Raw genomic sequence first — 144,179 nt, 5'->3', positions numbered from 1 at the left:
TTTAAGTTTACCAATATCTTTACACATTATGTCCAATCAAGAAATTCACCTTAGGTGTATGACCAACAAGTACTTTAGCACTATCCACACAAAACACAAACATAGTTTGAAGCAATGCAAGCATGTATGTGAAATTTGACTCCATACTAAATCCAGTTTCATGCTTAACTATATTAAAAAAAGAATTGTCAAACTGCTGATGCATTTTTACAATAGTTCTTACTTTGATTAAGACTAAGAGCTTTAACTGTGAAAATGTTAATTAAGCAAGTGTTTCCAATTCTTTATCAGTTTTTAAAGTATATTTTATTTAAACTTTTTCCATATCTTTCTCCCCGGCTTAATGATTCCTTACTTCATTGTTTCATAAATAACCTTTTCAAATCTGGAATTTGAACTAACTTTTAGATAACTTTTGAATTAGACAAAATTATTATTATTTTTTCTACTAATAACATCACCCTTTCTGGCACATTTTGTATACAGAATTATGTGTTAACTAGAATTTTATCCTTACTAACTTAAAACTTTAGTGAGACCCTAAAAAGCAAGAAATCCTGAACTATTAGATATGGGTATTTATAGATAAGAACAATTCCACAATTTTAGAAATATTTCCCCTGTCACAAACCTTTCTTAATTGGAAATAACTCAGATATTAAACAAATATTAAAAATAACTAAGATTTTAATTTACAAGAAAGTTTACTTAAAACATTTATCCTATTCACTGTACTTACTTCTTTTACTTTTAGCAAGGGAGACATGAGACATCAATCAACATATGCAAAACAAAAATTGGTTTGGCCTAGAAAGGTTGGAAAACTTGAGGTGAGGAGGTGGTTTGGATGCTCTCAGATTATAGGTGGGAGACAAACAGTTGCATTTCTTTGAATTTCTGAAGGGCCTTTCTTCAAAGGAAGCAATCAGATATGCATTTATCTCAGTGAGATTTTTAAATAGCACAGGAGGCAAGCTCACCCCAAGCAGTACCCAGCTTGGATTAACACTGACATTTTATAATATCTAGCAAAGTCAAACATAAAATTCAGACAAAATGTATGCTGACAATTCTGAAGACCTTTCTATTTTTCTTCCACCAATAATTTTAAAGCTAGCCTTGTTTAGTAAAGTTATACTTAGGCCACGTGACCTTGAAAATTGCTTAGATTTATTTACATAATTTATGAGTACTCTTTTACTTACAAGCCAATTTGGTAGACAAAACATATAACATTAAATGTATATACAAATAAACACATTTAGACATTTATACACATCCATAAATGAAGATCCAATAGTTTGAAACCTTAGCCATGAGACAGCAATATAAGCTTGCTAGTTTTACTTTACCCCAATACATAATCCAAGGAAGGCTGTAAACCAAAATTTCAGCTAGAGCAGTCTCCATGGAAGTTTAGTTAAAAGCTAAACCTCCCCAGATTCCTAGGAGCACTGGGTCCAAACAGTACCAAAGGAGGGCATCACACATTAACCAGGCCCCAGGCTTACAACAGCAGCACAAAAGCCTGGATGCATGCAACGCCATTCCACTATCCCATTAGATAGTAAACTTCAGAATATAAACAATTTAGGGGTCAAGCAGCATTGCTACTGTGAGAGAAAAATTCTAAGGAGAGCTTAATAGTAGACCTCAGAACCTCTGCCAAGGATGTCCCCTTTGGTCAGGTTGAGGTCTGTAGGACCCACAGAGCATCCTCCCATTGGGGTCCAGTCTTAGAGCTCCAGATGTCTCTGGCTTTACTTAGGTAGGCACTGGTGCCACTTTGCATGCACTTCCTCCAGAGCCTGCTGTGAACTTTCCTTCAGTACCTAGGTGTAGTCCTCAACTTTTAGCATCCTCATAATATAATAAGGCCATGGTTTCCCATGCTCCCTGATTCATGAATTTTAATGACAGGAACCGGAGGTTAGGTGGGCTTCCTTTGCCATTAGCCAGTTGAAAAGGGGAAGCAAAGAATTTAGCATAAGAAAAGAAGGTTTATGTCATCTGAAACGTGCAGATTTGCTTCAGCTGCATCACATGCAGAAAAGATTTAAAAAGAAAAAAAGGCCTTCCCATTTCGGGGCAGGGCAATTATTCCCATTCATTTCTAGGACTTCAGGTAGAAGTGGGAAGTGGCCCCAGTCAATTGTGCTCAATTTTCAAAGAGCTACTAGGAAACAGCTGCTGAAAGACTGAAAAAGAAAGAAAAAAATGAAAAAGATCTGGGTTCCTTAAGTGAACAGGGTGGTAGTGGTCAGGCTTCTCCACATGGGAACCCCTGAGTTTCACTGGCTATGGCCAAAACCTGCAGTTGCTTCCATGTTTAGGCACTGCTCACCGAGAGTTTATTAGAGGCAAATCTTTGTTGCTACAAAGGAAATATCAATTGAATGTAAAATTTCTCAGCAAGGGAATTTTTACTTCTATGGAAGGGTGCATCTCACGGATGGAGCAAAGGCAAGAACACATCTGAATAGGGGAATCCCTGATGCAGTTAGCCACAATCTAAGCTAATTCTGATAGGCTAAAGAGAGCAGGGGTATGAGCCAGAGTGGCAGGGTGAGCTTCTTTGGTGGGAAAGACAGTTACAGAGCAGGTGACTAAAGGTGAATCAAGATGGAGCAGGTAACCAGAGGTACAAATATGAACTACTAATTAGAGCTGGTGGGAAAGTTGTTTACTGAAACTAGAGGCAAGGAGAGGAAGATAATGAGGAAGTTATCTTTAAAATGGCAAAGAAAGAACACAGAAACTGAACATATTGGCATACTGATTCTTTGAAGAGAAATTTGGAACTCACTGTATTCAACAGGTCCCAGGTTGGCAAGGGAAAGAGATTCCTTGTATGGAGAAGAATTTAAAAAAGAGATAGAAGAATAAATATCAAACTTTGGGTTTACCTCTTCCTCCTGGCTGGCTTGCCAAAATATGCTAACTGTAGAAGGGTGGCCAGTTCCTTGAAGAAAGAATTGGACAAAACAGATAAAGCAAGGAAGGAATAAAGGGATTTACTGAAAACAAAAGTGCCCTCCACGGTGTGAGGGTGGGCCTGAGCATAGAGGCTCAAAGCCTTTGTTCCAAAATTCTGGGGAGCTGAAATACTCTATAGAGGATTCCATTGGTTACCTGGGGTAGGCTTTATGTAAAAGGAGAGGATGAAGTAAAGTCACAAAGTCATTTATTTGGCCTACGCCCTGTGGAGAGGATATTTCCTATTATAGCTGAAGTGTGAATCGGCCTTATGTTCCCTGCCTCCAGATCCTATTTTCCTGCCTCATTGGGAAATCATATCTTAAAAAACAACTCAATTTGGTGGGGGAAAAAAATGTGTTTATAATTCAGTTAAATTATGGTGCCATCTATTTGGGACTAGAGCCCAATTAGAGCTTGATAAGAAATTAGAGGGTTTTGGTATTACCAATTATTCTATGTGATGACAATGTTTGAAAATTTTTCAATGTGATTTCATAGCCATCTAGAGAATATCTGCCATGAGTTGATCTTCTTTTTAATAAAATACTTACAATTCCTGGATTCTTTATTAGGCTTCCCAAATCATTTGCTTTTTGCTTCTTATTTTAGCTATGGAACTCATTATTAAGAGATCTAAAGCCTCCTTGTGCTTTGGACTATTTGTGTTCAAACTGTACAGATTCTTATGCCTTAAATAAGTCTGTGTTCCCTTATTTTTCAGTCGGAATAGATACTGCATATAAAGAAATAAAAACATGTCAGCATCTTTATGCCTTTTTGATGCCTAATTAAATCTAAGCAATGTTAACTTCAATTAAAAAAATCAAGTTGCCACACTTTCAATCTGTACTTTAATACTGGGAAAGAAATTCCAATTCTGCCCTTACTTTTGAATCAAATAAAGGGCCCTTGTGCTTAGACTCCACATAAACATGTTTTTGACACCTTTCATTGCACTGTGATTGTCTATAATTTATTATTCAGGCCAGTTATTTTGCTATCATTACCATGGGTTTCAATTAAGCCAGGTGTTTGAGAACATACAAATTTAATGTGTTATTTCAGTGAATGCAACACTAGACTGTAAAGATGACAAAGAACTCCTGAGCCCAAATTACCCAAGCTTTAGGTAATGTGTTATGTATTAATAGAGCAGCTCTTGCAGTAATAATTTATTCTGAATAGTGTAATAAAAGGTAGCTGGCATCATCAACTAGCAAGTTATTGTGAATTTGAAAACAGTTTTGGAACCTCAAGCTAGAGAGCAACCGCAATTTCATTAAAATAAGGCATTGAATCAAAGATGTTCCCATCACAAGTACATTGATATAACAGAATGAAACACTGTGCTATTTCTTCCTATTAGTTCCATGATGAATGGCAAAACTGATATATTTCTAGAAACTAGAAACATGTACATCACATATGATTCAACCAAATAGACAATGTATATGGTTAAAAAGTTTTGTTTCAACTTTGAAACAAAATAATTTAGACCACAAACATACTGTATATACAGTATGCAGTGTGACATATTTGTATTCATAAATAATGATCTGTATTAGGGCTATTACTCAAAAAATATCTATGTCCTAGCACATATTGGTTGGCTGAATAATTATGAGTTTTGTAAGATAATTCAGAGCTTATGTTTTAAAATATCACACCAAACACATGAATCCCTCTTCACTTCCTAAAACCCAATGGAAACTATACTAATTGGATACAAATAAAAAAGTAGAAATCCTCAATGACTAGAAAATGAGAAAGAGATGGCAACAACATTTGAAAGCTGGAAGAAAGATGGGTAAATGTTGTCTGAAATAGTAAATCTGAGAGACATGAAGGTTAAGGCACTGAAGACTAAAAATTTGATCTTGAGATCAAATCCTTGAAGGGTTTAGGAGTTGGTAACCATGGGAAATTTTAATGTGGAGGGGGAGGGTACTGAAAGTAGGAATATTCAGATTTCTCTTCTCAGTCATTTCAGGCAGAGGAATACTTGTCTTCTCCTGAAACAAGAGTGAAAGTTCATTCTGGAGAAAGTTAATCAGAGTGACTGACAGTGCTGCAGGGACCTCTGAAGATTTTGGAGTTGTGCTACAAAGTGTATCTCCCTTGCACACTTTCTTGGGAGGCTACTGGAGGTTGTCTTTTGCCAACACAAAATAAACCAAGTAAGGTTTATGTCTCACATGAGACGTAAGTAACATAAAATTCACCATAGAAGACAGAAAAAGGACATTCCAGGTTGACATGAAAATGAAATGTTGGAATAGCATTTGTTCATTAACTCAGGAGGGAAGCCATTCTCTACTGAAGCATAAAGAGAGGGACTCTAGGAGAGAGCCCCCCAAGTTTAGAGGTTTGAATACCTTGAGAGAACGATTACGGGCCTAGCAGAGAATTGTGTGATAATTAATCATAGGCACATGGATAACTAAACACTACAGAAAAGGACATTAATCATTCATTTCAAGGAAAAAAATGTTGCACAAGAAAATGTAAATTTATAATGCAAAGTTTAGCTGCAACTTATATTTTTAGCCATTATAGTGTAAAGAATTATATTAATACTAGCTTTCTATTGCCATAAAACAAATTATCACAAAACTTAGCATCTTAAAAACATACACATGTATGACTTACATTATTGTTGTCAGGATTCAGTTCTTTGTGTTTGTATGACTAAGAGCCCTGGCTTCTTACTGTGTGTTGTCATCTTCTAGAAGCCACCTGCAGTTCCCTGTCATGTGGTCCTCTCCACTTCCTGTAAAACATTCCTGAGTTCCAGGAAGAAGCACACTCAACTAAAAACATTGCTTGTTTTCTTCTTCCAGGACAGAGGGAGTGTTTCTCTCTCCAGTCTGCTAATAAAGTCTGATATGAGGTAATCAAATCAAGGGGCTGACAGCCAATCACCTTTCTAAACATTGCTTTGGCTAGAAGTAAGTTACAGGTTCTACTTACATACAAAGGGAGTTGATTTTGCATGATGTAGCACCAGGGGGTCAAACATCTTGGGGACCAACTTAAAATTTTGTTTAACACAATATTAAATAGAAATTTTAAAAATAGCTCAAAATGGTAATATTGGAAAATTAGAGGAAAATATTGAAATAATGAAATCCCTTTAAAATCTGCCCATTATGACAGGATAGGAGGATGAGAGCAGAGGAAGGGAAGAGAAAAAAAGAAATACAGAAATTGAGCTAGAAAGAATATTCATTCCATCCACTAGTGTAGTGAGATTCAAAATTCTAAAAATAACCCATCAGAAATTATAAAATCCTGCACTGATGTCATCAAAAATCACAAGAGATAAGACAATGGAGCTGAAAATACTGGTCTAAACAAAACAAACGAACACTGATACAATAAAAGAAAATAAAATTCATTTGGCTTTTCAGAAAAACAAAACAAAACAGCGACAATAACAATGGCAGTGTGGTCCAGTAAGTATGTGCCCAAGGCATGAAAGAGGAGGAGCACAATTTCCTTGACAGAGCAGAGACTGTATTCTGCTTACTTCTGTGGGAATCGGGGGGTAGATGTGCTACTGTTAAATGATACGTGATATTTACTCTAATAAAATAAAATGTTATGGATTAAGACTACATTTCATATCAGCACTATATATAGACATCATGTAATGGTGAAATGAAATGAACCTAAGCAAGCAATGTATCTGCTCTTGTTTTGCTATATTTTAATAATAGAAAAATTTGTTAAACTGTATTATGATTTATAATTATATGACTTGAAAGTAGATATTTTTATTTCATGTTTTACACCTAACTTCCCTTTGTGTCTTTTTGGACAATCATGTTTCTTCTTAACTTGAATGAATTCTAGTTTTTAAGCTTAATATAGTCTAAATTGTGACTATTCAAAATAGAATTAAGTTCTGTTAATAAATAATACTAAATATGAAAGTAAAATTTGGTTATACACAGGAAAATATTACTGACCAATTCCAAGAGTGTTTTAATATAAAATAGAACAATCTTAGCTAGTCTGAATAGATTCAGATGATCATAAGCTATGACACTCTGAGTAGCATGCTTTCCTACACCACTACCGATCTATGAACAAACTAAAATAGAATTATCCAAATTTCAATATATCCCAGAACTTAAAGTATAGTTTTAAAAAAAATGCACAAATCATCTGAAGAATCCTTTCTTTGAAGATAAACAAGTGGCAAAGAAAAAAAAAAAGAAAAAGAAAAAGAATATTTAAAGTAACTGAAAAGTTAGCAGACTCTGGTAATTTTGCAATTGATTTTATTCAAATAGTTTATAAGAAATAGCATAAGAGTCCCATTATTTTCTGAGTTTAAAGACTAAAAGCAGAAGTGTAACAAAGAAAAGAGCTGAGGATGTTGGAGTTAAAATGGAACTCAGAAGTGGTTCCTCGAGAAAATAATGGAGTTAAAGAATTCGGCCAATTGTGACCCCTCAGCACAGAAGGCCAAAGCTGCCTGAAGTTAATTCTGTATTCTGAAGCACATCAATGTGAAGATGAGGACATGCTGCTCCCAAATGACTTAGGATCAGCAAGTACTTGTTTACTATCTTGTTTAATAAATGTTCAAGTTTTACTGCAGAACAGGCTTGAACATCATCATGATATCATGAACATAATCCATTAATATTAATATCAATTACTTATGCTATGAACAGGTTTGAAAGATGTGCATTCGTTATTTTCTGAGATGCTGGTCAGTTTCTAATAGTATGGATGTACCACATAGGTTACTACTTTGAATAAAAATGTGATATTTATAAAACAGTGAGAAGACATCTTTAGTATTAAGACAGAAGAAAGTTTTCAGAGTTTTTCATAAATTTTCATTGCAACCCAGTTAAACCCAATAAAATAGTTATAATAATCTCTGCAGCATGAAAGTATATCAAAGTTGGCATATTCGCAATATTTTCATTTAAATTTAAAGAATATATTTTTTCTTTGTTGTTATAAACTAAGTGAAAATAAACTGTCTAAATGCCTAATGTTCATATACCAATACATTCATCTTAAGTAAAACAAAGTGAGTGAAAGAACATTCATAATTAATAAAAATAACTAACTATCCAATTTTAGAGCAATTTAAAAATCCAATTCAAATATGGAGTGCCAATTCTTTATCAGTAACATAGTAAACACATGAAATGTAAACAAGTGAAATTAACTTCATGAGTATTTTCAAAAATTAAGAAAACTATGACATAAAAATAGATGTCTTTATTGCTTCTCATTCCTGAGATGCATCAGCTATTGATCATCATGAATATGCAATTAGAATCTTATTTGATTCCATGGAACTTAAAATGAGCATTATTTTACTAAAATTGAAAGCATCTTAGGAGCTTGCAGCATGTTTGTTACTTTAACTTGATTACAAAATTTTTCAGGTGAACACAAATATTTTTAAACCACAATGACAATAAAAAAACTAGAATTAAAATGTGTGTAAATTATATTAATCTAGCCTCTAAAATAAAAGATAATGAATTTTTATTTTGAAAAATTGGATTTTATATTCTCATGAAATTTAACACTGTGGTAAAAATAACTGTATATAATTTCTGATCATGAATTTATCCACTTTTACTATACTTATTCTTTTATAATTCACAATGAATGTCAGTCAGTACATAAAATTTTTCATAAAAATAACTTCATATGAAATGATTACTAGTAGTTAAATCAAGGAAGCACAAGTTGTCGTTTCAACTAACAAAGTATAATTTAAAAACTCATGTAAAATAAAAAGACTACTCATTTAAATCTTTGGAAAATGTATTTGGAATTAGCAAAATAGCTTTACAAGCTTTAGGTGAACATACCATTCCCTGAGTTGTATCCTGTACTGTGCTACACTAGCTAACCGATCAATTTAAATTGACATTTTGCTAGAACAGGAGTATTTGGGGAATAAAAGATGAACACCCTTTCATTCTTACTCATAAATCAGTTCTGTTCTGTGCACAACATGTAGAAAATCTGTTAGCTCAAGTTATTAAAATACAATCCCAGTAAAATAGCTGCATTTTTACTTGCCCAATGTAAAGTAGTCATAAAAAAGTGAGCATAAAGTATAAACCAAGAATGTTATTGTAATCACAATTGCTATAAAATACCAGTTTATTACAAAAACCCCATAATTTTAATGTATGTCCTTTATGTTATAAACAGAATAGGAGATTGACTAGTAGGAAATTTACAATGAAAGCACATATAATTTTACATGGCACTTATTTTAATCTTTAAGGAATCTAACCAGTCCTTGTGAAAACAATCCAGGAAATATATTATATGGAGTGAAAGTGATAGGATTTCCCTTATCTTGATAATGATTGTGTCTGCTAAGCAGAAGGGTAATGCATGCTAAATCTTGACAAGCTATTTGTGTTTGGCCTTAAGTTTTGACCCATTTTCAGTAATTCATTCTGAGTACATCATTCCTTACTGAAAGACATTCTTGACCTTAAATAGCTTTAGCTGTGTCTGTAGATGACCTTTCATTTGGACTTTGTAGTAGGATGATGTGGTGGTTTTAAAAGATGTTCACAGCCGGACACTGGGACTCATGCCTGCAATCTCAGCACTTTGGGAGGCCAAGGTGGGCAGATCACAAGGTCAGGAGTTCAAGACCAGCCATGACCAATATGGTGAAACCCCGTCTCCTCCAAAAGTACAAAGTTAGCCGGGCGTGGTGGTGGGCATCTGTAGTCCCAGCTACTCAGGAGTCTGAGGCAGAATTGCTTGAACGCGGGAGGCTGAGGTTGCAGTGAGCCGAGATGGCACCGTTGCACTCTAATCTGGGCAACAGAGCGAGACTCTATCTCAAAAAAAAAAATAAAATAAAATAAAAATGCCACATAGGCTTTGCGTGGTGGCTTACGCCTGTAATCCCAGCACTTTGGGAAGCAGAAGTGGGCGGGCATTCGAGACCAGCCTGGATAACGTGGTGAAACCCTGTCTCTACAAAAAATACAAAAAAATTAGCTAGGCGTGGTGCTGTGCGCCTGGGGTCCCAGCTACTTAGAAGGCTGAGGCAGGAGAATCACTTCAACCTGGGAGGCGGAGGTTGAAGTGAGCCAAGATCGCGCCACTGCACTCCAGCCTGGGAGACAGAGCGAGACTCCGTCTCAGAAAAAAATAATAAAAATGAAAAGATGTCCACATTTTATATAGTAGCCTTCCCCATCAAAAGGTGGAACCCAATTCCTCTTCCTATGATACTATGTGATTCGCTTCTAACCAATACAATGCAGTACAATATAGTAGAAATCACTATATGGTGTCTGAGATTCAAAAATAAAAGACATTCTTACTTCTCCCTTACGCTTTCTATTGGATTTTTTGTTGTTGTTGTTCCAAGTAAGTATCTTCAGTGTACTGAGGATATCTAAGCAGTCCTATGGTCAGTTCTGCAGCCTGCAGCCACAGTCATATGAATGAGCCATCTTGGAAACTGAAAACTCCAGCCCCAGTTACACTTCCAGAGGTGCAGCCCAGCCATTCTCAAGAAAGACCCAAATTCAGAACCACCCAGATGACCTCTTGGATCTGAACTCTCATGTGAAATAGATATTTGTTGACTTAAGTTTAGGGATCATTTGTTACACCCCAAATCACTTATTACAGCTATGCAACCCACAGGACATTTCAGTCAAGACTGGCCACATATATGACAGCATTCCCATAATAATATGATACTGTATTTTCACGGTACATTTCTATGTTTAGATACACAAATACTTACCATTGTGTTACAACTGTAGACAGCAGTCAGTACAGTAACATACACCATGCAGCCTCAGTGTGTAGTGGGTGACAGTATCCAGATCTGTGGAAGTACATGCTATGATGTTGGCAGAATGACAAAATTGCCTAACCACACATTTCCCAGAACATAGCTTCATCATTACACAATGAATGACTGCATTTTATTCAATCAACACTTGGAGATGAAAAAAATGAATTTTTCTTATCACAGTCGAATTGAAATAAGAATTATTAGATCTTCTCAGATAATAAAAAGACCATACATCATTTTAACTGGTTACTACCTTCTTGAATTGCTTGCTATTTTTGCTGTGTATTTTGGTTCTATATATTTCTAAGTCTCACTAGATATTATTATTGTCTTTGTTGCTATTGTTGGGTTGTTGATATATACAATCAATATTTGTAAAGTCTCTCTCTTTCTTCCCTTGAAAATGCTTTCACTTCATCTTTATTCTTGCATGATACTTATATCAGGTATAAAATTAATGGTTGCCAATTGCTTGTGTTTAGTACCAGAACACCATTCCATTGTCATTTGTCTTCCTATTTTTTTCTTCAGTCTATTATCATTCTAATTTTAGTTCCATTGCAAATAATAACCTCATTTCTTAGCTGTCCTAAATTGTTCCTCTGTGTTTGGATTCCATGTAGTTTTACTATGATATGTCTAAGAAGAGTTTATTGCATTCATCCTACTTTGGTTTCTTATGCTTTTTGAATTTCAGCCATTTTCTCTTCAAACATTACATCTGCTTAATCACATTATTTTCCTCTCCCCATACTTAACTCAGGTATTTTATTTAACTTGTCTTCCAGATTATTCATTGTCTCTACGCCTGTCTTATCTACTATGAAATTTATCCATTGGATTTTTAACTTCAATTATGTTTTTTCCCCAAGGTCAAAAGTTATCATTTTACTTAGGGTGTCTTGAATTATTTTATGTTTAAGCAAACTCATCAAGTTTTATAGTCCGAAGTGTTTCTATGGTGTTAAAAAAAAAACACACTAACATAAAGACATTTATCAATATTATTTGAGATTTTGTGTGAATATTTAATTTCCTAATCTGTGTGGAATGTGTTTAATACATGAGGTGAAGTAGGGGATTGATTTCATTTTATATGAATAATTATATTTTATTCCATAAACCTTTCTTGTGGTCAGTGATATGGCTTGCCAGTTATATTATGTATCAGTATTTTGTCCATGCAGATATCCATTTCTGGACTCATTCTACTTCATTGATAATTTAGTACACCATGTTTCAGAGAAACCCATTAAGAATTATGTCCCCGATACCGGATAGCTAACATTTCCAGCCCTTATTGTTCTTCAGAAGGCTTTTTCTTATTCTTAGCTTTTTGGACATTCATATGCACTTATAATTGCTTTACAATTATAGATCAATTTGGAGAGAATTTCAGCATGTACAATATTTTTCTTTTCCATAAACATGGCTGGCATATGTCTCCACTTACTTATTTAGGTTTTACACAGTTCCTTTGAAATTATTTTTTTATTTACTCTCTTTGTAAAATAAATGTAAAAATTAAAAAAAAAATTGTAAAATAGCAGATGTACACAGATTTTTTCATTGCATTACACTTATGCATACATTTTTAACATTTAAAACATATTTTTAGGGATATTCTGCTAAAAATTTAGGACTAAATACAGTTTAGCAAAATATAGTTTCTGTCATAAATATGTTGTACTCTAGTAAGGGAAGTCCTGCATGGAAATATATAATTGCAATTAACATTTACAGTTGCTTTATTTCTGCAAGGTAGTTTTTAAAAATTATCAACTTTTTCTATATTGAGATCTTTAAACTTTTTTTTGGTTATTTGAAGAAATTATTTCATATTTAATGAATAATAAGTTGGTAGATTGTGTATTTACTGACAATATGTCTTTAATGTCTTTATAAGTTACAAACAACTTCACTGGAAGTCACACTTTGGAAATTATCTTTTCAATATACGCAGTTTAGATTTCATATGATTTTTATCCTGTTGCATGCCTTTTCTCCTTGCTTCATCCCTTTTCAAAATATTTCACACCATAATCTTTACATTAATTTGTTTGACTATTCAATTCATTCTCTAACTCTAGATTTGCTTTTGTATGCTTTTTTGTTTGTTTGTTTTATATTTGTTCAATGGCTGATGGATGCTTTCCTTGTGTCTAAAATGCTTTTCTTTTAGTTTCCTTTTTAAACTCATGGCCTTATGCTTATTATCTCTTTTCTTTATGGGGATACTAATTATTCAACCAGTATTGGTTGACTCCAGGGTACTCCATTCTATCTGTAACTATTTTCGATTTTTAAAAGATTGATTAACTTCCTGTGCATTCTAGAAGCTTTTCTTAGTTTTTAAATTATTGTTTTATTCATTAGTAATTCAATCACCTTCCCTATTTTATGCTCACAATGAAGATTTTACACCCACAACCATTTTGGTTTTGGTGCTTTGCCTGCGTATCTCCACCTTTGCCTTCTCGTGGTAGCCTTATGTTTGATAAAGACAGCTGCCTCCTTGAAGATTTTCTAAAAATAAATACACCACTTTCTAAAAACGGTCTTTGTCAGGCAGCATTCCTAATACACCTTAATTGTCACTCAGTTTTGTTTCTGTAGTAGTAGCATTTAATTTTACCCATTTGGTATGGACCAAAGAGTCTGACCTAAATTTAATGCTATATATGTGTTTCAGGTAATAAAATACCCTGGCTTCTTTCTGATAATGTTCTTCCATGGAATCCTTTTAAAAAAATGACTAGAACTTGTTTTGCTGTTGTCATTTAATCAGGAGATTGATATTGAAAATAATCTATTTGAGCCCAACCTACATTTTTGGAAAGTTTCTATTAGATCCAATTCTTATAGTATTTTCTTTCCACTATTCAAATTTGAAAATTCTCACATTTTTTACTGTACCTTCGTTAATATTGTTTCTTTTTAAGGTCTACTAAAATTAGTAGGTTTTAAATAAGAAATATTCTTGCTCTGAGGACCAATTTTTTTACCTCTTTTTTTTTTTTTTTTTTTTTTGGTAATACTTTTTATCAGCTTATGCCTCTTTTTTAACTTCCTTAATGCTTTATGTCTTAATAAGACCTAAATCATCTTGGCTGCTACCATACCTTTGCAAATTAGTCAAAGAATTATGAGAACATACAGTATTAAATACTAAAAAACACTATGTAAGAGGATGAATGTCTTACCTCTATAAAATGCTAGGCTATGATAGCCTATGCTGAGCTTCTATGGCTTGAAATAATATAAAATGCATTTATGCAAATTACATACATATTTAAAAAAAATTCATAGAAAACATATAATTTCCACTTAAAAGCCAAAATACAAAATTTTATAAATCCTTGTCATAAAATGTTGGTTAGTTATAAATATAACTGTATAATAATTCCCTACTCTAAAATATAAGCATCAGTGGACTGCCCAGCTCTATCTTACGTGTGCATTTTTTCAACTTAATTGGACATGACAAATTTTAACTCTAGTAAACCATGAAAACACAAATTATTTCATGCATTGTCAGTTAGAAAATTATAAAATTAAGGCAGTTGTTTTATCTTTTTCTCCCCTCAAGTTTCAAAGTTACTTCTGGCATACCAACAAGAAGGCTTTCTTTTAAACATCTAAAATAATAAACATAGGGATTACTACTAATTATAACACCTTTAGAGTCCCTTCATCTGTTATATTCGCTATCATAAACTAAATATAATCTTGCTCACTTTTGTTTCTTTGGAAACCTTGTCATCTAAAGCAGATATTAAACTGTAAATATTACTTTATTTCCTGGAAAATTGTACAGTCAATTTTACTACTTTGACCTTTTTAATATTTTCCATTTTTACTGGTTGTCTGTTCCAATCACACTTCCTAGGATAGTAAACAGGGAAAGGTGGGTATGGCAGGCAAATCAAATTACAGAATACTGAAAAGGTCATGGTGAGATGGTTTAACTTCACTTAAGAGGGAAAGAGGAAAAATATTTATAATGTTTGAAAAATGAGTAAATATGATTTTGTGCATGTGTTAACAAGTAACTAGTAAAAGCCAAAGATAAGCTTCTGCTTCTTTATCCCAAAGTAAATTATTTTGGGGCTTTATCTGAAAAGTCGCAAGGCATATTCTCACAATGAGTTTAATATAATTCATTCTAATTCCCTTATGTTTAACTACATATCAAATCACCTCAAACAGGAAATCTTCAGTTTATTAGTACAGATAGCATTTAACAAAATAACAACTGTATGATAGTGTAAATTTCCATCTTCCCTTTCCATCCAGAAAATGGTTTAAAATATTGATAAGTAGACACAGATGGAAGATGAACTTTATTTGGTTTATTTAGCCTTCCTTAAATTTCCCACAGCTCCATTTATTTTCCCCTTGCTACATGAAACTCAGAAGACAAATCTTTTCAATGTGCTGTTACTTTCATAGATGGATAGCTTCTCAAGTGTTAAATACACTTAAACAAAAATCAGATATACACATTAATCAAAGGTGAAGAGTTTTTCAAAACACAAATAGAGGCATGGGCTGAATGTTGGCAGTGAAATGATTGTAAAGCATACAGATATAAACTGATACGTACATCCTTGCTGCGAGTAGTCACCTTAAGATGAAAACTCTGCTTGTCTTATCAAACTATGGAGAAATATGATAGAATTTAGTGACTTACTGGTCATTAAAAACACTCCCTAAAGTTTCACTATTAAATGAAAGATTCAGTTATCTAATACTGAAGTTAGCTGTCAGCTCAGCCCATCATCTTCCCTTAAGGACACCAAGCACTGTTGGTGTCCATGGCAAAGTTGGGGGAGAAGAAGCATGGTCAAGGAAGGCCAAGAAGCATGTCAGGTTTACTCACAATTCTTTAGCCAGAACTCGCTGATATATCCACCTGTATTATAGACCCGAGGACATGAAATCTCACCATGTTGATAGAGGCAAGAAGTAGCAAATATTTCTTAGCTGTGTTAATAACTAGGTCAAAGGGTAATAAGTACTTGGGAAAATGCATTACATACTTAAATATAGGTCCACATTTTCATCCCAAATATTAAAGATACACTTGTTATGAAATTTTCTTTTCTTTTCTTTTGGATTTTAGCAATAACTGAAGGACTTGTAGTCACCTCCCCAAGTGTGGCCTTTGTGACTCATAAATAGATGAACACACCTGAAGTGGGTATGTCTGACTAGGGTACTGATTGTCCCAGAGAGGTAACTTGAATAAATGTTCAGACCTAATATCCCATCATTTATAGAAACTGTCTGAAGTGTGTAACAAATATAACACTAGTTATTAGCACATGTGACCTACATTATTTAAGAATTAATTCATTGCAAGTTACAGAAACAGAACTCAAGATGTTTTTCAGCAAAAAATAAATTAAATTGTTAAGATGATATTAGTGTGGTTTGTAGAAAACAAGGATGATAATGAGTCTGGAGCTTAGAAAAGAACTGTAGCTAAGAAAGAAAATGTCATCAGAGTTCGTTTTTTGTGTGGTTCTTCCGTAGGCGTGCTTTTCCCCTGCTCCTCTCTTCTTTCTTCCTTCTTCTCTTGCTCTTCCTTCTCCTTATTCTTCTTTCTCTAATTGCACACAGACTTCTTTTTCTTAACTGATCAACATGATTGGATAATTTTAAAAAGAAAGTTTAATTTTTTTTTTTAACATCCTACATATGAGGAAGTAATTTCAAATTCAGTTTTGGGGGGCAATGTTCTAAATTAGATCTTCTCCAGAAGACCATGCTGTCTCAAAAGAGAACAAGTTGGTGGACATATTCAGGTTGAATATTTGCCCAGGATTCCACTCATGATGGCCATGTGCAAAAGGGTCATAAAGTGATATGTATACACCCCCTGCAGTGAGTTCACCAAAGAAGGTTTAGGTCATAGACTGTGTAGTACCCACTCTATTACTCTATTGTGCACATTTTCTACTCCCCTGCTACACTACATGTGTTACGTTATTTATCCTTACATTTTCAATATCTATAAGTGCCCAACACATATTAAGTATAAAAATATATTTATTGAATAAGTAATAAAAACAAATACATCTGAGAACATATAAGTTTTGTAAATGTCAGAAAGTTATTAAATTTGTTTGTTTCCAACTGACCATTTTTTGGTATTTGCTTTAATGTGAAGAAATAAAATCCCTTCTGTAGTAGATATAATTGGTTGCTTACCTAATACTAGTTACTTCTTATCCCATTTTGTTCATCTGACACCTTGTGTCCTACAGAGACTTTGTAAATCACAGGAAGCTAACTTTATCCTCCTGTCCAGAAGTGGGTCCTGACCAATCTAAATAATCATGCTTGTCTGTCATTGATACAGAAACAGGCTAAGTTGAATCAGGACATAAAAGAGAATATTCTCAAGATAAATGTCAGTAGTTAAAGGTAGGCACAAGCCTTATACTGATCCATATAGAGACATAACTTCAGTCTCGGCTATAAGAGAGAAGTTTCTCTTTTTTCCACAGCAGATATGCAAAAAGGCCAATTGTCCTAGGTTCTGCTAATAACCATCTTGCAAACATGAAAACAATAAGACCGAAGGAAGATTGGCATGACAAATAAGGTGAAAATCTGAGAAACAGAGCTAGGACTCAGATTCGCCATATCTGGTACTGGCCCTTCCTTTGACTATCCTGCTATATGAGATAATGTTGCCATTTTTCTCCTAGCCAATTTGAAAAAGGCTATCTGTTACTCATAGCTGAAGTCAAGCAAATGAATACATTATCCCGAAACGTATCTTTGCCTTTAACTGTGAGCTATTTTAAAAATAAGATGGTCCCTTAACACCTGTCTTAAAATATATATTAGACTCCAAATGTAAATTTATTCTACTTAGCTTTATTCACAGCTTTCAGAGTGGTTGTTCACTAGTAGTATAACAAAAAAAAAGGAAGAAAGAAAAGGGGAAAAAATGCATATTTACCTACGATTTGCCACCAAAAATGTTGGACTAGCCCAATCGTAAATGATCCTTGTCTCTTAATGTAATGAATGTGTATTCATTTAATTAGTCTTTTACTCAGATTACTATATGTATTTCAAAGTAATTGAATGGGGTTTTACAAGCCTTATAATTCAGACTTTTATTGTGTCAGGAATCTGTTCTCTCTAATTATTTTATCTCAATTGTTTTTAAATAGTCCACTCTTCTCTAGAAAACTATGCATCTTTTAGGCATTTTTACTATTTCAGGATGACCATCAAAAGTGCACTTTATGACTTCTGTTTCTAAAAATATCTACAGTGAAATTGACTATGTAGAAAAATTTCATTTGGTAAGGTATAAAATAGGTAAAAATACAAGAGGAAAAGTACAGATATACTGTCATCTGAACAGCCTATAGAATTGTCATTAAAATGGGCTTTGGTGGCATGCACTCTTCCATTAATTGGCAGGCTAGAAGTGTGAAGCAAAACATTGTTTAGTACAGTAAATATCCCGAATCACTGTGAAGTATACGGCATTGAAAATCTTCATTTTAAAACATGTGGTTGAACCCTAAAATTGGAAGGAAACATTTACTGGTAGATACTTAAATGTTGCAATGCAGAAACATTACAGAGCAATTCTAAATGCTGTACAAGATGGCAGGGCAGAAAGGGCAACTTTAAAAAAAAACATGAATGGAAATGGCAGAAAGAACTAAGGCAGACAGAAAGCACTTGTCCAGAGTGGAGGGCAGCCAAGATCCTGAGGTTATGGCCCATGTGGCAGACCTTGGATGTCTCAGGTGATTTGGGTAACGCTTTACTTCCCTTAAGATAGATAACTTCCGTAATGAAAAGGGACTAATAAATTGTGTTCTAAAATACTGACTTAATTCAGGTATAAAGTGAAGAATGACTGTAACATTTCTTCAGGAGTAACCACTTGCCTGAACCTCATAAACAACCAGATAATCATTTGAAAAAGTGTTTAAACAGTATTTGTAAGTATGAGAAACATTAGTTAAATTTAGACCTTTGAAAAAAACAGCTAGATATATGAAATAATCTAATATGAATCTTTACTTTTTATGTTTTAAAATACTAAAATAAAGCCACATATTTATGTTTAAAGTTTTAGACAAACACTTTATTACCATCTTAGTTACTTAAAATATGACCTTGATGCTTAAATTGCATGCTTTAATAAAATGTTTTTTAAAAATATTATTTAATGAATTATTATTTTGTAAGATCTTGTACTAAGGGGGATTTTCTAGACAAAATATTTATATTTTCATAATAAAGATGACTCATCATTGTGTATTTATTGTGCAATGCATTCTTCATATTTGGCCAGGCAGAAGAAAAATACAATGAGGACTAATAGCTGGAATAATCTTGCCTTTTGTACAAAGAACTTTTAATCTCACCACTTACATATAAGTTGGCCACAAGTTTTATCAGACAAGAACGTTTCTCCCAAATTCTTTTGTCTTTTACTCAAATACTCATCAAAATCCTATTGTATTATGTTGACTATTATGCATTTCTTCTTTAGAGCAAGCAAGTGTTCAAAAGAAAAAACAATATAATGGAGTGTGCATATGCTTACCAAATATGGACAAGTAATAATGTATAATGTAAAATTTGCTACATGGTCAGTTTAATCATATTAGGAACACTTCTAATAGCCTCATATTACTTATTGTTTTTAATGTTGAGCTTTTATTTTATCTCTGTATATTTAACAACCTGGTTCTATTGTCAAGGGAAAAATCATATTTATGAAAAAATAATTAGCTTAGGATAAGCATAATTAATTTTATTCTACGAAGTCAACACATATTTTGATTCTGATTCAGACATAGCCACCTGTTAAACTTCTTATTTCTTGAAACTGTTTGATACTCAAAATCAAGAATGTTGAGTTTCCCTTTCTGACAAGAATCTCTGACCTTCTCATTCTCTACTGACTTATTCTATTGTATTTTCTCTTCATCATTAATTGAATATCTTTGATTTTCTCCTATCTCCTCCTTTAAACTTTTAAAGATTGTCAATTTCTTTCATTTATATTCTTTCTAGTGCTACAATCTTCTATTTGTAATATATTCTGCACTCTACTGTTAGATTAAACTTTCTAGTGAAAAACCTATGATTATTTTGCTTTCTGTGAAAAAACTATCACTGTCTCCCCATTTCCAATGGAATAAGTTTAGTTTCTTTAAAGTAATATTTATGGTACTCTATCATCAAGTTCCTTCCCTCAATTCAACTTTGTTTTGGACAAATCTAAACTCCAGACAATGAATAATTTACATTTCCTCACACTTGTGTTACAGCCTTGCCAATCTTACCCTACATTGATCTCTTCATTTACACTTTGTTATGAGTATCAAAATTATTCTTACCTATGACAGAAAACACAAAGGCTACCTTTGAGAAAAATATTTCCTAATTTTACATCAAAGGGTGATTTTGCTCTTCTCTATACTATCTATGATTTACCTGTACTTTCCTTCTAATACTTGGCATAGCCTTATTTGTATTACAAATCTATGCAATATTATTCCATTATTCATATTAAAATATTACTTTCTTTAGGAAATGAATTAGACCTGGTTTTCTCATCATGGGAAATTCTATAATACTAACATAACATACATATTATATGATTAATGTTAATATTTTAATATACCCTGAGAGTTACTAAAATTATTTTATATTAAAAAAAGTTTGCTTAATGAAAAATGTGATTTCCAAAATGATTCAAGAGATTCATTTTACTTAAGATATTTACTGCCAGGCATGGTGGCTCACACCTGTAATCCCAGAACTTTGGGAGGCCAAGGCGAGTGGATCACGAGGTCAGGAGATTGAGACCATCTTGGCTAATATAGTGAAACACTGTCTCTACTAAAAATACAAAAATTAGCTGGGCATGTAGGTGGGCACTTGTAGTCCTAGCTACACTGGAGGCTGAGGCAGAAGAATCCCTTGAGCCTGGGAGGCAGAGGTTGCAGTGAGCCAAGATTGCACCACTGGACTCCAGCCTGAGCAACAAATTGAGACTCTGTCTCCAAAAAAAAAGAAAAGAAAAACCAAAAAACTTCACTAGTACTATTTAGGATATATAATCTATTAGTCAATGTATTTCTCATAGACCTAAAAGTAAATAAATGCTATTGTGTTTATATTATGATGTCCTTTCTGAATATTTTATTACATATTCTTATTCTGGTCTACTCTTAATTAGTCTAAAATGCTAGTTTTGTTTTCTTTTAATTGTCTGAAGTTCTTAGAATGTGGAATGCACATAACTAGAGTTACTGCTTATCAATTTAATGACACTTGCCAGGAGAAAGACTTCCAAACAGATCCGTGTGCTTTTTGCTGATGCTTTCTGAATAGTTAGCATAGTCCTTGGCACATAATAAACATTTGACAAATATTCACTGATTAAATGGGGGAATGAATGAATGGCTAAATGAATGAAACGTATAAACACATAATGGTCTAGATGTTTCTAAGAGTGCTTTAGTGATTTCACTGGCTATAATTTCATCTAGCACTGCAGAGTTTGAACATTTTATGTAGCATTATAGTTGCTACTCTGAATAAAGGTCACATTGAACTTACTTCAATGACATTTTACTTCACAAAGAAGAAGAAAAAGGATTTCATTATTAATATAATCTCCACAGTTTAAAATTCATTTTCTGAATCTTAGAATTATGTCACAATGACATTTAGCATATGGATACAGTTGGAATTATAAAGGGATTTATTTTCTAAATTTAAAAATGCTTTTTATAGCTATGCCCTGTGTCCTAATATCTGAATTTCTTCTCTAGAATATATTTCCAAAGCATTGCATGTATCACTGGATTAATACTCAGGCAAGCTGGCTTTCCATTTAAATCACCTTTTTTTTTTATTTTTTATTTTAAGGATGTATGCCATGCCCAAAGCCTACTCTGAGATACCCTTGATGACCAGATGATCATGTCTGTTGCTATCTGAAATTTCTCTGCTGGACATAGATTACTAAATGAGGATAGCTGTATAACTAAAAAGTAATATATAGACTGACTATCAACCCATAAGTTGATACAATAGCTCCATCCAAGATGAATTTCTTAGGCTAATGCTAGGCAACAAATCTTATAACTTATTTTTCTGTTGTTGTTTTTGGAGATGGAGTCTAGCTTGTTGCCCAGTCTGGAGTGCAGTGGTATGATCTTGTCTCACTGCAACCTCCGCCTCCCCGGCTTAAGCAATTTTCCTGCCTCAGCCTCCGGAGTAGCTGGGATTACAGGTGCAAGGCACCACACCCAGCTAATTTTTTTGTTTTCTTTTATATTTTTGGTAGAGATGGGGGTTTCACCATGTTGGCCAGGCTAGTCTCAAACTCCTGACCTCGTGATCCACCCACCTTGGCCTCCCAAAGTGCTGAGGTTACAGGTGTGAGCCACCATGCCTGGCCATCTTATAATTTCTTTATCAGAATGTACTATATTATTCTATGATAGAAAAATCACCCTAAAATCTCAGTGGTGTAAAATAAAAATCAGAAGTGTCTTATTCATGGTGCATATCCATTGTGGTTGACTGTAGATTTGTTCCAAGTGTTTTCAGTTCAGGAGACAGATTGATAGAGAAGCCTCTATTTGAACATTGTCAATCTCTTGGTTGAAGGGAAACAGACATAGTAAACAACATTCTGACTTATTGCAGCACCTACTTGGGTGTGACACATACCACTTCTACTCACATTACATTGGCCAAGCAAGTGGCATGACATAGGTGTGGTCAAGAGAGCAGGTATGTGCTGTTTTTCCTTGGAGAGGGCCACAGAAGAGACATGGCAGGTCGTGACAGTGAATATTTAGAGCAATAATACAATCAACCGCCTTATTCCTTTAGAGTTTGAACTAGAGCAAGTCAGCATCACAAACGTAAAGCTTCAGAAGCATAAGGAGGAGACAGCTGAGCCACAAAAGTAGCAGAGCAGGAAAGGAAGAAGCAAAGCATGCCTGGGGCCATGAGGTGGCTCACCTCTGCAGCCAGAGAAGGCCTAGATTGTTCTCTCTTACATAGGGAAAGCTGACTCTGTTTTCACTGAAGATGTGCTCTTCAAACTATGTCCTAGATTTTGTAATGCCTTCAATCATAAAAATAAACTTCCCTTGCTTAATGTTCATTCAGTGGCCATTTCTTCAAACATAAAAGAGTCTATCATCTAACAAAAAAAAAGTAGTGAAGTTTTGTGGTTTTCTTTCCCTTCCTTTAAAGAAAATAACTCTCAAATTAATTCGATAGTTTATATGAGTATATACTTTTTAATTTTTAGGATGTATGCATAGTTTATTTAAATAAACTAAAAAAATTAAACTAAGTTAAACAGTTTGATGGCAGAAAACATAGAAAAGGCATAACTGTTGAAGGGTTCAATTTAACTCAGTCTTGACTTTAGAATGTGAAATCAGTTTATCCACCAGTTTCCTAATGGGCGTGTTATAGGCATCAGGTTAATATAAATCCACAAGACGTGTATGTGTGTGTATACCTGTAGGGGAGTGTGAGGGGGAATTGGCTTGTTTTTTATTTTTTGTTCTTTTCCACAGATGGTGACGTAAGAATTGGCTTGTTTAACGGACAGGTAGGACCATCTTATATAGCTTTATGTATATTACAAATTGTAATCACCAAAACAAACTTATAGAACAAAAATATTTTGCATTTTTATTTTATTGCTGCTTTCCTCTTCACAGCACATTGTCTTAAGAACCAAATTTCAACTTACAATTTTACTTTTTACTTTTTCTGCCATTTTCAGCTTTTCAATATTTGCAACATATTATAATCTTCTTATATTGGTGAATTTTTACTAATCACTGCTTTATAAAAGTATGCATAGAAAACATAGCCATGATAAATAATGGCTAGGAGCTTATCTGAATTAAATATTGACATGAATGTTTACATTTAGTTAAAAACATTCGTAAATATTTCATATGATACTTTATATATCTAGATACATAGGATTATATAATTATCTGAAATAAAGTCATGCCATGTGATTCAATGGAATTTTAGTGAAATAAGCTCACTTTATCCTAAGGCAGAGTAGACTGTCTCCCAAAAAGACTGGTGTTAATGACAAAATGGCAAGCATTTGTTAGTCTATAGCTTTATACTTGGTCATTTATGAGAAAAACTTCAGATTTGATTTTGTTGTTTTTATCCACTCATGCATTGCACACTCAACAAATATTTCCATGGGCTTGACACTGTAAGGCACCTTGAGCATGAAAGTGAATGAGAGCTTGTCTCTGCATTACATGAACTTAGTTTACTGGAGAAATGTTCCCAACACCAGGACCAGTCACAGAAAGTTATACTGAATACTATGGTACATATTGTTTTACCCCTGCCACTTGTATTCATGTGTCTATGGCCTGGCTCATTTAATAAAAAGAAGAGCACATTGAAAGTAGAACTCAAAAGACAATGAAAATAAATTGTTGTTATAGCACTTTTATTTTTTTTGAGAAGGAATCTTGCTCTGTTGCCGGGCTATAGTCCGGTGGCACAATCTGGGCTCACTGCAACCTCCGCCTCCCAGGTTCAAGTGATTCTCCTGCCTCAGCCTCCCAAGTAGCTGAGACTACAGGAATGTGTCACCATGCCCGGCTAATTTTTGTATTCTTAGTAGAGACAGGGTTTCACTATGTTGGCCAGGCTGGTATCGAACTCCTGACTTTGTGATCTGCCTACCTTGGCCTCCCAAAGTGCTGGGATTCAGGCTTGAGCCACTGCACCTGGCCTCCTCCTTACTTCTTAAGTCCCCAGAAAGCTGTTTTCTGTTCCTATCCCTCCGAAGGAACTATTTATTCTAAGGACAGGAAAGAAATCCAAATGTCTAATTTGTTAGATATTATCCTTGCTAATATGAATAAACTCTGATATTTACTATCTCTTTATTCTTAACAGAATTTATTCCATTGCTTTGACAGTATTGTCATCTATCTTTAGGTCAGTTATGTAGTTACTAAGCAAAGTTAAAGAAATTAATTCTGAAATATTGATAGAAAGCAAAACACTTTGAATGTCAGGAGTAAAGAAGAAATAGTAGAGATAGGAAGAGGCTGTTGTGATAGAAATGGAAAGAGGTCTAATTGCAGCTCAGTATATTCTATTTCCTCCAAATACCCAATGAAAGTTGATATCACACCACACACGATATATAGAGCTCATAATGCACTGCTATTCAATGCCAGATCTACTAGTAATAAGAACCATATATTTCTATTTCCATACTATTGTTTCTGGAACAATTTCCAAAATAAGATACTTGTACTTAATCTTCATATCACAGTTAGTTTCTAAGGGAACCTAAACTAAACTTTATATAAGTTAGGAAAATAAAGATTGGCTATTTCCCAATCTTTGGTATGTGGTTTTATTTCTTTGAAAATATTTGTATTTATTTTGAATTTTAATTTATTTGATTTTGATGTCTAATTTACTAGTGGTTATAGTGGCATAAATTAATCAATACATGCAAATTATATAATGCACTTAAAAATAACATAATTATCAAAAAGATCACTATCATAAGTTGTATTCAAAGGAGTCACAGATTCAATGATAATGGATTCATTAAGACCATTGCTGATGACTTCTTATGACAAATAACACAAGTGGTCTTTGTCTTCTATGTTCCTTTTTCTTCTATGAGGAAACGTTTAAATATAATTTTATTTCTACACTAAAAAGCAGCATAAAGCTTTAACACATTTGAAAAACATGAACTACATGGTACAGGACCTTGAATCCCTCAGTTGGGAAATACAATCCTTAAAGGATGAGTCTACAAGTGAGGAATAGGAATATATTTGAGGCAAAACACGTTCCATTAGGTATTAGCTCTGTGACTTGGCCAATTCTAACTTGAGCTTCTCAACTGCAAAACAGTCACAATAATAGTGTGCATTTTGAAGGGTTACTAGGAGATATAAATGAGATAATACATAAAGTACTCAATAAATACTTGCTTCAGTGAACTCTCAATAAATCTTAGCTATAGCTATTGCTGCTATCATTCTACTAATTATTACTTGTAATATCATTATTAATAAAGTATAGGTTAGAAATAAGGAAAAGAAACTTAACCATTCTCACGATTGTGGAATATGAAAAAGTAGACGCTAAAGTGTTGTCTTTGGTCCTTAAACCAATGCTAACTTGAGAATTACAATTTAGATCTGGACAACTTTGTCTTAGTCAGCTGCGGCTACTATAACAACCTACCATAGACTCGGTGGTTCATACACAACACGTCCATTTCCCACAGTTTTGGAGGCTGAAAGTTCCAGATCACGGTACCAGCACTGTAGGGTTCTGGTGAGAGTCCAGTTCCATGTGCAGACAAATAATTTCTTATTGCGTGGCCACATGGTGAAGGGCAGCAAAGGAGGCTTTCTTTTGAGCTTTTATAAGAAGAACACTCATAATCCCAATCATGAGAGCTCCACCCTCATGACCTCACCTAATCCTAATTATCTTCCAGAAGCCATACGCATAAATACCGCCACATTATGGAGAAAGCTTTTAACATATGAATTAGGGGGCAAATTTTCAGTCTCTTGCACTATACAAAGCACTGGAGGGTCACAGATAAATTCAGGATATTTCCCAAAGCAAAGTAACTGACATCATCTTACAAGTAGGTCCTAGTAAATATACATTGCAATTTTATGTGTCACAAGCTATTGAAAAATATAAATATATTTTGGCACATGTGTATCCATAAATACAGAGAGTTTGTCTTAAATTTTCTTGTGCATTTTAATATGCAGTATCTTATTGACATAAACATGTCTCCTATTGTTTAAAATTGTTCAAAGGTCATTAAATATAGTCACATAAGAACTGCTACTATATACCAGAATCACTGATATGTATAATAGATATAAGATATTTACATCTACTATGTATATATTAGACATATAGCTCATATAAATCTTAATACATATGATATTTATATAATATATTTTTACTTATTATTTTGTATACGTGAAATAAATAACTTCTTATATTTGGACAAGAGACCTAGCAGGGTGCCACCATAATGCTCTTCAGCTAAGATACTAGTGCACTGTCAGTGGCTTCCAAGAATCTTTATTTATTTATTTATTTTTGAGACAGAGTTTTGCTTTTGTTGCCCAGGCTGGAGTGCAATGGAGCAAACTGGGCTCACTGCAACCTCCGCTTCCCGGGTTTAAGTGACTTTCTTGCCTTGGCCTCCCGAGTAGCTGCGATTACAGGTGCGAGCCATCACGCCCGGCTCATTTTTTTTTTTTTTCCTATATTTTTAGTAGAGACGGGGTATCACCATGTTGGCGAGGCATATTTTGAACTCCTGACCTCAGGTGATCGACCCTCCTCGGCCTCCCAAAGTGCTGGTGAACCGCCATGCCTGGCCCCAAGAATCCTTAATAGTGACCCTGAATTATTTGTAAAATCTGAATATCATTCTTCCTTAAGATCAGAAAGGACTTTCCAAATAATGTCCTGCTTTTAAAACAGTGCTTTGTACTTCGACAACCTAGGTTCAAATTTTTGTTTATTTATTAGTTCAATACAACTGTTTTCTTGACCATGGTAAGCTTATTTCACTCTGTTGAGCTTTGTTTTTCCTTCTATAAAATGGAAATGACAATATTATTTACTCTTAAAGACCGTTACGCTAATTTTACATATATATATATGTATATATGTGTGTCGATAGATATACATATATACATTGAAACTGGAAAGCTTCCCTTGTCCCCTTTGCAGGGCGTGCCATGGGCTTGTGCTCTTCATCTGTGCTCCCCCTGACATCCTCTAAATGTCCAGCCACTTGTCGTCTTCCACCGATGTGTTCATCTCGGCGTCCAGCAGCTTTTGTCTCTGCCTTGCTAGGGTCTCTGGCTTTTATAGGCCCAGGATGGAGGTGTGGCGGGCCAGGGTGGTCTTGGAAAATGCAACCTTTGGTATGGAAAGTGGGAATACCAGTCCTTACGTAGGTCCATGGGGGTGGAGCCCTAGGCAGGGATCACACCCTCCTCTACCCAGCACTTCCCTTCCCGGCTTCCCTATCATTTAAAGGGACCCTGCTCTTCCCTTCCCAGCACTCCAGTATCAATACGTAAAAAGAGAGATCTACATAGATAGATACGTAGGTGTATAGACAGAAAGACAGAGAGAGGTGGAAGGGACATCGACTCAGTAAGCATAGTTTTATTTGATGTTTCATTTGATATATCATTCAGTTTATAAATATAGTTAATGTGTATATTTCAATCAGTCTCTACTCTAGAGATTATGAGAAACTTTTTTTTCTTTTTGTTAGTGCTTAGCTATGAAACCCAGGCAGAAACTCTAGAGCCCAGGAAAAACCACATTATTAAAAATAAAATAATAGGGGAAGATTTTCTATCCTTTTTAAAAAATATTAATTAAGAAGATATTGAATGCATCTATAATCAAAAGTCAGTGATTTACTGTGTGTGGAAGTATCTATTATATTTTGTGCTCTAGTATATCAAACTCGGAATAAGCCTCTTCATATGGGGTTTGGACATTGGCTTCAAAAATCAAAAATCCATTACCCTGCATGTGGATGTAATTTATCAGAGTTTGGAAACTTGAATTTATTTAGTGATTTTTAAATTTTAAATTCTCTTTTATTTTATTTTATTTTATTTTTTAATACAGAGCTCTGTCACACAGGCTGGAGTGCAATGGCATGATCTTAGCTCACTGAAACCTCAGCCTCCTGGATTCAAGCTAGTTTCGTGCCTCAGCCTCCTGAGTAGCTGGGATTACAAGCCTGTGCCACCATGTCAAGCCAATTTTTGTATTTTTAGTAGACATGGGGTTTCACCATGTTGGCCAGACTGGTCTCAAACTCCTGGCCTCAAGTAATCCACCTGCCTCAGCCTCCCAAAGTGCCGGGATTACAGGCATGAGCCACTGCACCTGGCCAGAATTTATTTTTTAGAAGTTAGGGGCTCTCTTGTTGAAAAGAGTGCTTAATTTTATTACTCAACTTCCAAAAAGAGTGAAAATATTTTCATTGAATTCTATTGGAGTACGAAATCCTCATCTCAATGCCTCATTGTGGAAACCATTCTAATGTTTATTTGTATCCATATTCCACTACACCGCATGCCAAGCACTCTTCCTGTTGCCCCTCAAATAGTTCTCCAGTTGTCTTGATAAAGCAAATTCCAGAAGTCATGAGACAATGTCTAGAAATGTTTTACAATGAGTGATTACCAATTTCACACAATGAATTTTGTGGGGTTAGCAAAAATATGTTCAGCAAAACATGTCATTAGGACATTTTTTAATAATAAGCTCAATCTGGGTCTCTTTACTCCAAGTTATGTCAACCAACACATACATGTGTTTATGTGCTTTCCCTGGTAAAGATTGCCTGTGCTGACAAAAATTTGGATGCCCAAACCAACAATTACAATCAATGGCTCTATATTATGACTCCAAATGTCTTCTATTCCATTGACATTGCTACCTAAACCTTGGTCAATTAAAACTTTTTATTTATTTTAATAAATTTTAATTTATTTAGACTAGTGCTAAGAATAGAAACAACTGGATCATTTCTGTGACAGAACAGACCTTGACAGGTAAGAGATCAGATCTCCTTCCTCAGCTCAAAAACAGAATACATAAAAGCAGAAGGGCAGAGATCATGTGACGAGCAGAATGTCTATAAAAATGGAAATGGTGCAATTAAACCAGATCCCTCAGGTTTCTGGTCATTTTTATAAAATGTCCTTTGGGTCTCTGACATTAGTCATCTTACTGGACATTTTAAGTCACCAATAACTTTTATGCCAATTGGAAATGTAGTTTCTACCAAAATATACCATCCCCTGAGTATAATATGATGCTTTACTTCAACACAACAATATAAATACAACTTCAAAGGACAATAACTAAAGCTGACAAATATTGGCTACATTGTCACATACAATCACCTAGTTCCTCAAACTGATTTTTATTTTCCTGAGGACTGTGCCAACAGATGTTAATGTGATATAAATGAACATGTCAATTTTCTCATAACTATGTTGACAAGTGTTAAAGAATTCAGCTTAAGAGGGACATGCTTTCTGACTATTACCTGTCTTCCTCTTTAATATCAAGTTATTGTGTTGCCTGTCCTGGGTTTGATGTCTTATCACAGGGTAGCATACGGCACATGAAAAAGCCAGAAATATTATTTTATCCACACTAACTCTGAAGCATTGAGCCTTGCTCGCTTTTTGGATGAAGATTAGCAGACCAATGAACACCTCTGCCTAAGGACCTAAGGGAAGGAGGCAGGAAGCATTTGTTCCAGGGGCCTGGTTGTTGTGTATTTTGATTTAGCAGAAGAAATTCTTTCTTTACTGCTTTTGTATTTTGTTATTACCTTGAAGGAAGCTTTTCAGAAATAAGGCATAATGAAAGCCTTTAAAATATAACCCTTGCAGGCCAGGCGCAGTGGCTCATGCGTGTAATCTCAGCACTTTGAGAGGCTGAGGTGTGTGGATTGTTTGAGCCCAAGAGTTCAAGAGCAGCCTGGGCAACATGGTGAAACCCTGTCTATACCAAAAACACAAAAATTAGCTAGGCTGTTGTCCAAGCTACTTGCGAAGGAGGATTGTTTGATCTCAGGAGACAGAGGTTAGTTGCAGTGTTTAAGATCCTGTCATGGCACTTCAGCCTGAGGAGCAGAGTATGACTGTTTCCAAACAAAGAAACATACAACAGCAACAACAAATACACACACACATCACATCTTAATTCACAGCATGCATTTAAGTTGATTTTAGTAAGTTACATATGCTGTATACCTAAGTGACCCTCACCGAACAGCGTCACAAGGTGACCATTCCATCAGGTTGTTTTCTGAGGTAACTGGCACAGAAGCTGAACTACATTTTTGGGATTAATATTAAGAAAAGAAAATTATTAGTATTTAAATTCCAGTATCATCATACTACTATTATTCCTATGCAGTAATTCAACACACTTTGAAAACCACCTGACCTTGAGATTACATAGGTAATTTATCAGGTTGGTATAATTCACTATATAATTGATTTTTTTCCTTGTGGACTTTAGTATTTATAGGATATCATTGTTTATCATGGGACGTATAAATGTTTCTGTAGTGTTTTGATCTTAGAATATAATACACAATAATATTTTTGGATCTTTGAATACATTTTATTTTTAATAAAATCCCTCTGAGTTATTCCTGATACGTGCAGTTAAATTCACGTGAAAAAAGTGTGAGATGTTTTGTTACATAATACTCAGTTGCTCTCCAGAAACAGAAAACCAAATTTGAGTGTCACTGGTAAAACTTGCCAACCTTGGTTTTTATCACTTTTATTTGTTTTGGCTACTTTAATGAAATCTGAAATTGTGCTAGAGAGTTCTTTTAATTTCATTTCTATAAATGTTACTAACTCTATGCATTTATCTAATTTTAAATCTATAATTTTCAATATAATATCTAGCTATTTGCTCCTCTTTCTCACCATAAAATATTTGCACAAAATTATATATTTGCCTAACCCCTTATCTTTTAGAATATAGAATTTAACCAGATTGTACTAGTCTTTGGACACAAATAGGAGCATATTAACTCAGTTAATAACACACATTTTACTGTTTTGTTGCATCTAAATGAATAACAAAGGAAGTTACTGTCACTTTGTCCCCTATAAATTTCTTTCTCAGAGAAATATGGCTGATAGTCACCAAAGGTGTCTTACCAATGCTTTCTAAGGTGCATTGCAGTTGCATGGGGACCTTGGTCTCCAATGCTCCCATATCACTGATCACTGGGTGCACAGTACCAGGTGTGTAATGGACCCTGGCAAAGTAGAACTTTAGCAGAGGTAATTTTACGTTTTAACTTCAGTTGAATTTATACTCATTATGCTACATATGAGACTAAGGTAAGGTTTCAAAGGAATCTGAATGACATGCAGTCCCTTCCATTAAAAACATATTATTACTGAATTAGAGACACCATGCTGCCCTCTGAAGAATGAAATGTACTAAGACGTTCCTCAGGCTACATGTAAATAGTTATTTAGTGGGTAGTACAGAGAGTCCTTCTGATTAGCTTGAAAGTCATATCCAAATATATGTAATGCTTATTTGAATGGAAAACTGCTACGAAGAATATCATATACAGGTTAGAACTTTGTCAAACATACTACTTGGTTTTGTAGCTTTTTAATCTATATATTTAATGTATATTGGATATACAAACTTTATTTGTGTATATTTGCATATATTTGGTGTTCCTAATGATCAAACCCACCACTTTTTCTATTTCTCTTTCTATGCCAGGATAACTGTTATATCCTGTGATCTCAGGTACATTTAAAATAATAATTATGTTTTGTTTAAATTTTATAATATATTAGATGCTATAGTTTATCCTTTAGAATTGTGACAAATATGTTTTTATTTAATAATTATAACAATTTTCTAAGGTGGTAATTTATGTTTCTGTTTTACAATTGACACAACTGAGACCTGGAAAGTTTAGATTACAGGTGGCAAAGCTATATTTTTAGGATTTCAAGTCCTGTGTTTTTAGACATTATTTTATCCTACCTTCTTTTATTAAATCGCTATTAAATGTTATTGCATATCATATAATTTTGCAAGTTTTTATTTTGTAATATGACACAATATTTAGTAAAACACACAACAGTCTATCCCTTCATAACACACACACACACACACACACACACACACACACACATACACACATATACACAGAAACAGGTATTGCTCTTTATGTGATTTGCTAATTAGTTAATTCTTTCAGTTGTACCTAATTACGAGCCTGTCAAGTTTTAATAAGTGTTCTAAGATGGAGCAGTTGCTATTTTAATCCATTTCTATATTCACTCTGGAATTTTATCGTCTCTACTTTTGAAAATGAAGTAAAAATTTCTCATTGTTTAATTTTACCATCTTATTTCTATTTACTTTTTAAATTAACAAATAATTGCTGTATATATAGGGTACAATGTGATATTTATATGCATGTACATTATAGAATAATTAAATCAATCTAATTAATTATTTATCACTTCTCATACTTTTTTTGTAGTGACAGAATTTATCTATTATTTTAACAATTTTCAAATATACAATACATTGTTAACTGTAGTCACCATGCTGTGCAATAGCTCTCCAAACTTATTCCTTCTGTCCAACAGAATCTTGTAGCCTTTGAAAAACTCTTCCCATTCCCTCTCCCCTGCCCCAGCCTCTGATAATCAGCTTCTGTGAGTCTGATATTTTTAGATATCATGTATAAGTGAGATCATGTAGTATATATTTTATGGCACCTGGCTTATTTTACTTAATGTCTTTCAGGTTTATCTATATTGCTACAAGTATCAGAATTTCCTTTTTTCTTTAAGGCTGAATAATATTTTATTGTGTGTGTGTATATATATATATCACATTTTATTTACACAATAATCCACTGAAGGAAATTTAGTTTGATTCCATTTCTTGGCTATTATGAATAATACAGCAATAAACATGGGAGTGTAGATATCTCCTTGACATACTAATTTTAATTCCTTTGTGTATATTCAAAGAAGAGAGATGCTGGATCATATGGTGGTTCTTTTAGTTCTTTGAGAATACATACTGAAAACCATAGTGAATTCTACAATGCCTGTATTAATTTGCATTTCAAAAGACTCTGAATACCCAAGGTAATCTGGAGAAAAAAAGATACAAAGACAGAGGCATTATACTTTCTGAATTCAGAATATATTATAAAGCTACAGTAATCACAATTCCATGGTACTGTCATAAAAACAGACACATGGAGCAATGGAAGAGAGTAAAGAGCTCAGAAAAAGTTATGTGCATTTGTGATCAATTGATTCTTGACAAAGGTGCTAAGAACATACAATGGAGAAAGAATAGTCTCTTCAATTGATTGTGTTGGGAAAACTGGAAATCCACATACAGAAAAATGAAATTGAACTTAAACTTAAGACCTAAAATTTTAAAACTACTAGAAGAAAACACAGAAGAAAATCTCCATGATATTGATTGGAACAGTGACTTTGCTGTCTAGGATATGGCCCCAAAAACACAGGCATTAAAAGCCAAACTAGACAACAATCTTGCATGTTCTTCACATGTACCCCAAAACCTAAAATGCAATAAAAAAATTCCGAAAAAGAAAAAGAAAAAAAAAAAACTATTTTGTAATGAATAACAGACCAAAGAAAAAAGAGATTGTATCACAAACTAATGTTTTCTTAAGAAAAAAAGTATTTAAACTATTTTGAATAAGCTATATTTTACATTTGTTTAGCTTTCATAGTACACAAAGTGATTTATAGTATTTTAAAATTATTTACATTTATTTGATTAATTATACAGTGAAAATTACATTGAAATGGACAAAAAGACTTTTGGATGTCCCGACTAGTACAACATCATGGTAATATAACATTTTCTTTGATTTCAGCTGTGTCAGCTCTAAAATTTGTTAAAATCTGTTTATCAATATCACTGCTATTCCCAAAATGTAAATTAATTGTGTCTAATAGAACTGAATTGCCTATTGTCCAGTGGTAAGATACATTATGCAACCATTTGTAAATTCATTTTACTGTGACATTGTTGTGACAACTTACCTGTTCACTTACTTAAGTAAAATCTAGGGCACATGTTTATTTTAGACTTGTATAAAGTAATAATGTTACCCTACATTTAAATTTATTGTATAACAAATGTGTTGAAAATTTTCTTATACAAAGCTAGATGCAATTTCTGTAATAACATACATATTCATAGCACTTTATATAAATAATCACATAAAATATTTCAAATACTAATATTTAGAAATTTTATTTATTTTTAATACAATTACCATAAATATACATATATGCACATTATATATTTGAAACAAAACCACATTTTGCTGTCCTGGCTGTAGGTTGAGCATTCAACAGCTACATCTAGTTTTATTTCCTCCTGAATTCCCATTACAATGATAGTAAAATACATTTCAGAAACATTAAATTATAGGGATAAGTAAAGTGGAAGAAGAGAACCGATAAAATTTTATAAGGTGAAAAGCTGATGGATAGCTGATTTAGAGAAGATCAAAAAAAGATGAATCCACTAAGTCATCATTGTTGAAAGCTATGAAGTAACAGTTTGATTTCCCTAAAAATAGAATTGAAAAATGATAGCACAATGTGCCTCTGTCAGTGGAATGAGAGACAATGGGGACCAGAAAGGTGTGAGAGTAAAGGAGGGTGAGTGGGGAGGATGACAAAAAACTAATTACTGAATACTGTGTACATTATTCAGGTGGTAGATTCCCTAAAAGCCCTGACTTGATCACTACACAACCTATGTGTAAAACATAATTGCTCATGTACCCCAGAAATTAATACAAATAAATTTAAAAAACAATGTTTTGTTTGATTTTAAAAAGGTGGGAATAAAGGTAGAACTAAAAGACTTCCAAATCCTCTTCCTCACTCTAAAGTAGAATAAAAATTTATTATTTTAAGAGAAAAGACCTGAAATTACTAAACCTGAGGGTTTCTCAAGGCAGTGGTTCAGTCACATCAACTATAATAAAGTACAATGTTGACTAACACAACCTGTGAAGTAAGAGATAACAATGAGCATTTCAGTGGCCCAGTCTTAAAAATCAAGTTATGGTAAAAAAATTTCCAGATATTCCCAGATGTTACATATTCTGAAAGATAGAAGTTAAAACAAACTGAAGAGTAGATAAAGCAAATGTGGTATATATACACCATGGAATACTATGCAGCCATAAAAAGGAACAAGATCATGTTCTTTGCAGGAACGTGGATGGAGCTGGAAGTCATCACCCTCACCAAACTAATACAGGAACAGAAAAACACTGCATGTTCTCATAGTATAAGTGGGAGCTGAACAATGAGAAAACAAAGACACAGCAAGGGGAACATACATGGGTCTGCCTGGAAGGTGGTGGTGATGGGGAAGGGAGAGCATTAGAAGAAATAGCTAATGCATGTAGGACTTAATACCTAAGTGATGGGTGGATAGGTGTGGCAAACTACCATGGCACATGTTTACCTATGTAACACACCTGCACATCCTACATATGTATTCTGGAACTTAAAATAAAATTTTTAAAAATAGAAAATGAAAATTGAAAAGTGGCAGAAAACAAAAAGAGAAGCCCAAGAGATCTAGATAAATTATTAGAAAATAAAAATTAGATTTGATTAAAAAGAAAAATAAAATCTTAAAGGAAGTATCATCTTAATATCCTGTCCTCCACAACTGATTTATGTTTCACAGGACAGATCAAAGTTAACAGAAACCTAATTATAAAATAATTAAAAATTTAAAACATTATTTAAAACATTTCAAAATTTAGAAATATCACATAAAATTATAAAAATAACATTCAAACAATAAGTTAGGAGAACTTAGTTATCTTGTATAACTGAAACTTTGTTCCCACTGAGCCAAATTTCCTCCTTTCTCTCTTTCCAGCCCCTACCAATGACTATTCTATTATCTGCTTTTCAACTACTTTGGATATACAGTATTTGTCCTTCCGTGACTAGCTTATTCCACTTAGCATAACATGCTCTAGGTCTATCCATCTTGTGGAAAATAATAGCATGCACTTTTTAAAGCTTAATAATACTACATTGTATGTATATACCACATTTGTATAGATTTTTGGTTCTCAATTTCATTCAGTTCTGCTCTAATCTTAGTTATTTCTTCTGCTAGATTTGTAGCTAATTTATTCTTGTTTCTCTAGGTGTGATGTTAGATTATTGAGTTATAACTATTTAAGGTATGTATTAAGTGCTACAAACTTTCCTCTTAATGCTGCTTTTGCTGCATTCCAGAAATTTTAGTATATTGTGTCTCTTTTCACTTATTTTAAGGATTTGTTTGATTTCTGCCTTAGTTTCATTGTTTAACCAGAAATTACTCAGGGGGAAGTTGTTTAATCTTCAAGTAATTATGTGGTTTGGGGAGATCTTCTTGGTGGTCTGAGAGTATGGTTTGTATGATTTCAATTTCTTGAATTTATTGCTATTTGCGTTATGGCCAAGCAGTGGTTGATCTTGGAGTATGTTCAGGCCTTAACATTCTTGTTTGATAACCAGTTACAAAATTCTTAGAAAATAGCACTTCTAAAAGGGTGACTATTATTTGCATCAACTTGTCAAATATCTCCTTATATTGAAATTATAACATAAAAATCATAAACATGTTTGTGAGAAATAGTATAAAAACATAAACATGTTTGTGAGAAATTTATAAATGTATATATATGTATACACACACACATATATAAAATATGCTGTGATATGGATGAACCTTAAAAATAAGTGAAGGAAAACAAATTCAAAAAGTAATACATTATATGATTCCTTTTATCAACAACGTTCATTATATGTAAATACATATAATCAGAAAGTAGCTAACTATTTTCCAGGGGCTTGGGAAAGACATAAATGAAAAGTGACTGAAATTTTGTATGGGGTTTCTTTTTAGAGTGTTGAAAATATTCAGTAATTAAATTATGCTGATGATTGTACAAATCTGTGGATATACTCAAATGACTGAATTGTACATGTAAAATGAGAGTTTGAAAGTTATGTTAATTACATATCAAAAGAGTTGCTATTCCAAAAGATAAATTTAAGAATGAGTGGTTTTGTGTTTTTATACTTTATCAAAAATAAATTTTTTAATTGTCCTTTGAATATTAAAAATGCCACTCTCATATATTGTGAAAAATTCTTAATACATAGATTCTTGTTGACTCAACTCTTGACTCTTTAAGATTGAGGATAATCAGTGTCCTTCCAGCAATAATCCCTGCTAATATATATATAAGACAACACGATGAGAAAAATCTGGACTCTTTGGATCTAAGAGGAAAACTTCTTTTTTTTTTTAACTTTTTTTTTTTTTTTTTTTGCATTTTAGGTTTTGGGGTACATGTGAAAAACATACAAGATTGTTGCATAGGTGCATACGTGGCAGTGTGATTTACTGCCTTCCTCCCCTTCACCTATATGTGGCATTTCTCCCCATGCTATCTCTCCCCAACTCCCCACCCCCCCGCTGTCCCCCCCACTCCCCCCCAACAGACCCCAGTGTATAGTGCTCCCCTCCCTGTGTTCGTGTGTTCCCATTGTTCAACATCCATCTATGAGTGAGAACATGCGGTGTTTGATTTTGTGTTCTTGTGTCAGTTTGCTGAAAATGATGGTTTCCAGGTTCATCCATGTCCCTACAAAGGACGCGAACTCATCGTTTTTGATGGCTGCATAATATTCCATGGTGTATATGTGCCACATTTTCCCTGTCCAGTCTATCATCAATGGGCATTTGGGTTGGTTCCAGGTCTTTGCTATTATAAACTGTGCTGGGAAGTCCTTCTGACTGAATAGTCATCATATCTGGGATATAATTCTTCTATATTGTAGATCTAGACAGTCTCTATGGTAACAGTATATGTAGATATTAGTAGTCATAAAAGGATAGCTATTTCTGATATGAGGTTTATAATACTCAGTTGCTCTAATCAGCCTTACAGAATTAATTTCTTACAGTGAAACATAAGACGATCGTCCACTTACCAAATTATATGCATTCTCTAGTCAAATGTGACATATATCATCTGCATTCCTAATTTATAATGTGCATTCAATTTAGGGTTGACAGAAAAATAAGGATTTTAAGTGATCCTCTAATCTGAGCCCTTTAGATTACATATAAAGAAATTAGAAACAAAGTCAAGAAGTGATTTACTCTCCTTTTAAATCTATTTAGAATATATATCAGGTAGGGATATTAGGTTTCTGAGTTTCTTTCCTTCCAACATTATCCTAAAGCAGTGTTTTGTTTTTCAGCAGTTCTCTCTACTCCAATTATTTTTAAGCAACTAGATTTTGATACAAGTTACATTCATAATAATAATTTTGTTATTGAGATAAATAATTTGAGAGCTATCTATATTCTCCATGTTTGGTGTATAATACCACACTTAAATTACTAAGCAATATTAAATATTATTTTTTATAAATTAGAACAAAGATACTCAAAGTAACTAGGCATTTTACAAATAAAATATTGGCTCTCAAAAATATTACCTAATGTGTTTAAAGTTACTTGGCTTTTAGTGTTTCTAGATCTTGGTTTTTAGTTCCAAGAGCAGAAACTGCAGCCTATCATTCAAGCTGTAGTGAGAGATCTAGTTAGTATACTCTATTTCCTGAGGCCTAGAAAAATACCATGCCTACAGTAATTTACTACAGGTATGGAAAGACTTGTTTTGTGTGTTTGATGATATTAGTTACAATTAAAAACAAGCTCCAAGGCATAAAAGCAGCTCTCATATGACTATTGCAGAGTCAAGTTGTTACAATTAGGAGAAAGAAAATCATGCACAACTTGACCTTACAACATTAAGTATTCCTGGTTGATTGACTCTGAAACATCAAAAATAATAATAGAAAAATATCGTCACAGTAGGTACTTGTTTATGAAAATGTCACTGTATGTACTATATTGCTTTGCATAATTGTTGCATTTCAGATTTGTTCACTGAACAAGCTAATTCAACAGACAAGTTGTCATTAAATTCCACTGGTGGGAGGTAGATAAGATTTTCAGGCTTTAAATAGTTCAAACATTTTGTCAGCCATAATTGAAAGAAACTTTACAGCACATAGTTAGTTGCCTTTTACAATATAGGAGCAAAATCACAACAAATATTTTGACATATATTCCTTAACTCTTTATTCACAAAAATTTAGGGAAATATTTTGATAGTATTTCCATGGTATTTTTTGATATTACTAGAACATTTTTTCTATAATATACTTAATTCTAGTTGACATTCAATTAAAACTGAGTAAAGATAATTCTATTAATGCTATGCATTTAAAGATTTGGAGTCAAAGCAAAATAAATAACAGAATAAAGCACTGTTTTGATTTTATCTAACTAATTAAAACCTACAATAAAATGTGTACAATTATTATTTAATTTTCCAAAATGTATATTTTTGCCTTTTATTTAATACTCTAATTTCTAATGAAATACATTCTCTCTAATTCACATATTTTCTAGAAATAATTAGCAATTATTCTCATAATTTAGAAAGGATGCTATATAAAGTGTACTAGTTTGTTTTCATGCTGCTGACAAAAGATGTACCTGAGATTAGGCAATTTAAGAAAGAAAGGGATTTAACTGGACTCAGTTTTATGTGACTGGGGAAGCCTCACAATCATGGAGGGAGGCAAGAAGGAGAAAGTCACATCTTACATGGATGGTGCCAGGCAAAAAGAGAGCTTGGGCAGGGAAACTTCCAGTTTTAAAACCATCAGATATTGTGAGATCCATTCACTATCATCAGAACAGCATGGGAAAGACCCACCCCCATGATTCAATCATCTCCCACCAGGAATCTCCCACAAGACGTGGGAATTATGTAAGCTTTGAGATGAGATTTGGGCGGGACACAGAGCCCAACCATATTATAAAGTATTAAAACATCTAAATTTGTAACTAGCAAGTTCATGGTATAGTGACTTGAAGTTTATAGTTTTTGTGTATATATCCTATACCTAAGAGTTCTATATTATTTCCTTCTTTCTGCTAATTTTTAATTTGGTTCATTTTTGCTTTTATAGTTATTTTGATGTGCACCATTAGGTTGTTTATTAAAACTAATTCTACTTTTTTGATATAGTCATTTGTGGTTATAAACTACCCTCTTAACCCAGTATTTATTGAAATTTCTCAACCTATAAAAATTAAGTAGTTTGTGGTCTATGTCAGATCTCTCACAAAATGTCCTATTTAAATCTTTGGATATATATGTATTTTTTTTTTTTGAGACAGCGTTTCGCTCTTGTTACCCAGGCTGGAGTGCAATGGCGTGATCTCGGCTCACCGCAACCTCCGCCTCCTGGGTTCAGGCAATTCTCCTGCATCAGCCTCCTGAGTAGCTGGGATTACAGGCACATGCCACCATACCCAGCTAATTTTTTGTATTTTTAGTAGAGACGGGGTTTCACCATGTTGACCAGGATGGTCTTGATCTCTTGACCTCGGGATCCACCCGCCTCGACCTCCCAAAGTGCTGGGATTACAGGCGTGAGATACTGCAGCCAGCCCTCGATATATTTTTAACAGATTTGTAGATACTAGATTATTAATCTCCAGATACAGAGAAAGCAACTCAATTCAGTTTTTATTGAATAAAATTAAGTATCACTTAATGTTCATACTTAACAATAGTCACCATTCAGAGGATTTTCTCTAAAAACATTAAATAAAGTGAATAAAGGATCTGCTTTAATCTTTTTCAGAGAGCTTTTTTTCTATCATCAAATATAGTTAGCAATTACATATTTTTTGCATTTATCAGTTTTAATTTCCATTATGTGCCTTCTACTGGACCATAAAACCTTTCAAAGAAGATAATGTATGTAATTCATTTACATTTGTATCCTCAGAGTCTAGAATGGAGTATGACATTGTTCATTAGGGATTCAATAAACAGATTATAATACCAAAAAATAGAAAACAAAATGTTTCTGCCATTTATATTTTAAGTGGAATGAATTGTTTTTATATTTTTGTTTTAATTTAAAATGATTCCGTGCCAAAGACTATAACATTTTGGTGAAAAATTAGATACAATAATAAAATATATTCCAAATAGAAAAAAAGTAATTGTAACCAATATTCTTATAGATTGCCTAAAGCTTTCATTTAATTATTTCTTTTATCTTAAGTATTTTTATCCAAAGAAATAATGCCCAAAAGGCAAAATACAAATATGCTTTTTAATAGTGTTCTAATGATAGTAACGTTTTACGCCAGAGGTGCTAAATCTATTGCTGCTTCTTATGTTGGCCTATTTCTCCCTCTTTGGTTAACATTAGCTTTTCCAAATTTTAGTAATTGTTTCATTAACACATTTAAATACCACAAGATAAAAAGTGTAGAGAATATTATCATTTAAAAGTTTATAAAATCATATCTCAACATGTTAATATTATAACCCAATATTTTAACTGTGATAATTTTAGATTAATTTTTAGCAAAAGAACTTGTATTTTTCATTGAAGTCTGGTTTCATAGCCTGTTGCCTAAAGAACTGTGTGCAAATAAAGAATTCTATCTTTGTATGCTAAGGACAACATGATGTATAGGAGACTGAGCTTAGTTCAAGAGTCAGAATGCTGGGCAGGTTTTTAACTAGGTTATTTAATATTTATCTCTTTTCATAATATTGAAATATTGTTTATTTGTATATCACATGTTTATGAGTCATACATTTACCCAATACTAAACATGACTAATAATTCAAAAGAGACAAGCAATACCTAGGTCAGGAGAAATACTATTTTCTTACAGTTGTCTGAGACTAGTCAAAACTGCACTTTTTTCCCCAGATTCAGAACTATTTTCATTTTAGGTTTAAGAGATGTGTCTCTTGAGAAATGTATGGAGAGGGATTGCTCCCACAGAGGGAGTGCTTAAGGTTTTGGAACATCCCTGTTCTATAATTCTATAATCCATTAATTACATGATGTAAATTTTTTTTTTTTTTTTTTTTTTTTTTTTTTTTTTTTGGTGATAGGGTCTTGCTCTGTCACCCAGGTTCCAGTGCAATGGTGCAATCATGACTCACTGCAGCTTCAACCTCCTTAACTCAAGTTATGCTCCTTCCTCAGCCTCCCTAGTATCTGGGACCACACGCATGCCCAACCATGCCCAACTAATACATATGTTACTTGACTAGTTTCCAGGCTCCGGCCAGCCATTCCCTACAAACCCATAAGTTCCAATTGACTTACAAATAGAGTATCTAATCATATATGCTAAAAACTGCTTAAAACATTTAACAGATTGTAACTCTGATAATTGTCCAGTGTCTGCTAGTAAATATTATTAGCACTTTGACCAGGAGGTCTACTGGGAAAAGGCAGGATGGGAGATCATTACTTTAGTATGTTTATAAGGAGAGGTAGTTGAGGCTCTTCATGTATTTTGGTTGTCCAGTGCCAGATACAGAGTAAATGGTTTATGGGACTGCAGTTAACTCTTTCCTTCCCATTGAGGAAAGCACTGGCAACTATCTAATGCCAGATACGAGTACTTTTTCCCCCTAAATTTCTTAAAACAGCTAATATATAGGGTGGCTAGGAATTACCTACTTTTCTTGGTTGCTCTGTAAAACTATGTTTTCCTTTTCTTGAAAATGAATAATTATTAATTTTAAACTTGTCATATTTAAAAAGGGAAAATAAGACTTTCTCCATGATAATAAAACAATAATTTAAATATCAACCCCTAATCTGTTCTGCCTACACAATAATAAATAATCAGAGTTTATTGGACCACTCAATTTAAGCTATATACATATCGCTTAAATGCCTCCACTAGTGTATCTTTATATAGTCTTTGAGGAAAATATAAATGTTAAATATTTAAAGGATTCAGAATCAGGCTATTGAGAATAGTGTTTAGGGCTTCTGTAGGATTTCAGACATAAAGAAATACAGCCTTTGTGTCACTTTATCCCTCTGATCATTCAGAATCTTTCACATGAAAGCTAAGATGCCAACTATACCATCTCTCCCTATGCTATTGTTACTATAAATAGGTAAATGATGTATCACAAATGAGCATTGTCTGTTGCTATTCTTTTGTTTAGTTTGCAAGGACTCCTTTTCATGCAATCTCTTACTTCTCAGTGCATGGGCAGATTCAACCAGAGGGGTTAATACAACGTTGCCATCTTGATTTAATATCAAATTACTTTTGTGCCATTTGTTTTTTTTAAACAACAACAACAACAAAGAAATGCAGTGCTGCCTTTTCTATATGCATTATTTCTAGTGTACCAGCAACTCATAAAAAACAGCCCTGGGGGTTGACTTCAGAGATGATTGTTTCCTCCTTGTGATGGTTTGGGTGACAGAATGTGTCAATCTTAGCACCAAGTGACTTTTTGCTACTGTAGACGTTTTCAAGGGTGCCCTTGAAGGAAGGCTTGTGTCACAAGTTTAAAGAAGAGACAGTTTTAGAAGGTTTTATTTTATTTTGTTTTTGTTTGTCTTTTGATCTCACCATGATTGGTGGCTGGGGATTGGAACAAAAAAATTACTTGAATAAATTGATTTAGATAATAAGAATTTTTGTACATAATTCTTACTCATTTGAAAACATAAGTCACTTAGACACAGAGTTACTATATGATAATTTCAGTGGAATTCAGTCTTATTACTTTTAACTCAGAATTAACTCCCTGCTTACATTTTTATTGAGAATGTTATTATTGGAGTCAAGGCTTACCAGCAATTTTCTTCGGCATTATAAGCATTGAGGTATAATGGTAGCTCTTCATTATGCTGAATAATATGCTTAATAAAGCAAAAAATAGAGAGAGACAAGGGAAATCAGAGACCTCCCAGATACAAAACAACAGCTTTATATGTTTTTATTTACTTAGGGTTTTCTTTTTAAATGACTATCGGATTTGTGTGATGAATATTCAAAACTTCTACTCAATTATCAATTTGATTATAAAAATATTTAATCATACACCTGAGCTAATAATTTTAGAAAATTTCTACCCTTATAATTCTTCTTGAACTTTTTACCTCAAGTTTACAACAGACTGTTGGATTCATTTTTATTAATTTGACTGGTCATATACAGATGATCTCATACTCTATTAGAAATTCACATAGCTTATTTAATTCAATTAGTCATATATTGTGAAATGACTACTAAAGGCTGACAATGCCCAAGACCTCTTTATATACATCTTCTTAATTTGTGTGGTAGCTTTAAAATTTGTGTAAAAATTATTTGATATTTCTCACAGTGAATACTGAGGTGGTTTTTGTCACCACCCCTTGAAAGGATTGGATTTTGTAACTTTTTCTACAAATGAAACTTTTTTGTTTATGATGTGACTGAAATTATATATGACTTCTGAGAGTTGGTCATAAAAGGTAATGTTCACACTAATTTTCTTTCTTGAAGTCTTCAGCCAGCATATACACACCCCACTGACCTAAGGCCACCATGCTGTGAAGATGCCCAAAACAGTCCACTAGAAAAGACTAGACTGGAATCACGAAGACTAAGAGAGAGAGTGAGAGAGACGCTTGCAAGCTTGCAGCTGCTCTGGCCACTTTCAGTCCAGATACAGTCACTGTGTTATTACAGAGGGCATAAAATCCTAGTAAAGCTCTTTCTAAATTCCTGACCCACAAAAGTTGTAAGAAATATAAACTGATTATCTTTATTTTATGGTATTAAGTTTTGGAGTGATTTTCTATTCAGGTTTAGAAAATCAGTTTTTCCCAGCATACTTATGAGGGAGACATTAGCTATCTGAAAAAGCTAGGATAAAATAGGTTTATTTTGTGTAACAATTGCACATTAAATCTATTAAATGAGTCATTATTAAGTACCTACAATGTGCCAAACACAATTAATATTTGAGAATACAGTAGTAAGTAGAGACACATTTTCTGCATCATGAAACCTATCCATCTATTAGACATATAATCTCTTACTTCTTAGCGCATGTGCAGAAAAGCAACATGGAGATCAGGTGAAAGGAGAGGATCTACCATGTTCTTTAAGGTGCCAATTATAGCACACCAGAAGATAAGATACTGATTTAATAGTGACTTCAAAAACACTTTAAATACAAAATAATTACAAATAATTTGAAAATACTAAAATTATCTTTTAAGTTTAAATTCTCTAAATCCTATAACTGTGCTACTTTGACTTCTCCATGGGGCCAATTTTCTTTATTGCACATGTTCTTTTATTTACAAAGAAATGTATTTTGGACAATACATTGTTTTGCTTTGTTTTGTTTGAGACAGAGTCTTGCTCTGTCATCCAGGCTGGAGTACATTGGCATGATCTCAGCTGACTGCAACCTCCGCTTCCTGGGTTCAGGCGATTCTCCTTCCTCAGCCTCTTGAGCAGATGGGATTACAGGCCCATGCCACCACACCTGGCTAATTTTTGTATTTTTAGTAGAGACGAGGTTTTGCCATGTTGGCCAGGCTGGTCTCAAACTCCTGACTTCAAGTGATCCACCTGCCTCAGTCTCCCAAAGTTCTGGGATTACAGGCATGAGCCATCATGCCTAGTCAACAATGGATTTTTTAAATCATATTTTTTCCCTGAAGGCCAGATGCTGTTGATCTTATATTGCCCAATGTTCTTTCAAAAATATAAGTACAATAAATTCTTTATATATTCTTTAGTCTTGAATAGGAAACAAAATTATCCACGGTACCACATGTGCTACACTTTTCTGCTCAGGTAGCAAATCAAGAGTCAGTGATTATAAATTAAGTACAAAAGAGATGACAATAGTCCAAATGGAACACTGACAATCTTCTTAATATATCTGCCAACCTACTTGCATTAATATAGAGTAAGATTGTGTACTTAAATTGAACTTAAATCACAAAAAGCACATTCAAATCATTCTAAAGACAATAATTGCATGCACAACACTTGAGTTACACACGAACTTTCCTCCTCTCATTCAGAAAATTGTTACCAATTGCCACTTTTGCTTTTCCATCTCTCCCACTCATTATACGTTGTGAAGCTGCAATTGATGGTTAAAATGATTTCAGTGTATTAGCTCCAATTTCAATAGATTAAATGCTGAGGATAAGAGAGTGGAATATTCTGATTAGGTGTACTTACAAGACTCTTTTAGGAACTTAAAAACTAGAGACTGAAATATGTGTTTACTTTTATACCTTTAGTATCAAATAGTGGATCATGATTCTAAAGGGAATTGGTTTATATTGCTGCCCAACAAACAAACTAAAAACTTTATTCGTTATTTTTGTTTTCAAAATCAGCTCCATTAATTGAAGAAAATCTATGAAATGAGTTAGATTGTATTTTGTCTTGAAAGTCATGGCCCAGTGGAGAATACAGATGCACTTACAAAAATCTGTAACTGAAGGACTCCAGCAACTGGAAATGACTAGAGAAGTGGCAAGGAAATGTCTCCTAAGACAAAGCACATATATATCCACAGAATATCAAGTACTCTGTTGAATATGGTGTTGGGCAGAGAATGATTCCCATGGAATATGGGGTTAGAAAAGTATACATAGTATTGGTTTGCAGTTGACTTAATGGTGAAGCTCTTTCTTCATCTCTGAGGACTGGGTATCTGACTGTTTAGCCATGGCTAAATAAAGGACCACGGGCATTATAAGTTCCTGATTACAGTCTAAAATTCTCTTGGTGATCCGAGGTTCAGTTTCCAAGCTGATGGGTTTATACCTGGAATAATTAGTCAGCCAGCCTGGCATGGCTAAAGGCCAGAGGGGCATACAACCTCCAGATCTCTGTGGCAGTCACGGGAATGCGCCACTGAGATTGCGCTTAAAGGGAGAAACTGCTAGAAGAGTGATGACCCGGAATACTCCAGAGGCTGCACCTTCAAGATGTGCTGCAGAGTTTACACTGTTCTAACATATATGCTGGGCTGCTCCCAGCCAATGGCTAAGCGAGCAGGGAAATCGGAGCTGGGCCATTCCTGACAAATGAAGGGCTTAGTCAATGGGCAGTCTTTGCTTTGTGGTTCCTCATTAGCCTGGCTGAAATCCTCTGAGAACTACAGTCTAATATTATGCAGCCCTCATTCCTCCCCTGTCTACTCTCAAAGGGGTCAATCTTGCACTGTGGTCTGAAGTCTCCACGTCTACCTCTGCTTTCTACCCTTTGTTCACAGGCATTTCCTCCAACAACTGTCCTGTGTGTCTTGTTCCTTCTTGATATCCGCTTTTTGGAAGACTGGAAGGTCCCGCTCCCCCAACACATACACATTCTAAATATAATTACAGGCATATCTCAGATATATTACAAGTTTGTTTCCATGCCACCACAATAAAACAACTGTCACAATAAAGTGAGTCACACACAGTTTATGGTTTCCCAATACATATAAAAGTTATGTTCACAATACGCAGTAGTCTGTTAAGTGTGTAATGCTATTATGTCTACAAAACAATGTGTAATCTTAATTTAAAAATGCTTTATTGCATAAAAAATGCTGAAATAACCAGAACCTTCAGTGATTTATAGTATTTTTGCTGGTAGAGGGTCTTGCCTCAGTGTTGATGGCTGGTGACTTATCTGGGTGGTGGTTGCTGAAGCTTGGATGGATATGCCAATTTATTTACATAAAACAACAATAAAGTTTGCTGTGTCAATTTACTCTTCCTTTTGTATATACTTCTCTGTAGCATGTGATGATGCTATTTGTTAGCATTTTAACCACAGTAGAATTTATTTCAAAATTGGATTCCCACATTTCAAACTCTCCTGCTGCTTTATCAACTATTATGTTATATTCTAAATCTTTTGTTGTCAGTTCAACAGTGTTTACATGATCTTTACAAGAAATAGTTTCCATATCAAGAAATCACTTTCTTGGCTTATCTGTAAGAAGCAACTTCTCATCCATTCAAATCTGACCCATGAAATTGCAGCAGTTCAATCACATCTTCAGGCTTCATTTCTATTTCTCTTGCGACTTCCTGTATATCTGCAATTACTTCCTTCACTGAAGTCTTAAATCTCTCAGAGTTATAAGTTATCCATAAATGTTGGAATCAAGATTTTCCTAACTCTCATTAACATTAATATTTTGACCTCCTTCCTGAATTACAAATGTTTTTAATGGTATCCACAATGGTGAAGTCTTCACAGAAAATTTTCAATTTACTTTGCCTACATCCATCAGATGAATCACTATTCATGAAAACTATACTCTAACAAAATATATTTCTTAAATAATAAGACTTGAAAGTCAAAAATACTCTTTGACTCATGGGCAGCAGAAGGAATGTTTTAGCAGTCATGGAAACAACATTAATCTCTTTGTGCATCTCCATCAGAGCTCTTACTTGACTAGGTGTATTTTCGATGAACAAGAATATTTTGGAAAGAATCTGTCTCTCTCTCTGTCTTTTTTTAAAGCAATAGATCTCAACAGGGGATTTAAAGTATTTGTAACACATGTTGTAGACAGATGTGCTGTTATCCAAGTTTTGTTTTCCATTTATAGAATGCAGAGTAGATTGAGCATCATTCCAAAGGGTCTTAGGATTTTTGAAATGGTGAATGAGCATTGGCTTCAACTTAATATAACCAGCTCCTTTAACCTCTAACATGAGAGTTAGCCTGTTCTTGGGCCCTTGAAGTTAGGCACTGACTTCTCTATACCTATGAACATCCCAGTTGGCGTCTTTCAATAAAAAAGTTTTCTTTAAATTTACTTTGAACATCTATTGTTTAAAGAAGCCACCTTCATCAATGATCTTAGCTAGATCCTCTGGATGACTTGGTACATCTTCTATGTTAGCACCTGACACTTCGACTTGCCCTTTTATGTCATGGAGATGGCTTCTTGAACCAACTTCTGGTAGCTTCAAACATTTTTTTCTGAAGTTTCCTTACTTCTCTCAGCCTTCATAGAATCGAAGAAAATTGGGGCCTTGCTCTGGATCAGGCTCTGGCTTCAGGGACTGTGGTGTCTATTTTCATCTTCTATCCAGACCACTAAAGCATTCTCAATATCAGCAATAAGACAGTTTCACTTCCTTAACACTAGAGTAGTGCTTCCAATTTTCTTCAAGAACTTTGTCATTGCTCTTTCACAAGGTGGTTCACTGTTTGGCACTAGAGGCCTATGTGTTGGCCTATCTTGGCTTTTGACATGCCTGCCTCATTATACTTATTTCTAGTTCTTTCTTTAAAGTGATACATGTGCAACTCTTCCTTTCACTTGGACACACAGCAGCCAATTTAGGGCTATTAATTGACCTAATCTCAATGTTGTTGTGTTCCACGGAACACGGAAGCCAAAGCAGGAGGATAAAGATGAAGAAAGAGCTGGTTGGTGAAGAAGTCAGAACACAGAACTCAAATACTGATTAAGGTTGCCTTCTTATATGGGCACAGTTTGTGATACCCAAAACAATTGCAATAGTAACATCAAATATTACTGATTACATATCACCATAGCAGATGCAATAATAATTTAAAAATTTGAAATATTGAGAGAATTAGACCAAAATGTGGCACAGTAACATGAAGTGAGCACATGCTGTTGGAAAACAATGTTGCTGATAGATTTGCTTGACACAGGGATGGCAGAAACCTTCACTTTTTAGGAAATACAATATCTGTAAAGCTCAGTAAAACTAAGCACATTAAAACAAGGTGTGCCTGCATATCATTGATTAAATAGAGACATTTATAGTTGACACCTTCATTAAAAAAATTCTGAAATAATTTAAAGTAAGTTTAAAGTAAAAATATTTTTTACTTTAAAGCAGTTTTATATATTTCTGGTAGTCTTTTATTTTTTTTTTCTTTTGATGGAATTCATTCTTGTAGCCCAGGCTGGAGTGCAGTGGTGCGATCTTGGCTCACTGCAACCTCTGTCTCTCCCAGTAGACTTTTTGTAATACAGAGGAAAAATAAATTTCCGTATAGATCTGAGCAAATGTCAACTAATTTTTAAAAAAACTTCATACCCATTTTTTCATCAGTATGTAGTGAATCCTGGGATCAAGCTCTAGAAATATAAGACAAGGATAATCAAAACTTGTTCTCAAATTACATAGTCTTTTGGAAGATATAAATAAGTATTATACATCTAGAAATATGTGCTAAATTAGAAGTATGAAGTTTTATACGCTAAATTGTGTTTTCCCAAAAATTCATATGTTGAAGTCCTAAGCGTGCCTCAGAATGTAACTATATTTGAAAATAGGGTCTTTAAAGAGGTAAATAAGTTAAAATAAAGTCCAATATGATCAGAGAATTTGAATATAAATTTGAACACAAGTGAGTACAAAGGGAAGAACATGTAAAGGCCTAAGCAGAAGCTAAAAAGAGCAGCCATGGGAAAAATCAACACTTTCAACAGCCTATATCAGAATTCTAGCATCCAGACTGTGATAAAATAAATTTTTTTTTAAGCCACCTAGTCTGTGGTATGTTTTTTATGGCAACCCTGAAAAAAACTAGAAAAGGCATTTAACACATGTATGGATGAACTGGGATGATCTTTCTGGCACAGGTGAAAAATTCTGTGTAGAGAAAAAAGAAGTGCATGAAAGATCAGAGTCCAAAGAGGAAATAACAATGTTGAGGGTATAAAACAAGTAACTTGTTTGAAATGACAAGTATAATTTGTTATTGACAAAAGTTGAAGCTGAAAGTAAAAGCAGCCCCATATTCCAGAGCCTTATATAGGGTGGTAAGGACCAACAAAGTGAAGAAGAAGCCATTGAGGGATATCAAGAAGTTGATATATTTAGATTTATTTTTAATTTTAACATATTGTTGCTGCAGTGTGAAAATGGATTGAGAGCCCCATATTGGGAAATACCAATAATAAATATCCTGAAAAGGATTTTCTGTTAGAAAATCAATAATTACCCTGAACAATGTGTAATAAACATATTTTAAATCCATAGCTTAGCAGGAACCAGGAATGAATGTGTAAAATTTTAAATACCAAAAATAAGAAAAGCAAGCTTTAAAAAATCCAGGTATCTGATGTTTACAAAAGATACATAAATAATAAATATAAACAAAATAAATTAGAGGCTTATTAAAGAGAATACAAAGAAATTTGGGGTCCTTATGAACTAGGTACCTACAAATAACTAAAAAAATGCATAACAAATTGTACAATATGCTGGGCAGACAAAATTGGGTTTGTACAAATCAATTAAAATAGCCTTGGTGTATATAAAGCAAAACTGAACTGCTCTACAAGGAAAAATGGAAAAATCCATAATAATTGCAGAATAACTTAGTATTTCTAGTCCAATAATTAATAGATCAATGAAACAAAATGCTAAGTGTTCGAAAATTTATTGGCATAATTAGCTCACTAAAGCAATGAAAAACTCATTTGTGTATAAAAATTTGTATCCAATACCAACAAGTCACATTATTTTAAAACCCACACATTGGGCAGGAACAATGGCTCATACCTATTCTCCCAGCACTTTCAGAGGCCAAGACAGGTGGATCACTTGAGGTTAAAAGTTCGAGACCAGCCTGGCCAACATGACAAAACGCTGTCTCTACTAAAAATACAAAAATTAGTCATGCATGGTGTGGGTGACTGTAGTCTCAGCTACACAGGAGTGTGAGACAGGAGAATTGGTTGACTCCAGAAGTGGAGGTTGCAGTGAACCAAGATCACACCACTGCACTTCAGCCTAGGTGACAGAGTGATTCTTAGTCTCAAAAATAAATGAATGAATGAATAAATACATCAATAAATATAAAATGAAGCTGACAGGCAACATGAATAATTTGATAATATATTGTATTGCAAATAAATTTCAACAAACTTCAAAAAATACAACATAATACTGATACTGTTTTCATTTTCAATGCAATATAGAATCAATCAAAATATCAGTTTAAAACTTGAGTTAAAATTAGAAAATGCACATGTAAATAATTCAAAAGTCAAAGAAAAAATAATAAATACACACAAATGAACAACATTGAAATTACTGCTAATATACGAAATGACATAAAGCTTAAGCAATGCTTAGAGGATAATAAATTAAATGTCCTTGATTTTATAGGCAAACAAGAAAAATTAGTAAATATTGAGCTAAGCATCTAACATAAGAAATTAGAAAATGAATACAACCAAATAAAAGTGAAAATAATTGAATTGTAGATATAATGTCTCCAACTATAGATGTTAAAAGACAAAGAAAAAAGAAACAGAACAAATTGACTCAAAAAAATACACACACATTTTGTGTAAGATTCATTGAGAGAAAAAATGAAAATGATTGGAAGATAGATATTAGTCCAGATACAACAGATATTAAAACTACTAAAAATACTATGAAAAGCTTTATGCTAAAATATTGTAAAATTTTCAAAAATAACAATTATTTGGAAGCATATTGTACACAAGCTACCTTTAAAAAGAACAGCATTTCTCAATTATCATTAATAAATTAATTTAGTTGTTAAAAATCTTGCCATTTGTTGAGAGTGGTTGCTCATGCCTATAATCCCAGCACTTTGGAAAGCAAGGCTAGAAGATCACTTGAGGCCAGGAGATTGAGACCAGCATATGCAACATAGTGAGACACTGTCTCTGCAAAAAATTAAAAAATTAGCCAGGAATGGTACCACACACGTGTAGTCCCAGTTACTTGAGTCTGAGGCAGAAGGACTTCCTAAGCCCAGGAGTGTGAGCCTGCAATGGGCTGGGATCACATCGGTACACTCCAGCCTGGGTAACAAATTGAGATCCTGTATCAAAAAAAACATTTTTTTTTTAAAAAAAAGCCACAATGAACCATTAGTCTGTGAGTTTTATGATTTAGATCTACCAAATACTTCATGTACATATACATCTAATTTTATATAAATAGAAAGTTTCTAGTAAAGTTAGTTACATACTTGCCATACAGTCAGGCATATCCACTCAAAGGTATTTTCACAAGAAATATGAAAACACATGGTCATACAAAATATTTTACTCAGATCTTTAAAGCACCTTCATAATAGTTGAAAACTGGAAACAACCCAAACTTTCATCAATTGCTAAATGGACAGAGACTGTAGAATAATCATGCAATGACATACGACTCAACAATGTAGCAGACTGCTGATACATTCAACAACACAGATGTTTGTCAAAACCATTTTGTGAATTAAAAAAGTAGAAAAAAGGCTACGTACTGTATGACACTCTCTGTGTAACATTTTAGAATATACAAAACAAATTATGCCCCAGACAAATTAGTAATTGAAAGGGGCAGAGTACTGAGGGAGGAACTAAGCAACAAGGAACATGAAGGAATTTTTGATTGATGGCTTTTTTTAACATCATAAGTGTGGTAGCCATTATATTTGGTATACATTTGTCATAATTTCTCTAATTGTACATGTAAAATTACTGAAATTTTTGTATGTAAATCACTCCTTAAAAGGCTTAATTTTTTTAAATCTCTATTTTGAGGCACAAAATTCTTATGTCTCCCATTACTTTATGTTTAAACTGAATAAAATTTTGCTAATTTATTTCATCATTAAGTTTATTGAGACTTTAATAAACATTAAGATTTTTAACAAGAGTCCTATAAACTTGAGAACCAAACTTGGATATTAAAGTATATAGAATTACTTTTATATATAATGGAGATAATATGTAACAGTATTGGAGAGTCCAACAAAATAGTGAAGATTCCAACTAAAAATATATAGCTATTTCTCAACCATCTACACTAGTGGAGAGGAGTTTGCATTCATTCAATAATTTATTATTAAATTCACATGTAACTGACTTTTAACATTCATAAATATCTTTCATATAAACATTGCTCAGAAATAAATGTTATCATCTCCATGGTTAACACCAACTGCTTCTACATGGCCAGTTATATTTGAATGCTATAAATCCAAGTTAAAAGTAAAAGTGGGTATATATTTTCACAAATAATCCTTAGATATAAAAATGAATTTCTAGTATATTTAGATATAGTTTCATGACACACATTAACCAATTATGATTTATAGAAAATTCACCTAATTTTTTTATGATGTTTAAACTCATCTATTGTAGAAATTTCTCCAAGAAATAATTCTACAATTTTTATATGGTTTATTATAATGATTTCTACCTGACAAAATTAGGTTGAAAATCAACAACATAATAATTACATGACCCTTTCTCATATTTGTATCGAGCACTTTTGATCACTTAAACAATAGTCTAGGTTGTTAGGATATTTATGTGAAGAAGCTCTTTCCCAAATTTATGATTTCATGGAGTTTAAATTCTGGTTAGAAAAATAAAATTATAATAAACAAATTTAGACATTGGCAATGGCTCTAAAGAACAAAAAGTAGGCAACGATGTACATTAACACTTTTCAAGCTCTCTGTGAATTTGAGATTTCTCCCAATTCATTGCAGACCAATATTCTTATATAACACAATAAAAATGTTAAAGCAATATCAACTTATGAAATGTATCAAATACATACTCACTATCCATACTTATCTTGCTTTTCTCAGACTGGCACCAGATGAGGAACTTCTTTTTATTTTCTTGTTACCCAGGCTGGAGTGCAGTGGTGCAATCTCAACTCACTGCAACCTCCACCTCCTAGGTTCAAGCAATTCTCCTGCCTCAGTCTTCCTAGTAGCTGGGACTACAGGTGAGTGCAAGGATGGTGTGTACCTCCTGAACTTGTGATCTGCCTGCTGCGGCCAGGAACTTATTTTTGAATGCCATCCGGAAGATAACTGGAGAGGGATTTCTTTTTGTTTGAGTAGTCCAGGAAAGTCTCTCTAAAGAGATGACATTAAAGTAAGGTCTTGAATAATGACAGGGGACAATCATGCAATATTTATAGACAAACATTGGAAATTTCATGTGAAGACAATGGCTTGTGGGCATGTTTAGAGTACTTGTGAAAGTGGAGGTCATTAGGACCAGAGTACAGAGAACAAGGTTTAGAGAAGGCTAGAAGCTTAAGAGTCAGACAAAAGCCAGGTCTTGGAAATCCTTAAGAGTCAAATTTGATGGTTTTTTAAATTTTAAACTGGGATTTATTGTCTCCAGAATTTATATTAATATACAAGGAAATGAGTAAAGTTTTCAGATAGTCTTTGTTTTTTAAAAAAGAGTTTAGAATCTTATAGTAATTTTGAACAAGCTTGTCATTGGAATAAAATAAATGAGCTAAAATCTAGCTCTAGTATTTACTTTTGATTTGAAAATAAGCAAGTTATTTCATTTATATGAATCTCACTTTCCAAATCTGTAGAATAGAAATAATCACTGTTATTTCTTCATGGGATAGAAGATGTTAAAATATATTATCAAGATGTCTGGCATATAAAAGAATCTCAATTTTAAGAATTACTCTTCCTATTCTTTTAACATATATTGCATCCTTAAATAAAGTTTAATCATGTAATACATAATTTAGATTATAAAATGCTAAACATTAATGATTGAATTTAGTGGTTTAGAAGATCAATTTATGAAATTTTACCATTGTTTAAACTCCTCTATCATAGAAATTTCTCCATCAAATAATGCTGCAAGTTTTATATGGCTTATTATAATAGTTTATACCTGACAAAATTAGGTTGAAAATCAACAATATCATAATTACATGATATTGTAGTTTATACCTGACAAAATTAGGTTGAAAATCAACAATATCATAATTACATGACCCTTTTTCATATTTGTATTGGGCACTTTTGAACACTTAAATGCTAATCTACAGCACATATTCATTCAGCAAATACTTATTATTAAGGGCACTATGATTATCTGAGCACTGAATATAAATAAAATTTCAAAGGATAAATTTAAATACAATAAGATAAAGAATGAAACAGCTTCAGATAATAAGTAGTAATAAGAAAATAAAACTCAATTTTATAGTAGGTCATGATGTGGATATGATGGTGGAGATCTACTTCAATTTGGGTTGCTTCAAGGAGGTGACAGTAGAGTTTAGGAACTATATTATGATTAAAAGCTTAGTAGACCAAGCATTGAAGCATTTGGAAAAATATTCAAGATAGGGATATAAGACCTGATGTAAACTGTGCTGAAAGACAACACGTCTGGATGGGAACCTGTGCAGCAGAGATTAAAAAATGAAAAAATGAATAAAGTTAAGTAAAGAGAGGTAACAACAAGAAAGAAACCACTATTGAGGAATGACTGAATTTTGAACAAGAAAAGTATATAGGGAGGGGAACATCACACACTGGGGCCTGTCAAGGAATGGGAGGCTAGAGGAAGGATGGCAGGGGGGTGGGGGGACTAGGGAAGGGATAGCATTAGGGGAGATACCTAATGTAAATGATGGGGTGATGGATGCAGCCAACACCATGCCACATGTATACCCATGTAACAAACTTGTGTGTTCTGAACATGTACCACAGAACTTAAAGTACAATAAAAAAAGAATATTACTAAATATATATATATATGCATGTGTGTATATATATACACCTATATATATATACACAGTGTGTGTGTTTGTGTGTGTGTGTGTGTGTTTACATATCAGGTCTTATATTTTTCCAAATGCTTGGTCTACTAGGCTTTTAATCATAATATAGTTCCTGAATTCTACTGTCACCTCCTTGAAGCATGTGCACACACACAGACACACACACACACGCACACACTGTGCATATATATGTATGCATATATATACATATATATATATACACACACACACACACATATGCTTTATCCCCTCAAAAACTTCATAAAAGATAAAGTTTTCAGAGTATAGGCTAGGAGTCAAGTTTTAAATAACAGGAAGTCTGTATATATATATTAATTTATATGTATTATACAAATCTATTCACATACATATTTATAGATGTCTATATATATAGATAAATAATAATGTAACCTGTATGTGTATATAGATAATGAAATAACATGTATAATAATCATATATGTATGATTAATGCTATTAAAGGGAAACTACTGAATATAGACTTTATAAATTTACATATACCTATTTTTTATTATAAATTTATTTGATATTTGTTGACAAATTTTTCTATACTCTTATGAAATGATGCCCAGAATTGTACCGTGTCATGAGTTAGTCTTTCATTTTCAAAAGTAAACGACCATATTTCAAATTGTAAAGATTATATAAACTCATAATTTATTTAATTTGTAATATATTACATACCATGATATTGCATACTCAGAAACTATCAGAATACTTTGGTTCAATACTGAATAAATAGCATAAAATTATCCATTTATTTGGCAAGGCAAATATTAGAACATAAATTTGATTTAGCTCAAAATATAAAAGTACTGAGAGTTTTTTTTTTTCTTTGAGACAGAGTTTTGCTCTTGTTCCCCAGGCTGGAGTGCAATGGCATGATTTGGTTCACTGCAACCTCTGCCCCTCAGTTTCAAGCGATTCTCCTGCCTCAGCCTCCCAAGTAACAGTGATTACAGGCACCCACCAGCACACCCAGCTAATTTTTTGTGTTTTTAGTAGAGATGGAGTTTCACTATGTTGGCTAGTCTTGAACTCCAGACCTCAGGTGATCCACCAGCCTCAGCCTCCCAAAGTGCTGGGATTACAGGCATGATCCACCATGCTCAGCTGGGTTTTGAAGCAAGTTATAAACAGAATTTAAGAGTCATTGGAGATTAATGTCATTGTAGAGAAGAATTTTGAGTCAATATTGAAATTGATAAATATAAATTATTTGAAAAAAACGTTGGGAGAAATTTTGTGTACAGCTGAAAAGTCTCATTTTGACAAATTAAAATATATTAATGTTTCTGTAAAATAAAAATTAGACATTTTCAATAATTAGTGCTACATTTAGATGACACTTCAAAATGGCCTAAGCTGAATGGCATTTAAGAAATAGCTGTAAGTGATGTAAACTATACTCACTCTAATCCCTTGTCTACTTTGCATGCCTATTTTTCATTTCTATATGACTGGGTCACATAGTTTGTAAAAATATAAACATTATAGATTAGCAATTACTTTAATAAAAATTTACTTTAATATTTTTTATAAATGAAAAATTTAAGCAATGCTCTCTGAAGAAAATGCACTCCATGTAGATATATAGCATATTATGTTTAAGTTATTTTATACAAGCACACATTTTTATATTTTCATATTGTTTCATATTGTTTCTGTGCACTCCATGTAGATATATAGCATATTATGTTTAAGTTATTTTATACAAGCACACATTTTTATATTTTCATATTGTTTCTGTGTTTTCTTGTTTTATAACTTAAGCTGAAATTTTCAAAAAATATATGTATACAAGATAAAAATAGTTGCGATTTATTGTGTGCTTGTATAAGGAGCCAGGGACTGAGCTTCTTATGTGTTAAATGAATAGCCTCAGTTACTTTTTACCACAGTTCTCTGAAGTGGGTTCTAATAACCCTGATTTTCAATGGGAAAAAACAGAAGCTCAGAGTTGGGAATTTACACAACTAGCCACTATTCTGGATTCTGGCTCTCTGATTTGGGAATTGCCACATACATATTCCATTAGATTTTACTGCATATATATATATACCAAGAGGTTAATTCCATAATTTTATTTTTTCTGTTTGTTTACTTAATTTATTATCCTGTGACTTGTGAGAAATAAAGTCAAAGTCAATGGATCTCATCTCCTATATATTTTTTTTGCCTTTTCTTTAAAGGTTTTCTTTTACTGGTATATATTGCCAATCAGCTAAAACCTTATGATTTTGGTAAATTCATCAGAGAAAAATGCCAACTTGGATTTTAAATTAGATTAATCATCAAATTCATTGTACATGCATTGAACACACTTTCCTAGAAATGGTTAATGTGCATGAAAAAGACTTGTATCATGTCAAAATTCCTTATATAAAAATGTATTTGTTGGTTGCTATTGTATAGTGTCTCAAATATAACCAAATACGGCCAATGTTTTTTTAAAAAATTAACTCCTATCAGAGACTTTATCATATAGAGACATAAACACATGAAAAGATTAAAAGCAATGCAGGAAATCAACCAAAAAAGTACAGTATTATTTTATAAGGTTATTCTTGATTAGATGTTGAATTTATCATGTAAAATCAAAAGGTTTGTTCAAAGAGTGTGTAATCACTAGAAATTAAACAGCTATATTTAGTTCTTATAAAGCAGGAACAAATCTCAGCTTAACTTTGAAAATTGCATATTGTTTCTGTATCAATCAAGGTTACAGTAAGAAGCAAAAGGTTTAATTGGGTTTAAAGAGACTCCATTGAAGGTGAGCTTTTCGGTGCCATGGGCAGTGTTAGGAGAACCTACAAACAATGGTGAAGTGCTCTGGATTCACAGCAGTGGAGGGTTATTATCATTTTTAGGCTTCAAGAGGCAAGAGAAGGGAATGTTTACTGGATTCCAGGGAGAGCTGTAGCTATGGGAGAGGGTTTCTCCTATAGAAGCTGTGCCTAAGATGAAGAAAGGAAACAACTGCCAAACTACTAAACCACAGGAAAGAGGCAGAAGGAGGGAGTAGCCAATCCTCTACCCACTTTTCCCACTGCCTTCCTAACTGTAGCAGTGTTTCCTGTTGACTAAACACACCTGGAAGTCAGAGGTCAGAAAAGCTCGTACTACACTCTACTCTTGCGAATCCTGAATGGCAAGATTCAGGGTAAAGAAGGGAAGAGAATAAATAAGACACGGACAAATAATCAGGCCAATTTTTATGATCAGAGAGGACCACAACATTATTCCCAACCTAGGAGTTATAAGAGCACAAGCATAGAAATAGAAAATTGTCATGATTCATACAGGGAATGTGAATAGCTGAGATAGAGATTACAGAGACTATAGAAAACAGAATGAGCAATACACGGATATAGTGGGATTGTAAAGAGGAACTACAGTATCACCAGCAATTATCCATCATTATGAATTAAGCACATAAACTTGATTCAAAATACTCAGTGTTAAATGTAGGTAAGTACAGGTTATGGTTGACTTGCCTGTGCATTCCCATCCACTTTATTTTTCTATCTTTCTTTTTTCCTTTTTTTAATTCTCTCAGTTGCAATCCTTTCTGCTTCTGGCCAGATGTTATTACTCTTCAACTTCTGTTATAACAGTCATTTTGCCCCTCTTCCTGCCTTTTAGATCTCTAGCCTGCAGTGATTTTTCTGAGCTTCAATTGCACTCATAGTGAGAACCACACAATTTCGTACTGGTTGATTTCTAACTGCACGTAATGTTCATCTTATTTATTTCTGGATTGAAAGGAAAGACATAATTTTCCTCTTATGTTTTTATATGCCCTTTACGAACAGCACAAAGCAGAATTCAAGCAGTATAATACAGTTAAATATATATTGTTAGAAAATTGTATATATTTAAATTAATTTTCTCTTAATGCAACCAAGGGAATAATGTGATGCTAAACTAGACTGTGCAGTTATATCGATCAGAGTTCTGGCAAGGAACATAATTCAACTCAACACAGGATTTGCGGAGGACAGCAGAGACTAGAAACTTTAGGAAATCATTACCATTATCTGGCATAAAATGGCAAGAGAAGAATCCATGTTACTGAAGATCAGTAATGGCTGAAGGCTCAGGAGATAAGAAGGTCTTACAAATAATCCTCTAGGCTGTGAATTGAAACAACTCTTAAGAATCAAAATGTCAGAGGTATCCAAACCAGAGGGACTTCATCTTGAATAAAGGCCAAATAAAGCAAAACCTGCTGGGTTATATTCCCAGAAAGTTAAACACTTTTAGGCACAAGATGTTTATGGATGAGGGGAAAAGTTTATGACACTAACTAAATAAGACCCAGAACTTAAGACAATGTTCTGATGTCTTAAGAACAAAAAGCACTCTTAGTTAAGAATAGCTTTTGCTTTAAAGATATCCATAAATTTTTGCAGAAATCAGTAGTGACTCAGAATAATACTAACAGCCTGTCACAAGTTGAGCAGAAGCCTTTATAATAAAGCATATAAGACCATTATTCATAGTTCTGTTATGCTATACAGGCAAGCATCGTATTTGAAGTGGTTCTTCCTCTTGCTGCCGAGGACACCCTGTAATAGTGTACTACTCTGTAATAGAGGAGTTTTTAATAAACCTGTCTCTTTCACTGGGCTTTGTGACTTGCCCTGAATTATTTCCTGCATGACATCAAGGAATCCACTCTTGGGACATGGGTTGAGACCCCTTTCCAGTAAAGAAGTGTCTGAGACTAGGACACAGAAAAGAAATAGCCCAACCTCTCTTTCCTTGTAACCACATATCTCCTGCTGGTGTCTCCCATTGGTTGAACCCAAAAAGAAGCCCAGGGAAAGAGATCCCTGGAGATGCAGACCCCAGGAGTTCAGCCTATAAGACACAGGGCAGAACAAAAAAAAAGGCAAAAGGAAGTAGTTCAACACGGAATAATTAGCACTGTGGGAACGACAACCAACTTATTTTGTGGAATCAGAAGCACTTTCTACTGTCTTTTCTTTCCTCTAAAGGACACTCACATCTGGAAAGTGATTACAACTCTTTTCCCTAGAAAATCAGTTCCAGGTAAAATCTACTCTCAACATGTCTAGGTTTTTGTTTTACTGTGATATCTTCACACAGAAAACACTATATGACTTCTACAATTGAAATAGTTTAAGGAATAAGCTAAATCTGGACAGATTCAGATAAGAGCTAATTGTATTTTGCACTTAGTTTAGTTTGAAAGTGATGTTAACCACGAGTGGTTGACCATGCACATAACTTTTGAATAGACGTAGCCCAGCCCATGCACAGTCACATCTGCAGCACCCTTTCTAACCATGGTCAACTGGACGAGGAATGAAGAACTGATGTAAAAGCTGCAAATCATAGGCTGACCAATGATTTATGCCCTAAGCCCTAGTAGAAAATGATGAGCCGAAATAAATAAATCTGAAGGGTGTAATTAAGTCATGCAAAAGGTAAACACCTAAAATAAAAATCATGTACCCTTGCCTACTGCAATTTCTCCTCTTCCTGTGACTTCTCTACTTCCATTCCTACTTGTCTTATTCAATCATGTGTGTTTCTTTTTTTTTAAATTCTTCTAGATTCTAGCTTGTTCTAAATTCTAGGATTCCTGCAAATATGTGTCCTAACAATAAGCAACACATTACTTAGTAGAGAAGAGGGTTCTTGCAAACCGAATAATTAAACCAAAAAAAAAAAAAATTCAGAGGACCCACACTGAATATAAAGCAAGGGAAATGGTTGTCTAGTCAGGCATGGTGATTGTAAATGGCATGACTTGCGCCTGAAGCCATCTCCAGAAGATGTATATTCAAACAAACAAACCAACACCCAAACAAAACTATATACACAATACCTTATCCTTTAACTGCTGCTTATCCAGCTCCTTTTGATCTTTCCAGTCAATGATTGCTCTATGTTTCCACCCTCAATGGATTCCCTCAGAGAGGTACATTTGTGTCCATCAGTTCAGCATGGAGCAAGAACACTGAAAGATACATGACAGTGAGAAATATCTGTGAAATAGATTCAAAACATCAAAGTGGTCAATCAGAAATTGTTCTCTTCTTTATGCTTTAGTTGACTAAATTTTCTGGCTATTTTATGAGGGGAAAATTAAAGTGCTTTTAAGTCAGAACATAGTTTATGGTACAGTTCTCTTTTGAGCACATGAATTGAGTTCTTATAAACTAAGCATTTCGTCTTATAACGTGCTGCAAAAAGTGACCATTTCAAATATTGTTTTAGATCAGCATTTCTCCAAGTTCATTTGGCAGAACTTATTCAGAGAGATGTAATTAGTGCTGTGTGAAACAGGCAGCCTGTAAAGAAATTTTAGAAATTGCTGGGTCCTCCAAGTTGCTGATGTGCACTGTAGATCTCTAAAAGGGGTAATATCCCAAAATAATTCTTCCAAGAACTTATTTTCCCCTGAATATTTCTAGGGACTAATACTCTATATGTCACGCCTCTAAAAAGCCTATTCAAATGGCTATTTACTCAGTGTCTTCCTGAATATCATAATCAATTTCTGATGCACAGAATGAGTAAAATAGAAAAAAAATACACTTATTGTAAGATTCTTGCTTTAAAAGAACTCATTTCTGTCCGGATGTATGATAGATACCTTTAATCTAAATTAGCATTTCTATCTTCATGGTGCATTTTTTACTATATAATTGTATTTACTAATAATTAATGTGTCTAAATTTCCATTTGGGAGTGGATACTTACACATTTCATATAGAGAAATATATATATATGTGTGTATATGTATATGTGTGTGTATATATATTCTCTGTATATATTCAAATAAATACATATTAAGATATTTTATTGTTTAAAATAAACTTTTTTTCTTTTCATTAGTCTAAATATTCATTTCTCTCAGACAATATAATTAATGAGGATAAAATTTTCTGATCCCGAATTCTCAGTTTCTTAGCAACCACTCAGTGAAATACTCTTTTGATATTCACCGAGATGTACATCAATAGCTTAAGGTTTTTTAGAATAAAGAACTGAGAATGCATGATAAATGTTATTAAAATGTCTTACAATGTAATGATTATAGCACAAGCAAATATTTTGTTATAAAGGGATGCTACCTTTCCTGAAATGAATTTCTTTTCTGATCCAGAGGTGCTTCACTTTTGACTGAAGAAAATGCAAATACTTTTGAAAAACAATTGAGATTTCTCTTATGTCCTTTGTAATTGCCTGTCTTTGCTATACTCTAAGAGTAAAAAACTTAAAAACCCAATCCTGAGGGCCCAACTTCTTAGAATTTGCCTAACTTTACATTGAGGAATTAGTATAATACTAGATTAAAAATAGTTTATTGGTTAAAATATTTAAAAATTATCAGATTGGAGAGAAATAAATCACTTATTTTCACTCAGTTCCCCCAAAGGTAAAGATAGTTAATACAGACCTTACAAAAGCAACAAAATGTGACTATGAATTGCCAAATCTAAGAAAAAAAGGAAGAAGAAAGTGTGAAAAAAACACTAAGATACAGCTTCTTGATTTCATTTTCAGGCATGCGAGAATTTTACTGCTAACTGGTGAATAGTAAGTATATTTTCAATCTGAGAAGAGTAGGACACTGGCTCAGTGAGGTTGGCAACCTTGTTTCTTTTTCCATATTTCCAGAAAATTTTAAGAAACATAGAAATGACTATTCACATCACCAAATTGCCAATTCTAAGAAAGCACTTGTTCTTTTGGTACTGTTACTTTGACTAAGAATTGAGTAATTAGCTATTATGTCCATTTGCTCATCCCCAAAGTGTCATCCTTGAATATGCAAAACCACAATGATGTTTTTAAAAATGAAAAACCTTGGTACAAAAGTATGTTGAAAATGGGTATTTCCCCCAATACCTGTTCTTCCATTTTGTTTTTCTGAAATTCTATGTGGCTTAATACTACCTATAATAGAGACTATATTTCCAGATAACCCCGTAGCTTAATACGGTCCTATAAAATTCTGGCCAATGAGATATAAACAGAAGTTTGTTTCGGCAATGTCTAGGATGGCTTCTGTGGAAAATACTTTGTGTGCGTGCTTTGACTCTCTTCTGCATCATTTCCTTCATCTTGTTCCCTAGGATACAATGCCACCATCTTGAACCATGATGAAAATGGCCACACCTTAGAGGTGGAGGAGTCTGGTTAATGAAGAACTTAGTGGAAATGTGCTGCCACACCAATCCTGCCATTCTGACCTCTAGGCCCTTGGGTAAGTGGAAATAAATTTCTAAATTGCTTAAGCCATCGTAAATTTTTTTTTTTTAAATTTTTGTATTTAAGACTAATACATATTTTATTAACTGGAATTAGGACTCTTTCCATTTGAGAATCTATAAGGTAGGCTGAGTGGAAGTGCTTAAAGTAATGTTAGCAAAGACTCGGATTATGGAGGCTGGGCTGCTAGTTACCCTTGTTATATTCTGAGAATAAATTTTTAGCCAAGAGTTAGCTGTTGCAACATGGAAACCAGACCACTGCTGACCTAGGGGAAATGGGAGGATTATTTCAGAAAATGTTACTGTCTTCAACAAACTGAATAAAGAAGTGAACTCAGGCCAGAAATACCCAGGCAGCAAGCAATAGAGAAATGGAGTTTTAGTGTGTTATTTGAAGCACTTTGTGCCTTGGCCAGGGATCTAAACAGATAGAAGGTCAGATAGAAAGTCCTATAATTTGGAGCCTTGAAGGACTGAAAAAACTAACTGTTTTCTATTAAAAACTTGACCAGTTAGGAAGTGGCTTCAAAATGACAAACTTAACAGAAGAAATACTGATATCCTGCCCCACAAAGGCTGCAGAACTAATGACAGAGTTGGTCATGTGTGATCTTTCTCATCCCACCACATTGTTTCAGACAACATCAAGTTAACCAGCACTGATTGAGAGCTATAAGGGTGGATAAAGTTCTTTATATAAAAGATCACAGACTTCAGGCTTAAAAATTAGATTTGAACAAGATCTTCTGCTAAGGGAACATGAATTGTCTAGAAATGAATAAATAAGAGGTTTACAGAGTTATTAAAAAGATTATATTGCTAGAAAAAACATGAGACATACTGGAGTGAAAAAAGTCAGTAAATTTTCCATGCAAGAGCAATCTCAGGATTAGCAAATCTGTTCTAATAGAAGGTGGGCTCCTAAATTTACCCAGTCCCCAGGAAAGATATATTTTCTGATGTCCACCACAGATATGGCTGTCAATAATAAAGAATAATGAAAGAACTCTCAGCGAACGTGGAAGATAACTCAGATAACAATGGAAATAGAGATTATTCACATAGAGTACAAACAGGAGATTGCAGATAATAAAGGAATTCACACTTCTGCCAGAAGAGGGGTTGTTCATTATCTCTGACTAATGGAATTTTATTTTTTCTATGACCTTGCAACTGCTGTATGCTTTTGCTGTGGTTTCTGTCTCTATTGCTTCCTTGTATATGGTACCTGATGAAGAAAACTGTAGCACACAATGATGGACACTAGACTTAGAACTTGTTGCTGGATCTGGAGACTATTTTAGGGCTTTCACTCATCAGAAGAATGTGAACTTTTGTGTGTGGGAGAAGAAGAATATAGTCAGATATTTAGGAGGGCAAAGAGGTAGACAGGAGCAGTCACTGTTAGCTGACATTCACTATTAAGTCTCATCTTTCTTTTGGTAATAGACTCTACAACTGGGCATACTTTTCAGCTTTGCTTTTTGTTAGATGTAGTTTTGTAAATAAGTTTTAGTGATTGGGATGTAGCAGATAAATTTCCACACCTTTAAGACTCAACTAGAGGGTGCCCTTTTCTTCAAAAAAGTTTTATTACTGTATAATTAATAAAGAAATGCATATGGTTTATATGCAAAATTGGATGAATTTAGACATATACAAGAATGCATGGTGCTATCACTGTAATCAAGGTAACAGATACATGTGGGCATCTCCCAAAGTTTCCCTTTGTCTCTTAGTTTTTGTCATGTGTGTGGTAAGAACAGTTAACATGAGATATACACTCAACTTAAATTGAAGTTCACAATACTGTCTTTTTATCTGTAGGCACTATGGGTACTACATCATACAGCAAATCTCTAGAATTCATTTCTCTAGCATTAGCACAGCTGAAACTGTATACCCATTGAACAACTCCCTATTTTCCTCACCTCTTCAGCTCCTGACAACCACTATTTCAGTCTCTGCTTCTATGAATTTGGCTACTTTAGATACCTTAGATAAGTGCAATGTGCAGTATTTAGTATTTATCTTTCTATTACTGGCTTATTTCACTTTACATAATATCCTCCAGATTCAACCTTGTTGTCACAAATGGCTAAATTACCTATTTTTTAAAGACCACATAAAAGATATCTGTACTATCACGTTCATTGAAGCATTGTTCACAATAGCCAAGATACGGAAAAACCCAAGTGTTCATAGACAGATTAAAGAAAATGTGGTATCTACATACAATGTAATATCCTTTGCTTTTTTCTTCCTTTTTCTCCTTTCTTGTTAAAAAGAAGATATGCTATACGGGGCTGAAATATCCTCCTTATAACGTAAAATAATCTAAAACATCATGACAATATAGCATGGTGTATCAGTCATATTTTGCACAAAGGAGAGGTAAACTTTAACTGTTATTTAATTAGGAATATTTATATCTTCAACTAAGAGAAAACTCAAGTGTGCATTAATCATAAAGAGTTGAGTTTTTTCATATAACAAGAAATCTTAGCAGGAACTGGTATATTAGTCCATTCTCACACTGCTATGAAGAAACACCCAAGACTGGGTAATTTATAAAGGAAAGAGGTTTATTTGACTCACAGCTCTGCATTACTTGGGAGGCCTCAGGAAACTTCAATTATGGCAAAAGGCAAACAAGAAGCAGGCACGTTCTTTACAAGATGGCAGGACTGAGTGCAAGCAGGGGAAGTGCCAGACACTTATAAAACCATCAGATCTTGTGAGAACTCACCCACTATAATGAGAACAGCATGGGGTAAATGGCCTCTATGTTCAAATTACCTCCACCTAGTCCTACCCTTGACACATGGGGTTATGAAGATTACAATTTGAGGTGAGATTTCGGTAAGGACAGAGAGCTGAACCATATCAGATTGTCAGTTTAGATTCAGCTAGACCAGCAACCTATCAAGGACCAATGCTCTGTCTTTATTTCTGTTCCTCTATTCTTAGTGTTGTGGCATTTTTAACTTATTTTTGTACTTCATGGTTATAAAAAGGCTATCTCAGTTTCATGTGCCTGTGTGTACTCATCCTCTAACTAAAAGAGAATTGTGATGCATGCACTACAAATTTTGCTCAGTGTTATTTCATAATGTAAATTAACTGACTTTTTTAAATGGCATATTCAAAGGTTATGGTATATGTATTGCTAATTAAATGCACAAAATAAAAACACAGAGTACAAAAATGTCTAGTTTCATAATAGAAAGATAAATTATAAAAATACATATGAACTCAAATTAGGTTACACTTAGCAATAATAGACTGGGACACTTATGTAAAACAAAAGTAGAAATTATATAAAAGTATAATAGTCATGACAGTTATCCTAACTAACATGCTACCAATATTGCTAACATAATTATGGATATAAGACTTCTGGGTAGTTTGTAAGCTTTAATAAACTACTTTTGCTTTACTGTAAGGGCAGATGTCATCAATTTCATGTGAAAAAATAAGCAAACCTTTTCAATGATACTCTTGTTTATGCATAAAACTGTTTTCTAAAGAAATGATTTCCATTATTAGATATTCATTGAGTGTTAGAAAATGCATTCTGTCTTACATTGTTCTTGTGAGATCAAAGTCCTATGTAGTTTTCTTCAGTTTAGTTTAAAAAGAAGTTTAGATTAAATATATTCTGCACTTTGGGAGGCCGAGGCGGGTGGATCACGAGGTCAAGAGATCGAGACCATCCTGGTCAACACGGTGAAACCTCGTCTCTACTAAAAATAAGAAAAATTAGCTGGACATGGTGGCGCGTGCCTGTAATCCCAGCTACTCAGGAGGCTGAGGCAGGAGAATTGCCTGAACCCAGGAGGTGGAGGTTGCGGTGAGCCGAGATCGCGCCATTGCACTCCAGCCTGGGTAACAAGAGCGAAACTCCATCTCAAAAAAAAAAAAAAAAAATTCTGACTTAGTTTAGAAAGCAAGAGCCATTTTATCGGTGTAAGATAAATTCATGAAAATTTACAACATTTCGGGGGAGGAGGGAGAGAAAAAGATAAAAAATAAATATAAAAACAATTTAAAACATTTCATGTCCACATTTACTGAAACTTTATATTTTATTTGTTGTCAAAATCTGGAAAGAAAATCCTTAGTAAGCATGTAATTTTGGTAACAGGTGCCAATTAGGGTGTGGGTAGAAATGATGGTTAAAATATCCCGACAAATCACAGATGATTCATAGAAAACACAAGTTCAGGTATAGAAGATGATTAGAATAAAGAAGTGGTGTGCAAACATGTGGCTCCTGTTTTCCTATCAGATGCACTTTCTTGTTTTTACTCTATCTGATTGTGTTTAATTCTAATTGTGAGAATGTGCAGAGATCAGCCCATCAACAGTGACTTCTAAGAATTGTACTTGACTTGCCAGTCTTCATTACTTGAGTAGGAAAATAAAGTCCTTAGAAAAAATGGTCAGTCTTTTTACCCAGATTTCTTCTAGTAGCTTGAGAAAGAGACGACAGATTTTGCTAACAATGGTTGCCCAACATTCGGTGTTCATAAAATGCTATTTTGTTATCCTTACTGACTACTAAATATTACCCTGCAAATACGTTTATAGCACTCCAATGATCAGAAAGAGCCAAGGGGAGTTGCTTTTTAATTTTTGTTTCGCTTTTGTGTTTTCATCTGCTAAAATTAGCCAAACTTATATCAAAGTGACAGATATAAATTATTTCTCTCCCGTAGTTTTGACATAATGAAACAACAACAACAACAAAAGATACAAAGAGGAATCAGGAGGTTTGTTTAACCAAATTAGTTTACTCTTGTCATGCTAGTAAATATAGAAGTTGCTGAAGAAAGATTTTGCATTTCCATTGCTACAGTGTTCCGCAGAGGGCAGGCAGAGTGTGATGTAAAGGGGAAAAGGGAGACAGAAGAGAACAATTAATCAAGTGGACCGTTTCCACTTGGAGTTCTGTTTTGTCCCGAGAAAAGCTCTGTAGAAATATCACAACATAAAGTAGCACTATAGGGCAGAAGTCTGCATTTGCAAATATGATTACTTTAACATGGAAGAAAAGAGGCTTTCTAAAATTCTCTGATGGTGGGACTAAATAAATGCTAAAAATGTCACACTGTTCTACAGTTGTCCCCTGGCCATTCCCCACCTCAGTCCCACCTTTAAGAATTACCACATCAATCTAGGCTATTTAGAAGTAAATAGGTTTTCTCCCCTGCCCAGCTGACACCTTTAAAATTCTTGCTAAGTATTTTGTAGCTAAGGAAAAACACCGAGCTGGCTTTTGCTTGTCTGTAAGATTATTAATGAGAGATGGCGAGCACCATCCAGCTGCAACATATACAGGATGAAGTTAACCTCGGGCTCTTGGCCAATGTAGACACTGGAGTAACATCCAAAGAGACGTGGGACCATAATAGCATTAGCACAGAGGAAGTGCCATAAAATTGTGTATAAATATATTTTGCATATTTATATATATATATATATATATATATGTTAGCTTGAATTATAGCATGGAATTTTTGTTGTTTTTAAATTTTCTGCAATCTTAATTGAACATAGGGAAAAAAACAATCAACTGGATATTTTGCCTCAAGCTGAACAATAACTCATTTTGTTATGAATTCATGTTTCTTCCATGAGTTATATGCCTAGATGACTATATGCCTACAAATACAACAGCTCTATAATCTTGAAATTCTTCTGGTTACAGTTGATGTGTTTTTCCTAGTCTAACATTTCTAGAATATCTCCTAAATCTCTGCAAACTGTGATAATATTTATGCTTTAATGTTGTGCAAATTCTAGTCCTTTTAGAAAAATAATAAGACTATTGCAGTTCTATGTAATTAGCAGAAGCATAAGGCTCTAAGAAAGGTATGGCAGGTCATTTCCTTTGAAACATACACTTAGTGACAATTTGCTATAAATTTTAATTCTTTTTTATTTGTTTCATGTGTTGATTTTTTAAATGTAACTGGCAACTTAGAGTGTCATAATAGATTATTCACCTGTATTTGCCTTTACTTGTGTGTGATGGGCACAGCAAACCACCATGGCACATGTATACCTATGTAGCAAACCTGCACGTTCTGCATATGTATCACAGAAGTTAAAGTATAACAATAAAAAAATTTAATTCCATATAATGTATTTTTTTCTCTCCCAAGATTGAAGCATTTGTGTTACTTATAGCATAATAGCATATTAGAGTACAAGAGAAATACAGGAACAAAACAAATATACAAACTCTTCCTCTTGAGTAAAATGAAATTTAACACAGCTGTCCACTGGCTGTTTTTATTCATGGTGCAGGAATGCACTAATGCTATAAGTTCACATGAAAAGACATTGTTCAGGAAAGGAGTGTTTTTCACTAGGATAAATAAACAGCCAACCTTAAAGTGCATAGAAAATCCCAAACAGAAACTTGGCAAGAATACTCTAGTAATAAGTTAGTTCAATTGAGAGATGGATTTAGCATTGTTTCTTTTCCAGGAGATGAATGATTAAAAATACTCCCTGCACCAGGTGCTTTGTGGTGCTCTTGACCTTCATTCCCGTCTATGTTTGCAGGTGTTCCTTCAGTTTTACAGGGATAAACAGTGTCTTTCTATGTCTCCAGGAGGTGTAATTTTAGTGGCATGCATTGTGGATGAGTGCAGTCACTTCTCTTGGCGTTACAGATAAATTTTCAACAAGAGGCTCCAAAACCTCATACATAAAAGCTGGATGTGTATCAAGGGAACTGGAAGAGATGCCAACATTTGTACATTTGTTTACACTGTGTATTATCAGTATGGAGCTATAACCTGACATTTGCATTCAAGTGGACTTAAAGAGATAATTTAAATTGAGGGTATATATTAATATTATATGCAATTTCTTATGAATTTTAAAATAAAGAAGGGAAAAAATAAATAATTTTATTTGAAGATCAACATTGGTTTTGGTTAATATACCATTAGAATCTGAATTACAGTTGTAAGTACATACATTGGTATGCTAAAAATATAAAACCTAATGAATTCTCTGTTGTGACTGAACCATGGAAGAAGTGGAATATGAGCGATAGCTGATTGTCCAGAAAAAAATATAGGGTCATTTTACCGTACATTTGCTGCTGGGAACAACAGAAAGAAAAGCTACTTCCCTACCAACTGTGACTGTCTCTAATTCTGAACAGCAAATAACATTAGAGATGTTGTAAATACAGTAAACCCAGTGTTGTTGTTTTGTTTCTTATATCTATCTATCTGTCTATCTATCTATCTATCTATCTATCAATCCTCATCAATCACTTGCCTATTATCTATCATCTATGCATCTGAAAATCAAGAAAGATTTTGTATTAATAACACTGGGAGATTGTATAGATTTACAAAAATTAATATATACTACTTTAATGAGTTGTGACTTTCTTATTTGTTCTTCCATATATGACTTGGGTAATTCAAGGTACTAATTCTGATGGAAGTTATTTGAATCTGTTAGTTTGGGAAATTAAAATAGAGCCATACTACAATAACAAGAGTATAAAGGGATCTCTGTGATTTTGCAGTCAAGGACTTAAAAGTGTATAAATAATTAGAAAAGGAAAAATAAATGGGATTATTATTAAAGTAATGCAAAGTAAAAAAAATGGTGCAGACCAATGAAACAGAATCAGAGAAGATATTAAACCATATTTTGAAAAACTGTATTTGTGTTTATTTTGCTTTCAATCACTGTACCTTATGAAAGTATTAGGACTTTGTTTTTGATACCATATTCCATTATTTGGAGATTATTTTACTTTTCAGACAGATGTTGCTTTAGTGATATACAGTGATAGGTACTTCCTGGAACTGTATAATTATTATCAAATTTGGGATTGATAGGTAAAAGGGGTCATAATAAAAAGAAAATGGTAATTATAAATTCAAGTAAGGTAAAATATGAAATTCAGAAAGAAAGAAGTAAATTTAATTACCAGCTTTAGTCTATGATAAATTAAAAAAATAAACACTCTCATTTTATCTCATTTTAAATCCTCTTATTTTCTGCTTCTATGTGTCAGTGGATATCCTTGGTGCTCAAAATGTAGCTAATTCTCTATATTCTGAAGCTGGCAAATAAAATAATAAACCTATTGAATTAGAAATATGTTTTTGGGAAAAAGTAAGAATGCACTCAAATATTAATTGAGATTATTAAAGAGAACAAATTGTCCAGCCTAAAGAGAAACTTTCTAATGGATGAATATGGGCAGTTTATGCCTCAAAAAGGGCAACAACATTTATAGTCATTGAGAACAGGTGGAGTCCTTTGAAAAAGTCATAAAAATATAATAATGCCTACAAGGGTTCTATGCTATAAATAGTAATAAAAGATAATTAAAATACATATTTGCATTTCCTGATATGAATCCTAAACTAAGTTGTTTTAAATGTAAGTGGTTTAAAATACATAAGTGGGCTCTTATTTTCTAAGAAGGAGATAAAATAAGTAAAAAGATGCATAAAATGTTAAAGAGGGTGATTCGTTTTCCTGGAAATTCTCTGACTACATTAAAATTTGCTAGTTTGGTTACTCAGTCTGCCAAACTTTGGATGATCCACTTGTGTCAAATTTGTACAGTTGTGTGGTCTGCCACTTGAGCTTCTACCAGTAAATCTGGGCCCCAATTCTAGAGTAGAAGGATTGAGCCTGAGGTGAGGCTGTACAACATACAATCTGGTTCTGGGTGCAGTATCAGGAGTGTGATTATGCTTCAGGTTAATTATGAGAGAAACTTTTTCCCCTAAAATTTGTATTGGGAAGTAGAGAAGATCCCTCAAGAATCTGTTCTGGTTTCATTTGAAAATGTGGACCATGTAAAATGCAATATGGAAGGACTTTGATCTACAAGGTAAGGTAGAGTGGCACACTGTGGAAGAAATATCGAGATTGTAGCATACAGGAAAACATCTGATATTTTGATGTTTATTGTAAGAGCAGTGAAAAATTATGGGTAGTAATTTTGAAAATTATAGGGCTTGATAAACATGACAGGATTTGGGAAATGTGTCACTAGAATAAAAAGACAATGAAATCATTCATCAAAATTGTTGGAGCTAATGAGGAGCTATTATGGTGATCTTCCATATCCATGATTTTGCTTTCTTAGCTTCTCCTTATGAAGCTACTGTTACACAAACTTTTCACAGTCTCAGTTTCTCTAATGGGTGGCATCCCCTTCACTAGCCCTCCTGCTGCATCTAGGAGCACAGTAGTCTCTCTTTGTCTGTGGGGACAAGTAGTTCCAAGACCCCAGTGAATACCTACAACCACTGAGTTCCACCATGGTCTAAAAATATTAAATGGGAAATTCCAGAAATAAACAATTCATAAATTTCAAATTGTGTTCCTTTTGAGAGGTGTGATGAATTCTCTAGTTGTATCACTCCCTCTCTCTGGATGTGAATCATACCTTTGCCCAGCATTCTTATGCCATCAACGCTTGTCACCAATACTCACTTAGGAGCCATCTCAGTTATCAAATCCATTGTTCCAGTATCACAGTGCTTGTGTTCAGGTCAGCCTTATTTAATTAATAATGGCCCCAAAATGCAGGAGTGCTAGCAATTCAGATATGTCAAAGAGGAGTCTTAAGGTACTTCCTTTAGTGAAAATGTGAAAGTTCTTGACTTAATGAGGAAAGAATAAAAATTGTACAAAAAGGGTGCTAAGTTTTATGGCAAAATGAATGTTCTATCCATAAAATTGTGAAAATGAAAAATAATGCATAATTTATATAAGTTTTGGCATAATCGACAATTTCAGGCATTCACTGGGGTCTTGGAACTTGTCTCCCAAGGATAAAGGGAGACTAGTGTGCTCCTGGTTGTAGCAGTAAGACCTAGTGAAGGGGATGCCACCCTTTGGTAGAAAAATTGAGACTGTGAAAAGTTTGTCTAACAGTAGCTTAATAAGGAGAATTATAATAAAAGTGGTGGTGGAACCTAGAAAACTGTCAAACTTTATGGCTAATACTAAGAGGTACAGTCCCATACAAGTGAATTAAGGAACACAATTAAATGATCCAGTTTAACACAATTAAATCTTAAGTTTGATAGCCATGTTTCATTGCCAGTACTTCCCATGGGCTTTGCATTGGAAAAAAAAGAAAAAGAAAGAAAAGAAAAGAAAAGAAGAGATGAGAGGAGAAGAAAAGGAAAAGAAAAGTTCATTTTCATTTGTCCTGGAAAATCAGAGCAATCATTGGATACTGCATTTATAAATTGCCCCAGAGCATTGGGTCCACCTGCATAGATGCTGAGCTCAACATTAAAGCACTTTTCTTACTACATTGGAACGCCTAAAGTTTCTTTTTCAGTCTTGTTTTCAATACTTTTCTAATCATAGCTTCTCAAAAAAATTAAGATGGTTGACAAGTAATCTGGCATATAGAGGTTTCTGTAGAAACTATGTGGAATCATGATGCCTCAGGTTATCAAGGGAGGGAAGGTCAGGGTGGCCAAAATGAATTTCACAAGGTGTCAACTGCAAGTATGTTTGGATTGCATCACCCATTTCTCCCGACTCACATCCTATTGCCTGGGAAGCCAGAACTTTCAGAACTCTAGTACCATTAGATACTACTGGAATTGCCGAAACCTTGCCTTGGACACATAATGGAGTACTTGCTGAGCAACTAGGGAAAGTAAGACAGTCCATGTGCTAATTGTTGAGGCAAAAGAGATGGTTCTTATGACTTTATGACTATGGGAAACACCGGTCCATTAAAGTTCAGAAGCAAGAAAAATGCCCAAGGTGTAGGAATGACTGTGACGGTCTGAGGTGGGTGCTGAGGCTAGCTCCAACATGTGGAGAATCATCATCCTTTGCTAGTGTTAATTGTCATAAAAGGTAAATTAAAAAACTTAAGAAAAAGTAAAGCACGAATCAATAAAACAATAAATGTAGTTATTTTAAGGAGAAATAAACATTAAGAAAGAGGCATGCAAATTTTTGATGGGCAGTCTCAATTGGAAAATAATTCTATTAAATAGCATAAGATAAATGAAACATTGACTTTAAAATGAATGCAATTATTCAGTAAGTTTAAAAAAATCAAACCTCAATGTGAATGTTTTAGAGGAACCTGAGCCCCAAAGAGATTGGAGTTCTGATGTTATGATGACCATGTGTATAGAAGAAGCATTTATTCTTTTCGTTGAGGTTGTAAATGCCAGAAAAATTATACAGGTAAACCAAATGCTAATGATGTAAAGAAACAAGAATAAAAATAAAGCCAAATTGTGAAATGGTTTTTTTGGACTCTTTTTGATCCCTGAAAAAAGGAGAGAAAAAACAACAGACATCTGATTAGACCGGTTCAAGGCTTATAACAAGACTGAAATTGGGTGAACTCCATTCCCTATGGTCCAGGTAATAGGACCTTTATGCTAATAGCATTATCATTAGGAAGATCTCATGCAAATGAATAAACAGCAATTCGAAGCTATTTAGCTCAACCTTGTAGGAAGAACTAGGGAAAAAATTTGCTTTGTGTTGTGCTACAGGCAAAGAATGGATTCAATGAGGGAAGAATTTGGAATTGTATATAAAAGAGCAGTTGAATGAACTTCTGGAGACTGCTTGTCATTACTTCGCTAGCTGATCATGGTTATGTCAGTGTGTGCAGCAAATCATACAGTTTGATAGCCATGTTGCATTGCCAGTACATCCCACGGGCTTTGCATTGGAGAAAGAAAAGTTAACTTTCGTTTCTCCTGGAATCAGAACAATCATTGCATACTGCATTTATAAGTTGTCCCAATCATTGGGTCTACCTGCATAGCTGCTGAACTCAACATTAAAATAGACACTTTTCTTACTACATTGGAATACCTAGAGTTTCTTTTTCAGTCTTGTTTATACCTACTCACTATCAAAAACTTAATCTTTGCAAACACATAAAACGATTATCCTTTAGATGAAATAAGATGTCCAAGAAAATAAAGCCTCCCTGTGCTTCTACTAGAAGAGAATGTGCCAGGATTATGATGACTATGTTCACAGAAGTGAGCTTTTTCCCTGGTGGATTCCCATGCACTGATTTATGCTATATCAGCAGAGATTTTTCACAGTTCCAGAATGACAGTTTTAATTCCTAATTACTCATTGAGTATTTACAACTTCCTATGGAGCATTCTGTCTCAATAAGAATGGATAATCTCTATTTAAAAATGATTCTGGTCAAAATTAGGTCATAGAAATCCATTTTGAAACACTACTAATAAGCAGTGAAATGCAATTTCGATTTGAGATTTGAACATAACCATGGCATAAAATGGCTGAGTGAAGACATATGGATACAAGTTATGTCAGTAAACCAGCTTCCAAATATGTTGTACTGAGAAGTTTTTAATTCTGCTTTAAGGAAACAACATCAGTGACCTGAACAGAATCATGATATACTTGTGATTGGCTTTAAGTCAAATATTTATGGTAATAAAATGTCTCATACCCTTCAGATTCATATAGACCTAACATATTTTGTGAACTTGTAAAGCTATTAAAAGAACCCTTCTCAGTAACAACATTATACGTCCTTCAATTTCACAAATGAAGTCAACAATGTAGTTCTGGAATCTGTTATAAGGACTTTAAAGATGGTATGTTCTAGAAATGGTATGATATAATAGCTTCAGTTGGTTCTCTTGACTGTGCAAATTAATAATGACTCAATAAAGATGTTAGATTAAGGGACTATGAGTCTATATTTCTTTACTTTCCAACTATTCCTCAACCCACTGCAAAATGGTTTCTGCTCACATACCCTGCATACTTTGATTTTAATTGTTCATTTTTGACTTAGATGATACTTAATTTAATACAGTTTTTAAAGTTCTTATCCTGTCTGACATTTAAGCAGTTTTTGACACTGGTGGGCACTCCTTCTTCTTGAATCATTGCCTTTCCCTGGCTCCAGTGGATAATACTGATTTTTACTTATTATACATTGGTTTTCTTTCTATGTATAATATTGATCATTCTCAGCCTGTTTTTGTGACTTTGTTTTCTCAAAGATTGTACTGGACAAAGTTAAAGAAGCAAGGAAGGCTTTATTCAAGGCTATTACAATGTGAGAGAGAGGCCAGAAATGGAAGAGGGGTATTGAAGAGCTGCAGTGAAGTGGAACTCACAGGCCGTTTGTGTTTGCTAAGTGGCTTAACTCAAAGGAAAAATAAACTTTCCTCTATTTTCATAACAGGAGGTATTTTATTTTATTTATTTATTTTTTAAGTGTACTTTAGGTTCTGTGGTACATATGCAAATCATGCAGGATTGTTGCATAGGTACATACATGGCAAGGTGGTTTGCTGCCTTCATCCTCCGATCACCTATATCTGGTATTTCTCCCCTCATTATCCCTCCCCACACTCCCCACTCCCTACCGTCCCTTCCCTAGCACCTCCACCAACTGACGGCAGTGTGTGATGCTCCCCTCCCTTTGTCCATGTGTTCGAAGTTTTCAATACCCGCCTATAAGTGAGAACATGTGGTGTTTGGTTTTCTGTTCTTGTGTCCATTTGCTGAGAATGATGGTTTCCAGATTCGTTCATGTCCCTATGAAGGACACAAACTCATCGTTTTTTATGGCTGCATAGTATTCCATGGTGTATATGTGCCACATTTTCTTTATCCAGTCTGTCGTTGATGGACATTTGGGTTGGTTCCAGGTCTTTGCTATTGTAAACAGTGCCACGATGAACATAGGTGTACATGTGTCTTTCTAATAGAACAATTTATAATTCTGTGGGCATATGTCCAGTAATAGGATGGTTGGGTCAAATGGTATATCTATTTCTAGGTCCTTCAGGAATTGCCACACTGTCTTCCACAATGGTTGCACTAACTTGCACTCCCATCAACACTGTAAAAGTGTTCCTATTTCTCCACATCCTCTCCAGCATCTGTTGTCTCCAGATTTTTTTAATGATCGCCATTCTAACTGGTGTGAGATGGTATCTCAATGTGGTTTTGATTTGCATTTCTCTAATGACCAGCGATGATGAGCATTTATTCATGTCTGTTGGCCCTTATAGATGTTATCTTTTGTAAAGTGTCTGTTCATATCCTTTGCCCACTTCTGAATGGCTTTGTTTGTTTTTTTCTTATAAATCTGTTTTAGTTCTTTGTAGATTCTGGATATTAGCCTTTTGTCAGATAAGTAGACTGCAAAAGTTTTCCCATTCTATTAGTTGCTGGTTCACTCTAATGATTGTTTCCCTTGCTGTACAGAAGCTCTGGAGTTTAGTTACATCCCATTTGTCTATTTTGACTTTTGTTGCCAATGCTTTTGGTGTTTTAGCCATGAAGTCCTTGCCTATGCCTATGTCCTGAACGGTTTTACCTAGGTTTTCTTCTGGGGTGTTAGGTATTATGTTTAAGTTTTTAATCCATCTGGAGTTAATTTTAGTGTAAGGTGTCAGGAAGGGGTCCAATTTCTGCTTTCTGCACATTGCTAGCCAGTTTTCCCAACACCATTTATTAAACAGGGAATCCTTTCCCCATGGCTTGTTTTTCTCAGGTTTGTCAAAGATCAGATGATTGCAGATGTGTGGTGTTGCTTCTGAGGCCACTGTTCTGTTCCACTGGTCTATGGAGCAAAGTTTCCTCCAAAGTTAGGTTTCTACCCTCACACATAAACTTAGAGATGGAGACATTGTCTTCCTTGGTTGCATTTCAGAAGCATGGTTCCCAGGTCCTTGCTAAAGAATCCTGGATTATAAAACTTGCAAGATGGATTTTTAAACATTTTCATCTCAAAGTCATAGTAAAATAATTTACAAAGTTTTGTAAAGTAAATCCTCTAGGAAAAGAATGGTTCAGAGTCTACAGACAGGAAGAGGCCTGTCTTGAATTTAGTCAGGCTGAGGAAAACATTGAGGTGAGCAGACTTTTCCAGACATTTGAATTTGGACTTTCGTTTTACAATATATTTTTATTTTCCCCTTGGAATCCTTTCCTATAGGCATTCTCATCTATTCCTATGGTTTCATCATACATTTTCTAATGGCCCCCAAATCTTAATTTCCAACCCCGCACTGTCTTCTGCACTTTAGACATATCTGTTCAATTGCCTAAATCCTGTCTTCACTTCAACATTTCACAGGCCTTTCAACATGCAAAAATTTGAATCCTAATTTTAGCATTTGCCCTCATACCTGTTAACTCAAATTAAAATACTTTTTCTTCACTTCCAAATATAGTTCATTACTAAGTACTGTTGATTTTCTATCCTTATGTCTCTCAAAAATAGTTTGTATTTCCAGAAAAAAATAGTTTGCTTTTCAACTTGCCATTCTTTGCGACAGTGACTCTGGCTTGCCAACTTTACCTCCACCAGGTCTTCGTATACTAACCCCTTCTTTTTCCCTCCACTTCCATTTCTTTGCTGCACACAGTGGAATACAGTCATGTGACATACAACAATGCTCTGATCAAGGATAGACTTCATAGTTGAGAGTGTTCCCATAAGGTTATAATGAAGCTGAAAAATTTCTATGGTCTAGTGTTGCTGTAGCCATCAAAATGTCATAGAGCGATACCTTTCTTGGGTGTTTGTGTTGATGCTTATGTAAACAAACCTACTGTGCTGCCAATTGTATAGAGGTGTAACACACACAACTATATATACTGTATAAAAATTGATAATATTCATAAATTACTATGTTACCGATTTATGTATTTGTGATGCTATACTTTTTATGACTGTTTCAGAGTGAACTTCTTCTACTTATATATGTTTTATTTATAAAAAGTTAACTGTAAAACAGCCTCAGGGAGGTTCTTCAGGAGGTATTTCAGAAGAAGGCATTGTTATAATAGAAGATCTTTCATGAGTGTTCGTGCCCTAAGATCTTCTAGTGGGATAAAATGTGCAGATGGAAGATAGTAATATCAGTAATCCTGACCCCATATAGGCCTAAGCTAATGTGTGCATTTGTGTATAATTTTTTATAAGGAACTTTAAAAAGTAAAATAATAATAATAAATTTTCAAAATAGAAAAAAGCTTATAGAATAAAGATATAAAGAAACTATTTTTGTACAGCTATACTATGTGTATCTATCTGTTTTAAGCTAATTATTGCAAAAAAGGTCAAAAAGTTAAAATTTTAAATTAAAATGTTACAGTAAGCTATGTATTTTTTATTGAAGAAAGATTTTAAAAATAAATTTAGTGTTGCCTATGTGTACGGTGTTTATAAAGTTTACAGTCATGCTCAATGATGTCCTCGATGTTCACATTCACTCACCACCAACTCACTGACTCACCCGAAACAAATGTTAATTCTTGCAAGCTCCATTTGTGGTAAATGCACTAAATGGGTATACCATTTTTCAATCTTTTATATCTATTTTTACTGTACTTTTCTATGTTTATACAGACTTAGACATACAAATACTTGCCATTATATTACAATTGCCTACAGTTTCAATATAGTCACATGCTATACAAGTTTTTAGCCTAGAAGCAATAGGCTATACCATGTAGCTTTGGTATATAGTAGGCTACACTGTCTAGATTTGTGTGAGTTCACTCTATGATGTTCACGTGATGAAATAATTAAACTAAAGAGCTTAATTTAGTTTTAAATTAAGCTGCACAGCGAAAGAAACCATCATCCAAGTGAACAGGCAACCTGCAGAATAGGAGAAAATTTTTACAATCTACCCATCTGACAAAGGTCTAATATCCAGAATCTGCAAGGAACTTAAACAAATTTACAAGAAAAAACAAACAACCCCATCAAAATGTGAGTGAAGGATATGACCAGACACTTCTCAAAAGAAAACAATTATGCTGCAAACACACATAAGAAAGAAAAGCTCATGATCACTGGCCATTAGAGAAATGCAAGTTAAAACCACAATGAGATACTATCTCACTCCAGTTAGCATGGCAATTATTAAAATAAGTCAGGAAACAACAGATGCTGGTGAGCCACTTGAGAAATGGAAATGCTTTTACACTGTTGGTGAGAGTGTAAATTATTTCAACCATTTAGGAAGACAGTGTGGCACTTCCTCAAGGATCTAGAACCAGAAATACCATTTGACTCAGCAGGGTATATACCCAGATGTTTATAAACTATTCTACTATAAAGACACATGCACATATATGTTTATTGCAGTGCTATTTACAATAGCAAAAGACTTGGAACCAACTCAAATGCCCATCAATGATAGACGGGATATAGAAAATGTGGCACATATACACCATGGAATGCTATGCAGCCACAAAAAAAGAATGAGTTTATGTGTTTTGCAGGGACATGGATGAAGCTGGAAGCCATCATTCTCAGCAAACTTACACAGGAACAGAAAATCAAACACTGCATGTTCTCACTTATAAGTTGGAGTTGAACATTGAGAAAACATGGACACTGGTAGGGGAACATCACAAACTGGGACTTGTTGGGGGCTAGGGAAGGGATAGCATCAGGACAAATATCTAATGCATGTGGGGCTTAAAACCTAGATGATGACTTGGTAAGTCCTGAAAACTGCCATGGCACACGTATACCTATGTAACAAACTTGCATGTTCTGCGCATGTATTCCAGCACTTAAAGTAAAATTTAAAAAGAGAGAGATAAAAGAGAAAGAAATGGCCTAAGGACACATTTCTCAGAATGTGTCTCCATTGTTAATCAATACATGCCTGTATATTTAAAAACACACAGGTTGTTATTCAACTTTTCTGCTTAAAACTCCTCAATCATGATTTTTTATGTAAAGTTCAGAATGTTTCAGAAGCTTACACGTCCTATATAACAGAGGTTGAGTCTACATATTCAGGTTACCATTCACTGTCCATTTTTCAGCTATAGCCTTGTTTTTTCTTGTTCCTTTTAAATATAACACTTTCTTGCTTAATGGATTACATTATATTATTTCCTCTTTCCTCTGCAAATCTTTTGGCTAACTCCTATGCTTCCTTCCAAAGCTAGGCTAATACTACTTTTTCCAAAATTATTTTCCATCCACCAAACTAGATTTGTTTTCCCTGGTACATGCTTTCATCCCACTCTGTACTTCCTTCTTTTAGTAGACATCATACGTCATCAAATTCTGTTCCCAGAACAAGAATCTTCATGAGAGTACAGCCAGAGTCAAGCTTGCATACTGCTAATTCTGAAACCTAGAACAGAGGCTGGTATAAAGTCAGTGTTCGACAAATATGGATTGCATTAAATGAACCACATATTAAAGTAGCAACTCCTAATATAAATGGCCATTGTACATAAGCATATATAACTTAACTACACCAATACACATTCTTCAAAATGACTGCAGAAGATTACAAGCAAACTAAGCCCAAACATGGCTTTAGAAAGTTAAACTAAAGTAGCATGTAAAGTGCATATTTTGCTAAAGTAAGAATTATCCTGAAAAAGTAATGCATATGAAATTTAATATATTGAACTCATGAAAATGTCACAACAATCACATCTCCTAATATCAGTTGTCCTGGTCATTCACATCATAATATAGTTCACATAATACATCACATCTCGAAGGTTAAGGGCAAGATGCCTGAGGATGGTGCCAAATTTACAAGAGTATGAATAAATATTCATGAGTCTACAGCATTTCAAGATGCCCTTTGACAAACTTTCCAGGAGAATTAAGAGTTTGTCAAGATTTCAAAGATAATATGATTGATGTTTCCAGTAGCTTGTTATAAATATGCAGTGTCATTTTGTTAGAGGGAGAAGCTTCTTATCACTAGATGTTTTTGAAAGTCTTCAGGAGCAATATTTTTGCTATAAATAGTAATTTGTCACTAAAGATCCCATGAGACCACGTTACCAAAGGGCGTTATCACCAGCTACTGAAGATATGATCTGAGAGACTGAAACTTAAAAAAGCGATTAAGAATTATTCAATCTATTGTAAAAATTCACATAAAATTTAAAAAATAAATAAAGACTGATCAATTATTTGCACATTGTGCTCTGAAAACAATGATACACATCAGGTCAATTATGTTACTCAGAATTATGTCAAAACCTACTAATGAAATCACACTAAAGATGCATGGTGAAAAAAGTCCTTGAACAAACTTTCAACCCTCTTTATTTAATTAAATCCTTATTATTCTCTATTAAAAAGAGGAGATAGAGGGATATCTTTAAAAATACGAGAATGGTTGATAATTACCCATCAGTAATTGAATGTAATAAGGTTCAGTAAAGACGATAAAATGTGAAAGGTGTTCACATATGCTCCTAGTAATAGTAACATTTTATTTAAACTTCTTGGGAAGTATTTCAGAGTATTCAATGAAAGCCTTGCAATGCTAAAAGCCTTTCAATTTTTCATTTCAGTTATAGTCATGAATCCTGATGAAACAATTGGATTTACAGAAAATGCTAATACAGCATTATTATAACAACCAATAATAGAATTATCTCATATCTAATGATAGGATTATATAAATTATTAGTATATTGATATTTCTGAATCTTTATGCATTAGCAAGTTTACTTATAGAGATTACATAATCAGAATATTAACAATTTTTAATAATGTAGGCTTGCTTAGGCAAGAGAGCAAAAACAGACTTCCAAATTATATATAAAATTTTATAAATTCTGTATATATACATCATGATATCAATGATCCAAATATATGTATGGAAAAATGAAATAAACACTAAGCTTATAAGTTATTTTAGACTATTAGCATGCCACTTATATAATCAGAAAATACTGACTGTATTTAAAGACACGTTATTTTTTAGAACAGTTTTAGATTTTCAGCAAAATCAGGTGGAAACTACAGGAAGTTCCCATATGATCCCTGAGCTCACACATGCACAGCCTTGCCCACTACCAACATTGCACATCAGAATGGTACATTTGTTACAATTGATGAACTAACACTGATACATCATTTTCACTGAAAGTCCATGATTTACACTATAGTTCACTTTCGGTATTGTATATTCCCTATGGGTTTTGACAAACTTATAGTGGTGTGTATTCACAATACAGTATCATACATAATAGTTTCAATGCCCTAAAAATCCTTTGTACTCCACTGATTCATTCCCCTCTCTCCTAACTCCTGGCAATCACTAATTTTTTTTACTGTCACCATAGTTTACTTTTTCCAGAATGTCACATAATTGGAATCATATGAACATTTTCAGATTGGCTTCTTTCACCTAGTAATACACATGAAATATTTCTCCATGTCACTTCATTGCTGGATAGCTCATTTCTTTTTAACACTGAATAATATTACATTTTTCTCATATACCGTAACTTTTATACCATCCAGCTTTTTGATTATTATCTTCAGAATTATAAAGTGGAATATACATTAGTTATTCCCATAGAAAACACAATGGAAATTTAAGCAATGCAAAAGAAATCTATAGAGTTATTACATACTTTATTATTGCATTCTTTTCCTAAAAAAAGAATTTTTCAGGGAACACCCACATTTTATATAAAATACGTTCTTCTGAGATGTGCCAAAGTCAACATAAAAACACAAGCTATCTGATAGGGTTTGGCGCTGCGTTCCCACCCAAACCTCATGTCGAATTGTGATCCCCAGTGTTGGAGGAGAGGCCTGGTTTCTAATGGATTAGCACCATCCATCTAGTCCTGTCTTATGATAGAGTTCTCATAAAATCTGGTTGTTTAAAAGTGTGTGGCACTTCTGCCTTTGCTCTCTCTTCTTCCTGCTTCAGCTATGTAGGATGTGCTGGCTTCCCCTTCACCTTCCGCCATGATTGTAAGTTTCCTGAGGCCTCCACAGCCATGCTTCCTATACAGCCCATGGAAGAGTGAACCAATTAAATCTTTTTTTCTTTATAAATTACCCAGTTTCGGCCGGGCGCGGTGGTTCACGCCTGTAATCCCAGCACTTTGGGAGGCCGAGGAGGGTGGATCACGAGGTCAAGAGATCGAGACCATCCTGGTCAACGTGGTGAAACCCCATCTCTACTAAAAATATGAAAAATTAGCTGGGCACGGTGGTTGTGTCTGTAATCCCAGCTACTCAGGAGGTTGAGGCAGGAGAATTGCCTGAACCCAGGAGGCGGAGGTTGTGGTGAGCTGAGATCGCGCCATTGCACTCCAGCCTGGGTAACAAGAGTGAAACTCCGGCTCAATAAATAAATAAATAAATAAATAACCCAGTCTCAGGTAGTTCTTTATAGCAATTCGAGAAGTAATACACTATGTTGTACATTACAGAGTGCTAACCATATGTTACAATTTCTAATTATCTTTAATGACAGCACTTTCGGTTTCTGAGCCCTAAAATTAGGAGAACAGACAAAAGCATTCTCACAGATGACTGGGAGCTTTGAGGCACGAATCATAGAGCCTTGTCAGCTGTCTACATCCATAGGATCTAAGAAATCTGACCCAGATATTTCCCCCACTAGGGTCTCCTACCTCTTCGCCAACCCCAGGGTGATTGAATTCTACCAAAATATTTGAAAATACACATCTAGCTACAGTGGGTTTCTAAAAAATAAAGGTTTTTTTTGTTGTTGTTTTTTCCTAATGACTGCACACTATAGCATTGGAAGGCAGGGCCCTATTTTCTACAACATAGCCATTCCCATCTACAGGGAGTGTGACCACATTTGTAAGAATCCTGACTTGACAGGCAAGCTCCAGGGCCTCCAGTTCCAGCCACTTGAGATCTCTATGGGGTATTTCAGACTCCTGTGATGGAAGGAGACTGGGAAGGAGGTTAGAGACAGGATATGCTTGGTTACAAAGTTCTAGAATTACCACCAGCATTTATCTCTTGTAAGGCTTCCTTTAAGTTCCATTAAGGCAAATTCTGATAAGTTGATCTTTACAAAATCCAAAATGCCCAGGTGGGTTGATTTCTACAATGCCTCTATATTTCTTCAACAATAAGCCTTTAATCTAAAAATAGGAAAGAAAATACAAGTATTTGGGTAAGCTTTGTTCAGTCCTTTGATCTGAACCAGCAGTCTTCTGCTGAGATAAATGTGGCAGTAGTCAAGATGGTAAAGCCAAGCTAATAGCCTTTGTGCTGTTTTAACAGACTTATACATCTGCTTAAATCAGTTAGAAGTTTCATTGAAAACAACGTATATACAGACATACAAGCCCACACATATATATATTTGAATGACAGTTGTAGTAACCTTGGACAATGGGGAATTTTAAAATATGCATTGTGGAACTTTAAAGAAACTGAGCTCCCCACACTTATTACAGTGATATCTCCACAGCCTTAGCAACAACTCTTAACAGAATTCACTCACCACCAGCAGGCACTTTCATCACACAGTAACTCAAACAAATCTAAACAGGCACTTAGGGAAGAGAGAATTCAGTCATGCAAAAGGCAGTTTAAAAAGGCATGTATCTTAATCATTACTATATAGGGGTTTCAAAGCCAGTATTGCAAATTCAAACTTGTCTGATAATATTTGGAGGCTTATCAAAGCAATCATCAAGGGTAACTTTGCAAGATTATTTAAGGGGACAATGAGAAGAAAGGATCAAAAGTATTTGGGTTGTTGGCTGCACACTAAATGGACTATGATCCATGAGCCCTTTCAGTTTGTGAAATGTCTAGAGAATAAAGTCATCCAAAAAAAAAAAAAAAAAGGAGAGGGCTCAAGAAACTTAAAATTATCACTGAAACAATGATTAGAGCAGAGGGATAGATAGATTACTACTCAGATCATCCTTTGACCTTGTCTCCTCTGTGCCAGCTTTCTAGAGATAACAAACTATGAGATAAGAGCTGGGAAGATCATGTCACAAAGTACTGCAGGCATCATGGAAGTTCACTCACACAGGTGTGTGGCAGAGAAACACAATACAATACAGAAAGGATGGAGATGAATTCCCTAAACACCAGTGGGTGATATCACAGCAAGGTCACACCCAGCCACACATGCTTGGTAGGTAGAGAGACTTTCTGGGGAGGGCTTTCCCTCATCCCTTTCCACTTGGCCAAGACCCTACAGGTGAAAATGGCAAGGACTAAACTGAGATTTGCTGCTTTGTTAAGAATTCCTTTCCTGGACCTGGCACAGTGGCTCACACCTGAAATCCCAGCACTTTGGGAGCCCAGGGTAGACAAATCACCCAAGGTCATGAGTTCAAAACCAGCCTGGCCAACATGGTAAAAACTCATCTCTACCAAAAACACAAAAATTAACCAGGCATAGTGGTACACTACTGTAATCCCAAATACTCCAGAGGCTGAGGCAGGATAATTGCTTCAACCCAGGAGGCAGAGGTTGCAGTGAGTCGAGATCGCGCCACTGCACTTCAGCCTGGGTAACAAAGTGAGACTCTGTCTCAAAAAATAACATAAAATAAAATAAAATAAAAAGAATAGTTCTTTTCCCTAATTCTATCTTTAAAATTCCATTTTTGACACTCATGTTAGTTACACTTGTAAGAAAATTAATTTGTTATTTATTTAAATTTAATCCTTAGCTACATTTCTGTATATGCTAATAGATAGGTATCACTTTTCAGTTAGAGGTAAGGTATATCATCTTTTCTCATCTTAAAGTAGCTCTCTAACTAGAAAATACAAAATGTCCAGAAAAGAAACCCAGAAAAAATTAAGAAAAACATGGGTTGTCAATAGAAATGTTATCAATATCCCAATATTTGATGAGAGAGTACTTTGAGCCAAATGTGGTAAACAACAAAAAATAACAACACTGCTTCCTCATGGGTCCTAAGATCTTATTGAGAAAAATCAGTTTAACAGCACATGAAACAATTAGAAAACAATTAAGTATGTAAGTATTTTATACTGAGCAAATAATAAGCACATTGGGAGAAGAGGGAGAGAAAATAACCTGTATAATTTCTCTGCTGCCGGCAATCTTAGAAGTAACTTGAAGCAGCTGAGGTTGCAAAAAGCGGAAAACACACAATTGTAAATAGCCCATAAGGAGCTGAGAGGAGGCAGTAAATGGGTTGGTAAGACACCAGTAGAGCACCATTACTTCTAATAAAATGTGGTTTTAGGAGAGGCGGAATAAGGAGTGCTTTCATTCCATTGCCTCCTTTTTTCCACACTTTCATGTTCTCTGACCCCCCTTAATTCCAAAGTTTTTTTTTTTTTTTTTGTTCCTGTGCATCCTGATCTTAAATTCTTTCTGATGACGTAGTTTTTCCTTCTCTCACAAAACTATTTATCCTGGCTGGAGGATGTGTTGCATTTGCAGGTAGTTCTAAGAACAACAAACCTGGCAAGAATGTTGGCATCTGCCATGGCTGTTTCTCACCTACCACCTTCTGTAAGGAGTGATCCCCTTGACTTCCAAACCATTTCTAATACCAGGAGGGATATTGTTGACGGCAGAAGGAAGAATTCATAGAAAAGTGATTTGTAACTTTTTAATCTGTTTGATTGTCATCAAATATTTAGAGTAATTACTTAAGCTATTTGAGGTCCTCCAAGTTTTCAAATTAACATAGCAAAGCAAAAGTTTAAGCAGTAAATATCTATGCTTCGAATATATACATTTACATGACACAGCTGAAAGCTAAAATGTTACATCTCCTAAGCATGCCTAACCAACAAAATGTTGCACATTCTGTTGGTATAATCATTGATATTTTAGTAATTTTTCACATAAGCTACTTTCATAGACAATAGAAAGATGATCATTATGATAATCCCTGTTGATTATCAAATCAATGTTTGTGATGATTTAACAAATTCTCAACTAGGTGTTTAAAGTTAATTTTATCATGGCTTTTTTATACTTTATAAGCACTCATTTCTGATTTTAAAACCTATCTATGATAATACGTTTTGTGTTCATGTATATGTTCTTTGTAAAAGAAATTTTCCCCAATTTGTCCAACAGATTGTTCAACTTTTTTCTCCTGGTTTTTATACTATTAAATGGATTTTTGTTTACTGCTTGCATTCTTGATTGGTTCTTTGCATTTTAACTTTTGACATAACTGAAGAAATCTATTCTTTAGTGCATTCATAGAAAGAAAAATCCTCAAAACATAGACATAGATTATTAAGGGAGAAGAGCATAGTAGATTATATTCTTCTTAAATACATGTTCTAGCGCCTGGTTGTTTTATATTAATATCAGATGCAATCTACTTAAAAAAACAATTACAATAGAAATGGAAGTCTAATAAAAAGAAAATTTCTTTGATGATAAAGACAGAAACTTTTTAATAAAATAACATTTGAAAACATCAGACTTTTTTTTCCCAATGCCTACAAAATTTGTTTAAAATTCAAGTAAAATGTTCTATATAATATCAAATAATTCTATAAAACCACATTCAAAGAAAAAAGTTATGATATTACAGATGCTATTACTTAAAACAGTATGGATAACTACTGTATTGATCAATTATTTCCATTCAGAGAATTGTTAGAGCAACTTTTACTGCCACTTAACAATATTAGTGCCTTAATGACACAAAGCAATGCACTGTAATTTTGTGAGGTTTGTGATTATAAATCTGTCATTTACCAGTGGTTAGCAACAAATTTTGAGGCGTGCCTAATGCAGAGCATATCCCATTAAGTTAAAAAATTCATTAAAGTTTCTGTTTGCCAGATGGCACAATGTAAGAAATGTTTGAAGTACACAGCAATTAAAACTCATAAACATATAAAAGCCTCCCTGGCAATTTGTTATATATATTGCATGTTAGAGCACCACAAAATGCTGGCTAGATAATATCCATCTGTTAATACGTTGAATTTCCAAGAACATAAGTAAATAGATCAAGCTTGAGGCAAATTCACATTCTGATTTCTAAAGACTATAAAGCCTTTCATTTAATTCTTCAATGTTACAAGGCACAATTGCACTTCAAACTGGAAATGCTCAGGAGGATTAAGACACCAAGCATTTAGAAAATTATCATCAGAGACTTATCGATTGATTTGCCTAAGAATACAATTCATTTTTAAAAAGTACTCTGGCATATCCTGTTAAGAGCAAGTTGAGTTTTGAACTGGAGAGCAATAACAATAATGCTAAACATTATATTTTATAGGCTAGCTTTTAAATATGAATAGTAAATCCTTTAAGTCTACACTGATTATATTTACCCAAACAAATGTACTACCTGTTTACACTTGACCATCCACAAATTATCTCAATTATTTAGTTAAAAAATATGTTTCTATTCAAAACCTGATTATAAGACTTATTTGAATGATTTGAGAATGCATTATTTACCCTTTGCATTATTCAGCTTTATTTTCATCATTAACTAAATGATTATATTTAAACCTTATAAACCTCATATTAAGTGGAAGTTCCCCCCAATCCAGAATATATTTAATTGCCTTCAATCTTCTGTTTTGCTTAAAATGAGTATTAATTAGATACTAATTTAAAAATCTCCAAATATGGTTTTGAAAATAAAATTTTCTTCTTCTGTAACAACAAATAATTTAATCAAATGATCAAACAATTTGTCTACTTATGTTTAGTATCTACTACTTCCTTTATAGTCATATTTTAATTTTATTTTTTCATCATACCCATTCAGTAAATTTTACTATACCAGGTTTACAAATAAAGAAACTGAAGCTTAGGGAGGTTAATTAACTTGCTCAAGGCCACAGAGCTAATAACATAAAAAACTAAAATTGAGAGCCTACAGTTTAATTTCCAAAAACTGGTTTTTTTTGTGAAAGTGATGTTTAGACTCAGATTGTCTGGTCTAGAAACCCAAATGACAACTACAAGCAGCATCTCTTGAAGCAAGTTAATGAGTAGAAATTTCCAGAACCATAACTCTATTTAAATCTATACTGTATAAGGATGTGGCAAACATCATGAGTGCCTCTTGGGAGGGGGTGAAAAACCATCTATTAGGCATTTTTAAACAGGAATAAACACTAAGGATATCACAGTCCTGTTGGAAAATAGAACATTAACATAAAAGTGACTTTAAATAAGTCAAATCATTAGCACATGCTGACATATATGCACACATACACAAATATGTAAGTCAGAGAGATGAATATAGTTTTCAAATTACTATGAAGAATAATTAATTAAAAATCTTTGGAAGCACTTGGTTTAATAGCTTGAAAAAAGGAATAAAAGCTGGTGAATTACAACATTATATTTTCAATTTTTTTAAATCATAATGGTCTTAAAATATAGGCCATTCGTGAAATTGAAAAAAAATTTAGTATACAAGGGAATAGTGCAAATTAAGTGTTGCTTACTTCACTATCTGATTATACTTACTGAATCCATTGATGGTATCAAAGTAAGAAAAAAACTTACATGGATAAGTCAGATGGAGTTATGTAAACACTGTTTCATTCAAAAACTTAGCTAGACCATACTCATAAAAATTCCCAACAGTATGTTGTAACCTCTGAAGTTTCATATACAGAAATCATCTAGTCCTATCCCATGACTCCATAAGTGGTATAAAAGTAACCCTCATTTATATTCCTATAGAAATTTAGTAAAATGGTTAATAAATATTATTTTGTAACCTAGACTATCTAAATATTGGTCATGTGTTAGAGGAATCATTTTGGTAAGATGTATAAGATTTATATCAAACTACAATAAAATTTCAATTTAAAATGTGATCTAATCAGAGAGTATAATGATTTTATTGATTATTGGTATGATCTCATGACTTATTTCAAGACACAATGAAAGGAAAATAAAATGCAAGCAAAAGACCTGATAATTTATTTCAGTAAATATATTCTATCTGATTTCATCACATCAATATTAGTGCAAAAACTTAATAATAATTTTATAGGTAATTGTCTCATAAAATATTGATCAGCTAGATATTGTCCTTTGCCAGGATTCATGATGATAACCAAAAACACACTTAATTATTTTGTGTAAACAACCAAACCAAACCAAACAAAAGAAGACCAACCTAGTAAACAAACAGAAACACATTCAAGCAAAAGTGTCATAGTGGTTATCAAATATGCCATAAAAACAAATACAAATGGATGTTTTCCTTTGTTTCCTCCTCTCAGAAAACTTACATTGACTTATCATGGAACTAAAATACATTTAATTAATAATTAAAGTATGTTGTATTTAATATTAGTAGCAATAACCACAACTTTAAAATATTGAGAGATATCTCTAGAAACCACACTTCTTGTAAAAAATGAAACTAACTGGGCTGGGCACCGTGGCTCATGCCTGTAATACCAGCAGTTTGGGAGGCCGAGACACACAGATCACCTGAGGTAAGGAGTTTGAGACTAGCCTGACCAACATGGAGAAACCCCATCTCTACTAAAAATACAAAATTAGCTGGACATGGTGGTGCAAACCTATACTCCCAACTACTTGGGAGACTGAGGCAGGACAATTGCTTGAACCCAGGAGGTGAGATTGCAGTAAGCCAAGACCACGCCATTGCACTCCAGCCTGGGGATTAAGAGTGAAACTCTGTCTAAAAAAAAAAGAAAAGAAAAAAGAAACTAACTCAACAGAGGCAAAACTTTACAGGTGTGTTGTTTATATTTTATTGTCTGAAGACAAATACTTGAAGATATTTTTGAATCTCATAATAAATTCTGAGCAATAAAGGTGAAAAAACAGATTTATTTTTCTTAAATGAATAGAGCTGAAATATTTCTAAAATAAATAAGCAGAATCACCAATAAAGCAAAAATGTTATGTATGGCCAACAGTTTTTGATGTAAAAAATAGCTAAATTTTTTAAGAGCCCATGTTAGTTATATTTATTCTCACGTGAAGTTAAAATTTGTGTGTGTATGGGTTTTTTTTCTAAGAAAGTATTTGCAAACTATCCATCTGGCAGGGTCTTACTATCCAGACTATTCAAGAAATACAAATGTCTCAACAGCAAAAACAAAACAAAATAAAACAAAACAAATAACTGATTTTAAAATGAGCAAATGACTTAGACATTTCTTAAAAGAAGGTATATAAATGATCAACAAGTATATGTAAAAATATTCAACATCACTAATCATCAAAGAAATGCACATCAAAACCACAATGAGATACTATCTCCTTCCAATTCGGATAGCTATTATAAAAAAGAAAACATAATAACAAGTATTGTCAAGGATGTGGCAAAAATGAAACTATTAGACATTGTTGGTGGGAATGTAAACTAATATAGACACTATGGAGAACGATATAGAGATTCCTCAAAAAACTATAAGTAGAACTATGATACGATCCCGTAATTTTCTAGGCATTTATCCAAAGGAAATGAAATCACTATACCAAAGAGACATTTGCATTCCAGGTTTACTACATCACTATTCACAATAGCCGAGACATAGACTCAACCTAGGTATCTAATAACAGATGAATGGATAAAGAAAATGTGGTACACATACACAATAGAACTGTATTCAGTCATTAAAAAGGATGAAATCTTGTCATTCTTGGCAAGATGGATATAACTGGAAGACATTCATGTTAAGTGAAATAAGCCAGGAACAGAAAGATAAACACAGCATGTTCTCATTCATATGTGAATGCTAAGAAAAAGCATAGTAGTCAAAAGTAGAAGAGTAGGTACCAGGGCTAGGAAGGGGTTGGGGATAGGGAGAAATTGGGAGAGAATTGTTGTAGGATACAAAATTGCAATCAGATGAGAAGAGTAAGTTCTAGCTTTCTATAGCACTGTAAGATAACTATAGTAAAAAAACAATATGCTATATGGTTTCAAACAGCTAGAAGGAGGAAATCAAATGTTTCCAAAACAAAGAAATGATGTTTGAGGTGATGAATATACTAATTAACCTGATCTGATCACTAGATATTAACTCTGTGACAACATCACTATGTACCCCATAAATATATACATTTATTATGTGTCAATTTAAAAAAATTAAAAAATTATTTATACAGTTGGCAGGTGAAGAGGGGAAAACATTTTAGAAGCAGATTGTATTTCCCAAAACTGTCCTCAATAGTATTTTTTATTCTACTTACTATTTCAGAAACTTGACATTCTCATCAAAAGTAAGAGTCAGTTTCCCCCTCCATTTGAAGGTAGCCTTATGGTTGTGAATGTTTCTTTATAGATTGAACCTACGGCCTCAAACATTCATCTTCTGCTGGGCCTTCACATTTTAGTTACAACTGTCTTCCTTCTCCATCATCTCATTTTCTTTTTTTCTAAAAAGCTTAATCCTGATGACCCAGAAGAAGGTCTTACTGCTATTAATTGGCTTTACCCTGCAGTATTGTGATGTGTCTTACAATTATCAGTGCAGAACGTGTAAGGAGCTGTATCAGTCAGCATCTCTACTTTAATTTTGTGTTAGTTAAGTGCATGATCAATCATGCAATACTCACTGAGCAAGGTGATATTGTGTGGAGTTTATTTTGGAAGCTACTATCATGTCTTTGTGTTTTACTTCCATCACATGTTAATATATTGAGTCTAAAATTGTTACTAAATTTTTTTCAATTAAATTGTGCTTAAATCTACAGATTCAATGTCATTCCTATAAAACTACCAAGGTTATTTTTCATACAATTATAAAAAACTATTCTGAAATTCTCATGAAACAAACAAACAAAAAACACCAAATAGCCAAAACAATCCTAAGCAAAAAGAACAAAGCCAGAGGTGTCTCTTTACCTAACTCCAAACTATCCTATAAGGCTACAGTAACCTAAACATCATGGTACTGGTACAAAACAGACACGCAGACCAATGGAAGAGAATAAAGAGAAGGGAATAAGGAACACAGAAATATAGCCACACACCTAGAGCCATCTGATCCTTGACAAAATTGAAAACAGTAAACAATGGGGAAAGGATTTCCTATTCAATAGTAAGAGTAAAACTAGACACCCTACCTTTCACTATATACAAAAATTAACTTGAAATGGATTAAATATTTAAATGTAAAACCTCAAACTATAAAAATTCTAGAAGAAAACCTAGGAAACACCATTCTGGACATCAACCTTGAGAAATAAGTTATGCCTAAGTCCTCATAAAGCAATTGCAACAAAAATAATAATAGGCGAGTGGGATCTAATTAAACTAAAGAGCTTCTGCTCAGCAAAATAAAAGATCAACAGAATAAACAGAAAACATGCAGAACATGAGAAAATATTCTCAAATGATGCATCCAACAAAAGTCTAATATCCAGAATCTATAAGGAACTTAACAAATAATAATAATAAGGCAAAAAATAATAAGAATTCCATTAAATAATAATAAAGCAAAAATAATACCAATTCCATTAAAAAGTGGGCAAAAAACATGAACATTTTTCAAAAGAAAATATACAAGCAGCCAACAAACATGAATAAATGCTCAACATTCCTGACCATCAGAGAAATGCAAATCAAAACCACAATGAGATACCATCTCACGTCAGTCAGAATGACTATTATTAAAAAGTTGAAAAATAACAGATGCTGATGAGGCTGCAGAGAAAAGAGAACACTTAAACATCACTGATGGGAAGCTAAATTAGTCTGGCCACAGTGGAAAGCAATTTGGAGATTTCTCAAAGAACTTAAAAAAAACTACCATTTGACCTAGCAATCCTGTTACTGGATATATATGAAAAGCAATTAATTAACAACAGATGTACTTTGCAATACTTCTTTGTTTGCCTTTATGTTCAGTCACTGAATATTGCATTGTGTGTAATACATGGAAATAAGTGTGGCGTAAGTGAAGAACTTAAGGGATATCTCTAATAAGCGGATTTAGAAACACATCCGGTTATGTTTACAGGAGAAGAATGTAAATTTCACAGAATCTTATATGAAGTCTCTGTACAACCAAGGAGGCATTCGTTTTATCTTTTTATTTGCCATAGACAGGTCACCAAACATTTGCCAGAATTCAGCTTGAACAATATATTAGTTCATTCTCACATTGCTATAAAGAAATGCTGCCTAAGACTGAGTAATTTATTTTTGGAAGAAAACCTAGGAAACACCATGATGGACATCAACTTTGGGAAATAATTTATGCCAAAGACCTCATAAAGCAATTGCAAAAAAAAAAAATTAATAGGCAAATGGCATCTAATTAAACTATTGGAAGTTCTGGCCAGGGCACTCAGGCAAGAGAAGGAAATAAAGGGTATTCAAAAAGGAAAAGAGGAAGTCAAATTGTCTCTGCTTGCAGATGACATGATTGTATATTTAGAAAACTTTACCATCTCAGCCCAAAATCTCCTTAAGCTGGTAAGTCACTTCAGCAAACTCTCAGAATACAAAATCAATGTGCATAAATCAGAAGCATTCCTATACACTAATAACAGACAAATAGCCAAATCATAACTGAATGCACATTCACAATTGATACAAAAAGAATTAAATAACTAGGAATACAACTAACAAGGTATGTGAAGGACCTCTTCAAGGAGAACTATAAACCACTGCTCAAGAAAATAAGAGAGGACACAAACAAATGGAAAAACATTCCATGCTCATGGATAGGAAGAATCAATATTGTGAAAATGGTCATACTGCCCAAAGTAATGTATAGATTCAATGCTATCCTCATCCAACTTTCTTCACAGAATTAGAAAAAACTATTTTAAATTTCATAAGGAACCAAAAAAGAGGCTGCATAGCCAAGCCAATCCAAAGTAAAAGGAACAAAGCTGGAGGCATCACCTTACCTGACTTCAAACTATACTAAAAGCCTACAGTAACCAAAACAGCATGGTACTAGTACCAAAACAGATATATAGATCATTGGAACAGAACTGAGGTCTCAGAAATAACATGACAAATCCACAACTAGCTAATCTTTGACAAACCTGACAAAAGCAATGGGGAAAGGATTACCTACTTTATAAATGGTATTGGGAAAACTCACTAGCCATATGCAGAAAACTGAAACTGGACCCCTTCTGTACACCTGGTACAAAAATTAACTCAAGATGGAATAAAGACTTTAATGTAAGACCTAAAACAATTAAAACCCTAGAAGAAAACTTAGGCAATACCATTCAGGACATAGGCATGGGCAGAGACTTCATGACTAAAACACCAAAAGCAATGGCAATGAAAGCCAAAATTGACAAATGAGATCTAATTAAACTAAAAAGCCTTTGCACAGCAAAAGAAACTGTCATCAGAGTGAACATTCAACCCGCAGAATGGGAGAAAATTTATGCAATCTATCCATCTGATAAAGGGCTAATATCTAGAATCTAAGGTAATTTAAACAAATTTACAAGAAAAAAAAAAAAAACACCACCACCAAAAAGTGGGCAAAGGCTATGAACAGACACTTATCAAAAGAACACATTTATGCAGCCAACAAACATATGAAGAAAAGATCATCATCACTAGTCATTAGAGAAATGCAAATCAAAATCACAATGAGATACCATTTCACACCAGTTACAATGGCGATCATTACAAAATCAGGAAACAACAGATGCTGGAGAGGATGTGAAGAAATAGGAATGTTTTACCTTTTATATTGTTGGTGAGAGTATAAATTAGTTCAACCATTGTAAAAGACAGCACAGCAATTTCTCAAGGCTCCAGAACCAGAAATGTCATTTGACCCAGCAATCCCATTACTGGGTATATACCCAAATGAATATAAATCATTCTGCTATAAAGACAAATGCACACACATGTTTATTGTGGCACTGTTCACAATAGCAAAGACTTGGAAACAATCCTGTTCATCAGTCATAGTTAGATTAAAAAAATGTGCATGTATACACCATGGAATATCATGCAGCCATAAAAAAGGATGAGTTAATGTCCTTTGCAGGGACATCGATAAAGCTGGAAATCATCATTCTCAGCAACCTAACATGAGAACAGCAAACCTAGCACCTCATATTCTCTCATAAATGGGAGTTGAACAATGAGAACACATGCACACAGGGAAGGGAATATCATATACTGGGGCCTGTCAGTGGTTGGGGGACTAGGGTAGGGATAGCATAAGGAGAAATGCCTAATGTAGATGCTAATATTAGGAGAGAAAACTTAAAAAAATTCTAATGTTTTTATTTTGTATTTACCTAACTACAAGTTTAGCTAAAGATCTTTTCCATTTTTTCATGGTTTTAATTTTAATTCTATTTGGATATCACATGATTTGAAATTATCTACTTTTGTACACAGAACTAACACTGCCCTTGTCATACGTGTTTAAATTTTAAATTCAAGTGGACTATCAAGAAAGAAAGTTCTCTATGTTGATAGTAAAAATCATATAATGAATTGAGAAGAAAACAAAAACATCAAATAAATTTAATTGATACTCTTAGAAAGAGGAGCTATTTCTTTTATAAAACAAGAAAATGATTTTTAAAAATAATTAACTGATAGAGACAGAAACATGTTTCTGAAAATATAAATACCATGGAAGATTTTTTTAAATCCATAAGCAGCTTAAAAATAAACATAGGGCCGGGCGCGGTGGCTCACGCCTGTAATCCCAACACTTTGGGAGGCCGAGGTGGGTGGATCATGAGGTCAAGAGATTGAGACTATCCTGGTCAATGTGGTGAAACGCCATCTCTACTAAAAATACAAAAAATTATCTGGGCATGGTGGTGCGTGCCTGTAGTCCCAGCTACTCGGGAGGCTGAGGCAGGAGAATTCCCTGAACCCAGGAGGCGGAGGTTGTGGTGAGCCGAGATCGCGTCATTGCACTCCAGCCTGGGTAACAAGAGTGAAACTTCATCTCAAAAAATAAATAAATAAATAAATAAATAAATAAATAAATGAATAAATAAAAATAAACATAATATTGAGATAAAAACTATGAGAATAGAGATAATAAAAGAGCCATCTACAAATGCAAGAATCTAAAAGTAGACAATGAAATAACAGATGATATGCTAAGAGACACTAAATCTATCAAAGAAATAATGTAACAAATTGTCACAGTGCTGAAATACATTCATATCTAGATTGAAAGAACCTTCTTTGTGCCACCCTCTCTTCTGCTAAAATGACCCACACTAAGCAAATTATTTAAAAATTTCATAATAAAAGGTATAAAGAAATATCATCATAAGCTGATGTAAAGGGTCTAAAATCAAAAATAGTAATAGAATATAATTAAGATGTAATTTCCAAATTCATTGAAAAATTATTTCAAACAGAATTTTATATCAAATATGAGCATGACATTATATATAGGAACTCAAAAATAATTGTCTGTCATGCATTTATTCAAAATTATACAGACATATATGATTACTTAAAATATGAACGATTGTTTAAAAGATCCCTGGATGATAAATGAAGATCAAGCCTATAAAGCAATAAGGACAAAAGATGAGTCATAGAATCCAACATCATAACATTCAGTCTTGGTATATCATGAAGCTATAACCTATCTCCATTTGGAAAATAAGAGGAGGATCTCTGTAGAGATGCAAGGCCAAGGGAATATAAATCAAATAAAGAAAGTCATTAATGCCAAATTAAATAGCTAATATCCTTGATATTATTTCTTTTGTAATGTGAAATTCAAGAAGTAAAATAATTGGGATAGAAAATTTTGATTTTCATTAAATCTTATGAACAATTTGACTCCTTAAACTATGTATATATAGATTTTCAAATAAAAAACAGTTTTAAACATTGTAGCTACCTTGATAATTAGAAAGATTAAAAAGTAGTCTTGGAACAGCTGACAGAAGATTATCTCATTAACACCTAACAAATACCTAAGCTGTGATGTTTTTCTGTTGAACATAATTTATTTCACAGAACATCATCATAGAGCCAGAGGTACTCTATAGATATAGCAAATTGAAACAAGTTCATTATAAAACTATATCAGAGTGTAGAGAAAAAGAAGAAAACTGTGAAACTACTGTGAAACTAACAAAAATTACCAATGAGTGACTGCTTCTTCTTTACTAACAACAACCTTAGCCATGCTCTTTCCCTCCCACCTTCTAGTTCAAATTATTAAGATACACAAGTCTTTACCCTTTTGACAACCTTTGTCTTGAATTAATAAAACCACCTAAGGGGAAATTTCTGCTTCAATCTAAGATGTAGTATGAGAGATAAGATTAATGTTCTCATCTGGAGAAAACCAAAAACATAAAATATATGAAGCAATGGTTTTAGGACATTGGTATCAGGCAATGAAGGACACTGTTCCCTGAGGAAGAAGACACAAATGAGGAGAATCTTATGACTGCCAGTTCCAGGAAGAGGAATAGGGAGGGAAAATCTAGATTAAACCCAACAGATTACCTATGGAGATAAATTTAGAAGTCAGGGAAAATCAAAGCAGCTAGGGTTCACAGGGTGGAGTATAAGGATGGGGAGTGTAAAAGGCAGAGAGAACACCTTCACCATAAATACTCAGTTCAGTGCATGAGTGAGAGGTAATTACCCAAAGCCAAGGATGGAACTACTGAAAAGGACTAGAGATAAAAGTAGCTGGCACTGACTCAGGGCTAAGAAGAATGCCTGTTCCCATCAGGTAGACAGAAAATCCTAGAATCCATAGTGCTGTGAGTAGAATAATAGAGAATTGTATGTCAGTAGTGCAAAATAACCAGCTTTATACTATGTATTCTCAACAGGGAGTGAAAATTGGTTTTGGGGAATCAAGCAAATCTTAGTAATCATAATATTTTATACACCTCTCTAAAGAATAACAATATATAAATGAATATACCCAAATTTGTGGCATTAAAATTTCATGGGAGAAAAGTGATTGGGGGAAAAAAATCTAAAAAGACTTTTAAAAAGGTAATTTAAAACATTTTAAGAAACACTATCCTTACCTTTGTCATTATAATCTCACCTAACAAATACTAAAAGAAAAATTGGAAAGATTTAAACTGTTTTAAATAACTTGCATTTAGGCTGGTTCAAGATATGCAAGTCTATAAATGTAATCCACCGCATAAACAGAACCAAAGACAAAAGCCACGATTATCTCAATAGATGAAGAGAAGGCCTTTGACAAAATTCAACCGCCCTTTATGCTAAAAACTCTCAATAAACTAGGTATCAAAGGAATATATCTCAAAACAATAAAAGCTATCTATGACGAACCTACAGCTAATATCATACTGAATGGGCAAAAACTGGAAGCATTCCATTTGAAATCTGGCACTAGACAAGGATGCCCTCTCTCACCACTCCTAATCAATATAGTATTGGAAGTTCTAGCCAGAGCAATTAGGCAAGAAAAAAAAATAAAGTGTATTCAATTAGGAAAAGAGGAAGTCAAATTGTCTCTATTTGCAGATGACATGATTGTATATTTAGAAGACCCCATCATCTCAGCCCCAAATCTCCTTAAACTGATAAGCAACTTCAGTGAAGTCTCAGGATACAAAATCAATGTGCAGAAATCACAAGCATTCCTATACACCGATAACAGACTAACAGAGAGCCAAATCAAGAGTGCACTTCCATTCACAATTGCTACAAAGGTAATAAAATATCTAGGAATAAAACTAACAAAGGATGTAAAGGACTTCTTCAAGGAGAACTACAAACCCCTGCTCAAGGAAATAAGTGAGGACACAAACAGATGGAGAAATATTCCATGCTCATGGTTAGGAAGAATCAATATTGTGAAAATGGTCATACTGCCCAAAGTAATTTACAGATTCAACGCTATTCCCTTCAAGCTACCAATGACCTTCTTCACAGATCTGGAAAAAAAAAAAACACCTTAAACTTCATATGGAACCAAAAGAAAGCCTGCATAGCCAAGACGATCTGAAGCAAAAAGAACAAAGCCGGAGACATCACGCTACCTGATTTCAAACTATACTGCAAGGCTACAATAATCAAAACAGCAGGGCACTGGTACCAAAACAGAGATATAGACCAATGGAACAGAACAGAGGGTACCAAAACAGAGATATAGACCAATGGAACAGAACAGAGGCCCTGGAGGCAACGCCACACATCTACGGCCATCTGATCTTTGACAAACCTCACAAAAACAAGCAATGGGGAAAGGATTCCCTATTTAGTAAATGGTGTTGTGAAAACTGGCTAGCCATGTGCAGAAAGCAGAAACTGGACCCCTTCCTGACACCTTACACTAAAATTTAACTCCTGATGGATTAAAGGCTTAAACATAAGACCTAACACCATAAAAACCCTAGAAGAAAACCTAGGCAAAACCATTCAGGACATAGGCATAGGCAAAGACTTCATGACTGAAACGCCAAAAGCATTGGCAACAAAAGCCAAAATAGACAAATGAGACCTAATTGAATTCCAGAGCTTCTGTACAGAAGAAGAAACAATCATTAGAGTGAACTGGCAACCAACAGAATGGGGAAAAATGTTTGCAATCTACCCATCTGACAAAGGGCTAATATCCAGAACCTACAAAGAACTAAAACAAATTTACAAGAAAAAAAACAAACAAATCCATCCAAAAGCAGGTGAAGGATATGAACAGACACTTTTCAAAAGAAGACATACATGAGGCCAACAAACATATGAAAAAATGCTCATCATCACTGATTATTAGAGAAATGCAAATCAAAACCACATTGAGATACCACCTCACGCCAGTTAGAATAGTGATCATTAAAAAATCTGTAGATGACAGATGCTGGAGAGGATGTGGAGAAATAGGAACACTTTTACACTGTTTGTAGGAGTGTAAATTAATTCAACCATTGTGGAAGACAGTGTGGCAATTCCTCAAGGAACTAGAAATAGAAATTCTAGTTGACCCAGCAATCCCATTACTGTGCATATATCCAAAAGATTACAAATCATTCTATTATAAAGACACATGCACACGTATGTTTATAGTGGTGCTGTTTACAATAGCAAAGACCTGGAACCAACCCAAATGCCCATTGATGATAGACTGGGAAAATATGGCACATATACACCATGGAATATTATGTAGCCATAAAAACAATGAGTTCATGTCCTTATAGGGACATGGATGAATATGGAAACCATATTCTCAGCAAACTGACACAAGAACAGAAAATCAAACACCACATGTTCTCACTCAGAGGTGGGTGATGAACAATAACACATAGATACAGGGAGGGGAGCATAACATACTGGGGTCTGTTGTGGGGGCCAAAGGAGGGACAGCAGCGGGGTGGGAAGTTTGGGGAGGAGTCACATGGGAAGAAATGCCAGATGTAGTTGACAGGGGGATGGAGGCAGCAAACCGCATTGCCATGTGTGTACCTATGCAACAATCCAGCCTAATCTGCACAGGTACCCCAGAATTTAAAGCACAATAAAAAAAATAAAAAAATAAAAATAAAATAAAATAAAATAACTTGCATTCTGGAGTAAGGTTTGCGAATATTAGAGGAATACAAAAATATTCAATACACAATAATAAAAATTTTACAGTATCTGCCATCCAATAAGACATTATCAGATATGAAACGGAGTAGAATAATTAAAATCTGGTCTTTAAAAGACATTGTTAAAAGAATGAATAATCAAGACACTGACTGGGGAAATATGTTTGTAAATCATATGTTGGATAAGGAACTTCTATCCAGAATATGTAAAAATCTAAAACACTAATTTTAAGAAAACAAATATTACACTAAAAAATGGCAAATTCTTTGTACAAACACAGACACTTAACCAGACGTAGATTATAGATAAATCTAGGCAGAAAGGTAAGAAGGTAGGTAGGTAGGTAAAGAATGTCAAACAAGCTAAGCACATACACAAAGGCCAACAATTAATTATTAAGAGATTATAAGTTAATATGATCATGAAAGGCTAACAATACATGTAGAATGGCTAAAAGTTTAAAGACTGATTATATCGAGTTTTGGGAAGATATGGAGGAACAGGAAATCTCATACAGTCCTGGCAGGAATCCAAAAGGGTAAAAACCAATTTGGAAGCCAATCTGAGAGTTTCACAAATATTAGATAACAAATATTTACATACTATCATATTTACATATGATCTAGTCTCTCCACTATAAGGCTTTACCCAGTAGAAGTGAATGTGTATATTCATTAAAAGGCTTGTACATAGGTTTTCAGGCATCTTGTTTACACAAACATGTCTTTTGTTGAATGATTTTGGCTTATGTTAGGTATTGACATTTTCAGTACATCCTAAATCTCAAGGTTATTTTTTTTTTGACAAATTACACAAATTGAGCGGTTATTTTTTCACTACAGTAATCAGTGCTTAGATCACTTAAATGACAATACCATCTTATTTTTAGTTTGTAATTTTGTAAACTTTTCAATGGGTCAACCTAGTTTATGGTCAGGAATTGTTAGTAATATATGTGCTTATATGAACATCCCATTCAGTTTTTTAAAATTCTTTCAATGCTTGCTACTATCTATACTTTTATTTCTCTATGTTTGAATGTCAAAGTGCCAAAGCACAAGTATAAATTTTGTGATGAATTTTCTCAACAGTGGATATTTATTAAGAAAAGAGAAAAAAAGCTATTTCAAAACTCTTAGTGCAACATGCAGTTACTCACCAATCTCAGAAACCATGGAAAGTCACACAGACCAGTACATATGAACAGATAAGCCTAAGAGAGTACCGTTTTCTCAACCAGGACTGGAAAAAGTGATTTAAACAACATTTTTGATTAAGAGAAATCTCAATGAAGAAAATAAACCAATTGCAATAAAAGATGTCATGGCCTTCCAAACGGTATACCAACCTCCATCTTTTAGCTCAAGTAATTATTTAAGCATATGTCTATCAGAAGTGTTTTCTGAATCCAAAAAGACAAGCAAATTTTCATGTACCAGGACAAAATGAACTTTAATAATGAATAACGATCACTCCCTGTATTCATGGCATAATCATAGGTACAAGTAATTTCAATGCAGAAAAACATTATCTTTGATTTTAAAATATTTATCCTGAAAGAGGTGTATTTTTATAAGCATAGAGTAAGTAAAATGTTTTGCAGATAAGACCAGTAACAGTAGCAAATTTTTGCAGACACTTTCCTAATAACTTTAGCATTAATGAGAAAAACTACACTGTTGATGGTTGAGATAAATACAAATATTGGTGTATGTTTCTGTGAAGGTACAATGTTTACTCAAAACCGAAGCAAGGCATGAATAATTGTCTTGAAGGTGTTGGACATTCTGCCCATGTTCTGCATAACGCCACTCACACAGCATCTGATGTCTTTTCGATTGACATTGAAATAATTGTCATGAAATATTTTTACTTGATTTATACTGTTTGAACTCAGAAATTCAAGAATATTTGTAATTATTTAGCATTTTGTAGTTTATAATTCTGCTGTATTAAAAATAGTTGGTCCTCTTTAACAAATTCAGAGAATTCTGTTTACTTAAGTATTAAATCATGCTTCAATTCCAATGTCTTCCAAATATGTATTAACTGTTTCTGTTTTTGATTTTGGAGAACAGATCTTGTTCTAAGTAGCTGGGACTACAGGCACACACATTAATTTTTTATTTATATTGTTTGTAGAGACAGCATCTCTCTGTGTTGCCCAAGCTGATCTTAAACTCCTGGCCTCAAGCCATCCTCTAGCCTCAGCCTCTTTAAGTTCTGGGATGCCAGGTACAAGCCACTGCACCCAGTTGGTTGACCTTTAAAATAAACTAGCGATTAAAGTAATCTAGCAATTAAAATTTATCCAGCGATAAAGATTATGCACAGTTTTCAATACCTCTTTAAAAGCAGTAAGATTATGCAAATTGACAGAAAAGCAGATTAAATAATTCAAGTGCTGCATTACCTGAAATAACTTGTTGAATGTGTTAAATAAAGAATTTATTTAAAAATAAAACCCTTTAAATGTCAGGGCTTCCTTTAAAAGGGAAAATGTTATATATAGGAAAATAAATTTCAACTTTAGGTTAAAAATTATCACAGCATTTGCCATAACTATTTTTAAAATAAATTTTAGCCCTTGAAAAATTGATTATTTTACCTAGATGTTACTAAATACTCTTCCAGCAGGGAAACAAGGGAAATTATCACACGCAGTGTTGACAAAGGAATAAAAATTGATGGCAATATTCCTTTCATTGACGTTTTAAAAAGTCACTGATCAAGAGATGCAATATAATTCTGATAAAAGAAACACAAGTTATTCCACAAATAATAATATTTTGTGAGTCAACAAATCAAATTTGAAGAGCAATTGTCGTATTTATAAATTTTATGATAGAAAGTTTAGTGTATCAAATTATAATGCTAATGCTTGTGTTTATTCATTAGCGAATGTTCAATGGACAAATGAACAAAAAAGATCAATGCAACCAATGGCAATGTAAATGGAACATAGGTATAAATATTTAGTCCATAACATAAATATTTAGTCCATAACATCCATCGATAGATAACTGTAAAAGGGAACTGTGGCATAGTCATACTGCACAATATTCTTTGGAACTCAGTAACATAGATGATGCTCCAAATAATTATGCAGCTGAAAGAAGTGAGACAAAATATATGTACTGTATTACTACATTTATATAAAAGTCTGGAATATGCAATTAATTTATGATAAAGCAAGTAGATTAGTGGCTGCCTAGAAATGAGGAGGATGGTTGTTTGAAGTGTGAAAGGCAAGAATTATAGGAAAAATTTGTGATGGTGGATATGTTCATTATTTCCATGACAGACTTTATTTGTTCATGCATAGTTATGCTGCGATAAAACTGTTTGAAAAAGTCTTATGATGGCCATTGCTAACCCCTGAGGCTCACTGTAAATATTGTTGTATAGAGCTGAAAAGTTTGGTCTGGCCTCTATTTGGGAAAGACTGACTTTTTACCAAGTTCTGGAGATACAATTCTGCATAAGCACTGGCCTTCCAACACTCAAGTTCTCGCTGGGTTTTAATTCTAAAACCGCACTTCTTCTCCTTGGACAAAGACCTGCCTACTTCATGTTTTCTCCTTATTCTTAAATCACATGATTCTTTCTGACTGGCATAATTTCACCAGGGACAATTTGGATTTGCAGTAGTTGCTTTGGGTAATTTTGAATATAAGCAAGATTGTTTATTTGAGAGGTGTTCTAGACCAAAATGAGAAAAAAAAGTCATACTGTTCAATTATCTGCATTCTTTAATTGGGATGAAGAAGCTTCAAATTTCCAGTTGAACTCAAACATTGCTTCACCAAAGCATTCTATAGTTGACACCAATGAAAACTGTGAAAAGTTAAAACTACTTCATGTTGTCAATACATCCAAATCGTGTTGTCTTTCTCTTGTGTTATCTTTTTTTCCCCTTTTTTCTCCTCTTGCTCTTTCTGAGCCAGAGGTACTATTTCAATGCCCCTTAAGAATGCAGCCTCCACATGGTAAAGCTATTAATTGTTCTGTAGCCTTAGATCCTTCGGTCATTGTTAAAGAATCGAGACTTAAAATCTATCGTTATTGAAGAATTCAGACTTATCATGGCCTCAGATACTCTAAGCCCTACTGAACTTTACCAATAGAATATCTTTTGGTGAGCCTGGGTGACAAATTTAGGTTGAGAAAAACTAGTTTTCACAATCCTGAAGATGATTTAAAGCTACTGAATCTTTAAGAAACAATAAAAAATAATTGAAGCTAAGAAAATTAAAACATATTTTAATTAAAAATTCACATATAAAGTATATATAATATATACATGCAGGATACTATATATTCATGTATATTATTTATAATATATTTAATATATACAAAACAATCATCCCAAATAAAGAACATAGTATACAGATAAAAACATCATATCATTAGAATTCAAATTTTCTGAGTTTTATCTGTCACTTGTAAGTCTTCTTATGGTGGTCAAAACTTTTAATGTCTCAATGTTACTATTTCTTGTCTCTCAAAAATGTAACAAGAGAAAAGATAACTACTATTATCCTAATTTCTCAAAGTTATTACTAAATTATGGTGAATGTGAAAACACATCATAAAGTTTTCAATAAAAACTTATATAACCTTATAAAATGAAAGATAATATTTTCATTTTAAGTGCAATGAGAAACAAGCAGCACTTAAATAGCATTTATTTAACCACTAATTATGATTGTAACACTTCTTGAGAAATAAATATGTTTTTTCCCTTTTGTATTTTTTACCATATTATTAAAAAATACTTGTATTTTGATTGTGCTCCAAATCCAGATTGTTACAAAAATCATTTTTTAATGTAATTTTGACAAATAAATATATCTTATTGTCTATTTCTGCACACTAAAACTTTAAAACTTTTCTAGAAATCCGTGGCTTCTTTTTCTTAACTCTCACCTTCTGTATCTACACAGAGAATTCATCTTAACTTCTTAGGCAATTTTTTCCTTCCAAATTTGTCTCTCTTTTCCTTTTCTGATCCCCAATGATTTCTTCGGGGCTTGCTCAGGTCATCTCCCGGTGTTTAATCTTGTAAGTCATCTCAAAAATTACAAATTTGTGCGGATTCCTTTTGTCTGGATTCTTTTCGATCAAAGGGGGTCTCATGCTTTTCAGTTTCTTTCTTCTCCCTGAGTATTCACTCCTGACCCCTTCCATTGAGTTTTAGGTCACAGTGAGTTCTTCATTCTCTGTATTCTATTACCCTTAAAAATAACATCTCACTCTTTATATCTTAATTGGTCTTCACTTATTTTCTTCAGGTCTTTGTGGATGAAGAGACAGTCTTTTATTTCGATCACTCATATAGTGCCTTAGTGTATTTTTGGATATAAAGTTTAGTTTTCACAAATACTAGGTAGTTGCTGATTGCCTAATTTATAATTCTACATCTATACATAGCAGTTACTTATAGCTACCTAATGAAATGAAGTACAACTTTATAGATACAGATTTGATACAGTATAGATGCAAACTTATTCAAAATTATGTAGTATTGCATACAGTATCAGCTACATCATAAAGAAATGAGCTCTTTTCAGCTGGCTTATATAGGAGTAAAATGCTTTCTGATAAGAATATTGCATTTTCAATAGTTAAACAAGGCTAGAGCAATGGAGGGCAATCAAATGGGCTATAAAACACCTATTTCAAAGAAGATATAACATACTAAATTATCTATAAACTACTACTTAAATTTTATGTGCTAAATTATTTATTATTCTCCCTATAGAGATTTAAAGTCACATTTGATCATCAATCCCAATCCTGATCCTTGTCCCATCACACACAAATTTGCATACATAGCATACTCTTCAGAATGCTATGATCAGGTTTAATTCTATACAATGTTATATGACATTGTAATTTATTTTTCATTGAAACAGGCAACTATTGGTACATGATAGGAAAGGAAATGTTTTAGAAGTAAGCTTCAGAATTGAATTTCAATTTGTATAGGTGTTAACAGCAAAAGTTTTAAAGGTTTAAATATATGTGATTTAAATAGAATCCAAAGCAAATATGAGTTTTACAAATATTAATATATAAAAATATATTAACTAAGGTGAAATAAACTACTATACATTTTAATTCACCTCTCTGTGTAAGTCCATATCATTTGTATTTACTACATTCTTACAACTGCATTAATTAGGTTTTACAATTATACTGGTTTTACAGGTGAAAAATCTGCAGTCCAGAAAGTTTTAGTTACTTGATCAAGGTTACATGTCCAGTAAACAACAGACCCAGGTCTTGCAACCAAAGAGCATGATGCTACAAATGGTTTGTAACTACTGTCTTATATTGTCTCCTATACATTGTCAATGCTAACATTTACATTCTCACTAGTTGCCAGGCCCTATTATGAGTATATATGTGTGCGTCTATGTTCACATATACACTTTGAGGGATCTTAATGTAACCCTGTTCTACAGATGAACATGTTAAAATACAGAGATTAAGTAAATTTCCTAAGTTTGCACAGATGAAATGTGGGAAACTGAGATTTGAACCAAGACTATCTTCTCTAAAGTCAATTCTGTTAACCACTACAATCGCATCTCATATAGAAAAGATACAAAAAATATCAAAGGATTTAGCATTGCTGTGTTCATATATTAACATTTATATTGTTTTACTGTAAAGTTTCTTACTGATCTGTCTTCTTATTTCAATATGTTAATTCATTCTTACCGAGGACAATGAAGGTCAATTGACTGCAGGATGACATAACATTGTCCTGAAAAGATGTGCAAGATATTATAAAATTTCCTATTTGCTCAATAAAAATCCCCAGCATTTCTGTTGTGAAGACTCCAGAAATTTCATCTAAGCATCATTTTCAGTGACTGTATTTGATCCAAAGCCTGTCAATTGCTGCTTCAATAAACGGTTTTTGTGATGCCCCAGGGTAAGTTACTTACAAAAGTGCGATCCTAAGTAAGCTACGGATGCTATGTTGTAATTTGTTACTGATTTGCCTGGCCAAATTGAAGTGATTTTTTATTTCACTAGATATTATTTTTATTTTTAATTGTCTAAGAAGACAAGAAGGAAGGAAAGTAAAGAAGGAAAAGAGGGAGAAAGAGAGGGAGGGATGGAGAGAGGAAGGAAGAAAGGAAAAACTTAAAGAGAAAAAGAGAAACTCAAGTCTTTTTCCTTAGGTCAAAAGTTAACTACAGGTACTCTACCTCAGATGATAATACACATTAAGCTGAATAAATGCTCAAACACTGAACTAGAGTACCTAGTTCAAATCCCAATTGTTCCGTTGATAAGTACATGACCTTTGGCAATTTCCTATACCTCTCATTACCTTCATTCTTACACCTATAAAAGGAGGATAATTATGATACTTTTATCAATTGAACTAAACAAAAAAATTATTTATATCTGTCTCTGACCTATAATAAGTACAGTATTAACATTTGCCATGAGTTATTTGTATTTTTAGAGTTTTTATTTGATTATATGATGCAGCATTATCCTAATAGTTTTTATTTCAGCTATCTTGAACTATATTTTAAAAATAATTTTTAGTAATAAATTGTTCAGTGAGCCAATTTACGATGACTTCTTAAACTAGCAATTTAATAAATTTAAAAGAAACTTGCATTGATATGTTCTAGTAATCTACATGCCTCTTAAATCAAAATGATACTTCTAAATTTTATTTTATTTAAATGCTTATAGCTCTTGCGTAATAAAAAACCTAAAAAATGAAAATAAAAACACACAAAATAACAACAGAATACTTATGATTATTCCAGACTGAAATTCTCACGTGTCTCATTTTATACACATGTAAGTTACAAACATAACTTTTTAATTTCATATCACTAACATATCTAGGCCATACAATTTGTAGAAATAATTTCAATTTTTTAATTAAGTTTAACATACCATCACCATTATGCTAAAATCTTGATAATGTTTTTAAATCTGATTTTAGTTTATTTGACATGCAAGCATTGAAAACATATTTTTTAATGAATGCAATCAATCTTTTTTTTTTTTAACATAAATTGTGTCCACTTCTCTTTGTTGGGAGGCATAATGATTAGAACATTGGAAATCTCACCACGTCAGATGTCCTATTTAAGATCATGCTTAAATTGCACATTTTAAAACATACACATTTTGTTTACTTTGTGGTTGTACTTTCCATCCCATCTCTGTGATGCAAAACACATAAAAGAATAAAGTGTTCCCAATAGAAATGACAACAAACTGCATCAAGTAGTACTGCCCTAAAAATTAAAGCAATAATAAAATATTTCTCCCCAAGTCACTACATTGGCTTTTTACCATGATTCATATAAGCACACACACACACACACACACACACACACACACACACACAAACCATATTAAAAGAAGAAGATATAAAGTCTTCTTATATAAGTTGGGGGAAACTCTTCTCAAATTCTATTGCTTATGACAGTAAATCTTTTGGCAGTTTACCAAAAACTCAGTAAATGTTTGGATTGTAAGCAATGACATAGAAACTTCAAAACAGTCACAAGGGAATAGAATATTTAATTGTTTATATCCTGGACAGAAAAAAAAAAGAGCAGCTAGTGAGAAAGAGTTCCAAAATATAAGGAAACATGTTATGAAAGTTAGCAATTTTTGTTATATATGCATTTTTTCAAAACACAAACAGAAAAACTAGTCCATATGCAACATAAAATGTAATTGGGAACCATGCGATTCATTCATAGAGACATACATCTATTCATCTGTTTATTCACCACACTCCCCACACCACATTCTTCCACTTAAAACTCTGGAGTTAGCAGAAGTGATTCCAACCTCACCGCTTAGTATTATATAAACTTAAACTAATTATTTATAGTAACAGGACTTCATGTTGTTGTTAAGATTACATCAAGTATTGAACATAAAATAATTAGCACAATCTCTGATATATAGTAAATATTCAATGTGTGTTGTTTAATTTTATTATTATTTCATGCTTATTGTTGATCAATATATCATGTGAATCAGGACCTTGATCATAAGCAGATGAGACTATTATGGGATAAAAGAAAATGCATAAATAATAGTCACGCAATGTAGAAAGTGAAAAATAAAGTATAGGACAACTATTACTATATTATATGATATATATAATAGTATATTCTTGTCCTTATATATATTCTTATATATATGTGTGTATATATATACATATATATATACACACATACATACATATATATATATTCTTGGTCTAATATTATAAAGCCTAATATTATTATAAAGTAATAAATAAACTGACAGCAAGCCTTGCAACTCATTTAAACTTCTCACCAAACTAGTTTTCCATATTTTGTATTTCCTGGTTAGCTGCATTTAAGTTTTAAACATACTTCATAGGGATAATAAGCATTCTATTACTCAAATAAGAGAAATATAGAAGCATGCTATAACTTTATAATTTAGAGACAACAGAATACTTGTGATATATAATATTTGTGACTTCTACTGTATAAATGTTTTCACCTAAACTATTTTTACCCTCTTCCTCAAAAGGCACAGCTAAACATAACTCTAAGTTTTTCTGATCTTATGTGGTCATCTACATTTTGTTGTTTAATGATATATAATCTCACCAATCAGTTTACTCAACTTTATCAGAAGAGACATATGGAGAACTTTCAAGCATGCTTGGAAAGGCCCTATATATTGTGCATGTTAATTAATTGAAATAGAGTAGACAATGTCAGTGTTAGTTACTCCAATTTTTGACCATTATTAATATAAGACCAAAAGCTGTTTAATGACATGTCAATGGCCCAAATATTAACTACCAACAGGAAATCAGAATGCAAGTTTGCCAACTATTTCAAAGTTCTCAATAAATAGCATTATAAATATTACTAGTGAGTCTAAATTACTAAACTCAGAATCTTGAAAAGTCAGATTCTTAGATACAAATTCCAGGTCCACGACTTACTGTCAGAACATGGAGCATTTGAATGTCTCTTTGCCTCAATATTCACATCTAGAAAATTGTCATAAAATTATTATCAGTCTCTTAGATTTGTTATGACATTAAGATAAGACAACATATGAAAGTATTCTGGAATGTTCTAGCTCAAGAAATTTTAGTTACTATTAATTATTATTATGGATTAAATATCTGTGTTTGCTGTAGTAATTGGCCTATCTTTCAACTAAGAAATATGACACTGTCACAAAAATTCTTTATTAATAATATTTCACTCAGAAAAATGAGCTGTTAATCAATATTTTATTGTTTCATAACTTCCCCTTCTTTTAATTGAAAGTACCCAATTTCTAGAAAATATGCTGCTGCCTACAAATCTCAATGCATACCTCATCTTAACTAGGGTATCTGTTTTATCGTGGTATCTTAGTTATCACATCCTTTCTAAAGAGACAATTGGGCAGACCCTGTTCATCCTAAACTAACTGAATTAATCCCAAGACCTCTTTGCCATTCTATAAGCACTCTACATACTGACAGCAAGCCTTGCAACTCATTTAAACTTCTCCCCAAACTAGTTTCTCATATTTTGTATTTCCTAGTTACCTGCAGCTAAGTTTCAAGCATACTTCACAGGAATAAAATTTATACACAAACATTTTTTCTTAAAACCTTATATACATAAAGATAATTTTATGATTACTGAACGATCTAGGGTAATTTTTACCAACAGGAACAGTTAAATTTTGATTACAGTCTACTGAAGCATTTGTAAGTTGTGACATAGATACATAGCAGGAATTCAGCTAGAAGCTTTTTAAAAATCACAACAGTTAAAACGAAAAAAAAAAGAGAGCGAGAGAGTGACTTCATTTTTACCTGATGGTCAGTCTGCAGAACAATTTTAATTTTCTAGCGTCATCGGCAGATAAGATACATGATAATGTTATTCAGCATGTGAGTGGAATGTCTTGTTTCATTTGTAAACTCCCCCTCATCATCTTTTTCATATCCAATACAGAATAAAAGGTGATAGGATAGGATCATGGATAGCACTGAACATGATATTTATTCAAATCATCCTGAGGTTGTAAAAAAAATCACAAGAGCAGTTTTTTTTTTTCTCCTTCCTCATGGATTCTCTGCAATTGTGGTGAATCATTTTAACTAATATCTAATGTTCCAGTTAAACTTATTTTTAAATATATTTAAAACATTTGGCAGCGTGATAATTTAGAGTAATCAAATTTCTTCTCACAGGAAAAAAGTGTTTTCATTATATATTGTTAGACAATCTGTGCTATTACATTCAATGCAATGACACAGAGCAAACTTCAGCAGCCAGAGTTTATCTGCCTCAGTGCAAGATTTCACACATGACAGATTGCAAATTATTATTGTGTGGCTCTATGATATAATCAACTACCATTATTACATAGTAACCACTGTTGTAAGGAGATTTTCATAGTACTATAGTTTAAATGGACTTCAGAACCAAAAGCAGAACAAAAGCAAACAAAAGCAAATACTCTCCTTGAAGCATTTTTTTAAGTAAAGACATCACACTAATTTTTAATGTTTTAGTATTTGTTCTAGAGAGCATTGGCTTTCTAAGTAGTCTATGTTCTAAATGTTTTAAACTCAAATTCATAGCCAAATTAAAATTCATGGCTAAATATCTTTCCTTCATGTGGAACTGGGTGAGAATGTCACCCATATCAAATTCGAAGGTGTTTAAATCAAGATAAAAGGCTCACTTAAGTCCAAATATGTCATTATTGATGTCCCAATAAAGGGTTTTTAGTTACATGGATTAAATTTGTCCCATTGAAAATAAACTAAACAAGTATTTTCTGGAGATTGAGAATAATTGTTTGCTTTTTACATGAGCTCATTTCTAAATTAGGTGTATGAAAACACTCAAAAAGAGACAGGCAGCAATTTGTTGATAACGGTTTTGTTCTTAAAAGAGTTTATGAGGAAACCCACTGGGAAAAAGAGTTTGCTCAAGCTACTTCAGTCATTTTTCAATGATACCTACTGCCCCCTGCTGACTCATTATGGAATAAACCATTACATTCCTGTGGAAATTTAAACAAAAGCCTTTGAGTCATTGAGTAATGGAAGATATGTTTGTTAAAGTTGGAAATTGCACATATCTCCTTTCTCCTTCCATTACTATGTATACAAAATATTATTTCCATGTCTAAGTTGAAACGTCCCTATTCAGCTTGCCTTTTGTGTGTTCTCAACTGATTTTTTATTTTTTATTTTTTGGAGACAGAGTCTTGCTCTGTCGCTAGGCTCCAGGCTGGAGTGCAGTGGCGCAATGTTGGCTCACTGCAACCTCTGCCTCCCGGGTTCAAGCAATTATTCTTCCTCAGCCTCTTTTTTTTTTTTTTTTTTTTTGAGACGGAGTTTCGCTCTTGTTACCCAGGCTGGAGTGCAATGGCGCGATCTCGGCTCACCGCAACCTCCGTCTCCTGGGTTCAGGCAATTCTCCTGCCTCTGCCTCCTGAATAGCTGGGATTACAGGCATGTGCCACCATGCCCAGCTAATTTTTAGTACTTTTAGTAGAGACGGGGTTTCACCGTGTTGACCAGGATGCCTCAGCCTCTTGAGTAGCTGGGAGTACAGAGGTGCGCCACCACGGCCAGATAATTTTTATATTTTAGTAGAGATGGGGTTTCACTATGTTGGCCAGGATGGTCTCGATCTCTTGACCTCGTGATCCACACGCCTCGGCCTCCCAAAGTGCTGGGATTACAGGCCTGAGCCACCGCGCCGGGTCTCGACTGGTTTTCTAACATCCTCCCTTTCACCCACAGGCCAGCTTATGTTATAAATCCAAAGCTAGTGAAAACACAATTAGAGAAGACCACGTGGTGTGAAGAGCTTAATGTTTTAGGGCAATTGAGCGAGATTTATTCAGTAAATCAGAAACGTGTTTTCACTGCAAGTGAGTGTTTTATGGTGTTTTGCTTTTGACAGTCCCTTGTGGAACAAGATTGAGAAAAATTTAAGCTGGAATTTGTAATTTATGTGAGGATCAATGGATACGTTGTTTCCTCAACACCGATTAATCTGTGAAATGGAACTTATTTCAACTACACTGCAGAGTTGCTATTAAAAAGAATATATTATTCAAATTTAGGCCACAAGACAATATTACAGGATAGAATGTGTTTCAACAAATTACTGCTGACACTTTCAATTACTAGGGCCCAGGAGAAAGCCATACAGAAAATGATATTTTAGTAAGGCTTCCAGGGAGTCAATCACCAGTTTTCAGTCAAGAATATAATTGCTTCTTCTCTCTTCATTCTGAATTGCTAACCACAAGAACTGTGTCTCATTAATTGATGATGATCTTTGAGATTATCTATACTTGTAATGTCTCTTGCTAGTTCAGCTGGAAAACTTATGAGAATATGTTGTTGAAAACATTAAAAGAAAATAAAATCTCGGCTATAGAAAGGAAAATAATGCCTTGTTATTAACTTGTAAGTGAAGTAATTACATTCATTTTCTTGTATTAATCAGTTGTTTTAAAAGAACACATACATTATAAATCACAAATGTTAATTACTAAGAAGTAATTAACAATAAATAAACACTGCAAAATACAGTATGTAAACTTAATTTTTTAAGAGAGGTAATTAGCATTTAATTATTGTATATACAGGTAAAGGATTATCAGGGATTTTACATAAATATATAATAAAGAATCAGCTACATTACTTTTAAATATGTTACATACAAGTACTAGTTTATTTTTGTTTGAGTGAGACAATTATGTCAATAAAAAGAAGGTATCTGTCTACCAGAAGATAACTGTCTATGATAGGCATATATTTAAAACTTATCAGATGATAAAATACCCTTTTTACATGATAAAGCAGCATGTAAAAAATAAATCCATTTTTTTCATGAAATCAAAAGGAACTAGCATGAAATATTTCATACTCATGACTTAAAAATTCTGCTCAAATTTATAAATCATTCTTGTATTATCCAATCAGGAAAGGGGAGGGAAGATTATAGAATGAAAAATCTAAAAAGCTACAACACTTACTCCAGCATCCACTTTACAATGAGCTTTTTCTCTAGTGCCATCTATTAAGCTTATTCTCACCAAACATTGATTAAATGATTACATTGTGTGCACATGTGAGTGTATGCACTGAATGCTTCCAGGATAATTAAATGGACTAATCTACTCATTTTCTTTCTAGATTCTAAGTGTTACAAATTATTGTAATATTTCCCTGAATGCAGAAAAATATGTATGTTTACTCAACTGACCTTTTCTTCCTGAAGAAACCACTTGCTTAAAACTCTACACTGAAAATAATTGTATGCTTTCTTAAAGTTAATTTTAAACTTTTACTAAGTTTTCAGAATATAAAAATGGAACATAAAATACACATAGAACTGGAAGTTTGCATGGAACTCTCTATAAAAATGTTGAGAATTCGGGAGTGGAGACTAAAGTGTCTTGCTAAAACTCATGGTAGGGTAATTTATTTTGATCACAGTTAATGCTATTTACCTAAGTATAATTACCTAGAATAACTAAAGAAGTGTATTCTAAGCACTGACTTAAAAATTAGGAATAGTAGATTCTAATATTGCCATGGTTTCTAACAAGCTATGTATATAACAGCTTGGTAAATCATTATACCTTATGATCTTTAGTTTCCTTATCTGTACGTGATGAAAAGGACTAAATTCTTTTGCAAGTCACTTCTAGTTATTTATTTTGTTTATGTACATCAGCAAGCTTCCTTACATGGTCCACTTCTCAGCATCCTCCATTCCCCTAATTTGGCATAATCTGAATAAACTCATTTACTCCTCGAAACAGTTCTCTGAGAATGGCATCACTATCCTCATTTCACCAGTGAGAAAACTGAAGTTCAGAAAGGATAATAGGCTTGTTGAAATGCAAACAGATGGTAAATGGTGGAGTGGAACTGTTCATAACAATGAAAAACAACACTGTCAGTGGAAAAGTGGGTTTTTAAGAACAAGAAAATACATTGGTGAATCATTACTATTTTCATTTTAATATTGTTTAGTGTTTATTTTTTATGTGAATTAAATAGCAGATAGATAGATAGATAGATACATAGATAGATACATAGATAGATACATAGATAGATAATAGATGATTATCCAGGCTTCTCCAGAGAAACAGAACCAACAGAATATATATATGTGTATATATATATTATATAACAGAACCAGTAGAATATATAAATGTATATCAATGACAATTAGCTCATTTAATTATTGAGGCTGAGGAGTTCTTCCATCTGCTGTGTGTAATCTGGAAAATCAGGAAAGGAGGTGGTAATATAATTCCGTTTGTATCTGGTTCTGATGATTTGACAACCAGAGTAGGGGAGCAGGGTGGTTGGGAGTGGGTAGTGCTTGTGTAAGTCCCAGAACTGGAAGGTCCTAAAACCAGGAACTCCAATACTGAGGGCAGGAGAAAATGAATGTCCCAGACTAAGAAAAGAGCAAATTTGCCTTTCCTCTACCTAATTGTTATATTGGTCCCTCAGTGGATTGGATGATGTTCACCCACATTGATGAGGTCAATCTTCTTTATTCAGTTTACCAGTTTAAAGGCTAGTTTCTTCCAGAAACACCCTCACAGGCATACCAGAGATAATGTTTTACCACCTATCTGGGCATCTCTTAGCCAAGTAATTGACACATAATATTAACCATTAGATAGATAGATAGATAGATAGATAGATAGATAGATACATACATACATACATACATACATAGATGGATAGATAGATCATCTCACATCATTACATACACAGAAATTTACAAGATAAGCTTGACCAAACACACTGTGTAAGTTCAGGATATTAGTCACTGACATATTAAAATGATAAAATATTCCTGATAATTTGAACAATAATAATTCAACAAAATATTAACAATAAACACAGTATAGTTAAATAAAATGTTCTTGGGTTATCTGACATATCACTGGGTTATTTGATCATTGGTAAAATTGATCAAAATAGACTGTGGTTGAAATAGATTCATTGTGGTTTTCAGGAACTGAAGTCAGGGTAGACCACCTCTTCTGGATATATGGGCTTTGCTGTCTCATCTCATAGAATTTCTTGTTATTTAAATTATTTCTGTCATTTAATGGATTTTTCACTTAACAGTAGAATCTCATTACACCTAATTGCAACTAACCTGAAATTTTACCTTTTAAAATAGACTTTTCTCTTTACCCCTGACTAATCTTCCCGAAATTTCCGCTTCATTTGCAATTCTCTTTTTGGTCACTGAGAATCTCCAAAATGAAGTCCAGTTCATTATATGCCTCATTATCAATATTACCATAGAGCTATTGTTGTCATTTACTCCAATGACCTTTGATGTCTTCAATTCAGTCTTATTCTGAAGGAGCCTGGAAGTGTTACAGCCAGATGACTTGGAGCATTTTCAAAGCACAGAATAATTTTGTTCTGATAGACAATAAATCTCAGGGCCCTCCAGGAAAAATGGAAATCAACCAGGAAACTTTTTTTTCCTTTTCCTATTCTTTTCTCCTTAGAGACACAATAATTTAAATATATTTTATATTTGTTTGTTTGTTTGATCAGTGTTTTTATTTCTTTCTTTTGGTTTTGCTTTTGTTTATGCATAGAACCTAATGGAGATTAAAGGTCAAGAGTGTCCTGAAGGTTTACTCCAAATTACTCAGCTCTGTACTTTTTGTCTAAGTTTTACACAATCTTATTTTTTTCTGTTCTTTTGATCTTTTTAAGTTTTAATAATTTTACAATAAATTATTAAAGATAAGCCAAATAATTTAAATTTCTTCCATATAATTTAAAGAATATAATAGTATGATTTCACTAGCAGAAATTAAAATAGTAAATTTCAGTAGAAAGTTGGGACTTTTAACTACTTACATAAATATATCTGATCTGAAGGCCATATAGAAAAAAATCACTTTTATATAAACTATATATGTGATGGTACTAAATATTGCATTAGTGCCTCTTTTTTAAAAAATTGAAAATGTAAATCATTATTATTGTTTCAATTACCCAGTGTTCGTAGTTGTACTGTTTGTAAAAGCTCATATAATATAAATTAGATTTTCAAACAGTTTAGAATTCAATACTGATGATATTGACGAAAACAAAAAATTCTTTGGGAGGCCAAGGCAGGTGGATCACGAGGTCAAGAGATCGAGACCATCCTGGTCAACATGGTGAAACCCTGTCTCTACTAAAAATACAAAAAATTAGCTGGGCATGGTGGCACGTGCCTGTAATCCCAGCTACTCGGGAGGCTGAGGCAGGAGAATTGCCTCAACCCAGGAGTAGGAGGTTGCGGTGAGCTGAGATCACGCCATTGCACTCCAGCCTGGGTAACAAGAGCGAAACTCCATCTCAAAAAAAAAATAAATAAATAAAATAAAATAAAAAATTATGATATTAAAGAAATAAAAGAACAATCTCCTGCATTATTTTTCTCCAACCAGACTCAACATTTTTGTAACAGAATTATTTACTTATTGGCATTTTACATTTGTATAATTTTTCAAAGGAAAGCCCTAAAGTATTTTGTATTCTAAATTTTGAATCCTAAAGAAAACATTAAAAAGTGTTCAAGAGAGTTTCAATATTTGATTGATTGATTGATTGATTGATTATGACAGAGTCTAACTTTGTCACCCAGGCTGGAGTGCGATGGCACAGTCTCGGCTCACTGCAACCTCCATCTCCCAGGTTCAAGCGATTCTCCTGCTTCAGGCCCTGAGTAGCTGGGACTACAGAGTGTGCCACTTAATTTTAATTTAATTCAAATTATATAAAAAAGTGCAGTTTTTAACATTATAATAATTTATTTTGTTCAAACTATGCATTATATATACTAGCCAATAGGATGTTAACATTACCCTCAGGCTGACTAAACTTTAGGCAGGCTTTTTTTTCTGACTATGAGTTCCTGAACTCATTTTCTTTAGAAAACTTTCAATTTAGGCAACGAAAGCCAAAATTGACAAGTGGGATCTAATTAAACTAAAGACCTTCTGCACAGCAAAAGACACTATCATCAGAGTGGACAGGCAACCTACAGAACAGGAGAACATTTTCGCAATCTATCCATCTGACAGAAGGCTAATCTCCAGAATCTAGAGGAAACTTAAACAAATTTACAAGAAAAAAAAAACAAACAATCCCATCAAATAGTGGGCAAAGGATATGAACAGACACTTCTCAAATGAAGACATTTATGTGGCTAACAAACATATGAAAAAAAAGCTCACCATCACTGGTCATTAGAGAAATGCAAATCAAAACCACAGTGAAATACCATCTCACACCAGTTAGAATGGTGATCATTAAAAAGTCAAAAACACAACAGATGCTGGAGAGGATGTGGAGAACAGGAACAACTCCCACTGTTGGTGTGAGTGTAAATTAGTTCAACCATTGCAGAAGACAGTGTGGTGATTCCTCAAGGACCTAGAACCAGAAATACCATTTGACCCAGCAATCCCATTACTGGGTATACACCCAAAGGATTATAAATCATTCTCCTATAAAAATACATACACATGTATGTTTATTGCAGCACTGTTCACAATAGCAAAGACTTGGAGCCAACCCAAATGCCCATCAAGGATAGACTGGATAAAGAAAATGTGGCACATATGCAACATGGAATACTATGCAGCCATATAAAGGGATGAGTTCATGTATTTTTCAGGGACGTCGATGAAGCTGGAACCTATTATTCTCAGCAAACTAACATAGGAACAGAAAACCAAACATGTTCTCATTCATAAGTGGGGGCTGAACAATGAGAACACATGGAAACAGGGAGGGGAACATCACACACCCGGGCCTGTTAGGGAATGGGAAGCTAGGAGAGGGATTGCATTATGACAAAGACCTAATGTAGATGACAAGTTGATGGGTGCAGCAAACCACCATGACACATGTATACCTATGTAACAAACCTGCACATTCTGCACATGTATCCCAGAACTTAAAGTTTAAAAAAGGAAAAAAAAAGACAGTTAGCTATAGGTTAAACTGGCTATGTGAGAACAGGCAAATATTTTCAAAATAAAATATTTTCCTGGGTCTTGAAAAAAAAAGAAAAGAAAACTTCCCATTTAAATTATTTCACTGCTTCTTTGAGATGTAAATATCTATACCCAGAAATCTTTCTCAAGATCCTGGGAATCATCCCTTTGAACTGTAGTGATTGAAAAAGATAGGGCCCATATATCCCAGTTTCTGTGGGAAAGCAGGAATCTTACTGTGATAAGCACCAATTACCAAATACTGATAGCCTTCTTGCATTGACCATGCCTCCCCTACTGTCGTCTGATACTTTTTCATTAGCTCTCTTCATAGTTTTAAAATCTTCCTGCCTTTTGTTTCAGTGAAGTTGAGTTCAATTTCTCTTCACTGTTGCAATAGTCTTGACCGTTACTTTAATAGTCTTGAATAAGATCTTCCTTGCTGTTTTCACAAGCGTCCAGTGAAATTTTCCTTTTGCAGTTCAATGATAAATTGATGAAACTGAAAGTTTTACTCCATGTTCATGCTGTGTTAAAAAGATACAGTACATTCTAAAATGTATTTTCTCATTTATGTATATCAATATATTTGTGAATCGTGTATATCCATGTATTTATAAATATGAATACATTCATATTCATTAGAAAAAGTAACATTTTGATTAAAAATCTCGGGAGCCAAAGCTCAAACAATTTCTGATTAAATCAGAGCCCCAAGATGTGTATATAGCTTTCTTCACAGCTTTCCTCTGTTGTCTCTTATGTATTTGGTAAACCACATAAGGTTTTACCAGGAAAAATATTTTTTGTATTAAAATCATATACAAAATGCTCTCTGCACTCCTACAATCTTGCTTTTTAAAAAAGGTTCTGTTTATTTCAGATTTGCTGTTATAGCAGAACACGTTTCTGGTGTGTTTTACACTTTACATTTTTACTTCACAACAGGGAACAGCTTATTAGTGGGTGGCAGAACTGGGATCCAGACGTGACTGTGGCAATATGTATATACCAATATATACCCAAGTTAACTTCAGCTCTTTTTCAGGCTGGAATACATTGGATAAAATAACTTGGAAGACACACAATGAAGTAAATGAAGAAGGATTTGATAAAAGAAAACGGTAAATGCTGCTAGTTTACCTGGGCTCTATTTTCATCTCTTTTGTTGACTTGTTAGATAACATGTTTCTTAGTTTTGATTATCATAATAATAATCATGATGATTAATATTCCTTCCATATTCTGAGAAATATGACTGGTAATAGTTCCTCCTTCATCAACTACTGTAGATTTATGTCACCTCAAAGCAATGTTTGGGAATTGCATATGAAAATACATAAGACAATATCATAATGTCTTTGTAGCTTGGGTTAAATCCATGCAGCATCAAATCATCAAACAGATTGGTTAAGTATAAAGATAAAATTTTTGTCAAAATAATGCAACTGGCCAATATTTGAAAATTTCATTTTAAAAATTGTTCAAAAATATCAGAGGTCCATGTTATACAACAAATACCAAAAAATTACAATTTGCCATGACACCATAGTAGATATTATAGTGAGAGTACTAAAACAAATAAAGAAAAAAACTAAAAACCCCTGAATGTTCCAACGATGCTTATATAATACAGGAGAAACAAAAAAATAAAAACGCTATGAAATAGTGAATTGTGAGAAAATGAGTAAGAGTTAGGTGAAGAATTGGGAGAAGAGCTTTCATATTGAGCAAGCAGTGTTTATAAAAAATCAGAGACAAAAATAGGTCATAGCACAGTTTAGTGGTTTGTAAAGACAGGGCCTTTCAAAGTGAATCAGCAGGATGAAACTTACCCTCGAACTTTTTAAAAATGCAAATTCTTGATAACCCCCCGATCTACTGAACTGGAAACACTTGAAGTGGGGCCTGGCACTCTGTGATTACCCTGGTGAGCATCATTCATGCAAACATTTAAGAACCTCTAATATAGACTTTGCATGTGCTTGGACCATGGTCATTTGGGTGAAAACAAGGAGAATTAGCTCAAGTTTTCTAGATGCTGATAGACACATAAAATTTCTCTGGCACTGGTACATCTCCTCTCTTTTAACCCATGTAACTTCCACTCAATTTGAATGCTTAGAGACTGAGGAGTGCAATTATATTTATATTAAGATGCAGAGTTTATAGTAAGGTATTAAACTTTAAGTTATATATTTTAAATTATAAAACAAATAAACAAATTTAACCCAAAATGTATAAAGTTTTTAGACAGCAAATATTTCTGGAATACATTAAAAAAGGAAGTACTGATTTATTTCTAAAAGCATTTCAATGGAAAAAAAGTACAAATGCTTGCAATGATTTTCCGTTTAGTACAATAAAAGCTAATTTTGATGGTTTTGAAATTGACTTGCATTAAAATCTTAAAACACTTGGAGCATAGCCTTACCGGGGAATTCACTCTTCATTTGACATCTCAACAAAGAGAAAAATTTGTGTGGTAAAAAGAAGAGCAGCATGCTTTTTACAGCTGTTGTATGGTAAGAGACACTGTGCAGAAAGTAGGGATATGGAGAAAGAACAGATTTCAATAGAATTGTAGCTTTGCGCATGATGAGTTCATGTTAAAGCATTTACCTTTAGCTCTTGTCTGCAAATGTCCTCTTCACTGCATAGGTCTAAACACAAGGCTATCTTAACAGTCACTGCCTTTATTTCTTTCAGGATTTTAATAGAAAATATTTTACTCTTTGCCTGCTTTTACTCTTTCTAATTCTAATGTTTTGTAGTTTATTTAAAATTATTCCTATTGGATTGCCTATTTATATATACCAAAATTGTTATTTTTATGGCTGTGAAACATACAGAAGAAACTTTAAATATAATTAACACAGCAGCAGAGGAGCATGGAATCAAGGAACATGGGTTTATTAAATATATTGTGTAAAGAGCTTACTCCACTTGTAAGAATTGAGAGAGCTTTATAGAGAATGATCACACAGCCTTAAGAATGCCTTAGTAATAACAGATAACAAGGATGAGAAGAAATTTCAGGAAATAACAGCAAGTGTAACATCATGGAGAGGAGAGAGAAAATGGTATCAGGACAAAAAGCAGTTCGGTAAGTAAAGCACAGTCAAGAGAGCCACTTTCAGGAAATGTTTGCAGAGTCAAACAAGGGAAATATTGAAAGAACATGTCTACAATGCTATCAAGCTTAGATTTAGACTTCAAATGAAGGAAATAATAGTGGAAATAGTCTGAAGGATAAATTAAAAGTAGGATTTGCAATCTGGAATAAAATTAAACACTTGAGAGACTCTTGGTAATGGGGATAGATAATAGAGAGTATCTTAAAAGAGTAGTATTTTTAGAATATAATTGTAACTTAAATTTGATTTGTTAGGTTGGTAACAAACAGAATAACATACAGGATGATTGTCAGGTTTTTATCTTGGATGAGTAGTGGTTACACTTATTGATTTAGCAAATACTGATGGAAATACATGTTTTTCATATGGGTTAGTGTTAGGTTCTATCTGAGCTATAGCAAGAATGAGATTTTGGGGGAACTTTCAAATGAAAATGTTGAATTCCCCAGGTTTCATAAGTCTAAGGTGGTCATAATGATTCTGGAGTTATCAGTGTATAAGTTAAAATAATGCATGTGGATACAATAGTCTAGGAAAACCATGTGCATCAGGAAGATTAAAACCCAAATTTTGAAGACCACAATAGGAAATAGAAATTATTGGTATATCATAGTTATTTTAGTTGCAGGAAAGCCACATTTCAAGAAAGACTATTCTATTTCTCTTGTTTTAAAACCTCTTTTAAAATACTATTGTATAACTGAATAAGTGACCTTACAGAAAAATTAGGTAAGCCAAATTTGCAAAACTTTCCGAAACCTTCAGTCAGTTCAAATGTATGGAAATGGAGGCTATCCAGACATTGAATGCAACTCTAAAACTCACAACTATTAGAAAGAATACAACATTTTCTATTCTTACCTTTCAGCGATATGCCTGCTTTTCAGAATACAGGACTAATCCTATTTTCTTTGCCAAAGTGCATTACCTGTGTTCACATTAAGTATAATTCTTTTTCATTAAATAAAAACTAAGATGATAATGTTTTTCTCAACAATTTCCCCTTTATATCTTATGTTTGTGTGTCACCCAAAATGCTGCTGATGTGAATAAGGAACACTTTGATATTTTATTCTTGATTATATTTTTGAGAAATCTATTTTATCAATTTGTGGCTTAATAAACAAAATCTTAGATGTACTAATGTCACTCTTTTCTAGCCCATTGTTTAAAACTTTACATTATTTTTACAGTTGTATTTCTAAATCCTATCTTGAATATTTAGTTTGATCTTCCTTGTCAATACTAACACTTTTGAAATGATGATTTAGCCACTGCCCATATGTTTTAATCTACATTATTTAGATGTTTTCCCTAAAATGTATTACTTACTGTTTTACAGAATTTGGAATATTCTGCTTTGATTTATGCCAATAGTTTGCAATGCTGAATGGGAAGTTTATTATGAAAGATACTTATAGTTACTAACAACAATTTTTTTTATTTTTTAAATTATTGAGAATATCATTCTGGCTTTATACATAAAGGGAAATTATATGAATAACTCTTTGAAACTACAAATGGAGATGTAAAAATGTTAGTGAAGTATAAAGTTCTCTATATGAGTTGTTTCTATTATGTTGATTAGATTGCCTAAATTCTCTGTGTTTTATAATTTATGTATTCTTAAATAGGGTGAGCTAATGATAATTTGCAAAAATTTGCCAATAAAATTACAAATCTGTTTGTCCTGAAATAGCTAACAATTGTTTTTAATTGAATATATATCAATTTGGTGCACAAAGTTCAAATTCATTTTGCATTCACAATTGATTATGACTTTTTTCTTGCTATAATCTTTGTCTAATATTAATATTGTCATCTTTTCCTTAATTGGTTGCAGGTTTTCAAAATATGTATCTGGACTTAAATTAGTCAATCTTATCTTATTTTTGTCTAATTCTGTAAAAGCAGATAGTCATCATACAATTTTTATTTTGATACAATCTTCATAAACTAGCTTTCTGTAAACAGAATTCATATCATAACAAAATGTTACTACTATCTACTACATTTGGTCTCCATTTTGTGAACTTTTCTGTTGTAACAATAATTCTGAAGTGTTTGGAATATATATATTCATTTTTTAACCCAACAAGATATAAGCTAAAAATGTATTCTATAAGTTATTTGTGGAGGTATATTTATCTAATTGTAAATACCAAGAAAATAAAATTTGACTTTTCTTTGTTGAAGACACAAAAAGTATCTGTTTATTTCATTTCTAAATTCTTACCTTTTCATTTTATTTTCCAATTTAAAACAGTAATTAAATCTCTTGGAATTATTTTGTATCAGAAATCATCCTAATAATAAAGTATATTCATTTACCTATTTTTTATCTTACTTAGTTGGCTTAGTTATTCACTAGTGTGACTTTTCAATTCTTAAAAATGTACATTATTTTTACTAAATAACTTAGTTTTACTAAATAACTTAGTTATTCACTTAGTGTGACTTTTCAATTCTTAAAAATGTACATTAATTTATCAAAATTTTGGTGCACTTGGGTGAGTTTAAAAATATCCTGGTAATATATTTTCTCAGAATTTGAAAATTTGAGAATGACTTTTGTTATCTTAAAAACGTCTGCTACAGCTGGCTACATTCTTAAATGATAACTTTAATATTGCTCTGGGATTGTCTGCCTTTTCTCTTTGTGTTGCTTTTGCTGTTGTTTCAATAGTTGATTTCATGTTTTCTCTTCCTTTTTTTCTATACTAAGTTTACTTCTTTTTATCTAGACAATTTCATTAATATTTCTGAAATATGACTTGAAGGCAAAGATATTTGTTCAGCTCAGAACATTTCTTATATACATTTTATTTTGTATCTGTGCCACTGTTTTTTCTGGTTTCAGAAAAAACCTCCATCTATTAAATCTCTGTAATCTTTCCTCCATACATTTTTTGGTCTTCTCATCATATTCCATACATCATACAATTTTGCTTATTCTCATTTGTCATCTATATCACTAGGTTTGTGTGCTGATGCCAATTCTTCCCCACTAAAGTTTTGTTTCCTGTTGCTAAGAAAAAACCACTTTTATTTTGAAAAAGAACAAATACAGAAAATATAATTGCATCAAATATTTAAGGATTTTTAACACTAAACACAAGGCACTTATGGGCAGATTTTAATTTTTCTATTTCCTTTTGAATTTCTTGCAGTGCTTTTTTTTAATACCACTCAGCAACTGATGTTCTTTTTTTATGTGAATTTTCCTATCTTCTCTCCCACCCACACCAATATACTTTGGGGATTATATCACTTAGCACTAATTGTTTACAGCTCATATTATGTCCTATAAGGTATATGAATAGTTTCTGAGTAGATCATCAAGGAAATAAATTCATGGCCTGGATCACACATTTTCATATCATCCTGTATTTTCATAATTTGTAATACTCATCACACTTGTATTTATTCTTTTAATATTTTCTCAAACAGATGCTAAGAGCCATAAAAATAAATAGGGATTCTTTATAATTTGCCACTGTATTTCTAGTGTCTTTCACAACATCTTAAATATAGTAGGTATTCAACGAATATTTGCTGAATATAGGACACTTAAATAATTGTGGGGAAAACTGAATCAGTAAAAAAGTTAAAGGAGTACTTACCTGATGAAAGTGTCAATTAATCATTTTTCTGGATATTTCAGTCCCTAAATTACCATCTTAGGACATAATAGAGTGTGAATAGACTACTACTTACTTTCTTGCTAAACATGCCTATCCATTTCAAAATGTAGAAGAAGTTGTATTATTTCTAGACAGGCTCCATTGTTATGGTAGAAAGAAAAAGAATTTTGCCAAATCCTAGCATACATTTCAGTTTGCTGCCTTTTTTACTTTACTCAAGTGTTTCTGTAAGGTTTTCCAAACAGAGTAAAAAGACTTTAGGAATTTAGAGCCCGCGATCATATTAACAAAGAAGAATCACTTGCATTTCACAGGGAAAAGGTATTTTCTGAAAGTAATTTTGTTTGCATGAAGTAGCCATTTAATGAGAAGACTTTTCTTCCAATTTTGTAGAATTTCTCTTTTCTCTACTAAAATATTTTCCCTGAGCCTTTAAACTATAAAAAAAATATATTTCAGTCAAGTGTAGAACAATAAAAAAGATGGATTTTCTCATTCTTTCCAATGATATCTGAAGTTAAAAGATACAAAAAGATATGTGTGAAACACTTGGCTCAGTTAGCGGATACAGCAGTGAATCAGCAGCTCAGAAATGATGTGAGAATTTAAGGCTCATTGTTAGTACAATTCAGATAGTTTCCCTCCACATTCATTGCAGAAACGTTTTTGGGATCAATATGTCCCCTACAGACATATAACTTAACTTCCAATTTTGTTTTTAGTTTTTTCTAACTGAATGGATATATGCATGGATTTTACACTTAAATTTCAGCTGAACATGGCTATAAATTTTGCTTTTAAATTATAACTACACCAACTGGGTTTAGATATTTTTTTCTTTACCTATCATTAAAAGGAAATGCAAAAATACTAAAATCTGTTTTGAAGTGGTATATAAGGTTCATGAGCAGATTTAATTTTAAATATTTTCAAATCCTTTAACTACAAAATTGCACATTTTGCATCCCCAACATTTAGTTCTTTTATTATTTTCATTATTATTATTATTATTATAATACATTAAGTTCTGGGATACATGTGTGGAATGTGCAGATTTCTTCCATAGGTATATATGTGCTGTGGTGGTTTGCTGCACACGTCAACCTGTCATCTATATTAGGTATTTCTCCTAATGCTATCCTTTCCCTAGCTCTCTACCCCACAACAGGCCAAGGTGCATGATGTTCCCCTTCCTGTGTCCATATGTTGTCATTGTTTAACTCTCACTTATGAGTGAGAACATGCGGTGTTTGGTTTTCTGTTCCTGTGTTAGTCTGTTGAGAATGATGGTTTCCAGCTTCATCCATGTCCCTGAAAAGGACGTGAACTCTTCCTTTTTTATGGCTGCATAGGATTCCATGGTGTATATGTGCTACATTTTCTTTATCTGGTCTATCATTGATGGGCATTTGGGTTGGTTCCAACTCTTTGCTATTGTGAATAGTGCTGCAATAAACATACGTGTGCATGTGTTTTTATAAAAGAATAATTTACAATCCTTTGGGTGTATACCCAGTAATGGGATTTCTGGGTCAAATGGTATTTTTAGTTCTAGATCCTTGGGGAATTGCCACACTGTCTTCAAGAATGGCTGAACTAATTTATACTCCCACCAACAGTATAAAAGCATTTCTATTTCTCCACATCCTCTCCAGCTTCTGTTGTCTCCTGACTTTTTAATGATTGCCATTCTAAGTGGTGTGAGTTGTTATCCCATTGTGGTTTTGATTTGCATTTCTCTAAGGACCAGTGATGATGAGCTTTTTTTCACATTTGTTGGCCTCATAAATGTCTTCTTTTGAGAAGTGTCTGTTTATATCCTTTGCCCATTTTTTGATGAGGTTGTTTGTTTATTTCTTGTAAATTTGTTTAAGTTCTTTGTAGGTTCTTGATATTAGTCCTTTGTAGGATGGACTAAAAATTTTCCATCTGACAAAGGACTGATATCCTTTGTCAGGATTGCAAAAATTCTCCCATTCTGTAGGTTGTTTGTTCACTCAGATGATAGTTTCTTTTGCTTTGCAGAAGCTCTTTAGTTTAATTAGATCTCATTTGTCAATTTTGGCTTTTGTTGCCATTGCTTTTGCTGTTTTAGTCATGAAGTCTTTGCCCATATCTATGTCCTGAATGTTATTTGCCTAGGTTTTCTTCTAGGGTTTTTATGGTTTTGGGCCTTACATTTAAGTCTTTAATCCATCTTGTGTTAACTTTTGTATAAGGTGTAAGAAAAGAGTCCAGTTTCTGTTTTCTACATATGGCTAGCCAGTTTTCCCAACACCATTTATTAAATAGGGAATCCCTTCCCCACTGCTTGTTTTTGTCAGGTTTGTCAAAGATCAGATGTTTGTAAATGTGTGGCATTATTTTTTACGCCTCTGTTCTGTTCCATTGGTCTATATATATGTTTCTGTTTTGGTACCAGTACCATGTTTTTTTGGTTACTGTAGACTTATAGTATAGTTTGAAATCAGGTAGTGTGATGCCTCCAGCTTTGTTCTTTTTGCTTAGAGTTGCCTTTGCTATATGTGCTCCTTTTTGGTTCCATATGAAATTTAAAGTAGTTTTTCCTAATTCTGTGAAGAACCTCAATGGTGGCTGGATGGGGATAGCGTTGAATCTATGTTTCTTTGAGCACTATGGTTATTTTCACAATATTGATTATTCCTATCCATGAGCATGGAATGTTTTTCTGTTGTTTGCTTCCTCTCTTATTTCCTTGATCAGTAGTTTGCAGTTTTCCTTGAAGAAGTCCTTCATATCTCTTGTAAGTTGTATTTCTAGGTATTTTATTCTCTTTGTACCAATTATAAATGAGAGTTCAGCCATGATTTGGCTCTGTGTTTGTCTGTTACTGGTGTATAGGAATGCTTGTGATTTTTAAACATTGACTTTGTATCCTGAGACTTTGCTAAAGTTGCTTGTCAGCTTAAGGAGATTTGGGGCTGAGATGATGTAGTCTTCTAAATATGCAGTCATGCCATCTGTAAACAGAGACAATTTGATTTCCTGTCTTCCTATTTGAGTACCCTTTATTTCTTTCTCTTGCCTGATTTCTCTGGCCAGAACTTCCAATATTACGTTGAATAGAAGAGACTATCCTTGTCTTGTGCTGGTTTTCAAAGGGAAAGTTTCCAGGCATTGCCCATTCAATATGATACCAGCTGTGAGTTTGTCATAAATATCTCTTATTATTTTGAGATACATTCCATCAATACCTAGTTTATTGAGAGTTTTAGCATGAAAGGTGTTGAATTTTACCAAAGGCCTTTCATGCATCTATTGGGATAGTCATGTGGTTTTTGTCATTGGTTTTGTTTATGTGATGGATTATGTTTATTGATTTGTGTATGTTGAACCAGCCTTGCATCCCAGGAATGAAGCCAACTCGATCGTGGTAGATAAGCTTTTGGATGTGCTGCTAGATTTGGTTGGACAGTATTTTATTGAGGATGTTTGCATGAATGTTCATCAGGGATGTTGGCCTGAAATTTTCTTTTTTTGTTGTGTCTCTGCCACGTTTTTGTATCAGGATAAAGTTGGTTTCTATGTGCCCACAGGAGAAAGCGGGAAAGATCTAAAATCGACACCCTAACATCACAATTAAAAGAACTAGAGAAGAAAGAACAAACAAATTTAAAAGCTAGCAGAAGACAATAAATAACTAAGATAAGAGCAGAACTGAAGGAGATAGAGACACAAAAAAACCCTTCAAAAAAATCAATGAATCCAGGAGCTGTGTTTTTTTAAAGATTAACGAAATAGATATACCACTATCCAGACTAATAGAGAAGAAAAAGGAAAATAATCAAATAGACACAGTAAAAAATGATAAAGGAGACACTGATCCCACAGAAATACAAACTACCATCAGAGAATACATAAACACCTTTACATAAATAAACTAGAAAATCTAGAAGAAATGGATAAATTCTTGGTCACATACACCCTCCCAAGACTAAACCAGGAAGAAGTCTTAGACCAATAACAAGTTCTGAAATTGAGGCAGCAATTAATAGCCTACCAACCAGAAAAAGCCCAGGACCAGATGGATTCACAGCCAAATTCTACCAGAGGTACAAAGAGGAGCTGGTACCATTCCTTCTGAAACTATTCTAAACAATAAAAAAAGAGGAGTCCTCCCTAACTCATTTTATGAGGACAGCATTATCCTAATACCGAAACCAGGCAGAGACACATTTTCTTTTAAGCAATTGAATAGCCTCAATTTTAGTATGGTGCCCTCACTCAGAATCAAAAGACTGGACCATTATAACAATCATACTTTCCCCAACTCACTATTTTTTAGATTAATCACATTCACGTTTATTTTATTTGACTATTTCTTTTTTTTTTTTTTTTTTTTTTTTTTTTTTTTTTTGAGACGGAGTTTCGCTCTTGATACCCAGGCTGGAGCGCAATGGCGCGATCTCGGCTCACCGCAATCTCCGCCTCCTGGGTTCAGGCAATTCTCCTGCCTCAGCCTCCTGAGTAGCTGGGATTACAGGCACGCGCCACCGTGCCCAGCTAATTTTTTGTATTAGTAGAGACGGGGTTTCACCATGTTGACCAGAATGGTCTCGATCTCTTGACCTCGTGATCCACCCGCCTCGGCCTCCCAAAGTGTATTTGACTATTTCTAAAGGAGATTTTGTTTTAGTCACTGCTGTACTGCAAATGTTTTCTTTTCTGTCCCATGAATATTGCTAGAAATCTCCTGTATTTGTTATTTATTTAATTTGCTTTGTTTTATAGTTTACGAAAGGGCCATTGTAATATGGTATGAAGTTTGTATTCTTCAACAAAACTTAAGTCACTGGTTATTCTTTAATACTATAATTGTCATTGATTATGTCTTGTACACAAACCTGGCAATTTTCACTTAATTGTTTCCATGTTTGTAAAAGATGATTAATTTCTGGTCTACTGTGGAACAGGCCTTGGAAATTACTTAAATAACTTTCTGTTGATACCTTGGGCCATAATCACTAATGGCTTATATAACTTGCAAATGATTCAAATTATTTTATTCCACAAATATTTAGCAATAGTAGCAAAAATGTGACTTGACTTAAAACTGTCACTTATTTATTGAGGGCATTGCATAACTTAAGCTAATTATGATTGTTAGTTTTAGCGAAATGCATTAGTAGGCTTCCCTTTGGCTCTTAAAATGAATGTTTCTCAAATCAACTTGCCATAGAAAACTTTAAATGATCCTATTTTAAAATATCAAAACACAAAATATACTTTAATCACCTGCAAAGGTAATTTCTATTTTCTCTTTGATTTATCTTATTTATATTGAAAGATGGAATGGCATGATGTAACATGAGCACCAATCATCAATGAGATAAAAATTAACTCAAAAACGTTCACTTAATGTTAGAGGCATTTGTGAAAATACCATAAAAGTGAACTTTTGAAATTTAAAGGAACAATTCCAATTAAATCAGTGACTTTACCATATATCAGAAACACCTAGTAAAAGCTTCGCTTTTTACGTTGATAGGACCACATCTGGATGCTCAACTGTAAGATGTCACAGCATTAATGGTAAAAGCTGATCTGAAGCAGAGAGATTAGGGATTACCAAAGTGGTATAAATCAGTTAACAGTGTTGCCTGAAGGCCATATTTGTTTCTCTTAATTTTTTATTACTTTTCTGTACAGTCGAAGGACATCCACAAACGATCTTGAAAAGATGAGATGTACAAGTAATTTTTGTTAAAGTGAACATACGTTGTTTATTACTAGTAGCTCTACTATCTTATATTTAGTGGCCTTAAGAATTTTCAAGATCACTGCCTTAGCTGGTTCCCACCAAAGAAGAAGTAATCTACTAAACTAATTTTTGTTATATTCAAAAAATATAATGATTGTTTGAAGGGGAGATGCATTTTAAATGTTGATGCGAAGGCCAAGATAATTATTTGCCTCAAAGAATAACTAGAATAGAAGAATTATACACATATTTAAAATAGAAAGTTGTTTAATAATTGTGATTTTAAATATTTAAAAATTAGAAAAACATTTGGAAGAAAATCAAATATTCCTATAATTTCACTAACCAGAGATATACCCTGGTATTATTTTGGAATATTTTCTTCTATTTATATATTGAGGATTCCTACTTTTTGTTATTTATTGAGAAAAGAGTAAAAAACAACATATAAGTGTTTTTCTTTTCTTAAGGGCTTCTGTCTAAGACTCCCTAAGTACTGATAGACTGCCACTAAACACTCATCCAGCAGGAAAAATAGACATTTTAAAGCAATTAAACCTTCAAGGTTCAAATTTCTGTTCAAGATATAAGACAGTCTATTAATCTCTATTTTCCTGCAATATCTTCATCTTAACTTCTCTTTACTTCCCCTTCCATAACCTCAAACTTCAATGCTCTTGAACCTTCAAAATTATTTCTTTGCATTGTGTTCTCTGAAACAACAACAACAAAAAAACTCCACAAAACAAACAAAAAAATAAAACACAAAACAGCAGCTCTGGCATCTTTCAGTTCTGAACAAGAAGTCATAAATGAAAAGTGTTTTTTCCCTAGAGCAATGCAACCTTGAAAGATTCGAATACAAGTTGTATATTCTCTGACTTGAAAATAGAGATGAAGTGTTTGCTAAATCTCAAATGCCACTTTTACTACTTTATGCTCCAGTGTGGCTCAGGCTTTCTGAATATTTATGGATTGGTGCCACTAAATATCGAGGTCTCCCTTCTTACTTGGCTCTAAATTCTGCTCGGAAACCCATCTTCATTTTCCTGCACATTCTGCTGTCAGACTCTCCATAGAAAATATGTCATTATTTTTCTACTTTCCTCAAACCTTAGATTTCATTTTCTCTTCTCTTGTGCTTACGATACCTCACTTCCAACCTTAGACAGTACCAAATAGAAATAACTTTTACTTTTTGATGTGAAACCTAGGAACTTAACATAAACAAATTCCTCTCACGTCTCTCTTTCTTTTAATCAAAGTGGAAAATGTTGGCTCTGTTTGCATTCAGATTTCCTGCACTTCCACTGTTGTATACACATATGCTATTGATTATTATCCATTTCTTCCTCTCTATTGGCATGTTCTCATGACCTTCAAATATCTTAAGGTTATTTTTAATTGAAAAAAAAATTTGCTTTATTGTAATGTTTCTGATGTCATGTTCCCCATTTCTCTGTTAAAACAAGCTCCACTGTCTCCATATCTTTATTTCCTATTCATGCCTCAACTTGAAACAGTCTGACTTCTGCCTGTACTGTTCCACTGAAGCATCTCTAAGTTATCCAGTAACTTTCCTATTGAGGATTCCCATCATTTAATCTTAGCTTACTTGGCTTCTCCATACTTTTTGGCACTTTATTTTTTTTCTTGAATCCATCTGCTTGTCCTCTCTCACTCTGCAAACTCCTGATATTTTTTTCTGTCCCTGTAGTCACTACTTCTCCGATATTCTGTATGGATATCTTCTTATTTAATATATTTTCCAAGAACACACCTTCCACTAATTTTTTCCTCTATGCTTCTTGTCCCTAGGTGACATACTAAGACTAACCACTATCTACTAGCATGTCAGATCTCCTCCTAGAGACTCATACTCGTCCATGAGGATGTCCAGGAGCCGAAGTGTATAACAGGAGCTGGATGTCTTAGAGGCTCTTCAAACTCAGCTTCCTTACAATTGGATTCCCTGTCATTATATAAAACCTATTTTTCTTTCTATGTTGCCTACTTCATCCTGACAATTTTTTTTGTTGTTGAGACAGAGACTTACTCTTTCTCCCAGGCTGGAGTGCAGTAGTGCCATCTCGATTCACTGTAATGTAACATCTGCCTCCCAGGCTCAAGTAATTCTCTTGCCTCAGCCTCCAGAGTAACTGGGATTACAGGCACGTGCCACTCCACCCTGCTATTATTATTATTAGTAGTAGTAGTAGTAGATACAGGGTTTCACCAGGTTAGCCAGGGTAGTTTCAAATTCCTGATCTCAAGTGATGGGCCTGTCTCGGCCTCCCAAAGTGCTAGGATTATGGCATGAGCCACTGCACCCAGCCAGGTCTTCTTCCATCAGTGGTGTGACCCCCTTTAGTAAACAGAGAACTAGCAACAACATGAACAAAAAATTAAAAACACTGGAGGAAAAGGAAGGGGTAGGTAGAGGAGATGAGGCCAAAAATATCCAACTAGCAAAATAATGACTGAATGGAAAATCAGAGTACAAGTTATGGATTGTAATGGTTGTATATTATTTTTATGTTTACATTAATATCAAAGCAAGAATAATAAATGTGTAAAAATTTGGATGTACATTTAATAAATATTACTAGAATTTGCTATGTTAAAATAGTGGATATAACCAAAGATAATTTAATAGAAAGACCTAAATATTCTCTAAATGACCAAGCATTGAAAGTCTCAACAATATCAGCAAATAGTTATATTTTGGAGTAAAGTAAGGAATCTGTAATTTTTGCCCTTTGTAAAGATCTGTCTATCATATCTCTATCTGTCTATTATCTGTCTATATCACTGTTAAATGTCTAAGACAGAGTGAGGAAATGATAGATCCAGGTTTAAATCTAAGAAGTCAGTTCTGAATCAGCTTCTTAGATTCAATCAACTTCTTAATGCAATCCATTGTACTAGAGTGGAGATATTTTCTGGAACTGCCAACAAGGTCCCTTCTCCCTTCTCACAGATCCCTCGCTACCAATATTCAGTTATTTTCTTATCTAGGGAAATACAGCTACATGCTTGATTACATATACTATATCCCAGTTGCACACATTTTATAACCAATGTTGCCTGTCAACGCACTTTGCTAAACAAACCATTACATATCTTCAGAGAATAATTATGTAAATCTCTTAGAAGCAAAAACAGAGGTCACTTTTTTTCTCTCTCCTCTCTTCTGATGTTTACAGAAACTCTGGCTTGTTCAGACATTGAGAATTTAGATTTCATTGTTAGACCTGTCCTGCTGAAAGGTATGAAAGTTTAGTGATGGTCATGTAGATGCACCTACACAGGTAAACTTTGACAAGAGCTGAGAGATGGTAGAGCATAACAAATCGTTTTAGCATTTTGCAGACTAAATTGATGTTAACAACTACAGGAAAATAGGATAGATGGCATGGCTTGAAAATGCTGCTTTAAGATAGAATGGAGATAATATTCCAAATGGTTGCAATTTTTTAGACCTGATGTTAGAGTAAATAATACATTATTAACAGTAGTTACATAATTTTTGAACACAGTAGAAAATTGTGGGGTTCTAAATTTAGAACAAGAGCCTACTAGTTCTAAACTGCACTTTTCTTTTTGAAAACATAAATTCAAAATAGTTCTTTGTTCTGTCATTCTAAACCGTATCTGAAAAATTATATTTGAAAAAGTATTACTTTCAAATGTAGAAACATGGCAGTTTTTTATAAACGATTTCCATTCAGTTAGAATGATAATTAATGTGTTTATTTTAAACTTTGAATATGTTCAACATTGAATGATTTGTAAAACTTGACATTTTTAAAATTAGCACTTCCAAGATGATTGATTGTTAGAGAAGATTTAACACCTTAATTTAACAAGATAAGACAATGAAAATGAAATCTAGATCTTATAGATTATTACATCATGCATATATATAATTCTAAGTTCCTGAAACTGAGAGTGTTGGTGCTTTTTATTATTTTCTCCAATAGTAATTCATAAATTGCCTCTGGCTCAATCTTATTTACTAGGTAATAATAGTGACCTTGAATATTGCTTGAGATATCTTGAGACCTATTGTCCTCCTCTGCAAAATGGAATGCTGTTAAATTTGGAACTTACTTTTGAGAGTTGTTGTGGACGAGATATTAAAAGTGTATATGGAAATTTATCCTTCTTATGTCGATTAAGATTTTTTGGTAAAACATCAATCAACACTCTCAAGAGGCTATTTTTTCTCCTAAAAGTGAAAACTGACCCTTAACTTTCTCTTCACCATTTATTGCTGTATTTTTGCCCTCTTTTTGTGTCAGAAACCCAGAATTATTACAGAAGAAAGTGCCTTATATGTGACCACATGAGGTATATAAATTCCACATACAGTCCTGGTCTGATTTTCCTTAATTCCAGATTATTTTATTTCATTAACAAGCTGCTAACTCTAGACCTTTCCTTACAATTAGATAAGAAAATAAATATAAAGATGTTTTTGTAAATTTTAAATCACTTGAACTATCTTTAAAAATTAACCAGTTCTCTATCAAGCCTACTAAACATCAGTTAAATTCACCAATCACTAAGTTCTTGTCCATAAAATAATATTTCTTTTGCCCATATTATGTGCCAAGTAAGTGCTTAAGTGTATTTATCCCACTATATCCTCACTTCTCAGAAAACAAAAACACAGAGAGGTAGGTCGCATAAGCTTTAATAAAATAAGAAGCAGAACAATAATTTAACCCAGGCAATTTGTCTAAAAAATGCTACTGAGCACCATTTTCCACTATATATCTAATGAGCTGTATCTCCGTTTGAAATCAGCAGGAATATCTAAATGTTATTTCAAAAAAGACATAATTGTGAACCACAGAATGAATATTAACATGTTTATATCTTTATGTATAATATTTTCACATATCAAAGACTTAAATTTTTAGAAGTTTTCCAAACCTTCATAATAACTTTTAACCAAAGAAAATGAGGATTTACCACTACTTCTTGTATTAACTTATACTATGAATTGCATTTGGTAAAGTAGAGAGCTTGAACATATTAGCATTTTTTTTCTCATTCAACAGATTTCCTCCAACCCCTTACATCAAAAACCATCGACCCACTAGATTAATTCTGTACATATCAATATTATATAAATGCATCTTGTGGAATTTTTACACATACCTCTACATGTCAGGTTTTTAATTCCTCAAGGCCATACTTTTTTTATCCTCTTGTTTTCTAAGAGAAAAATAGGTTTCAACATCATGAAATAAAATATATTTGTTTATTTAACTGTATGTATAATCGGTGAATCTATTTATTATTCTCTAGAAATGCAATTATTTTGACTAATACAGTTTTCAGACAACCGAAGTTATTTTCAAAAAGTGTATTAGTAAGATCCTTTTTAACCAGTACACATAGGGGAAAAAATAAAAGCAACTTGAACTCTGTAGAAGTTATTTCATTCCTGTGAAAAATTCTTCCATACATGGATGCAAAAGGACATACATATTTTTCCAGAGTAACCACACAAGAAGAGAAAATGGAAAGGGCCAGTACAAAACAAACAAACTAACTAAAATAATAATTAACAGAACAATTTATATAAAAAGAACATATGACCATTAGTAGTTTAAATTTAAGTGAATTTAAGTTGTCCAGTATTTTCTAAAGGCCACAAGAAGATAACTTGATTAAAATTTACTCTTCTAGAATATATTCTAGAATTTCAGGGATAATAAAGCTTCGAGATTAGGATATGAACTTCTTAAATTTTAAAACAAGCAACTCCTAAAAGAGCGCACTGCTTATTTGAAATTATGGTAAGCCATTAAGTTATTCTGGTACATGAGAAAGAAGGTAACATGAAAAATCTTGTCACTTCTTGTCATTTTCTTAGGAGGTATCCTATTCAAAACTAGTATGCTAAGGTTTAATTCTACTCACTCTTATATATGGAAAAATAATCAGTCTTAAATATTTCTCACTGATTGGTTCTCTCTGATACTATATGTTTGTTTTCTTCTTTTCTTTTTCTTTCATTTTCTCTTGTGTGCTAAATAAAATTGTGCTACCTACAACATTATATGTTTTATCTTGAAATACTAATATTTACCAAAAATGCCACTTGGCAGTTCAGTTTCAAAATTTTATTATTGCTAAAGATAAATATAATCATCCTATGTATTGTAGTTTTAAGCTGCATGAGTAGCTTCTAGATATAATTTTGTAATTATTCAAAATTATAAGCTTCTACATTTTCTCAATAAGCAGAAACAACAAAATACTTGTAGATTTAGGTGAAACTAACCCGAATTTGTGATTGAAAATGCTTTTACTCTACTTGTCAGAAAGTTTTTTTAGTGCACTGAAGCCAAAACTAAAATTTTATAGTTCAGCTACCCAAACAATACTGATACCTTACTCATTTTCCCTGTATTTATCACTTTTAAGCTGTAATGTTCTGAATTTGATATATGAAAGTACTACTAATTATTATCTCCAGAAACATAAAGGCAAACAATTGTCACATTTAATATATATGTCAATAAAAAATACATTTTAAAAATAGCATTTTTGTTTTAATAATATCTCATTTCCACCTAAGTAAAAACACATTGAATTGTTCCATAGGCACAGTTCTGAATCTAGTTACAAGAGAGTCAAACAAATAGAAGCAATTAATTCAACCAATTTTAAAGTCTCCGAAATAAATATAAGAAATTTCAGTAGGATAATTTGCTTATTCCAGAAAGACCCCTATGTTGAGGAAAAATCGAGCACCTGAACAAAGAAAACAATAATAGTACATGAAATAAATGAGGTTTAGTTTGAGAGAAAAAAAGGAACAATTTTTACTATTGACAAGATTTATGACTGAATCAATAAAAGGTGGGAAGAAATAGCAAGTGACAAGAATGACTTGCATATCTTTACCTTAGGTGACTTGGGATGTCATAGTAACACCAAATAGAAAATAGGGAACAATTTATTAAGGGTAAAGCTTATCAATACACTTTTTGGCATGCTGTGTTTGATGTGCCAACAGAAGACTATAATATAGCTACAATCATTTGGAAATGTAGTAGTTTAATTATTAAGAACATTGATATAAGAGTAGAAACAAACGAAAAACAATACCGGTAGAGTTTAATTCTTAATTCTCTTTGCAGTGTGTGACCTAGGGCAGAGTTTTTAATCACTTTTGTCTGTAGCTTCCTCATCTGTAAAATATGAATTTTACAGATGAGAAAGTGGTTGTACAACTCTTAAGGAGCTGGTCTCTAACCTCAATGAGATAACCCACATAAAATATACAAAGCACTTTGTCCAGTATTCGGACATTGAACGTTGTTAAGTGTTTAATAAGCTAACATGAGAAATCTGAATTTCATGTATTCATTTCAGAAGTTTAGCACCTAACCATGAAGTTGGATAAAATGATCTAAGGAAAATGCATAGTATGAGAAACATAGGTGATTTTTCCCTTCATGGGATTTTTTTTCTTTTTGTTCTTTCTTTTTTCAAAAAATTATTTTTAAATTCAGAAGTGAGCCAGTAAGACTTTTAAAAGAATAGTTTTATGAATATATATTATGATTAACTTTTCCCCAAATGTTGTATACATTTAATTCACAGTAAATATAATATAAGTTTGGACCAAAAACAGTTTAAACCTAAGTACAGTATCCAATAGTAGGGTTGGTTACAGGTTTTTTATAACAGGCTTTAGGTTATAGGTTAGGCTGTAGGTTTTATAAAGTATAATGGATTTCTAAATTATCATTGTAATAACAAATTACCAGCAAAAATAAAGTTTTAGAAAAATGTAATGGCGTTGAAAAATATTTATAATTGCTTAATGAAAAAAGTAGTTGACAATATATTGCATATACTATTACATTAATTTGTAATATGTATTTTGAAAATGTGTATATGAATAAATTACATTTGGTGCTATATATTTATAATTGTAAAAAACTGC

Source organism: Aotus nancymaae, unplaced genomic scaffold, assembly GCF_030222135.1.
Source record: "Aotus nancymaae isolate 86718 unplaced genomic scaffold, 86718_ANA_hifiasm-v0.15.2.pri h1tg000020l, whole genome shotgun sequence".
Classification (NCBI taxonomy): domain Eukaryota; kingdom Metazoa; phylum Chordata; class Mammalia; order Primates; family Aotidae; genus Aotus; species Aotus nancymaae.
The sequence above is the reverse complement of the archived record's forward strand: the minus strand, read 5'-3'. Positions refer to the sequence as shown.